Source organism: Phyllobates terribilis, unplaced genomic scaffold (assembly GCF_046119375.1).
Source record: "Phyllobates terribilis strain yellow unplaced genomic scaffold, ASM4611937v1 Scaffold_11__3_contigs__length_659146591, whole genome shotgun sequence".
Classification (NCBI taxonomy): Eukaryota; Metazoa; Chordata; class Amphibia; order Anura; family Dendrobatidae; genus Phyllobates; species Phyllobates terribilis.
The window spans coordinates 615,079,680-615,223,858 of NW_027362771.1; the positions used below are offsets into that span (position 1 = coordinate 615,079,680).

General features: G+C 49.4%; 1 protein-coding gene across 6 annotated transcripts; it reads right to left on the reverse strand.

The window, feature by feature from the left end:
- Window positions 1-361: 361 nt before the first annotated feature.
- On the reverse strand, window positions 362-107,286 carry MINK1 (misshapen like kinase 1). Of its 6 annotated transcripts, XM_073654495.1 has the most exons (33): window positions 105,567-107,286; window positions 50,782-50,847; window positions 46,596-46,652; window positions 46,388-46,513; window positions 44,491-44,601; window positions 44,144-44,234; window positions 43,893-44,023; window positions 40,366-40,420; window positions 36,209-36,287; window positions 34,395-34,570; window positions 34,148-34,217; window positions 33,865-34,069; window positions 33,578-33,685; window positions 25,747-25,833; window positions 14,776-14,958; window positions 14,378-14,509; window positions 11,227-11,484; window positions 10,158-10,243; window positions 9,939-10,048; window positions 9,685-9,773; window positions 9,455-9,478; window positions 5,949-6,109; window positions 5,735-5,855; window positions 5,443-5,583; window positions 3,708-3,819; window positions 3,443-3,613; window positions 3,219-3,362; window positions 2,971-3,105; window positions 2,787-2,887; window positions 2,541-2,690; window positions 2,278-2,437; window positions 1,600-1,739; window positions 362-1,522 (listed from the first exon to the last, which is right to left on the reverse strand). In XM_073654495.1, the coding sequence occupies exons 1-33, from the start codon at window positions 105,621-105,623 to the stop codon at window positions 1,439-1,441; spliced, it is 3,921 nt and encodes a 1,306-aa protein (XP_073510596.1). In that variant the 5' UTR covers window positions 105,624-107,286; the 3' UTR covers window positions 362-1,438. The 6 variants fall into 6 exon arrangements, with proteins under 6 accessions (XP_073510596.1, XP_073510600.1, XP_073510598.1 ...); XM_073654499.1 differs by lacking the exon at window positions 11,227-11,484 and having other exon boundaries at window positions 363-1,522; window positions 105,567-107,285; XM_073654497.1 differs by lacking the exon at window positions 25,747-25,833 and having other exon boundaries at window positions 364-1,522; window positions 105,567-107,285.
- Window positions 107,287-144,179: the final 36,893 nt, after the last annotated feature.

The following is a 144,179-nucleotide window of genomic DNA, read 5'->3' on the forward strand; positions in this document are numbered from 1 at the left end:
GGGGGGAAGCGAGGAGGAGCAGCGAGAGGGGGGAAGCGAGGAGGAGCAGCGAGAGGGGGGAAGCGAGGAGGAGCAGCGAGAGGGGGGAAGCGAGGAGGAGCAGCGAGAGGGGGGAAGCGAGGAGGAGCAGCGAGAGGGGGGAAGCGAGGAGGAGCAGCGAGAGGGGGGAAGCGAGGAGGAGCAGCGAGAGGGGGGAAGCGAGGAGGAGCAGCAAGAGGGGGGAAGCGAGGAGGAGCAGCAAGAGGGGGGAAGCGAGGAGGAGCAGCAAGAGGGGGGAAGCGAGGAAGAGCAGCAAGAGGGGGGAAGCGAGGAAGAGCAGCAAGAGGGGGAAGCGAGGAGGAGCAGCAAGAGGGGGAAGTGAGGAGGAGCAGCAAGAGGGGGAAGTGAGGAGGAGCAGCAAGAGGGGGAAGTGAGGAGGAGCAGCAAGAGGGGGAAGTGAGGAGGAGCAGCAAGAGGGGGAAGGGAGGAGGAGCAGCAAGAGGGGGGAAGGGAGGAGGAGGCGCAAAAGGGGGGGAAGGGAGGAGCAAGAGAGGGGAAAGGAGGAGGAGGAGCAAGAGGGGGAAGGGAGAGGAGGAGCAAGAGGGGGAAGGGAGAGGAGGAGCAAGAGGGGGAAGGGAGGAGAGTTAGCGACATCCATCAGCCATGGACGCCACGTGAGTTATGGGGGGGGGGAGGGGTATTTTTATAATCCATCCATAGAAAAATTAGTGTTGTGGGTTTGTGCTGGTGGTGAAGGAAAATGGACGTCACATGGGCAGTGGAAGAACCGCAACACACAGAGCATCCCCAGTCACATCCAGAGCTGCAATCACACTTCAGCTGTCACCACTTTATAGTTGACAGTTCTCGTCCTCCGTCACAGCAGTTTTCCTCCAGCGTCTGCAGACTGGGATCTAGACAGGTATCCACAGTGCTGTGAGCGCAGCTCTGGAGGTGACTAGAGTACAACAGCATGGATGGATGACTTTGGGTTTAATTTTTGGGGTTAAAGTGCTTCTTTTATAGAAATGGAGGGTTCTTATTATAAAACAAGATCACAGGACAGACCTGATGGCCACTAGGCCGGATATGTGTGGTCATTAGAAAGGGTGTGTTTGTGACACACTCATAGTATTAGCACCCTCTGGGGGGAGCCACTGAGCTCTTCACTGTCCCTTCTCCATCAGTAAACCAAACACATGTAAAATAAACCTGAAGACCCTTATCACACCCGCCCCCACGTCACCACCCTGCATATATATATATGTATATATACCGTCACTCCAGGGGTGGAGCCTTCCAATAAATTAAAATGCAAATAAAAGCAAACAAGGAGGAGTAATTAGTGCTGGGAAGAGGGTGGGGGTCTTAAAGGGGAATGAGTCAGAGTGGGGGAGGGGTATCCAGTGTGCGGGGGAGGGGTCGGACTTTCTGTTTTCCCGTCGTCGTCACTTTTCCTTTACCAGTTCATTATGCAGCTGCGGTTCAGAGTCATGAAGTAGACCTGGCTGCTCCCGCCGGAGCGCACCGAGGCGAAGAACACCTGAAAGAGAAGCGTTACCGCCAGGTGGGTCGCCAAACACAGGGCGCGCCTATACACGGACGTAACGTCCGCCTTACCTTATCGTTACGCTCACACAGGAACTTTAGTCGCTGAGCCCTCTTGTGCATGAAGACCCCGTCCAGATGGCCGGTCTCCACGGAGCGGATCTCGATGGCTTTCTCTCCCCACCCCATGATCTGGTTGGAGCAGATGTACGCTGGAGGAGAAGCGGCCAAAAAATTAGGAACCTCGAGATACATCCAGACGCATGCAAGTATCTAACTGTACTGCCTTAGATATGCCCGGATTCAGTATCTAAGTGTACGCCGCGCAAAACAAGTGAATGAGGTCTCATTTGTGAGGCTACTGCGACCACGACGAGCAAGTCACAATAAATCAGACGCAGTTGGACTACTTGTCGAAAATGTGGCCCCAATAACCCGCATCGGCAACACTTGGGCCACGTGTAGCCAGAGCCTTAGATACGTCCACGTGCAGGAAAGCCTTTACATGCTTCTGCTTAGATACCCTGCGGCTTAGATATATCCGGAAGGAAGGAGGCATCTACCTAGTGAAGCTTCGATATGTCCAGACTGTCTAAGTACCGTGGCCACAGGTAGGTACCTAACGGCCTCTGTAAAGTCGTCTGGGTCTTTTTTGTATCTCAGTAAGAGCAGTTGGATACACAACCGCGTTGAAGGTACAGTAAGGGCGATCACTTGCCACCAAAAAATAATTTGTGTCCCCCGACTCACCCACAGAGGTGGGCATCTCGCCCCACTGCAGCACCACGTCTTTGATAATCCTCCCGTACGTGTTCACATAGACCCCCTCGTCCTCATAGCACAGCAGCATCTCCATCCCGTCTGTGTTTGGCAGGAAAATGATGGCGTGGGGGTTAATCTGACTCTGAATCTAAATGCACAAAGAAAGGGTTAAGTAAGAAAAAAATAAATACATAAATGAATTAAATCTTGGCCGTCCGTTTCCGACTGAAGTTCCGTAAAGGGCGACTCACGTGGACGGGAATGTAGATGTCGTAGTTGTTCCCCGAGTCGACGTCGACTGCATGGAAACCGGATGAGGAACCGTAGATGACCTTTAACCTCTGCCCCTCCTCCACCGTGAGATCCACCAGCTGTGGTCGGTGGGGGAGGTCCGTGAAGGACTGGAATGGATTGATAAAGATGGAGGGGGTCAGAAACAGAAAGCAGGGCTGCCGGTGATCGGATTCGTAAAGTCGACACACCCCTTTGTCATTTACCTTGAAAGCCATGAACTTGTGGTACGGTTTGGGGGCCCAGGCGTAAACTTCTACAGAGTTCTTCAATGCGATCACCAGAAACTTGATCCGCTCGTACTTGACTGCAAAAAAAGAATGGGGTGAGGGGCGCACCATGGACTGAGGATCATGCGGTGCTACTGATGTAGAAGAGAGGTGTTCTTACCAACTCGATAGTGGACACATCCTTCCATGTCTCCCACCGTGCTCCAGCCCTGCTTCTTCTCCACCTCAGGATCGTTGTGGAGGATCTTGTTTCGGAGCCACGAGAGATAGTAGACTCGCAACTTGTTCCTCTTACCTGTGATAAAAATGATTAAAAATACTGGGAGGTTGGACTTCACAGCCTAAATAGAAGGTCATCATAGAGGGTCATCATGAAGTAGCGAAGTAGGAGCGGAAGTGTCCCCTCACCACTGATGGTAATGAGGAGGTTGAGTCCTTCTAGGACGTCCATCTGCTGAAATCTCCTCCTGGTGATCAGACTGTAAACCTTTCCTTGACCGCTGCGGTCCAGAAGCATCAGTCCGTTCTCGGTACCGACTAAAAGGTTCACACCTGGTACAGGACATGATATATGAGATGTGGTGAAGGAGACCACCAAAAACATACCCGAAGCTTCTGCGGTCTCCACTCACCCCAAAGTGCAGCACACAGGATCTCGGAGTTGAACCTCTTCTTGTACTTCCTGATCTCCGGGGTGTCGCTGTGCGGCCTGGTGTTAGTCGGATTCACGTTCACAACCGATCCTTTTCGAGCCTCGTATTTGAGCTGCTCCAACCTGGCTGCATCTCCACTCACAAAGGATGCTGCACAGGGGACATTTTGGGTTACAGGTTTTACTTTTTTTTTTTTTTTTTAGGGGTGATACAACCCAATGTAAAGAAGGGTGGTCTACACTACCTGCCACTGGAATGGTGTCGCCTGGCCCGCTGGTTGACTGATATAACCCAAGATCTACAAACATGGTGAATGAGGTTTTTGGAGGAGCTTTCACCAACCCACGAGACTGATACTGAAAAGAGGGGAAAGACCATGATTTACTGTAAAGGTAAATAGTTTTCCCATCACATGAATCTCGGGAGTGTCCTCTCTGGTCTCATTCGCTTTCTATGAAACAGAACTACACTCATCTCTCATTTTCACCCATCCATCACCACATCTGCCCTACATGCAATGCTCTGCTCAACTAGTCCCACATATCACTATCCAAAACGTTTAATACTGTATAAACCTTTTTGTCCATTTCTTGTGAAATATCTCCAAATTCCCATACTCCATTATATACAGTCACATCTCAACTTCCCTTCCTTTCTTGGAAGTCTCTTCTTCACCCTTCAGCAGCCTTTCAAACACATTCCCTACTCAACCAAGTCATCCAGTTTAACAACATCTTCGCTTCTCAATACGAACAAGTCCCATCACTAAATGTCTTCTCAATACCTAACCAACGAGTCCCCTCTCAATAGTCAACCAATGAGTCTCACCACCAAACATCTTCCCTTTTCAATTAACCTACGAGGCGCACCTCCTAAGGTTTTCACATGACAATAGTCAACCAAGAAGTCCCATCTGCAAACGTATTCACTACTCAGTGATCAACCAACAAGTGCAATCTTCAAATGTCCTCCCTTCTCAATACCCAATCAACAAGCCACATCTTAATAGTCAACCTAGTGGTCTCATCACTAAAAATCTACCAGCAAGTCCCATCTCCAAATTTCTTCCCTTCTCAAAACACACAAAAGTCCCATCAAAAATCTTTCCTTCTCAATGATCAATCAAAAATTTCCATCACCAATCGTCTTTACCTTTTAATAGTCAATAAACAAGTCCCATCTACAAATGTTTTCCCTCCACAATAGTCAACCAACAAGTCCCATCACCAAACGTCTTTGCCTCTCAATAGTAAACCATGGAGTCCCGTCTCCAAATGTCTTCTCAATACACGACCATCAAGTCCCATCAAACATCTTTCCTACTCATTGGTCAACCAACAAGTCCCATCTCCAAAAGTCTTTATTTCATAATATCAAACCATGAAGACACATCTTGCCTTACCAATACTCAAGTCCGTTCTCCAAACATCTTCCTTTCGCAATATTCAACCAAGTTCTATCACCAAACGTCTTTCCTAATCATTACTCATCCAACAAGTTAGAACTCCAGACACCTTCCCTACTAATAGTTCAATCTCTTGATGACTTCCCTTCTTATTATTCAAACAAGTCCCATCTCCAAATGTTTTCTCAGTACTCGAAACAAGTCATCACAAAAAGTCTTCCCTTCTCAAAACTCAACCAAGTCCCATCTCCAAAAGTCTCTTTCCCAATATCAAACCAAGTCCCTTCTCCAAACATCTTTTCTTATCACTACTCAACAAGTTCCATCTCCAGACACCTTCATTACTAATAGTTCAATCTCCTGATGACTTACCTTCTTAATAGTCAACCAAGAAGTCCCATATGAGAACATCTTCTCTGATGAATAGTTAAATAGTGGGTCTACGCTTCTAAACATTCAGCTATAAAGATCCTTCTCTAAACATCTTCTCTATCACGTGCTCTACACCGCATTCCTAAATGTCTCCAACCAGAGATACCCGACAGTAACGACCTGTTACCCCTTGATGACTCACATCTGTTCCTACGCCCTCTTTGTTGGGAGAAGAGCCGGGCCCCTTGGGCTCAGTGGGCGAGTGGCTTGGTTGCACCACATCTGGCAGGTTTGTGTACCCATTGCTATCTGCGTGCAGCAGGTTACGTTCCTCTTCTGGCGTCTGAGAGGAAGAAAAGAAAAAAGAATGATGTTTTTTTTGCTCGGGTGTCCTCCAAATAAGTTGGAAGTCTAGAAGACTTGAAGAAGAGACCACAATTCGGATAACACCTCTGTGTTTGACCCTCCATTTTTTCGATCACCCTCCTCCTCACCCTTTGCACAATCATGGTGCCGTCTCCATAGGAGCTGTCAGATGTGCTCCCCACCAGCTCTTCTACGTCGTGGACCACCATGGTGCTCACACTGTCTGTGTCTGCGTCACGACCGTTTCGACTGAAGGTAGAAGAAAGAAAAATGGAACATTCGGAGGATTCCCAGCCATATATATCGGAATGGGAGGGTCTAAGTGTATGAGATGCTCGCTACCTGGATGACGAATTTTCTCTGCTTTGTTCCTGTCTTTCTTGATCACCATCATCATCATCTTCGTCACTGCTGTCCATCTCATCACTGGAGGAAGAGTAGTCCAAAGCCTTTTTCGGGGGTTTTGGGACATCTTCTGGGCGGTCCTTCACCAATAAGTGGTCCTAGAGCAGGGGGATGATGGGGATTCGGTTATTTTTGACGAGGATGATAAAATATCCAGGGAGGACATGTACTTGTATATACGTGGTTTACAGGGTGAGGGAAGGAAGGAGAGTAAACTACACCTTCAACACATACAAGGACTAGGAAATGTCCAGCAGCATACAACATGACACACACCAGAAGTACAACTACAAGCTACGTTGTGCATGTACGACTAGCACTTGGTTTTATACAGCTGCAAAGTACATCATGACATCGAACACAAACAGTGCACCACCGTACAATACACCGCAATATAGACAGTAATAAATAATATACAACACGAGACAAGCCAGACTACAATATACCCAATCACATAACATACAGGCGTGCATTATACGGTGACATTCATACACACCTGGTAATGTACAGACGTACACTACACCTGTACGTTCATACACACCTGGAAATGTACAGCCGCACACTACACCCTGACATTCATACACACCTGGAAATGTACAGCCGCACACTACACCTGTACGTTCATACACACCTAGAAATGTACAGCCGCGCACTACACCCGTATGTTCATACACACCTGAAAATGTACAGCCGCACACTACACCTGTACGTTCATACACACCTGGAAATGTACAGCCACACATTACACCCGTACGTTCATACAGACCTGGAAATGTACAGCCGCACACACCTAGAAATGTACAGCCGCGCACTACACCCGTATGTTCATACACACCTGGAAATGTACAGCCGCATACTACACCCGTACGTTCATACACACCTGGAAATGTACAGTCGCACACTACACCCGTACGTTCATACACACTTGGAAATGTACAGCCACACACACTACACCCGTACGTTCATACACACCTGGAAATGTACAGCTGCACACTACACCCGTACATTCATACACACCTGGAAATGTACAGCCGCATACTACACCCGTACGTTCATACACACCTGGAAATGTACAGCCGCATACTACACCCGTACGTTCATACACACTTGGAAATGTACAGCCACACACTACACCCGTACGTTCATACACACCTGGAAATGTACAGCTGCACACTACACCCGTACATTCATACACACCTGGAAATGTACAGCCACACACTACACCCTTACATTTATACACACACTACACCCTGATATTCATACACACCTGGAAATGTACAGCCACACACTACACCCTTACATTTATACACACACTACACCCTTACATTTATACACACACAACACCCTTACATTTATACACACACTACACCCGTACGTTCATGCACACCTGGAAATGTACAGCCACACACTACACCCTGACATTCATAAGCAAAACAACAAACTCGGATTAAATTCAAGTCAAAGTATAGAAGAGATCCATGATAAAACCCAAATTTATTGAAACAAATTAAAATAAACAAGTTAAAAAAAAGCAGAATGTCCAGCAGGGGACGCTAGTGTGACCAATGGACCAGTAATTTATGTAAATTACATGAAAACACCCACAACGAATATATAATGAAATCAGTCAGGTACTATAATTAAGTATAAATCACTCTCAGAAATATATATGAAGAAGAGCCCACAACATACATAGATCCCAATGAAATCCCTCAGCTCATTCCAACATAAGTAATATCAATCGCATTAGATGGCCATAGGGATAATCATGGTCGTTTAAGAAAAATTCATCTATCTAGCAATACATAATAACAGGGCATATAAATCATAGTGTTTGTATTGGTATCACATTAGGTAATGATGTGAGCTATATTAAACATTCATAAGGGTAATGGTACCTGTCTGTATCAATAAGAGATCCTCCAAACAGTGTGGATGGTCACAGGCTGAATCCCCTCACCCCGACGCGTGTTTTGCTGCCAGCTTCTTCCGAAACCCTTACAATTATACACACCTGGAAATGTACAGCCACACACTACACCTTTACATTCATAAACACACCAGGTAAGTTACAGCCACACACTACACTCTGATATTCATTTGCGTTGGGTAATGTACAGCTGCACACTACACCCTGACATTCATACACAACCAGGTAATGTACAGCCGCACACTGCACCAGGACACTCAAACACACCGGGTAATGTACAGCCGCACATTACACCCTGACATTCACACACACACCAGGAAATGTACAGCCTCACACTACACCAGGACACACTCACACACACTGGGTAATGTACAGCCGCACACTACAACCTGTCATTCATACACACACCAGGTAATGTACAGCCGCACACTACACCCTGACATTCATACACACACCAGTTAATGTAGAGCTAAATACTACACCCTGACATTCACACCAGGTAATATACAGCTGCACACTACACCCTGATATTCACACACACCAGGTACTGTACAGCCATACACTACACCCTTACATTCACAGACACACACACCAGGTAATATATAACTGAACACTACACCCCCCTGACATTCACACACACACACACCAGATAATGTACAACCACACACTAGACCTTGACATTCACACACACACCAGGAAATGTACAGCCTCACACTACACCAGGACACACACATACACCGGGTAATGTACAGCTGCACACTACACCAGGGCACTCAAACACATCGGATAATGTACAGCCGCACATTACACCCGGACATTCATACACACACCATGTAAAGTACAGCCGCACACTACACCCTGACATTCATACACACACCATGTAAAGTACAGCCGCACACTACACCCTGACATTCATACACACACCATGTAAAGTACAGCCGCACACTACACCCTGACATTCATACATACACCATGTAATGTACAGCCGCACACTGCACCCCTGTGATATTCATACACAGACACCGGATAATGTACAGCCGCACACTACACTCTTACATTCATATACACCGGGTAATGTACAGCCGCACACTACACTCTTACATTCATATACACCGGGTAATGTACAGCCGCACACTACACCGTTTCATTCATACACACCGGTAATGTACAGCCGCACACTACACCGTAACATTCATACACACCGGTAATATACAGCCGCACACTACACCGTTACATTCATACACACCGGTAATGTACAGCCGCACACTACACCGTTACATTTATACACACCGGGGTAATGTACAGCCGCACACTACACCATTACATTCATACACACCGGGTAATGTACAGCCGCACACTACACAGTTACATTCATACACACCGGTAATGCACAGCCGCACACTACACCGCTACATTCATATACACCGGTAATGTACAGCCGCACACTACACCGCTACATTCATACACACCGGTAATGTACAGCTTCTAACACAACATATCAGGAGACACTAACCTCTCCAATCGCTCTTTTATAGCTCTGACAGCAGTAGAGAAAAGAAAAGGATTATTGCAGGTGATTGTCATCCTCCTCCTATGGCACAAGTGTACCTGTACATCTGACAGTATATAACACCCCTCCCCACACAATTATATAGGCAAGGTGACAAGGCAATGTAATACTACAGAGAAGCCCCCCACCTCCTCCGTCTTATCTCACAATGTAAAGTTGGGGGTTATACTTACAGCAGGACGCCCCGGCCGGGACCGATGCTCCTCTCCTGGGGTCTTGCTGCCAGGGGGGCTGATTGAAGACTCCTCCAGCTTATGAGGGGCTGCAGGAGACATCAGATGTAAGTGGGGGGGACCCAGAGATCCCGCTGCACTTTGATCGCCATGTGATGGAGTGAGGAGCAGATTACTAATGATCTAATACTTCTGGTAACTGAGCCCCCAATTAAGACCCAGAATGTGGCCCTCTGGGTGCGTGGGGCCCTTACCTATACGGTTTCTCTCCAGCGATCCGGCCTGGGGGAGGTTCGGGTGCGGAGACTGCAGCAGGGAGTCTCCCCTTTCCCAGCCGCTCTCTGCCCGGCGCAGGTCTGGATTGCTGGAATACAAGAGAGGGGGTCATCAGATGCCATGCTGGCAGGTAGGGGACACGTACGGGGGAGAAGACCCCCAAATATCCATACGTGAGGGGGGCAGGGCGCACTCACCTGGCTCTCACAGCCTGGACTGGTCGGCCCCCTCCGGATCCGCTTGTGTTCAGGGCGGTGGCTATGGATGTTGTCCTCTGGGGAACCTGGAGGAGTAACAGCTGCGGTCAGCTTACACTCCAGTCACATCCAGAGCTGCAAACACGATTCAGCTGCCTCTCATACTGCGGTGGTGCATTGTGGAAAATGCAGTGTGCTGGGCAGCGGCAGCTCTAGATGTGACCGGAGTAATGGAGAGAACAAGCGAGACGGAGGAAGCCCAGGAAACACTGGAGACCCAGCGAGAGAGGAAGACGAGTGCAGACGTCCCATCAGGTTAATGAACGGTCAGGAGCCGCGGAAAGCAGAGTAGCGGTTAGTGATAGCAGCAAATTGTAGACGGTGAACCCAAAGGTTAGAGTCGTCCTTCGGTCGACTAATGTCGGGGAAAACAGGGTGACCACCAATTTTCTGTAGATTCTGGGAAAGCTGGGTGTCCGTCCCCGCTGTGTGAGGTGCAAGGGCCGCCATGTGGTTGGTATCCAGCTTTCTCAGTATCCTGACAAGTCGGCAGGAGAAAGGGATGCAATCACTGTATGACTAGTCACATATGCTGTAATGGCAGTCATTACCCAGCTTTCCCAGACTACTGAATGTCAATCTGACTCGCCGTGCGGGAGCGATCGCTGCATGACGATGCAGACTCGGAGTATATTGGAAGGTATATTAGTGGCCATTTGGTTGTCACTCAACTTTCCCAGGGCCCTGAAGGGCAGCGCAGTCTGGTAAGGCAAAGAAGCAGACACAAGGGAGGCCATATTGACCATTGGCCGGCTTTCCCACTAATCTAGTTATGCTGCGAGAAAGAAGCAGAAGAGACATCGCTGCCCGAGCGGACAGTCCGGGAAGACCCCCGTAAGTCCTTTAATGGCACCCAGCTTTCCCAGAGACAGATAAGGAGCGGTGCGGACAGTATAGGACAGCGGAAAGCAGAGCAGTGATGGCGTTCAGGAAGAAAGGGTTAACACGGAGTGAGAGAGGGACAGGCTGCCACGCTTGCTGACGGATGACTTCTCTTCACCCCCTTTACCTTTGGAGGAGGGGTCTCTGGCTCCATTTTCACCCAGGGGCCCCTGTCCGGCCGAGCCGAGGGTACAACAAGCGCCTCCGGGGAGGGGTCGGAGCTCTGACGGAGTACCTGGTGCCGTGAGGCAGGAGGCATCATGGCAGCGGTGGTGACGGGCTGACGGTTGATGATGGGCGCCAGTGGCGGGTCCTGTAGGGAATTGGGCCGGGGGTTGGGTTTCAGGGCCGCGCGGGCCTGTGGAGTGACGGAGGTGCGGAGCGGCTGAGGAATGGATGAAGACATGAATGACAGGCGAAGCTACAATGCTACTGACTCTATGAGGCAGGTTCCAGCCATGTGCAATCTATTATTCCCTGTTATCAGCCAAATCTGAAGTTTCCAAACTCTCAGGACTTGCATCTGTAGACCGGTCCCTTTAAGGATGCAGTCAGATTTCCTTTTATGCAGGTGCAGATTGCCAGCCTCGGATTTATGATGAAGTGCTGCCCTGTCCATCACCATGCTTTACACTGCAGCCCTTCTAGCTCAAGGATGACAAGGCAGGAGGTCATGATCAAATATGTGATGGGGGCTAAATGTAGGGTGGAGGGGTGGTAAACAGACGAGGACCTCGACAAGGCAGGAGGTCATGATGAAATACAGTTATATGAAAAAGTTTGGGCACCCCTATTAATCTTAAGCTTAATGTTTTATATAAATTGGTGTTTTTGCAACAGCTCTTTCAGTTTGATATATGTAATAACTGTTGGACACAGTAATGTTTCTGCCTTGAAATGAGGTTTATTGTACTAACAGAAAATGTGCAATCTGCATTCAAACAAAATTTGACAGGTGCATAAGTATGGGCACCTCACCAGAAAAGTGACATTAATATTTAGTAGATCCTCCTTTTGCCTCTAGTCGCTTCCTGTAGCTTTTAATGAGTTCCTGGATCCTGGATGAAGGTATTTTTGACCATTCCTCTTTACAAAACAATTCCAGTTCAGTTAAGTTTGATGGTCGCCGAGCATGGACAGCCTCTTCAAATGATCCCACAGATGTTCAATGATATTCAGGTCTGGGGACTGGGATGGCCATTCCAGAACATTGTAATTGTTCCTCTGCATGAATGCCTGAGTAGATTTGGAGCAGTGTTTTGGATCATTGTCTTGCTGAAAGATCCATCCCCTGCGTAACTTCAACTTTGTCACTGATTCTTGAACATTATTGTCAAGAATCTGCTGATACTGAGTGGAATCCATGCGTCCCTCAACTTTAACAAGATTCCCAGTGCCGGCATTGACCACACAGCCCCAAAGCATGATGGAACCTCCACCAAATTTTACTGTGGGTAGCAAGTGTTTTTCTTGGAATGCTGTGTTTTTTTGCCGCCATGCATAACGCCTTTATGTATAACCAAACAACTCAATCTTGGTTTCATCAGTCCACAGGACCTTCTTACAAAAAGAAATAGGCTTCTTCAAATGTGCTTTTGCATACCTCAGCCGACTGTGTTTGTGGCGTGCTTGTAGAAACGGCTTCTTTCGCATCACTCTCCCATACAGCTTCTCCTTGTGCAAAGTGCCTTGTATAGTTGACCGATGCACAGTGACACCATCTGCAGCAAGTTGATGCTGCAGCTCTCTGGAGGTGGTCTGAGGATTGTCCTTGACTGATCTCACCATTCTTCTTCTCTGCTTTTCTGATGTTTTTCTTGGCCTGCCACTTCTGGCCTTAACAAGAACTGTCCCTGTGTTCTTCCATTTCCTTACTATGTTCCTCACAGTGGAAACTGACAGGTTAAATCTCTGAGACAGCTTTTTGTATCCTTCCCCTGAACAACTATGTTGAATAATCTTTGTTTTCAGATCATTTGACAGTTGTTTTGAGGAGCCCATGATGCCACTCTTCAGAGGAGATTCAAACAGGAGAACAACTTGCAAGTGGCCACTTTAAGTAGCTTTTCTCATGATTGCATACACCTGGCTTTGAAGTTCAAAGCTCAATGAGGTTACAAAACCAAAAAAAGTGCTTTAGTAAGTCAGTAAAAAGTAGGTAGGAGTATTTAAAACAAGAAAATGATAAGGGTGCCCATACTTATGCACCTGTCAAATTTTGTTTGAATGCAGATTGCACATTTTCTGTTAGCACAATAAACCTAATTTCAAGGCAGAAACATTACTGTGTCCAACAGTTATTACATAGATCAAACTGAAATAGCTGCTGCAAAAACACCAATTTTTATAATACATTAAGCTTAAGATTAATAGGGGTGCCCAAACTTTTTCATATAACTGTATGTGATGGGGCTAAATGTAGGGTGAAGGGGTGGTAAACAGACGAGGACCTCGACAAGGCGGGAGGTCATGATGAAAAATGTGATGGGGGCTAAATGTAGGGTGAAGGGGTGGTAAACAGACGAGGACCTCGACAAGGCAGGAGGTCATGATGAAATATGTGATGGGGGCTAAATGTAGGGTGGAGGGGTGGTGAACAGACGAGGACCTCGACAAGGCAGGAGGTCATGATGAAATATGTGATGGGGGCTAAATGTAGGGTGGAGGGGTGGTGAACAGACGAGGACCTCGACAAGGCAGGAGGTCATGATGAAATATGTGATGGGGGCTAAATGTAGGGTGCAGGAGTGGTGAATAGAGGACTGCCTTATACCTGACCGACGCAGGATCAGCTCCCCCCTGACCACCAGGAGTCCATTATCTACTGATTAAACAGTTATTTCCCATCTTCATAAAAGGATATTGTCGGATAGTGCGTGTAAAAACAAGCAATTTTTCAATTTACCGCTTATTAAAATTTGCAGTCGCTATGGAGATAATTACACTTTTCTATCGTTGACAGCTTGTTGCCTAGGAGACCGACCACCGCTGCAGCGGCGGAAGGTGGCCAGAAATAGGAACTAAGAGCACGCAACCGTGATGCCGGCCACCTTCAAAACACGATGACAAAAAAAAAAAGGCTTGGAAGAACTGTGCACTTTCTGACGTCTAGCAGTGGTGGTCGGTCTCCTAGGCAATGAGTTGTAAACAAAAAGTTTTAATATCTCCAGAACAGCTGAAAATTTTAATAAGCAGTAAATTGCAAAATTGCTTGTTTTTCTGAATCCTATCAAACAATATCCATTTAAAGGAATTGTTGTCCCCTCCCCTCGGTTTACCTTATGCTCCTGGAGGTCTAGCGGCCTCTGTGATGGAGGGGTTTGATTGGGGGTCCCAGAGGACTCCACCGAGCTGAGCTTTGTAATAGACAGTGGCGAGTTCTGCTTGTTCAGTCGTGACCGTTCCTCCACCTGTAGAAAATGAATTACAACCTGTGGGTCGTATTGTAGGTTGAAACCCACACCCAACACCCCTCCCCCACAAAAAAACCCAGTCCACTAAATGTGAAAAACAGAAGCACCCCTAAAGTCAGTGACGTTACAAGAAATTAGAGAAGACAACAACATAATTCCTCTGGCTTTACCTTCAGCAGACGGGGGTTGTGCAGGGATCGCCGGACTGACCTGTCACCGGGCGTCAGCGATCAGCATATAAATGTAGCAAGGAGAGGACATACCTCTCTGGCCCAGGCGGGCTTCTCGCTGGGGTTCATCACGGCCCGGTTGTAGTGGTACAGGGGCTTCTTCTCCTGCTGTTGCTGCTGTTGCTGCAGGGACTTGAGATAAGCGTGCTCCTGCTGTAGCTGCCGCTGCAGGCGCTCCGACTGACGCTGTTCCTCCACCTGTTTCCGCTTGTACTCCTGCCCAGATAAAGCTGAGCTAAGTGCGTGAGCGACACAGGGGAAACAACAGGGTGCAAACACATACACTGGGTATAGTGGAGTATTTTACTAGGGGACCGGCCGCCGGGTGTAATAATACTCAGTGTCTATACACCGGATACAACACACGGACAGGGAGGCGGAGGTTCATCACCTACAGTAATAAACAGCACGGGTGTGAGGGGAAGAAACGAGAGGGCGGCAGTGTGGAAATCACAGGAAAGGACAGCGCCAGCCTAATGTCTGCCTTCTCTAGGACTCAGGGTCATACAGAGATCTCCAGAGGAGCGCTGCTCTGGGAAACAAACCTCCGCTACATCACGGGGTACAGCGTAGAATCCATGTGTACAAGGCTGTAGTGGTGTAAGGTAGGGTGTCTATATACAGGAGGGGCGTCACGGTGGAGTACAGGGTGTCTATATACAGGAGGGGCGTCACGGTGGAGTACAGGGTGTCTATATACAGGAGGGGCGTCACGGTGGAGTACAGGGTGTCTATACACAGGAGGGGCGTCACGGTGGAGTACAGGGTGTCTATACACAGGAGGGGCGTCACGGTGGAGTACAGGGTGTCTATATACAGGAGGGGCGTCACGGAGGAGTACAGGGTGTCTATATACAGGAGGGGCGTCACGGTGGAGTACAGGGTGTCTATACACAGGAGGGGCTTCACGGTGGAGTACAGGGTGTCTATATACAGGAGGGGCGTCACGGTGGAGTACAGGGTGTCTATATACAGGAGGGGCGTCACGGTGGAGTACAGGGTGTCTATATACAGGAGGGGCGTCACGGTGGAGTACAGGGTGTCTATATACAGGAGGGGCGTCACGGTGGAGTACAGGGTGTCTATATACAGGAGGGGCGTCACGGTGGAGTACAGGGTGTCTATATACAGGAGGGGCGTCACGGAGGAGTACAGGGTGTCTATATACAGGAGGGGCGTCACGGTGGAGTACAGGGTGTCTATATACAGGAGGGGCGTCACGGAGGAGTACAGGGTGTCTATATACAGGAGGGGCGTCACGGAGGAGTACAGGGTGTCTATATACAGGAGGGGCGTCACGGTGGAGTACAGGGTGTCTATATACAGGAGGGGCGTCACGGTGGAGTACAGGGTGTCTATATACAGGAGGGGCGTCACGGAGGAGTACAGGGTGTCTATATACAGGAGGGGCGTCACGGAGGAGTACAGGGTGTCTATATACAGGAGGGGCGTCACGGTGGAGTACAGGGTGTCTATATACAGGAGGGGCGTCACGGTGGAGTACAGGGTGTCTATATACAGGAGGGGCGTCACGGTGGAGTACAGGGTGTCTATATACAGGAGGGGCGTCGCGGTGGAGTACAGGGTGTCTATACACAGGAGGGGCTTCACGGAGGAGTACAGGGTGTCTATATACAGGAGGGGCGTCACAGTGGAGTACAGGGTGTCTATATACAGGAGGGGCGTCACGGTGGAGTACAGGGTGTCTATATACAGGAGGGGCGTCACGGAGGAGTACAGGGTGTCTATATACAGGAGGGGCGTCACGGTGGAGTACAGGGTGTCTATATACAGGAGGGGCGTCACGGTGGAGTACAGGGTGTCTATATACAGGAGGGGCGTCACGGTGGAGTACAGGGTGTCTATATACAGGAGGGGCGTCACGGTGGAGTACAGGGTGTCTATATACAGGAGGGGCGTCACGGTGGAGTACAGGGTGTCTATATACAGGAGGGGCGTGACGGTTGAGTACAGGGTGTCTATATACAGGAGGGGCGTCACGGTGGAGTACAGGGTGTCTATATACAGGAGGGGCGTCACGGAGGAGTACAGGGTGTCTATATACAGGAGGGGCGTCACGGAGGAGTACAGGGTGTCTATATACAGGAGGGGCGTCACGGTGAAGTACAGGGTGTCTATATACAGGAGGGGCGTCACGGTGGAGTACAGGGTGTCTATATACAGGAGGGGCGTCACGGTGGAGTACAGGGAGTCTATATACAGGAGGAGCGTCACGGTGGAGTACAGGGTGTCTATATACAGGAGGAGCGTCACGGTGGAGTACAGGGTGTCTATATACAGGAGGGGCGTCACGGTGGAGTACAGGGTGTCTATACACAGGAGGGGCGTCACGGTGGAGTACAGGGTGTCTATATACAGGAGGGGCGTCACGGTGGAGTACAGGGTGTCTATATACAGGAGGGGCGTCACGGTGGAGTACAGGGTGTCTATATACAGGAGGGGCGTCACGGTGGAGTACAGGGTGTCTATATACAGGAGGGGCGTCACGGTGGAGTACAGGGTGTCTATATACAGGAGGGGCGTCACGGTGGAGTACAGGGTGTCTATATACAGGAGGGGCGTCGCGGTGGAGTACAGGGTGTCTATACACAGGAGGGGCTTCACGGAGGAGTACAGGGTGTCTATATACAGGAGGGGCGTCACAGTGGAGTACAGGGTGTCTATATACAGGAGGGGCGTCACGGTGGAGTACAGGGTGTCTATATACAGGAGGGGCGTCACGGAGGAGTACAGGGTGTCTATATACAGGAGGGGCGTCACGGTGGAGTACAGGGTGTCTATATACAGGAGGGGCGTCACGGTGGAGTACAGGGTGTCTATATACAGGAGGGGCGTCACGGTGGAGTACAGGGTGTCTATATACAGGAGGGGCGTCACGGTGGAGTACAGGGTGTCTATATACAGGAGGGGCGTCACGGTGGAGTACAGGGTGTCTATATACAGGAGGGGCGTGACGGTTGAGTACAGGGTGTCTATATACAGGAGGGGCGTCACGGTGGAGTACAGGGTGTCTATATACAGGAGGGGCGTCACGGAGGAGTACAGGGTGTCTATATACAGGAGGGGCGTCACGGAGGAGTACAGGGTGTCTATATACAGGAGGGGCGTCACGGTGAAGTACAGGGTGTCTATATACAGGAGGGGCGTCACGGTGGAGTACAGGGTGTCTATATACAGGAGGGGCGTCACGGTGGAGTACAGGGAGTCTATATACAGGAGGAGCGTCACGGTGGAGTACAGGGTGTCTATATACAGGAGGAGCGTCACGGTGGAGTACAGGGTGTCTATATACAGGAGGGGCGTCACGGTGGAGTACAGGGTGTCTATACACAGGAGGGGCGTCACGGTGGAGTACAGGGTGTCTATATACAGGAGGGGCGTCACGGTGGAGTACAGGGTGTCTATATACAGGAGGGGCGTCACGGTGGAGTACAGGGTGTCTATATACAGGAGGAGCGTCACGGTGGAGTACAGGGTGTCTATACACAGGAGGGGCGTCACGGTGTAGTACAGGGTGTCTATATACAGGAGGGGGTCACGGTGGAGTACAGGGTGTCTATATACAGGAGGGGCATCGCGGTGGAGTACAGGGTGTCTATATACAGGAGGGGCGTCGCGGTGGAGTACAGGGTGTCTATATACAGGAGGGGCGTCACGGTGGAGTACAGGGTGTCTATATACAGGAGGGGCGTCACGGTGGAGTACAGGGTGTCTATATACAGGAGGGGCGTCACGGTGGAGTACAGGGTGTCTATATACAGGAGGGGCGTCACGGAGGAGTACAGGGTGTCTATATACAGGAGGGGCGTCAAGGTGGAGTACAGGGTGTCTATATACAGGAGGGGCGTCACGGTGGAGTACAGGGTGTCTATATACAGGAGGGGCGTCACGGTGGAGTACAGGGTGTCTATATACAGGAGGAGCGTCACGGTGGAGTACAGGGTGTCTATACACAGGAGGGGCGTCACGGTGGAGTACAGGGTGTCTATACACAGGAGGGGCGTCACGGTGGAGTACAGGGTGTCTATATACAGGAGGGGCGTCACGGTGGAGTACAGGGTGTCTATATACAGGAGGGGCGTCACGGTGGAGTACAGGGTGTCTATATACAGGAGGGGCGTCACGGTGGAGTACAGGGTGTCTATACACAGGAGGGGCGTCACGGTGGAGTACAGGGTGTCTATACACAGGAGGGGCGTCACGGTGGAGTACAGGGTGTCTATACACAGGAGGGGCGTCACGGTGGAGTACAGGGTGTCTATACACAGGAGGGGCGTCACGGTGGAGTACAGGGTGTCTATACACAGGAGGGGCGTCACGGTGGAGTACAGGGTGTCTATACACAGGAGGGGCGTCACGGTGGAGTACAGGGTGTCTATACACAGGAGGGGCGTCACGGTGGAGTACAGGGTGTCTATATACAGGAGGGGCGTCACGGTGGAGTACAGGGTGTCTATATACAGGAGGGGCGTCACGGTGGAGTACAGGGTGTCTATATACAGGAGGGGCGTGACGGTTGAGTACAGGGTGTCTATATACAGGAGGGGCGTCACGGAGGAGTACAGGGTGTCTATATACAGGAGGGGCGTCACGGAGGAGTACAGGGTGTCTATATACAGGAGGGGCGTCACGGTGGAGTACAGGGTGTCTATATACAGGAGGGGCGTCACGGTGGAGTACAGGGTGTCTATATACAGGAGGGGCGTCACGGTGGAGTACAGGGTGTCTATATACAGGAGGGGCGTCACGGTGGAGTACAGGGTGTCTATATACAGGAGGGGCGTCACGGTGGAGTACAGGGTGTCTATATACAGGAGGAGCGTCACGGTGGAGTACAGGGTGTCTATAGACAGGAGGAGCGTCACGGTGGAGTACAGGGTGTCTATATACAGGAGGGGCGTCACGGTGGAGTACAGGGTGTCTATACACAGGAGGAGCGTCACGGTGGAGTACAGGGTGTCTATACACAGGAGGAGCGTCACGGTGGAGTACAGGGTGTCTATACACAGGAGGAGCGTCACGGTGGAGTACAGGGTGTCTATACACAGGAGGGGCGTCACGGTGGAGTACAGGGTGTCTATACACAGGAGGGGCGTCACGGTGTAGTACAGGGTGTCTATATACAGGAGGGGGTCACGGTGGAGTACAGGGTGTCTATATACAGGAGGGGCGTCGCGGTGGAGTACAGGGTGTCTATATACAGGAGGGGCGTCGCGGTGGAGTACAGGGTGTCTATATACAGGAGGGGCGTCACGGTGGAGTACAGGGTGTCTATATACAGGAGGGGCGTCACGGTGGAGTACAGGGTGTCTATATACAGGAGGGGCGTCACGGTGGAGTACAGGGTGTCTATATACAGGAGGGGCGTCACGGAGGAGTACAGGGTGTCTATATACAGGAGGGGCGTCACGGAGGAGTACAGGGTGTCTATATACAGGAGGGGCGTCACGGTGGAGTACAGGGTGTCTATATACAGGAGGAGCGTCACGGTGGAGTACAGGGTGTCTATACACAGGTGGGGCGTCACGGTGGAGTACAGGGTGTCTATACACAGGAGGGGCGTCACGGAGGAGTACAGGGTGTCTATACACAGGAGGGGCGTCACGGTGGAGTACAGGGTGTCTATATACAGGAGGGGGTCACGGTGGAGTACAGGGTGTCTATATACAGGAGGGGCGTCGCGGTGGAGTACAGGGTGTCTATATACAGGAGGGGCGTCGCGGTGGAGTACAGGGTGTCTATACACAGGAGGGGCTTCACGGTGGAGTACAGGGTGTCTATATACAGGAGGGGCGTCACGGTGGAGTACAGGGTGTCTATATACAGGAGGGGCGTCACGGAGGAGTACAGGGTGTCTATACACAGGAGGGGCGTCACGGTGGAGTACAGGGTGTCTATATACAGGAGGGGCGTCACGGAGGAGTACAGGGTGTCTATACACAGGAGGGGCGTCACGGTGGAGTACAGGGTGTCTATATACAGGAGGGGCGTCACGGTGGAGTACAGGGTGTCTATATACAGGAGGGGCGTCACGGTGGAGTACAGGGTGTCTATATACAGGAGGGGCGTCACGGTGGAGTACAGGGTGTCTATATACAGGAGGGGCGTCACGGTGGAGTACAGGGTGTCTATATACAGGAGGGGCGTCACGGAGGAGTACAGGGTGTCTATATACAGGAGGGGCGTCACGGTGGAGTACAGGGTGTCTATATACAGGAGGGGCGTGACGGTTGAGTACAGGGTGTCTATATACAGGAGGGGCGTGACGGAGGAGTACAGGGTGTCTATATACAGGAGGGGCGTGACGGTGGAGTACAGGGTGTCTATATACAGGAGGGGCGTCACGGTGGAGTACAGGGTGTCTATATACAGGAGGGGCGTGACGGTTGAGTACAGGGTGTCTATATACAGGAGGGGCGTCACGGAGGAGTACAGGGTGTCTATATACAGGAGGGGCGTCACGGAGGAGTACAGGGTGTCTATATACAGGAGGGGCGTCACGGAGGAGTACAGGGTGTCTATATACAGGAGGGGCGTCACGGTGGAGTACAGGGTGTCTATATACAGGAGGAGCGTCACGGTGGAGTACAGGGTGTCTATACACAGGAGGGGCGTCACGGTGGAGTACAGGGTGTCTATACACAGGAGGGGCGTCACGGAGGAGTACAGGGTGTCTATACACAGGAGGGGCGTCACGGTGGAGTACAGGGTGTCTATACACAGGAGGGGCGTCACGGAGGAGTACAGGGTGTCTATACACAGGAGGGGCGTCACGGTGGAGTACAGGGTGTCTATACACAGGAGGGGCGTCACGGTGGAGTACAGGGTGTCTATATACAGGAGGGGCGTCACGGTGGAGTACAGGGTGTCTATATACAGGAGGGGCGTCACGGTGGAGTACAGGGTGTCTATATACAGGAGGGGCGTCACGGTGGAGTACAGGGTGTCTATATACAGGAGGGGCGTCACGGTGGAGTACAGGGTGTCTATACACAGGAGGGGCGTCACGGTGGAGTACAGGGTGTCTATATACAGGAGGGGCGTCACGGTGGAGTACAGGGTGTCTATATACAGGAGGGGCGTCACGGTGGAGTACAGGGTGTCTATATACAGGAGGAGCGTCACGGTGGAGTACAGGGTGTCTATATACAGGAGGGAGCGTCACGGTGGAGTACAGGGTGTCTATATACAGGAGGGGCGTCACGGTGGAGTACAGGGTGTCTATACACAGGAGGGGCGTCACGGTGGAGTACAGGGTGTCTATATACAAGAGGGGCGTCACGGTGGAGTACAGGGTGTCTATATACAGGAGGGGCGTCACGGTGGAGTACAGGGTGTCTATATACAGGAGGGGCGTCACGGTGGAGTACAGGGTGTCTATATACAGGAGGGGCGTCACGGTGGAGTACAGGGTGTCTATATACAGGAGGGGCGTCACGGAGGAGTACAGGGTGTCTATATACAGGAGGGGCGTCACGGTGGAGTACAGGGTGTCTATATACAGGAGGGGCGTCACGGTGGAGTACAGGTGTCTATATACAGGAGGGGCGTCACGGTGGAGTACAGGGTGTCTATATACAGGAGGGGCGTCACGGTGGAGTACAGGGTGTCTATATACAGGAGGAGCGTCACGGTGGAGTACAGGGTGTCTATACACAGGAGGAGCGTCACGGTGGAGTACAGGGTGTCTATACACAGGAGGGGCGTCACGGTGTAGTACAGGGTGTCTATATACAGGAGGGGGTCACGGTGGAGTACAGGGTGTCTATATACAGGAGGGGCGTCGCGGTGGAGTACAGGGTGTCTATATACAGGAGGGGCGTCGCGGTGGAGTACAGGGTGTCTATATACAGGAGGGGCGTCGCGGTGGAGTACAGGGTGTCTATATACAGGAGGGGCGTCACGGTGGAGTACAGGGTGTCTATATACAGGAGGGGCGTCACGGTGGAGTACAGGGTGTCTATATACAGGAGGGGCGTCACGGTGGAGTACAGGGTGTCTATATACAGGAGGGGCGTCACGGAGGAGTACAGGGTGTCTATATACAGGAGGGGCGTCACGGAGGAGTACAGGGTGTCTATATACAGGAGGGGCGTCACGGTGGAGTACAGGGTGTCTATACACAGGAGGAGCGTCACGGTGGAGTACAGGGTGTCTATACACAGGAGGGGCGTCACGGTGGAGTACAGGGTGTCTATACACAGGAGGGGCGTCACGGAGGAGTACAGGGTGTCTATACACAGGAGGGGCGTCACGGTGGAGTACAGGGTGTCTATATACAGGAGGGGGTCACGGTGGAGTACAGGGTGTCTATATACAGGAGGGGCGTCGCGGTGGAGTACAGGGTGTCTATATACAGGAGGGGCGTCGCGGTGGAGTACAGGGTGTCTATATACAGGAGGGGCGTCACGGTGGAGTACAGGGTGTCTATATACAGGAGGGGCGTCACGGTGGAGTACAGGGTGTCTATATACAGGAGGGGCGTCACGGTGGAGTACAGGGTGTCTATATACAGGAGGGGCGTCACGGAGGAGTACAGGGTGTCTATATACAGGAGGGGCGTCACGGAGGAGTACAGGGTGTCTATATACAGGAGGGGCGTCACGGTGGAGTACAGGGTGTCTATATACAGGAGGAGCGTCACGGTGGAGTACAGGGTGTCTATACACAGGAGGGGCGTCACGGTGGAGTACAGGGTGTCTATACACAGGAGGGGCGTCACGGAGGAGTACAGGGTGTCTATACACAGGAGGGGCGTCACGGTGGAGTACAGGGTGTCTATATACAGGAGGGGCGTCACGGAGGAGTACAGGGTGTCTATACACAGGAGGGGCGTCACGGTGGAGTACAGGGTGTCTATATACAGGAGGGGCGTCACGGTGGAGTACAGGGTGTCTATATACAGGAGGGGCGTCACGGTGGAGTACAGGGTGTCTATATACAGGAGGGGCGTCACGGTGGAGTACAGGGTGTCTATATACAGGAGGGGCGTCACGGTGGAGTACAGGGTGTCTATATACAGGAGGGGCGTCACGGTGGAGTACAGGGTGTCTATATACAGGAGGGGCGTCACGGTGGAGTACAGGGTGTCTATACACAGGAGGGGCGTCACGGTGGAGTACAGGGTGTCTATATACAGGAGGGGCGTCACGGTGGAGTACAGGGTGTCTATATACAGGAGGGGCGTCACGGTGGAGTACAGGGTGTCTATATACAGGAGGGGCGTCACGGTGGAGTACAGGGTGTCTATATACAGGAGGAGCGTCACGGTGGAGTACAGGGTGTCTATATACAGGAGGAGCGTCACGGTGGAGTACAGGGTGTCTATATACAGGAGGAGCGTCACGGTGGAGTACAGGGTGTCTATATACAGGAGGGGCGTCACGGTGGAGTACAGGGTGTCTATATACAGGAGGGGCATCACGGTGGAGTACAGGGTGTCTATATACAGGAGGGGCGTCACGGTGGAGTACAGGGTGTCTATATACAGGAGGGGCGTCACGGTGGTGTACAGGGTGTCTATATACAGGAGGGGCGTCACGGTGGAGTACAGGGTGTCTATATACAGGAGGGGCGTCACGGAGGAGTACAGGGTGTCTATATACAGGAGGGGCGTCACGGAGGAGTACAGGTGTCTATATACAGGAGGGGCGTCACGGAGGAGTACAGGGTGTCTATATACAGGAGGGGCGTCACGGTGGAGTACAGGGTGTCTATATACAGGAGGGGCGTCACGGAGGAGTACAGGGTGTCTATATACAGGAGGGGCGTCACGGAGGAGTACAGGGTGTCTATATACAGGAGGGGTGTGACGGTGGAGTACAGGGTGTCTATATACAGGAGGGGCGTCACGGAGGAGTACAGGGTGTCTATATACAGGAGGGGCGTCACGGAGGAGTACAGGGTGTCTATATACAGGAGGGGCGTCACGGAGGAGTACAGGGTGTCTATATACAGGAGGGGTGTGACGGTGGAGTACAGGGTGTCTATATACAGGAGGGGCGTCACGGAGGAGTACAGGGTGTCTATATACAGGAGGGGCGTCACGGAGGAGTACAGGGTGTCTATATACAGGAGGGGTGTGACGGTGGAGTACAGGGTGTCTATATACAGGAGGGGTGTGACGGTGTAGTACAGGGTGTCTATATACGGGAGGGGGTATCTTGGTGTATTAAGGGGTGTCTATATACAGGAGGGGCGTCACGGAGGAGTACAGGGTGTCTATATACAGGAGGGGCGTCACGGAGGAGTACAGGGTGTCTATATACAGGAGGGGTGTGATGGTGTAGTACAGGGTGTCTATATACGGGAGGGGGTATCTCGGTGTATTAAGGGGTGTCTATATACAGGAGGGGCGTCACGGAGGAGTACAGGGTGTCTATATACAGGAGGGGCGTCACGGAGGAGTACAGGGTGTCTATATACAGGAGGGGTGTGACGGTGTAGTACAGGGTGTCTATATACGGGAGGGGGTATCTCGGTGTATTAAGGGGTGTCTATATACAGGAGGGGCGTCACGGAGGAGTACAGGGTGTCTATATACAGGAGGGGCGTCACGGAGGAGTACAGGGTGTCTATATACAGGAGGGGCGTCACGGAGGAGTACAGGGTGTCTATATACAGGAGGGGCGTCACGGTGGAGTACAGGGTGTCTATATACAGGAGGGGTGTCACGGAGGAGTACAGGGTGTCTATATACGGGAGGGGTGTGACGGTGGAGTACAGGGTGTCTATATACAGGGAGGGGGTCACGGTGGAGTACAGGGTGTCTATATACGGGAGGGGGTATCTCGGTGTAGTAAGGGGTGTCTACATACAGGGACAGGTGTGACGGTGTAGTGCAGGGTGTCTGACTGTTTAGCACACAGTGTACACTGACCCTGTGGCGACTCGCTGTAGTAAACGGTGTACCAGAGGAGTACGGGGAAATATTAGTGACAAGGAGAGGCCGCACTAGAAAAGCCAACAGAGGAGCTGATTTACCAGTAACAGGGCCTGTTCCTGCAGAAGCTGCTGCTGGAGGATTTCTAACTGTCTCTGTTCTTCCTCTAACTTCTGTCTGATATATTCCTAGAGAAGGAGAGATGCAGAGAGAGCCAAGAGACAGCAGGGAGAGATCCAGAGACACACAGACGGAGGGAGCATGGCCAGATCACACACCAACTACCCAGCGACACAGACATGGAGGCCACGGGGGGACGGAGGCCACGGGGGGACGGAGGCCACGGGGGGACGGAGGCCACGGGGGGACGGAGGCCACGGGGGGACGGAGGCCACGGGGGGACGGAGGCCACGGGGGGACGGACACAGAGGACAAGAAGGTCGGGTCATCTCTGAACGAGACGCTCTGAGACATTACAGAACCGTCTGCGACAGGGTGCAACACAGAGCCGACAGGTGACAGATCATCCTGGCATACACGAGGTCGTGCGTGGCCCTCCCCGGCATACACGAGGTCGTGCGTGGCCCGGCCCTCCCCGGCATACACGAGGCCGTGCGTGGCCCGGCCCTCCCCGGCATACACGAGGTCGTGCGTGGCCCGGCCCTCCCCCCATACCGCACAGGCCGTGCGTGGCCCGGCCCTCCCCGGCATACACGAGGCCGTGCGTGGCCCTCCCCTCCCCGGCATCCACGAGGCCGTGCGTGGCCCCTCCCCTCCCCGGCATCCACGAGGCCGTGCGTGGCCCTCCCCTCCCCGGCATCCACGAGGCCGTGCGTGGCCCTCCCCTCCCCGGCATCCACGAGGCCGTTCGTGGCCCTCCCCTCCCCGGCATCTACGAGGCCGTGCGTGGCCCTCCCCTCCATCCACGAGGCCGTGCGTGGCCCTCCCCTCCATCCACGAGGCCGTGCGTGGCCCTCCCCTCCCCGGCATCCACGAGGCCGTGCGTGGCCCTCCCCTCCCCGGCATCCACGAGGCCGTGCGTGGCCCTCCCCTCCCAGGCATCCACGAGGCCGTGCGTGGCCCTCCCCGGCATCCACGAGGCCGTGCGTGGCCCTCCCCGGCATACACGAGGCCGTGCGTGGCCCTCCCCGGCATACACGAGGCCGTGCGTGGCCCTCCCCGGCATACACGAGGCCGTGCGTGGCCCTCCCCGGCATACACGAGGCCGTGCGTGGCCCTCCCCGGCATACACGAGGCCGTGCGTGGCCCTCCCCGGCATACACGAGGCCGTGCGTGGCCCTCCCCGGCAGCCACGAGGCCGTGCGTGGCCCTCCCCGGCATCCACGAGGCCGTGCGTGGCCCTCCCCGGCATACACGAGGCCGTGCGTGGCCCTCCCCGGCATACACGAGGCCGTGCGTGGCCCTCCCCGGCATCCACGAGGCCGTGCGTGGCCCTCCCCGGCATACACGAGGCCGTGCGTGGCCCTCCCCGGCATACACGAGGCCGTGCGTGGCCCTCCCCGGCATACACGAGGCGTGCGTGGCCCTCCCCGGCATACACGAGGCCGTGCGTGGCCCTCCCCGGCATACACGAGGCCGTGCGTGGCCCTCCCCGGCATGTGCTCTCTCTTATCCATGGACATGCATTGCCTGCGCTGAAGTGACATCTCATGTGATGTGCCCCAGGCTTTGCCATTCATGTAACCTACCCATACAGCGATACCCTGCCCAATACGTGTACCGAATTCTGTAGCGAAACCCTGCATCATTCCTACAGTGGCTTGCGAAAGTATTCACACTCTTGGCATTTTTCGTGTTCTGTTACCTCACTACCTAGAATTTCACTGTTTTTTGGGGATTGGCATCAGTTCATGTAAAGAACGTTCCTACAACTGTGAACATTTGTTTTTCTTTTTATTGTGAAGAAAACGACAAATAGGACAAAATAACTGAAAACTTCAGTGTGCATAACTATTCACCCCCTAAAGTCAGTACTTTGTAGAGCCTCCTTTTGCAGCAATTACAGCTGCTAGTCGCTTTGGATAAGTCTCTATGAGCTTTCCACATCTTGGGATTTTTGCCCATTCCTCAAGGCAATACTTCTCCAGCTCCTTCACGTTAGATGGTTTCCTCTGGTGAACAGCAATCTTCACGTCTGACGACAGATTCTCCAGTGGATTAAGGCCTGGATTGTGACTCGGCCACTCCAAAACATTTACACATTTCCCCTTACACCACTCGAGTGTTGCTTTAGCAGTATGCTTTGGGTCATTGTCTTGTTGGAAGGTGAACCTCCATCCAGGTCTCAAATCACTGACAGACAAACAGGTTTTGCTCCAGAATATCCCTGTATTTCGCACCATCCATCTTCCCTGTCACTGCTGAAAAACATCCCCACAGCATGATGCTGCTTCCACCATGTCTCACTGTGGGGATGGTTATCTTGGAGTGATGAGCTGTGTTGGTTTGGATCCAGACAAATCGTTTAACTTGGTGGCCAAAAAGTTACATTTTTGTCTCATCTGACCACAGCACCTTCCTCCATACATTTGAGGAGTTTCACACATGTCTTTTGGCAAACTCAAAAACGAGCCTTACAATTTTTGTGAGTAACTAAAGGCTTTTCTCTGCCCACTCCTCCATAAAGGCCACCTCTATGGAGTGTACGGCTTATTGTGGTCGCAATGACAGATACGCCAGTCTCTGCTTGGGAACTCTGCAGCTCCTTCAGGGTTACCTTTGGTCTCTGTGCTGCCTCTCTGATTAATGCCCTCCTTGCCCGGGCTGAGCGTTTTGGTGGGCGGCCCACTCTTGGCAGGTTTGTTGTGGTACCATGTTCTTTCCATTTGATGGTGCTCCGGGGGATCGTCAGAGATCGGGACTTTTTTTTTTTTTAACTCATCCATGACTTGTATTTCTCAACAACTTTGTCCCTGACTTGTTTGGAGATCTCCCCCGGCCTTCGTGGTGTCGTTTGGAGATCTCCCCCGGCCTTCGTGGTGTCGTTTGGAGATCTCCCCCGGCCTTCGTGGTGTCGTTTGGAGATCTCCCCCGGCCTTCGTGGTGTCGTTTGGAGATCTCCCCCGGCCTTCGTGGTGTCGTTTGGAGATCTCCCCCGGCCTTCGTGGTGTCGTTTGGAGATCTCCCCCGGCCTTCGTGGTGTCGTTTGGAGATCTCCCCCGGCCTTCGTGGTGTCGTTTGGAGATCTCCCCCGGCCTTCGTGGTGTCGTTTGGAGATCTCCCCCGGCCTTCGTGGTGTCGTTTGGAGATCTCCCCCGGCCTTCGTGGTGTCGTTTGGAGATCTCCCCCGGCCTTCGTGGTGTCGTTTGGAGATCTCCCCCGGCCTTCGTGGTGTCGTTTGGAGATCTCCTTGGCCTTCGTGGTGTCGTTTGGAGATCTCCTTGGCCTTCGTGGTGTCGTTTGGAGATCTCCTTGGCCTTCGTGGTGTCGTTTGGAGATCTCCTTGGCCTTCGTGGTGTCGTTTGGAGATCTCCTTGGCCTTCGTGGTGTCGTTTGGAGATCTCCTTGGCCTTCGTGGTGTCGTTTGGAGATCTCCTTGGCCTTCGTGGTGTCGTTTGGAGATCTCCTTGGCCTTCGTGGTGTCGTTTGGAGATCTCCTTGGCCTTCGTGGTGTCGTTTGGAGATCTCCTTGGCCTTCGTGGTGTCGTTTGGAGATCTCCTTGGCCTTCGTGGTGTCGTTTGGAGATCTCCTTGGCCTTCGTGGTGTCGATTGGAGATCTCCTTGGTCTTCGTGGTGTCGTTTGGAGATCTCCTTGGTCTTCGTGGTGTCGTTTGGAGATCTCCTTGGTCTTCGTGGTGTCGTTTGGACATCTCCTTGGTCTTCGTGGTGTTGTTTGGAGATCTCCTTGGTCGCCGTGGTGTTGTTTGGAGATCTCCTTGGTCGCCGTGGTGTTGTTTGGAGATCTCCTTGGTCTTCGTGGTGTCGTTTGGAGATCTCCTTGGTCTTCGTGGTGTCGTTTGGACATCTCCTTGGTCTTCGTGGTGTTGTTTGGAGATCTCCTTGGTCGCCGTGGTGTTGTTTGGAGATCTCCTTGGTCGCCGTGGTGTCGTTTGGAGATCTCCTTGGTCTTCGTGGTGTCGTTTGGACATCTCCTTGGTCTTCGTGGTGTCGTTTGGACATCTCCTTGGTCGCCGTGGTGTTGTTTGGAGATCTCCTTGGTCGCCGTGGTGTTGTTTGGAGATCTCCTTGGTCGCCGTGGTGTTGTTTGGAGATCTCCTTGGTCGTCGTGGTGTTGTTTGGAGATCTCCTTGGTCTTCGTGGTGTTGTTTGGAGATCTCCTTGGTCTTCGTGGTGTTGTTTGGTTAGTGGTGCCTCTTGCTTAATGGTGTTGCAGTCGCTGCAGCCTTTCAGAAAAGGTAAAGTGTATATACTGACAGACCACGTGACACTTAGATTGCACACAGGGGGACGTCCGGTCACTAAGCATGGGGACTCTTAGTTATTTGATCACAAATTTAATTTATACCTATAGTTTTCTCACTTCACCAACTTAGACTATTTAGTGCTGATGTATCACATACAAATCGGGTTACAAAAATATTTTACACACAGGTTCTAATGTAGCCAAATAGGTAAAAAACCAAGGGTGTTAATACTTTTTCAAGTCACTTTTACCCCGCGCTGCAGCGATACCCTGCATCATACCTATACCCCACGCTGCAGCGATACCCCGCATCATACCTATACCCCACGCTGCAGCGATACCCCGCATCATACCTATACCCCGCGCTGCAGCGATACCCTGCATCATACCTATACCCCGCGCTGCAGCGATACCCTGCATCATACCTATACCCCACGCTGCAGCGATACCCTGCATCATACCTATACCCCACGCTGCAGCGATACCCCGCATCATACCTATACCCCGAGCTGCAGCGATACCCTGCATCATACCTATACCCCACGCTGCAGCGATACCCTGCATCATACCTATACCCCGCGCTGCAGCGATACCCCGCATCATACCTATACCCCGCGCTGCAGCGATACCCTGCATCATACCTATACCCCGCGCTGCAGCGATACCCTGCATCATACCTATACCCCGCGCTGCAGCGATACCCTGCATCATACCTATACCCCGCGCTGCAGCGATACCCTGCATCATACCTATACCCCGCGCTGCAGCGATACCCTGCATCATACCTATACCCCGCGCTGCAGCGATACCCCGCATCATACCTATACCCCGCGCTGCAGCGATACCCCGCATCATACCTATACCCCACGCTGCAGCGATACCCCGCATCATACCTATACCCCCGCGCTGCAGCGATACCCCGCATCATACCTATACCCCGAGCTGCAGCGATACCCCGCATCATACCTATACCCCGAGCTGCAGCGATACCCCGCATCATACCTATACCCCGCGCTGCAGCGATACCCTGCATCATACCTATACCCCGCGCTGCAGCGATACCCTGCATCATACCTATACCCCGAGCTGCAGCGATACCCCGCATCATACCTATACCCCGCGCTGCAGCGATACCCCGCATCATACCTATACCCCACGCTGCAGCGATACCCCGCATCATACCTATACCCCGCGCTGCAGCGATACCCCGCATCATACCTATACCCCGCGCTGCAGCGATACCCCGCATCATACCTATACCCCGAGCTGCAGCGATACCCCGCATCATACCTATACCCCGAGCTGCAGCGATACCCCGCATCATACCTATACCCCGCGCTGCAGCGATACCCTGCATCATACCTATACCCCGCGCTGCAGCGATACCCTGCATCATACCTATACCCCGAGCTGCAGCGATACCCCGCATCATACCTATACCCCACGCTGCAGCGATACCCTGCATCATACCTATACCCCCGCGCTGCAGCGATACCCTACATCATACCTATACCCCCGCGCTGCAGCGATACCCTGCATCATACCTATACCCCCGCGCTGCAGCGATACCCTGCATCATACCTATACCCCCGCGCTGCAGCGATACCCTGCATCATACCTATACCCCGCGCTGCAGCGATACCCTGCATCATACCTATACCCCGCGCTGCAGCGATACCCTGCATCATACCTATACCCCGCGCTGCAGCGATACCCTGCATCATACCTATACCCCACGCTGCAGCGATACCCCGCATCATACCTATACCCCCGCGCTGCAGCGATACCCCGCATCATACCTATACCCCACGCTGCAGCGATACCCTGCATCATACCTATACCCCACGCTGCAGCGATACCCTGCATCATACCTATACCCCCGCGCTGCAGCGATACCCCGCATCATACCTATACCCCACGCTGCAGCGATACCCCGCATCATACCTATACCCCACGCTGCAGCGATACCCTGCATCATACCTATACCCCACGCTGCAGCGATACCCCGCATCATACCTATACCCCACGCTGCAGCGATACCCTGCATCATACCTATACCCCGCGCTGCAGCGATACCCTGCATCATACCTATACCCCGCGCTGCAGCGATACCCTGCATCATACCTATACCCCGCGCTGCAGCGATACCCTGCATCATACCTATACCCCGCGCTGCAGCGATACCCTGCATCATACCTATACCCCGCGCTGCAGCGATACCCTGCATCATACCTATACCCCACGCTGCAGCGATACCCTGCATCATACCAATACCCCCGCGCTGCAGCGATACCCCGCATCATACCTATACCCCACGCTGCAGCGATACCCTGCATCATACCTATACCCCACGCTGCAGCGATACCCTGCATCATACCTATACCCCCGCGCTGCAGCGATACCCCGCATCATACCTATACCCCACGCTGCAGCGATACCCCGCATCATACCTATACCCCACGCTGCAGCGATACCCTGCATCATACCTATACCCCACGCTGCAGCGATACCCCGCATCATACCTATACCCCACGCTGCAGCGATACGCTGCATCATACCTATACCCCGCGCTGCAGCGATACCCTGCATCATACCTATACCCCGCGCTGCAGCGATACCCTGCATCATACCTATACCCCGCGCTGCAGCGATACCCTGCATCATACCTATACCCCGAGCTGCAGCGATACCCCGCATCATACCTATACCCCGAGCTGCAGCGATACCCCGCATCATACCTATACCCCGCGCTGCAGCGATACCCTGCATCATACCTATACCCCGCGCTGCAGCGATACCCTGCATCATACCTATACCCCGAGCTGCAGCGATACCCCGCATCATACCTATACCCCACGCTGCAGCGATACCCTGCATCATACCTATACCCCCGCGCTGCAGCGATACCCTACATCATACCTATACCCCCGCGCTGCAGCGATACCCTGCATCATACCTATACCCCACGCTGCAGCGATACCCTGCATCATACCTATACCCCGCGCTGCAGCGATACCCCGCATCATACCTATACCCCACGCTGCAGCGATACCCCGCATCATACCTATACCCCACGCTGCAGCGATACCCCGCATCATACCTATACCCCACGCTGCAGCGATACCCTGCATCATACCTATACCCCGCGCTGCAGCGATACCCTGCATTATACCTATACCCCGTGCTGCAGCGATACCCTGCATCATACCTATACCCCACGCTGCAGCGATACCCTGCATCATACCTATACCCCACGCTGCAGCGATACCCTGCATCATACCTATACCCCCGCGCTGCAGCGATACCCCGCATCATACCTATACCCCATGCTGCAGCGATACCCTGCATCATACCTATACCCCGCGCTGTAGCGATACCCTGCATCATACCTATACCCCGCGCTGCAGCGATACCCTGCATCATACCTATACCCCGCGCAGCAGCGATACCCTGTGCAATGCATGTGCCCCTTTATGCAGCAACGCACGCCCCATACCTCATGTGATACTTGTGTGTTGGAGCAATATCGCGCCATTGAGAGACTAACCTGCTCCCTCTCGGCCATCCTCCTCTCCTCCTCCCGCCGTATGTCGTCTCGCCTCCGCTGCTGCTCCTTCTCGTGCAGTTTCCGCTGCTCGCGCTCACGGCGCTGTTGCTTCAATAATAAAGGGAGACGCAGATTGTGTAATAACATGGAGACATAATCTATCATCTGGGACCAAAATCAGTTCTTCAGAAGGGTTTCCGGCCTCATGGTGTCGGGGCCTGATGGGAGTAGTAGTTGAGTTACAGCTGGAGAGCGCTGCATGCCACCAGCCACCCTGCAGCCCCTACCTCCTCCACGCGGCGGCGCTCCTCCTTCTGCTCCTCGATGCGGCGCTGGCGCTCGTGCAGCAGCTGCTTGATGTGCGCCTCCGAGTCGCGGTGCTGCGGCCCCATCTGCTGCTGCTTCAGGGCCTCGGAGTTGCTCTTGTTCTCCTGCTGCAGCCTCAGGAACTCGCGTCTGAGCGTGGACTCCCCCGGCACGTTCATGATGGAGCTGGTGACACAAGATGAGGGATCACCGGGCCGGTAATATCATAGGGCGGCCACAAGGCGAGAGGTGTGGGGTCCTCACCTGGGCTCCCCTTCCTCCACGTGATTCTCCTCCTCGTCCTCGCTGCCGCTGTATTCATATTCTGTCTCATCTGTATGTGAAGAGCAGAGTGCACATCAATGATTGCAAATAAGACCCTCCACTAAGAGGTTCTGCAGCAGCAGGGATGGAGGGCTCTTGAGCATCTATAGGACCACAGGACTTCTCGTAGTGACCACTAGTGGGCGCAGTGCGTCTGTGAGTAGAGCGGCCTCTGGCGCGGACTCACCTTTCTCCACGCGTTTCTTCCGGGAGCGATCGATGTGATCTTTGAGCTGGATCCGCACCTGCCTCTCGGTGGGCTGGTCCCTGATGAAGGGGTACTTCAGCAGCTGCTCCGTGGGCGGCCGGCTCATGTAGTTCTTGATCAGACAAGTGTCAATAAAGTCAATGAACTTTTTGGACCTAAAAAAAAGAAAATCAAAACTTCAGTTGGCAGTGCAAGAGCCGGGGTAACACTCCCCATGTGGCGGCATTACTCGGCTGAGCCGGGAGGTAACACTCCCCATGTGGCGGTATTACTCGGCTGAGCCGGGAGGTAACAGTCCCCACGTGGCGGCAGTACGCGGCTGAGCCGGGGGGGTAACACTCCCCACGTGGCGGCAGTACGCGGCTGAGCCGGGGGATAACACTCCCCAGTGGCGGCATTACTCGGCTGAGCCGGGAGGGGGGGGAGGGGGGTAACACTCCCCAGTGGCGGCATTACTCGGCTGAGCCGGGAGGGGGGTAACACTCCCCGGTGGTGGCATTACTCGGCTGAGCCGGGGGTGTAATACTCCCCACGTGGCGGCATTACTCGGCTGAGCCGGGGGTGTAATACTCCCCACGTGGCGGCATTACTCGGCTGAGCCGGGGGTGTAATACTCCCCACGTGGCGGCAGTACTCGGCTGAGCCGGGGGTGTAATACTCCCCACGTGGCGGCAGTACTCGGCTGAGCCGGGAGGTAACAGTCCCCACGTGGCGGCAGTACTTGGCTTAGCCGGGAGGTAACACTCCCCACGTGGCGGCAGTACTTGGCTGAGCCGGGAGGTAACACTCCCCACGTGGCGGCAGTACGCGGCTGAGCCGGGGGATAACACTCCCCAGTGGCGGCATTACTCGGCTGAGCCGGGGGATAACACTCCCCAGTGGCGGCATTACTCGGCTGAGCCGGGAGGGGGGGGGGAGGGGGGTAACACTCCCCGGTGGTGGCATTACTCGGCTGAGCCGGGGGTGTAATACTCCCCACGTGGCGGCAGTACTCGGCTGAGCCGGGAGGTAACAGTCCCCACGTGGCGGCAGTACGCGGCTGAGCCGGGGGGGGTAACACTCCCCACGTGGCGGCATTACTTGGCTGAGCCGGGAGGTAACACTCCCCAGTGGCGGCAGTACTCGGCTGAGCCGGGGGGTAACACTCCCCACGTGGCGGCAGTACTCGGCTGAGCCGGGAGGTAACACTCCCCACGTGGCGGCAGTACTCGGCTGAGCCGGGGGGTAACACTCCCCAGTGGCGGCAGTACTCGGCTGAGCCGGGTGGGTAACACTCCCCAGTGGCGGCAGTACTCGGCTGAGCCGGGGGGGTAACACTCCCCACGTGGCGGCAGTACTCGGCTGAGCCGGGGGGTAACACTCCCCAGTGGCGGCAGTACTCGGCTGAGCCGGGAGGTAACACTCCCCAGTGGCGGCAGTACTCGGCTGAGCCGGGGGGTAACACTCCCCAGTGGCGGCAGTACTCGGCTGAGCCGGGAGGTAACACTCCCCACGTGGCGGCAGTACTCGGCTGAGCCGGGGGGAAACAGTCCCCACGTGGCGGCAGTACTCGGCTGAGCCGGGGGGAAACAGTCCCCACGTGGCGGCAGTACTCGGCTGAGCCGGGGGGAAACAGTCCCCACGTGGCGGCAGTACTCGGCTGAGCCGGGGGGAAACAGTCCCCACGTGGCGGCAGTACTTGGCTGAGCCGGGGGATAACACTCCCCAGTGGCGGCATTACTCGGCTGAGCCGTGGTGGTAACACTCCCCAGTGGCGGCAGTACTCGGCTGAGCCGTGGTGGTTGGCCACTTACCATTTCTTGGATTTCAGCTTCGGGGGAGGGTTCCTGGGGATGAGGAATAACGCTCTCATCGGGTGCATGTCACACAGCGCTGGAGGGAGAGAACAGGAGAAGTGTACAGAAGAGAGCGGCAACGGGAGCCGGAGGCTACAGGCGGCACCAGGAGTGACGGAGGTAGGAAACCACCGCAGAGAGCAATGATCGGTGAGCACAACGAGCACCGCACACCGACAACCGTCTGCCCCCACCAGAGGCCGCGTGTACAGACAACCGTCCGCCCCCACCAGAGGCCGCGTGTACAGACAACCGTCCGCCCCCACCAGAGGCCGCGTGTACAGACAACCGTCCGCCCCCACCAGAGGCCGCGTGTACAGACAACCGTCCGCCCCCACCAGAGGCCGCGTGTACAGACAACCGTCCGCCCCCACCAGAGGCCGCGTGTACAGACAACCGTCCGCCCCCACCAGAGGCCGCGTGTACCGACAACCGTCCGCCCCCACCAGAGGCCGCGTGTACAGACAACCGTCCGCCCCCACCAGAGGCCGCGTGTACAGACAACCGTCCGCCCCCACCAGAGGCCGCGTGTACAGACAACCGTCCGCCCCCACCAGAGGCCGCGTGCACCGACAACCGTCCGCCCCCACCAGAGGCCGCGTGTACCGACAACCGTCCGCCCCCACCAGAGGCCGCGTGTACCGACAACCGTCCGCCCCCACCAGAGGCCGCGTGTACCGACAACCGTCCGCCCCCACCAGAGGCCGCGTGTACCGACAACCGTCCGCCCCCACCAGAGGCCGCGTGTACCGACAACCGTCCGCCCCCATCAGAGGCCGCGTGTACCGACAACCGTCCGCCCCCACCAGAGGCCGCGTGTACCGACAACCGTCCGCCCCCACCAGAGGCCGCGTGTACCGACAACCGTCCGCCCCCACCAGAGGCCGCGTGTACCGACAACCGTCCGCCCCCACCAGAGGCCGCGTGTACCGACAACCGTCCGCCCCCACCAGAGGCCGCGTGTACAGACAACCGTCCGCCCCCACCAGAGGCCGCGTGTACAGACAACCGTCCGCCCCCACCAGAGGCCGCGTGTACAGACAACCGTCCGCCCCCACCAGAGGCCGCGTGTACAGACAACCGTCCGCCCCCACCAGAGGCCGCGTGTACAGACAACCGTCCGCCCCCACCAGAGGCCGCGTGTACCGACAACCGTCCGCCCCCACCAGAGGCCGCGTGTACCGACAACCGTCCGCCCCCACCAGAGGCCGCGTGTACCGACAACCGTCCGCCCCCACCAGAGGCCGAGTGTACCGACAACCGTCCGCCCCCACCAGAGGCCGCGTGTACCGACAACCGTCCGCCCCCACCAGAGGCCGCGTGTACCGACAACCGTCCGCCCCCACCAGAGGCCGCGTGTACCGACAACTGTCCGCCCCCACCAGAGGCCGCGTGTACAGACAACCGTCCGCCCCCACCAGAAGCCGCGTGTACCGACAACCGTCCGCCCCCACCAGAGGCCGCGTGTACCGACAACCGTCCGCCCCCACCAGAGGCCGCGTGTACCGACAACCGTCCGCCCCCACCAGAGGCCGCGTGTACAGACAACCGTCCGCCCCCACCAGAGGCCGCGTGTACAGACAACCGTCCGCCCCCACCAGAGGCCGCGTGTACCGACAACCGTCCGCCCTCACCAGAGGCCGCGTGTACCGACAACCGTCCGCCCCCACCAGAGGCCGCGTGTACCGACAACCGTCTGCCCCCACCAGAGGCCGCGTGTACAGACAACCGTCCGCCCCCACCAGAGGCCGCGTGTACAGACAACCGTCTGCCCCCACCAGAGGCCGCGTGTACAGACAACCGTCCGCCCCCACCAGAGGCCGCGTGTACCGACAACCGTCCGCCCCCACCAGAGGCCGCGTGTACCGACAACCAGCCATCATCCGCAGAGGTGGGCACACGGCAGCATATAGAGGGTTTTCCCGCTGTGGGGCGCCCTTGTGTCGGTATAATGGCCACCGGTCAGACAGTCGTGCACCGCGCTCCATTCCCACACACAGAACAGATGAATCAGTAGTAGATTTTGTCCTCCCCATAGTGGACTCCAGACATTACCAGTGCGGAGGCGTCCGAACAATGGGCATCGCCGAACCAGCAACAGTAACCCATCATGTTTATATAATAATTATATATCTATGGTATGTATGGGATAAGACAGACTTTATTATAAGAAAAACATAGATCTGCCCCACACTGATCTATGGGACTGAGCGGAGGCTGCAGGAGCCGACTGATCACATGACCCAAGGTCCTTTATTTAATCAGGTGGAAAGTCTTTCAGCTGCTGCGCTCCTGCAGCCTCTGCTCAGGTCCCGATTAAGAACTAAAAGATGTGGTAATGCAGCAGAGCTGTGTGCGTGCGTGCAGCAGAGCTGTGTGTCTATGTGCATGCAGCAGAGCTGTGTGTCTATGTGCATGCAGCAGAGCTGTGTGTCTATGTGCATGCAGCAGAGCTGTGTGTCTATGTGCATGCAGCAGAGCTGTGTGCGTGCATGCAGCAGAGCTGTGTGCGTGCATGCAGCAGAGCTGTGTGCCTGCGTGCATGCAGCAGAGCTGTGTGCCTGCGTGCATGCAGCAGAGCTGTGTGTCTATGTGCATGCAGCAGAGCTGTGTGTCTATGTGCATGCAGCAGAGCTGTGTGTCTATGTGCATGCAGCAGAGCTGTGTGTCTATGTGCATGCAGCAGAGCTGTGTGTCTATGTGCATGCAGCAGAGCTGTGTGTCTATGTGCATGCAGCAGAGCTGTGTGTCTATGTGCATGCAGCAGAGCTGTGTGTCTATGTGCATGCAGCAGAGCTGTGTGTCTATGTGCATGCAGCAGAGCTGTGTGTCTATGTGCATGTAGCAGAGCTGTGTGTCTATGTGCATGTAGCAGAGCTGTGTGTCTATGTGCATGTAGCAGAGCTGTGTGTCTATGTGCATGCAGCAGAGCTGTGTGTCTATGTGCATGCAGCAGAGCTGTGTGTCTATGTGCATGCAGCAGAGCTGTGTGTCTATGTGCATGTAGCAGAGCTGTGTGTCTATGTGCATGTAGCAGAGCTGTGTGTCTATGTGCATGTAGCAGAGCTGTGTGTCTATGTGCATGCAGCAGAGCTGTGTGTCTATGTGCATGCAGCAGAGCTGTGTGTCTATGTGCATGCAGCAGAGCTGTGTGTCTATGTGCATGCAGCAGAGCTGTGTGTCTATGTGCATGCAGCAGAGCTGTGTGTCTATGTGCATGCAGCAGAGCTGTGTGTCTATGTGCATGCAGCAGAGCTGTGTGTCTATGTGCATGCAGCAGAGCTGTGTGTCTATGTGCATGCAGCAGAGCTGTGTGTCTATGTGCATGTAGCAGAGCTGTGTGTCTATGTGCATGCAGCAGAGCTGTGTGTCTATGTGCATGTAGCAGAGCTGTGTGTCTATGTGCATGCAGCAGAGCTGTGTGTCTATGTGCATGCAGCAGAGCTGTGTGTCTATGTGCATGTAGCAGAGCTGTGTGTCTATGTGCATGTAGCAGAGCTGTGTGTCTATGTGCATGTAGCAGAGCTGTGTGTCTATGTGCATGCAGCAGAGCTGTGTGTCTATGTGCATGCAGCAGAGCTGTGTGTCTATGTGAATGTAGCAGAGCTGTGTGTCTATGTGCATGTAGCAGAGCTGTGTGTCTATGTGCATGTAGCAGAGCTGTGTGTCTATGTGAATGTAGCAGAGCTGTGTGTCTATGTGCATGTAGCAGAGCTGTGTGTCTATGTGCATGTAGCAGAGCTGTGTGTCTATGTGCATGTAGCAGAGCTGTGTGTCTATGTGCATGTAGCAGAGCTGTGTGTCTATGTGCATGTAGCAGAGCTGTGTGTCTATGTGCATGTAGCAGAGCTGTGTGTCTATGTGCATGTAGCAGAGCTGTGTGTCTATGTGCATGTAGCAGAGCTCACTAGTGCAGTAATATTAGTGATACGACCCCCCACTGTACACCGCCAGTTAAATTTTAATTCACAGGAAAAATGTTTTTCTTAATTTCTGCTGTCTAATCCTGTGGTGTGTCTTAAGATCCGACAAATACAGAGTATATTATATATACACATACATACATACACACCTCTGACAAGAGAACACAATGTACAGCAATCAGGACAACTCACGTGGGGCGCCTTCTGCCATCTCTATAGCCGTGATCCCCAGAGACCAGATGTCACTCTGTGGAGAGGGGGAAAAGGGGGATAACAGGGTGATATGCAGCGGGGTGAAAAGTGTTTGCCCCCTTCCTGATTTCTTATTATTGCATGTTTGTTGCACTTAAATGTTTCAGATCACAACAAATTTAAATATTAGACAAAAATAACACAAGTAACCACAAAATGCAGTTTTTAAATGAAGATCTTTATTAAGGGAAAAAGAAATCCAAACCTACAGGGCCCTGTGTGAGAAAAATTAACTGTGGTTCATCACATCATTGGGAAGCTGAGTTCAATTTCCCTAGCCACGCACAGGCCTGATTACTGCCGCACCTCTTCTCAATCAAGAAATCACTTAAATAGGACCTGCCTGACAAAGTGAAGTAGACCAAACGACCCTCAAAAGCTAGACATCATGCTGCGATCCAAAGAAATTCAGGAACAAATGAGAAACAAAGTAATTGATATCTATCAGTCTGGAAAAGGTTATAAAGACATTTCTAAAGCTTTGAGACTCCAGCGAACCGCAGTGAGAGCCATTATACACAAATGGCAAAAACATGGAACAGTGGTGAACCTTCCCAGGAGTGATCGGCCAACCAAAATTACCCCAAGAGCGCAGCGACGACTCATCCAAGAAGTCACAAAAACCCCCACAACATCCAAACAACTGCAGGCCTCACTTAAGGTCAGTGTTCATGACTCCACATAAGAAAGAGACTGGGCAAAAATGGCATGCATGGCAGAGTTCCAAGACGAAAACCACTGCTGAGCAAAAAGAACATCTTGATGATCGCCAAGACTTTTGGGAGAATACTCTGTGGACTGACGAGACAAAAGTTGAACTTTTTGGAAGTTGTATGTCCCATTACATCTGGCGTAGAAGTAACACAGCATTTCAGAAAAGGAACATCATACCAACAGTAAAATATGGTGGTGGTAGTGTGATGGTCTGGGCCTGTTTTGCTGCTTCAGGACCTGGAAGACTTGCCGTGGTAAATGGAGCCATGAATTCTGCTGTCTACCAAAAAATCCTGAAGGAGAATGTCCGGCCATCTGTTTATAATCTCAAGCTGAAGCGCACTTGGGTTATGCAGCAGGACAATGATCCAAAACACACCAACAAGTCCACCTCTGAATGGCTTAAGAAAACAAAATTAAGACTTTTGAGTGGCCTAGTCGAAGTCCTGACCTTAATCCGAACGAGATACTGTGGCATGACCTTAAAAAGGCAGTTCATGCTCGGAAACCCTCCAATGTGGCTGAATTACAACAATTTTGCAAAGATGAGCGGCCAAAATTCCTCCAGAGCGGTGTGATGTACAGTGAAAAATTATACTGTGGTACCGTGTTAGCCAGAAAAATAATGTAAATACTTTTATGCCCAAAGATGACAAAAGTATTCTTGGAGTGATATCTTCATTGGCTAACCAGAATAATTATGTTTGCAGCTTTCAGAGCACAGAGGCTCCTTCTTCAGGCAGGATTATTAATGAATTAATAAGACAAAAGCACAACATTTAAGAGAGATTACAGTAGGACATTTGTTCATGAGATGTAAGGGGTGAGGCCTCCTAAAGATAGGCCTCCATTAGGGTTTTTGTTACAAATAGAGAGGAGGTGGAAATGTTCCATTAGTTATCTAGAGTCTGTCTGGTGAAGGTGTGAATTGTGTCCATGTAGTGAGTCATAAATCCAGGTGTTACATTGAGTCCCATTGTGAAAGAGTTGAAAATCCTTATCAATTCCCAAATTCTTCTCTCTCTCTGTCGCCCTTAAAATGACCTTTTAGTATTAGGACTTTTAAATCTGATCAAAATAAAAAGTTCAAAAAGATGATCTGCTAATAATCTGGAGGCTCAGAAGACGATCTGCTAATAATCTGGAGGCTCAGAAGACGATCTGCTAATAATCTGGAGGCTCAGAAGACGATCTGCTAATAATCTGGAGGCTCAGAAGACGATCTGCTAATAATCTGGAGGCTCAGAAGACGATCTGCTAATAATCTGGAGGCTCAGAAGACGATCTGCTAATAATCTGGAGGCTCAGAAGAAGAATCTGCTCATAAACTGGAGGCTCAGAAGACGATCTGCTAATAATCTGTACATGACACAATGTACGAGGTGCCCGGGAGGTGTCTATATGGGGGAAACCCATGCAAAAACCACAAACGAGAATGATTCTACACAGACACACAATCAGGAATGGACTGGACGCCTGCGAAAAAACATTTCTCTAGTCAGGGACACTGTATGACAGATCTAAAAGTTTTAATACTAAAAGGTCATTTCAAGGACGACAGAGAGAGAAAAATTTGGGAATCCAAACTGATAAGAATGTTCAATTCCTTGACCACAGGACTCAATCTAACACCTGGATTTATGACTCACTACATGGACACAATTCACACCTCCACCAGACGGACTCAAAATAACTAAGGGAACATTCCCACCACCTCTCCATTTGTAACAAAATCCCTAATGTAATGTCCTGGGCTTATCCTTAGGAGGCCTCACCCCTTCTGCCTCGTGATGAAGTGTCCTGCTGTAATCTCTCTTAAATGTTGTGCTCTTGTCTTATTACTTCATTTGTAATCCTGCCTGAAGAAGGAGCCTCTGTGCTCTGAAAGCTGAAAACATAATTCTTCTGGTTACCAATAAAGGTGTCACTCGGGGAATACTTCTGTCATCTTAGGGTATAAAAGTATTTACATCCAGAGCATGGAAGCATGGTAAGAGGCTCATTGCCAGTTACCGCAAATTCTTGATTGTAGTTGTTGCTGCGAAGGGCCCAACCAGTTATTAGGTTTAGGGGGCAATCATATTTCCACACAGGGCCCTGTATGTTTGGATTTCTTTTTCCCTTAATAAAGCTATGAGTCTCCTTCCCCTGCATGGTGATACAGATAAGAGGAGCTATGAGTCTCCTCCCCCTGCAGGGTGATACAGATAGGAGGAGCTACGAGTCTCCTCCCCCTGCAGGGTGATACAGATAGGAGGAGCTACGAGTCTCCTCCCCCTGCAGGGTGATACAGATAGGAGGAGCTATGAGTCTCCTCTCCCTGCAGGGTGATACAGATAGGAGGAGCTATGAGTCTCCTCCCCCCTGCAGAGTGATACAGATAGGAGGAACTATGAGTCTCCTCCCCCCTGCAGAGTGATACAGATAGGAGGAACTATGAGTCTCCTTCCCTGCAGGGTGATACAGATAGGAGGAGCTACGAGTCTCCTCCCCCTGCAGGGTGATACAGATAGGAGGAGCTATGAGTCTCCTTCCCCTGCAGGGTGATACAGATAGGAGGAGCTATGAGTCTCCTCCCCCTGCAGGGTGATACAGATAGGAGGAGCTATGAGTCTCCTCCCCCCTGCAGAGTGATACAGATAGGAGGAGCTATGAGTCTCCTCCCCCCTGCAGAGTGATACAGATAGGAGGAACTATGAGCACGTCCGTTATGCCCCGTTTAGATTGGCACACATGTAGGATCACCAGCTCACCCTGTAGTCATACGTAGCGTCTGGGTTTTCGTCACAGGCGATGACCTCGGGTGCCATCCAGTAGGGAGTCCCGATGAAGGTGTTTCTCCTCCCAACGGTGCGGTCCAGTTGGGCGCTGACACCGAAATCAACTGAGACATGAAGGAAGAGGAAGACACAGTCAGGCCCGGCGCAGCATAAGAGACAGCAGAGCGTCGCGTCACAGGAGGACGGCGCCGCAGCACAGGGGGACGGCGGCGCCCTGTACTCACCCAGCTTCACCTCCGCGTTCTCCGTCAGCAGCACGTTCTGCCCTTTGATATCTCGGTGGATGACCTTGTGAGCGTGCAGGTGGGACAGGCCCTGGAGACAACACAAGGGGTTAACGGGGAAAGGACCATCTACTGCCAGGATACACGCACTATCATCTTGATGCTCCAGCTACAAAGACATCTAGGTCCCCATGACAATCCTTCCGGGCACCAGGTGTGGTCCATAAAATGAGGGCACCTAGCCCGCTACATGCACACACAACCACCCACCCCCTGCACAAGACATGAGCCGGACGCTGTGCCAGGGAGGACTGTCATGGGCAACCTGGAGAGACTGGCCCACTCACCCGCAGGATCTCCCGGCATATGTAGGCGATGCAGTCTTCCTTCAGGGCGTTGCCTTTGGTGTTCTTCACCAGGTCTGTGACTGATCCGGCGCCGCAGAACTCCATCACCAGCTGCCGGGAGAGCGAGGGAAACAGTCAGCAATGGAGCGGCGCCTCCATCCCGTCATGTGGGGCCACCTCCCTCTGCCTCCTTCCCTTTCCACCCTGCATTCTCACTTTCCAGCATCCAGCTGCCCCGCCCCATTTTCCCCAGTAGTCACAGCAGAGCAGTTATTTTTCCCCAGTAGTCACTGTAATGAATTTCCCCATTCGCCTTAGTAATAAGAGCAGAAACGTTTATGCATTTGGCCGCAGTTGCAGCAGAGTCCTTATTCCTCTGTTCCCAGCCGACACAAAAGTGCTCTTCACTAAGTTTTTCCAAGCAGTCACAGCAGAGCCCCTTCCCATTTTCACCAGTAGTCACCGCATAGCACATGCACCCCCCCCAGTTGACACAGCAGAGCCCTCTCACTCCACCTCATTAGTCACAGCAGAGCCATTCCCTCTCACTCCCCCCCAGTTGACACAGCTGAGCACAGCAGTCACTTCCCCCCAGTAGTCACAGCAAAGCCCTTCCCTTCCCCTCCAGTAGTCACCGCATAGCACTTGCACTCCACCCCAGTTGACACAGCAGAGCCCTCTCACTCCCCCCATTAGTTACAGCAGAGCCATTCCCTCTCACTCCCCCCACCCCACAGCAGTCACTTCCCCCCAGTAGTCACAGCAGAGCCCTTCCCTTCCCCTCCAGTACAGTAGTCACCGCATAGCACTTGCACTCCCCCCCAGTTGACACAGCAGAGCCCTCTCACTCCCCATTTGTCACAGCAGAGCCCTTCCCTCTCACTCCCCCCACCCCACAGCAGTCACTCCCCCCCAGTAGTCAAAGCAGAGCCCTTCCCTTCCCCTCCAGTACAGTAGTCACCGCATAGCACTTGCAATCCCCCCCAGTTGACACAGCTGAGCACAGCAGTCACTTCCCCTCAGTAGTCACAGCAGAGCCCTTCCCTTCCCCTTCAGTAGTCACCGCATAGCACTTGCACTCCCCCCCAGTTGACACAGCAGAGCCCTCTCACTCCCCCCCATTTGTCACAGCAGAGCCCTTCCCTCTCACTCCCCCCACCCAACAGCAGTCACTTCCCCCAGTAGTCACAGCAGAGCCCTTCCCTTCCCCTCCAGTACAGTAGTCACCGCATAGCACTTGCACTCCCCCCCCAGTTGACACAGCAGAGCCCTCTCACTCCCCCCCCCATTAGTCACAGCAGAGCCATTCCCTCTCACTCCCCCCACTCCACAGCAGTCACTTCCCCCCAGTAGTCACAGCAGAGCCCTTCCCTTCCCCTCCAGTACAGTAGTCACCACATAGCACTTGCACCCCCCCAGTAGTCACAGCAGAGCCCTTCCCTTCCCCTCCAGTACAGTAGTCACCGCATAGCACTTGCACCCCCCCCCAGTTGACACAGCAGAGCCCTCTCACTCCCCCCCATTAGTCACAGCAGAGCCCTTCCCTCTCACTCCCCCCACCCCACAGCAGTCACTTCTCCCCAGTAGTCACAGCAGAGCCCTTCCCTTCCCCTCCAGTACAGTAGTCACCGCATAGCACTTGCACTCCCCCCCAGTTGATACAGCAGAGCCCTCTCACTCCTCCCCATTAGTCACAGCAGAGCCAATCAGATCCCTAAAGGACTGTGTTGCTGTGCCCGTTCCCTTACAGCGGCCGCCCGTGCCCCACATATTCATCTTTAGCATGCGCCCCCTGCTGCAGAGACAGCAGAGAGGAGCTGAGGGCTGATGCATGTAGCTTCTGGGTCCAGCATTGCTCTCTGGCAGAAGAGCTGACGATCTAGCGGCAGCGTCTCACCCACAGCTGGTCGTCATTCCCCGGCGGGCTCTTCTTGATGAAGGCGCCGTAGTAGGTGGCGATGTTGCGGTGGTGTGAATACTTCTTCAGCATGTTAATCTCCTGCTTTATCTCCTCCTCCTCGTCCTGTGCAGACAAAGTACATCAGGTCTGCAAAAGTATACACGCCCTGCAGATATAAAAGGAACAGAAATCATGGCACCCTCACCTCCGTGACATCCATGACCTTAATGGCGGCCAGCTGTCCGGTCTTGACATGGCGACCCTGCAGGAGAAAGACAAAGCGGGTTACCAACCAGAAGCGGGTGTCAGGAACACAAGGGAGGATCACCCAGCGGGGAGGGGTGGAGGCTTGTAGCTCCTCCCATCTGTATCACCCTGCAGGGGGAGGAGACTCATAGCTCCTCCCATCTGTATCACCCTGCAGGGGGAGGAGACTCATAGCTCCTCCCATCTGTATCACCCTGCAGGGGGAGGAGACTCATAGCTCCTCCCATCTGTATCACCCTGCAGGGGGAGGAGACTCATAGCTCCTCCTATCTGTATCACCCTGCAGGGGGAGGAGACTCATAGCTCCTCCTCTCTATCACCCTGCAGGGGAAGGAGACTCATAGCTCCTCCTATCTGTATCACCCTGCAGGGGAAGGAGACTCATAGCTCCTCCTATCTGTATCACCCAGCGGGAAGGGGTGGAGACTTGTAGCTCCTCCTATCTGTATCACCCTGCAGGGGGAGGAGACTCATAGCTCCTCCTATCTGTATCATCCTGCAGGGGGAGGAGACTCATAGCTCCTCCTATCTGTATCACCCTACAGGGGGAGGAGACTCATAGCTCCTCCTATCTGTATCACCCTGCAGGGGAAGGAGACTCATAGCTCCTCCTATCTGTATCACCCTGCAGAGGAAGGAGACTCATAGCTCCTCCTATCTGTATCACCCTGCAGGGGGAGGAGACTCATAGCTCCTCCTATCTGTATCACCCTGCAGGGGGAGGAGACTCATAGCTCCTCCTATCTGTATCACCCTGCAGGGGAAGGAGACTCATAGCTCCTCCTATCTGTATCACCCTGCGGGGGGAAGAGACCCATAGCTCCTCCTATCTGTATCACCCTGCAGGGGGAGGAGACTCATACCTCCTCCTATCTGTATCACCCTGCAGGGGGCGGATACTCGTAGCTCCTATCGGTATCACCCTAAAGGGGTGGAGACTCATAGCTCCTCCTATCGGTGTCACCCTCAAGAGGCGGAGACTCATAGCTCCTCTTAACGGTATCACGCTGAAGGGGGCGGAGACTCGTAGCTACTCCTATCTGTATCACCCTGCAGGGGGAGGAGACTCATAGCTCCTCCTATCGGTATCACCCTGTGGGGGGTTAAATGACACTAGTAGTCACAGTAGTACATCCTTTAGGCCCCTCCCTCTATACGGTACACCTGTACTTGGCACTGTCATGTCACTCAGTACCTGGGCGACATGCAGTGTTAGACCATAGTTTTCGATGCTTGCTCATAATTTTCTGTTGCCATGGTTATGAGTTTTACACTATTACTCCCCCGCTCATTCTCCTAATAACGCCCCCTCTGTTTCCGTCTCTCTCACCCCCATTCCCCTTTCCCCTCTCCATGTGCCGTCTGCTTACTCTGCATTTTCCACTGTTTGCAGTTTCAAGGCTGGCACTGCTAATACAAGGGAGAGGGGGGCGGCACGGGGCTGGAAACGGAGAGGGGAGCAGGGGGGTGGCACGGGGCTGGGACGGACAGGGGAGCAGGGGGCTGGAAACGGAGAGGGGAGCAGGGGGGCGGCACGGGGCTGGAAACGGAGAAGGGAGCAGGGGGGCGGCACAGGGCTGGAAACTGAGAGGGGAGCAGGGGGGCGGCACGGGGCTGGAAACGGAGAAGGGGGCAGCATGGGGCTGGAAAAGGAGAGGGGAGCAGGGGGGTGGCACGGGGCTGGGACGGACAGGGGAGCAGGGGGCTGGAAACGGAGAGGGGAGCAGGGGGGCGGCACGGGGCTGGAAACGGAGAGGGGAGCAGGGGGGCGGCACGGGGCTGAAAACGGAGAAGTGGGCAGCATGGGGCTGGAAAAGGAGAGGGGAGCAGGGGGGCGGCACGGGGCTGGAAACTGAGAGGGGAGCAGGGGGGCGGCACGGGGCTGGAAACGGAGAAGGGAGCAGGGAGGCGGCACGGGGCTGGAAACAGAGGGGAGCAGGGGGGCGGCACGGGGCTGGAAACGGAGAGGGGAGCAGGGGGGCGGCACGGGGCTGGAAACGGAGAAGGGGGCAGCATGGGGCTGGAAAAGGAGAGGGGAGCAGGGGGGCGGCACGGGGCTGGAAACGGAGAGGGGAGCAGGGGGGCGGCACGGGGCTGGAAACGGAGAGGGGAGCAGGGGGGCGGCACGGGGCTGGAAACGGAGAAGGGGGCAGGGGGGCGGCACGGGGCTGGAAATGGAGAAGGGGGCAGGGGGGTGGCACGGGGCTGGAAAAGGAGAGGGGAGCAGGGGGGTGGCAAGGGGCTGGAAAAGGAGAGGGGAGCAGGGGGGCGGCACGGGGCTGGAAAAGGAGAGGGGAGCAGGGGGGCGGCACGGGGCTGGAAAAGGAGAGGGGAGCAGGGGGGCGGCACGGGGCTGGAAACAGAGGGGAGCAGGGGGGCGGCACAGGGCTGGAAACAGAGGCGAGAGCGGCACGGGGCTGGAAACGGAGAGGGGGGCGGCACGGGGCTGGAAACGGAGAGGGGGGCGGCACGGGGCTGGAAACGGAGAGGGGGGCGGCACGGGGCTGGAAACGGAGAGGGGGGCGGCACGGGGCTGGAAACGGAGAGGGGGGCGGCACGGGGCTGGAAACGGAGAGGGGGGCGGCACGGGGCTGGAAACGGAGAGGGGGGCGGCACGGGGCTGGAAACGGAGAGGGGGGCGGCACGGGGCTGGAAACGGAGAGGGGGGCGGCACGGGGCTGGAAACGGAGAGGGGGGCGGCACGGGGCTGGAAACGGAGAGGGGGGCGGCACGGGGCTGGAAACGGAGAGGGGGGCGGCACGGGGCTGGAAACGGAGAGGGGGGCGGCACGGGGCTGGAAACGGAGAGGGGGGCGGCACGGGGCTGGAAACGGAGAGGGGGGCGGCACGGGGCTGGAAACGGAGAGGGGGGCGGCACGGGGCTGGAAACGGAGAGGGGGGCGGCACGGGGCTGGAAACGGAGAGGGGAGCAGGGAGCGGCACTGGGCTGGAAACGGAGAGGGGAGCAGGGAAAGCATGGGGCTGGGGCGGAGGCGAGAGCGGCACAGGGCTGGAAACGGAGAGGGGAGAAGGAAACGGAGAGGGGAGAAGGGAGCGGGACGGGGCTGGAAACGGAGAGGGGAGCAGGGGAAAGCACGGGGCTGGGGAGGAGGTGAGAGCGGCATGGGACTGGAAACGGAGAGGGGAGCAGGAGGGCGGCATGGGGCTGGAAACGGAGATGGGAGCAGGGAAAGCATGGGGCTGGGGCGGAGGCGAGAGCGGCACGGGGCTGGAAACGGAGAGGGGAGCAGGAAGCGGCACAGGGCAGGAAACGGAGAGGGGAGCAGGGGGGCGGCACGGGGCTGGAAACGGAGAGGGTAGCAGAGGGGCGGCACGGGGCTAGGGCGGAGGAGAGAGAGGCACGGGGATGTAAACGGAGAGGGGAGCAGGGAGCGGCACGGGGCTGTAAACGGTGAGAGGAGCAGGCAGCGGCACGGGGCTGGAAAAGGAGAGGGGAGCAGGGGGGCGGGAAACGGAGATGGGAGCAGGGGGGGCGGCACGGGGCTGGAAACGGAGAGGGGAGCAAGGGAAAGCACGGGGCTGTGGCGGAGGCGAGAGTGGCACGGGGCTGGAAACGGAGAGGGGAGCAGAGGGGCGGCACGGGGCTGGAAACGGAGAGGGGAGGGGAGCAGAGGGGCGGCACGGGGCTGGGACGGAGGCGAGAGCGGCACGGGGCTGGAAACGTAGAGGGGAGCAGGGGGGCGGCACGGGGCTGGAAACGGAGAGGGGAGGGGAGCAGAGGGGCGGCACGGGGCTGGGACGGAGGCGAGAGCGGCACGGGGCTGTAAACAGAGAGGGGAGCAGGGAGCGGCACGGGGCTGGGGCGGAGAGGGGAGCAAGGAGCGGCACGGGGCTGGAAAATAAGAGGGGAGCAAGGAGCGGCACGGGGCTGGAAAATGAGAGGGGAGCAAGGAGCGGCACGGGGCTGGAAAATGAGAGGGGAGCAGGGGGCAGCAGCAGTGAATGGAGTAGGAGCAGCAAGTAGGGAGCGGAAGAAGCAGAGAAGAAGTGGCAGGAGAAATAAGTTAAGGGAAGGTGGAACAGAGGGAGCAGACATTAAGAAGCAGAGGACAGTGGTGGTAGGGAATGAGCAGAAGCAGGCAGTATGGAGGGAAGGACTTGTACCTTATACACTTGCCCGTATGTCCCATTTCCGACAACTTCGACAAGTTCAAATATTCCTGCAGGATCCTGGAAAATAAGAAGTAAAGAAACATGAGGAGGGAAAAAGAGACCAAACACGGTGACAATCACACCCGACACATGATGTCATCACAGGGCTGCTCACAAGAGCTGACGATCCAGCGCGAGGGTCAGGTGTACTCACTGTATATAGCGCCGGCACCGGACCCAGAGCTGCAAAAGTCTCCACATCCCTGACACATGTACAGATCCACGAGTGTCAGGAGTGGGACACATAATACACCCCTCGCCAGGGATACATAGCCGGCCCCACACACGAAGGAGGATACAGGTGTTATATACTACACCCCCTCCTCCTCCTCCAGTGTAATATATACTGTATACAGTCAGGGGGAGGATACAGGTGTGTTATATACTACACCCCCCTCCTCCTCCTCCAGTGTAATATATACTGTATACAGTCAGGGGGAGGATACAGGTGTGTTATATACTACACCCCCCTCCTCCTCCAGTGTAATATATACTGTATACAGTCAGGGGGAGGATACAGGTGTGTTATATACTACACCCCCTCCTCCTCCAGTGTAATATATACTGTATACAGTCAGGGGGAGGATACAGGTGTGTTATATACTACACCCCCCTTCCTCCTCCAGTGTAATATATACTGTATACAGTCAGGGGGAGGATACAGGTGTGTTATATACTACACCCCCTCCTCCTCCAGTGTAATATATACTGTATACAGTCAGGGGGAGGATACAGGTGTGTTATATACTACACCCCCTCCTCCTCCAGTGTAATATATACTGTATACAGTCAGGGGGAGGATACAGGTGTGTTATATACTACACCCCCCTCCTCCTCCAGTGTAATATATACTGTATACAGTCAGGGGGAGGATACAGGTGTGTTATATACTACACCCCCTCCTCCTCCAGTGTAATATATACTGTATACAGTCAGGGGGAGGATACAGGTGTGTTATATACTACACCCCCCTCCTCCTCCAGTGTAATATATACTGTATACAGTCAGGGCGAGGATACAGGTGTGTTATATACTACACACCCCTCCTCCTCCAGTGTAATATATACTGTATACAGTCAGGGGGAGGAAACAGGTGTGTTATATACTACACACCCCTCCTCCTCCAGTGTAATATATACTGTATACAGTCAGGGGGAGGATACAGGTGTGTTATATACTACACACCCCTCCTCCTCCAGTGTAATATATACTGTATACAGTCAGGGGGAGGATACAGGTGTGTTATATACTACACCCCCCTCCTCCTCCAGTGTAATATATACTGTATACAGTCAGGGGGAGGATACAGGTGTGTTATATAATATACCCCCCTCCTCCTCCAGTGTAATATATACTGTATAGAGTCAGGGGGAGGATACAGGTGTGTTATATACTACACCCCCCTCCTCCTCCAGTGTAATATATACTGTATACAGTCAGGGGGAGGATACAGGTGTGTTATATACTACATCCCCTCCTCCTCCAGTGTAATATATACTGTATACAGTCAGGGGGAGGATACAGGTGTGTTATATACTACACCCCCTCCTCCTCCAGTGTAATATATACTGTATACAGTCAGGGGGAGGATACAGGTGTGTTATATACTATACCCCCCTCCTCCTCCAGTGTAATATATACTGTATAGAGTCAGGGGGAGGATACAGGTGTGTTATATACTACACCCCCCTCCTCCTCCAGTGTAATATATCCTGTATACAGTCAGGGGGAGGATACAGGTGTGTTATATACTACACCCCCTCCTCCTCCAGTGTAATATATACTGTATACAGTCAGGGGGAGGATACAGGTGTGTTATATACTACACCCCCTCCTCCTCCAGTGTAATATATACTGTATACAGTCAGGGGGAGGATACAGGTGTGTTATATACTACACCCCCTCCTCCTCCAGTGTAATATATACTGTATACAGTCAGGGGGAGGATACAGGTGTGTTATATACTACACCCCCCTCCTCCTCCAGTGTAATATATACTGTATACAGTCAGGGGGAGGATACAGGTGTGTTATATACTACACCCCCTCCTCCTCCAGTGTAATATATACTGTATACAGTCAGGGGGAGGATACAGGTGTGTTATATACTACACCCCCTCCTCCTCCAGTGTAATATATACTGTATACAGTCAGGGGGAGGATACAGGTGTGTTATATACTACACCCCCCTCCTCCTCCAGTGTAATATATACTGTATACAGTCAGGGGGAGGATACAGGTGTGTTATATACTACACCCCCCTCCTCCTACAGTGTAAGATATACTGTATACAGTCAGGAGGAGGATACAGGTGTGTTATATACTACACCCCCCTCCTCCTCCAGTGTAATATATACTGTATACAGTCAGGGGGAGGATACAGGTGTGTTATATACTACACCCCCCTCCTCCTACAGTGTAAGATATACTGTATACAGTCAGGAGGAGGATACAGGTGTGTTATATACTACACCCCCCTCCTCCTCCAGTGTAATATATACTGTATACAGTCAGGGGGAGGATACAGGTGTGTTATATACTACACCCCCCTCCTCCTACAGTGTAAGATATACTGTATACAGTCAGGAGGAGGATACAGGTGTGTTATATACTACACCCCCCTCCACCTCCAGTGTAATATATACTGTATACAGTCAGGGGCAGGATACAGGTGTGTTATATACTACACCCCCTCCTCCTCCAGTGTAATATATACTGTATACAGTCAGGTGGAGGATACAGGTGTGTTATATACTACACCCCCCTCCTCCTCCAGTGTAATATATACTGTATACAGTCAAGAGGATAAAAGTGTGTTATATACTACACCCCCTCCTCCTCCAGTGTAATATATACTGTATACAGTCAGGGGGAGCATACAGGTGTGTTATATACTACACCCCCCTCCTCCTCCAGTGTAATATATACTGTATACAGTCAGGGGGAGGATACAGGTGTGTTATATACTACACCCCCCTCCTCCTACAGTGTAAGATATACTATATACAGTCAGGAGGAGGATACAGGTGTGTTATATACTACACCCCCTCCTCCTCCAGTGTAATATATACTGTATACAGTCAGGGGGAGCATACAGGTTTGTTATATACTTCACCCCCCTCCTCCTCCAGTGTAATATATACTGTATACAGTCAGGGGGAGGATACAGGTGTGTTATATACTACACCCCCCTCCTCCTACAGTGTAAGATATACTGTATACAGTCAGGAGGAGGATACAGGTGTGTTATATACTACACCCCCCTCCTCCTCCAGTGTAATATATACTGTATACAGTCAGGAGGAGGCTACAGGTGTGTTATATACTACACCCCCCTCCTCCTCCGGTGTAATATATACTGTATACAGTCAGGAGGAGGATACAGGTGTGTTATATACTACACTCCCTTCTCCAGTGTAATATATACTGTATACAGTCAGGGGGAGGATACAGGTGTGTTATATACTACACCCCCTCCTCCTTTAGTGTAATATATACTGTATACAGTCAGGGGGAGGATACAGGTGTGTTATATACTACACCCCCTCCTCCTCCAGTGTAATATATACTGAATACAGTCAGGGGGAGGATACAGCTGTGTTATATACTACACCCCCTCCTCCTTTAGTGTAATATATACTGTATACAGTCAGGGGGAGGATACAGGTGTGTTATATACTACACCCCCCTTCTCCTCCAGTGTAATACATACTGTATACAGTCAGGAGGAGGATACAGGTGTGTTATATACTACACCCCCCTCCTCCTCCAGTGTAATATATACTGTATACAGTCAGGGGGAGGATACAGGTGTGTTATATACTACACCCCCCTCCTCCTCCAGTGTAATATATACCGAATACAGTCAGGAAGAGGATACAGGGTGTGTTTTATACTACACCCCCTTCCTCCTCCAGTGTAATATATACTGTATACAGTCAGGGGGAGGATACAGGTGTTATATACTACACCCCCTCCTCCTCCAGTGTAATATATACTGTATACAGTCAGAGGGAGAATACAGGTGTGTTATATACTACACCCCCCTCCTCCTCCAGTGTAATATATACTGTATACAGTCAGGGGGAGGATACAGGTGTGTTATATACTACACCCCCCTCCTCCTCCAGTGTAATATATACTGAATACAGTCAGGAAGAGGATACAGGGTGTGTTTTATACTACACCCCCTTCCTCCTCCAGTGTAATATATACTGTATACAGTCAGGGGGAGGATACAGGTGTTATATACTACACCCCCTCCTCCTCCAGTGTAATATATACTGTATACAGTCAGAGGGAGAATACAGGTGTGTTATATACTACACCCCCCTGCTCCTCCAGTGTAATATATACTGTATACAGTCAGGGGGAGGATACAGGTGTGTTATATACTACACCCCCCTCCTCCTCCAGTGTAATATATACTGTATACAGTCAGGGGGAGGATACAGGTGTGTTATATACTACACCCCCCTCCTCCGGTGTAATATATACTGTATACAGTCAGGGGGAGGATACAGGTGTGTTATATACTACACCCCCTCCTCCTCCAGTGTAATATATACTGTATACAGTCAGGAGGAGGATACAGGTGTGTTATATACTACACCCCCCTCCTCCTCCAGTGTAATATATACAGTCAGGAGGAGGATACAGGTGTGTTATATACTACACCCCCCTCCTCCTCCAGTGTAATATATACTGTATACAGTCAGGGGGAGGATACAGGTGTGTTATATACTACACCCCCCTCCTCCTCCAGTGTAATATATACTGTATACAGTCAGGAGGAGGATACAGGTGTGTTATATACTATACCCCCCTCCTCCTCCAGTGTAATATATACTGTATACAGTCAGGAGGAGGATACAGGTGTGTTATATACTACACCCCCCTCCTCCTCCAGTGTAATATATACAGCATACAGTCAGGGGGAGGATACAGGTGTGTTTTATACTACACCCCCTCCTCCTCCAGTGTAATATATACTGTATACAGTCAGGGGGAGGATACAGGTGTGTTATAAACTACACCCCTCCTCCTCCAGTGTAATATATACTGTATACAGTCAGGGGGAGGATACAGGTGTGTTATATACTACACCCCCCTCCTCCTCCAGTGTAATATATACTGTATACAGTCAGGGAGAGGATACAGGTGTGTTATATACTACACCCCCTCCTCCTCCAGTGTAATATATACTGTATACAGTCAGGGGGAGGATACAGGTGTGTTATATACTACACCCCCTCCTCCTCCAGTGTAAGATATACTGTATACAGTCAGGAGGAGGATACAGGTGTGTTATATACTACACCACCCTCCTTCTCCGGTCTAATATATACTGTATACAGTCAGGGGGAGCATACAGGTGTGTTATATACTACACCCCCCTCCTCCTCCAGTGTAATATATACTGTATACAGTCAGGGGGAGGATACAGGTGTGTTATATACTACACCCCCTCCTCCTCCAGTGTAATATATACTGTATACAGTCAGGGGGAGGATACAGGTGTGTTATATACTACACCCCCCTCCTCCTCCAGTGTAATATATACTGTATACAGTCAGGGGGAGGATAGAGGTGTGTTATATACTACACCCCCCTCCTCCTACAGTGTAAGATATACTGTATACAGTCAGGAGGAGGATACAGGTGTGTTATATACTACACCCCCTCCTCCTCCAGTGTAATATATACTGTATACAGTCAGGGGGAGGATACAGGTGTGTTATATACTACACCCCCTCCTCCTCCAGTGTAAGATATACTGTATACAGTCAGGAGGAGGATACAGGTGTGTTATATACTACACCACCCTCCTTCTCCGGTGTAATATATACTGTATACAGTCAGGGGGAGCATACAGGTGTGTTATATACTACACCCCCCTCCTCCTCCAGTGTAATATATACTGTATACAGTCAGGGGGAGGATACAGGTGTGTTATATACTACACCCCCTCCTCCTCCAGTGTAATATATACTGTATACAGTCAGGGGGAGGATACAGGTGTGTTATATACTACACCCCCCTCCTCCTCCAGTGTAATATATACTGTATACAGTCAGGGGGAGGATAGAGGTGTGTTATATACTACACCCCCTCCTCCTACAGTGTAAGATATACTGTATACAGTCAGGAGGAGGATACAGGTGTGTTATATACTACACCCCCCTCCTCCTCCAGTGTAATATATACTGTATACAGTCAGGGGGAGGATACAGGTGTGTTATATACTACACCCCCTCCTCCTCCAGTGTAATATATACTGTATACAGTCAGGTGGAGGATACAGGTGTGTTATATACTACACCCCCCTCCTCTTCCAGTGTAATATATACTGTATACAGTCAGGAGGATAAAGGTGTGTTATATACTACACCCCCTCCTCCTCCAGTGTAATATATACTGTATACAGTCAGGGGGAGCATACAGGTGTGTTATATACTACACCCCCCTCCTCCTCCAGTGTAATATATACTGTATACAGTCAGGGGGAGGATACAGGTGTGTTATATACTACACCCCCCTCCTCCTCCAGTGTAATATATACTGTATACAGTCAGGGGGAGGATACAGGTGTGTTATATACTACACCCCCCTCCTCCTCCAGTGTAATATAAACTGTATACAGTCAGGGGGAAGATACAGGTGCGTTAAATACTACACCCCCCTCCTCCCACAGTGTAAGATATACTGTATACAGTCAGGAGGAGGATACAGGTGTGTTATATACTACACCCCCCTCCTCCTCCAGTGTAATATATACTGTATACAGTCAGGAGGAGGATACAGGTGTGTTATATACTACACCCCCCTCCTCCTCCGGTGTAATATATACTGTATACAGTCAGGAGGAGGATACAGGTGTGTTATATACTACACTCCCTTCACCAGTGTAATATATACTGTATACAGTCAGGGGGAGGATACAGGTGTGTTATATACTACACCCCCTCCTCCTCCAGTGTAATATATACTGAATACAGTCAGGGGGAGGATACAGCTGTGTTATATACTACACCCCCTCCTCCTCCAGTGTAATATATACTGTATACAGTCAGGGGGAGGATACAGGTGTGTTATATACTACACCCCCCTCCTCCTCCAGTGTAATACATACTGTATACAGTCAGGAGGAGGATACAGGTGTGTTATATACTACACCCCCCTCCTCCTCCAGTGTAATATATACTGTATACAGTCAGGGGGAGGATACAGGTGTGTTATATACTACACCTCCCTCCTCCTCCAGTGTAATATATACTGAATACAGTCAGGGGGAGGATACAGGTGTGTTTTATACTACACCCCCTTCCTCCTCCAGTGTAATATATACTGTATAAAGTCAGGGGGAGGATACAGGTGTTATATACTACACCCCCCTCCTCCAGTGTAATATATACTGTATACAGTCAGAGGGAGAATACAGGTGTGTTATATACTACACCCCCCTGCTCCTCCAGTGTAATATATACTGTATACAGTCAGGGGGAGGATACAGGTGTGTTATATACTACACCCCCTCCTCCTCCAGTGTAATATATACTGTATACAGTCAGGAGGAGGATACAGGTGTGTTATATACTACACCCCCTCCTCCTCCAGTGTAATATATACTGTATACAGTCAGGGGGAGGATACAGGTGTGTTATTTACTACACCCCCCTCCTCCTCCAGTGTAATATATACTGTATACAGTCAGGAGGAGGATACAGGTGTGTTATATACTATACCCTCCTCCAGTGTAATATATACTGTATACAGTCAGGAGGAGGATACAGGTGTGTTATATACTACACCCCCCTCCTCCTCCAGTGTAATATATACAGCATACAGTCAGGGGGAGGATACAGGTGTGTTTTATACTACACCCCCTCCTCCTCCAGTGTAATATATACTGTATACAGTCAGGGGGAGGATACAGGTGTGTTATATACTACACCCCTCCTCCTCCAGTGTAATATATACTGTATACAGTCAGGGGGAGGATACAGGTGTGTTATATACTACACCCCCTCCTCCTCCAGTGTAATATATACTGTATACAGTCAGGGAGAGGATACAGGTGTGTTATATACTACACCCCCTCCTCCTCCAGTGTAATATATACTGTATACAGTCAGGGAGAGGATACAGGTGTGTTATATACTACACCCCCTCCTCCTCCAGTGTAATATATACTGTATACAGTCAGGGGGAGGATACAGGTGTGTTATATACTACACCCCCCTCCTCCTCCAGTGTAATATATACTGTATACAGTCAGGAGGAGAATACAGGTGTGTTATATACTACACCCCCCTTCCTCCTCTAGTGTAATATATACTGTATACAGTCAGGGGGAGGATACAGGTGTGTTATATACTACACCCCCCTCCTCCTCCGGTGTAATATATACTCTATACAGTCAGGGGGAGGATACAGGTGTGTTATATACTACACCCCCCTCCTCCTCCAGTGTAATATATACTGTATACAATCAGGGGGAGGATACAGGTGTGTTATATACTACACCCCCCTCCTCCTCCAGTGTAATAAATACTGTATACAGTCAGGGGGAGTATACAGGTGTGTTATATACTACACCCCCCTCCTCCTCCAGTGTAATATATACTATATACAGTCTGGGGGAGGATACAGGTGTGTTATATACTACACCCCCTCCTCCTCCAGTGTAATATATACTGTATACAGTCAAGAGGATACAGGTGCGTTGTATACTACACCCCCCTCCTCCTCCAGTGTAATATATACTGTATACAGTCAGGGGGAGGATACAGGTGTGTTATATACTACACCCCCTCCTCCTCCTGAGTAATATATATTGTATATAGTCAAGGGGAGGATACAGGTGTGTTATATACTACACCCACTCCTCCTCCAGTGTAATATATACTGTATACAGTCAGGAGGAGGATACAGGTGTGTTATATACTACACCCCCTCCTCCTCCAGTGTAATATATACTGTATACAGTCAGGAGGATACAGGTGTGTTATATACTACACACCCTCCTCCTCCAGTGTAATATATACTGTATACAGTCAGGGAGAGGATACAGGTGTGTTATATACTACACCCCCCTCCTCCTCCAGTGTAATATATACTGTATACAGTCAGGGGCAGGATACAGGTGTGTTATATACTACACCCCCCTCCTCCTCCATTGTAATATATACTGTATACAGTCAGGGGGAGGATACAGGTGTGTTATATACTACACCCCCCTTCCTCCTCTAGTGTAATATATACTGTATACAGTCAGGGGGAGGATACAGGTGTGTTATATACTACACCCCCCTCCTCCTCCGGTGTAATATATACTCTATACAGTCAGGGGGAGGATACAGGTGTGTTATATACTACACCCCCCTCCTCCTCCAGTGTAATATATACTGTATACAATCAGGGGGAGGATACAGGTGTGTTATATACTACACCCCCCTCCTCCTCCAGTGTAATAAATACTGTATACAGTCAGGGGGAGTATACAGGTGTGTTATATACTACACCCCCCTCCTCCTCCAGTGTAATATATACTGTATACAGTCAGGGGGAGGATACAGGTGTGTTATATACTACACCCCCTCCTCCTCCAGTGTAATATATACTGTATACAGTCAAGAGGATACAGGTGCGTTGTATACTACACCCCCCTCCTCCTCCAGTGTAATATATACTGTATACAGTCAGGGGGAGGATACAGGTGTGTTATATACTACACCCCCTCCTCCTCCAGAGTAATATATACTGTATACAGCCAGGGGGAGGATACAGGTGTGTTATATACTACACCCACTCCTCCTCCAGTGTAATATATACTGTATACAGTCAGGAGGAGGATACAGGTGTGTTATATACTACACCCCCTCCTCCTCCAGTGTAATATATACTGTATACAGTCAGGAGGATACAGGTGTGTTATATACTACACCCCCTCCTCCTCCAGTGTAATATATACTGTATACAGTCAGGGAGAGGATACAGGTGTGTTATATACAACACCCCCTCCTCCTTCAGTGTAATATATACTGTATACAGTCAGGGGGAGGATACAGGTGTGTTATATACTACACCCCCCTCCTCCTCCAGTGTAATATATACTGTATACAGTTAGGGGCAGGATACAGGTGTGTTATATACTACACCCCCCTCCTCCTCCATTGTAATATATACTGTATACAGTCAGGGGGAGGATACAGGTGTGTTATATACTACACCCCCTCCTCCTCCAGTGTAATATATACTGTATACAGTCAGGGGCAGGATACAGGTGTGTTATATACTACACCCCCCTCCTCCTCCAGTGTAATATATACTGTATACAGTCAGGAGGAGGATACAGGTGTGTTATATACTACACCCCCTCCTCCTCCAGTGTAATATATACTGTATACAGTCAGGGGCAGGATACAGGTGTGTTATATACTACACCCCCCTCCTCCTCCTCCATTGTAATATATAATGTATACAGTCAGGGGGAGGATACAGGTGTGTTATATACTACACCCCCTCCTCCTCCAGTGTAATATATACTGTATACAGTCAGGGGGAGGATACAGGTGTGTTATATACTACACCCCCCTCCTCCTCCAGTGTAATATATACTGTATACAGTCAGGGGGAGGATACAGGTGTGTTATATACTACACCCCCTCCTCCTCCAGTGTAATATATACTGTATACAGTCAGGGAGAGGTTACAGGTGTGTTATACACTACACCCCCTCCTCCTCCAGTGTAATATATACTGTATACAGTCAGGAGGAGGATACAGGTGTGTTATATACTACACCCCCTCCTCCTCCAGTGTAATATATACTGTATACAGTCAGGGGCAGGATACAGGTGTGTTATATACTACACCCCCCTCCTCCTCCATTGTAATATATAATGTATACAGTCAGGGGGAGGATACAGGTGTGTTATATACTACACCCCCTCCTCCTCCGGTGTAATATATACTGTATACAGTCAGGGGCAGGATACAGGTGTGTTATATACTACACCCCCTCCTCCTCCAGTGTAATATATACTGTATACAGTCAGGAGGAGGATACAGGTGTGTTATATACTACACCCCCTCCTCCTCCAGTGTAATATATACTGTATACAGTCAGGGGGAGGATACAGGTGTGTTATATACTACACCCCCCTCCTCCTCCAGTGTAATATATACTGTATACAGTCAGGGGGAGGATACAGGTGTTATATACTACACCCCCCTCCTCCTCCAGTGTAATATATACTGTATACAGTCAGGGGGAGGATACAGGTGTGTTATATACTACACCCCCTCCTTCTCCAGTGTAATATATACTGTATACAGTCAGGGGGAGGATAAAGGTGTGTTATATACTACACCCCCCTCCTCCTCCAGTGTAATATATACTGTATACAGTCAGGGGGAGGATACAGGTGTGTTATATACTACACCCCCCTCCTCCTCCAGTGTAATATATACTGTATACAGTCAGAGGGAGGATACAGGTGTGTTATATACTACACCCCCCTCCTCCTCCAGTGTAATATATCCTGTATACAGTCAGGAGGAGGATACAGGTGTGTTATATACTACACCGCCCTCCTCCTCCAGTGTAATATATGCTGTATACAGTCAGGTGGAGGATACAGGTGTGTTATATACTACACCCCCTCCTCCTCCAGTGTAATATATACTGTATACAGTCAGGGGGAGGATACAGGTGTGTTATATACTACACCCCCCTCCTCCTCCAGTGTAATAAATACTGTATACAGTCAGGGGGAGGATACAGGTGTGTTATATACTACACCCCCCTCCTCCTCCAGTGTAATATATACTGTATACAGTCAGGGGGAGGATACAGGTGTGTTATATACTACACCCACTCCTCCTCCAGTGTAATATATACTGTATACAGTCAGGAGGAGGATACAGGTGTGTTATATACTACACCCCCTCCTCCTCCAGTGTAATATATACTGTATACAGTCAGGGGGAGGATACAGGTGTGTTATATACTACACCCCCTCCTCCTCCAGTGTAATATATACTGTATACAGTCAGGAGGAGGATACAGGTGTGTTATATACTACACCCCTCCTCCTCCAGTTTAATATATACTGTATACAGTCAGGAGGATACAGGTGTGTTATATACTACACCCCCTCCTCCTCCAGTGTAATATATACTGTATACAGTCAGGAGGAGGATACAGGTGTGTTATATACTACACCCCCTACTCCTCCGGTGTAATATATACTGTATCCAGTCAGGGGGAGGATACAAGTGTGTTATATACTACACCCCCCTCCTCCTCCAGTGTAATATATACTGTATACAGTCAGGGTGAGGATACAGGTGTGTTATATACTACACCCCCTCCTCCTCCAGTGTAATATATACTGTATACAGTCAGGAGGAGGATACAGGTGTGTTATATACTACACCCCCTCCTCCTCCAGTGTAATATATACTGTATACAGTCAGGACGAGGATACAGGTGTGTTATATACTACACCCCCCTCCTCCAGTGTAATATATACTGTATACAGTCAGGGGGAGGATACAGGTGTGTTATATACTACACCCCCTCCTCCTCCAGTGTAAGATATACTGTATACAGTCAGGGGCAGGATGCAGGTGTGTTATATACTACACCCCCTCCTCCTCCAGTGTAATATATACTGTATACAGTCAGGTGGAGGATACAGGTGTGTTATATACTACACCCCCTCCTCTTCCAGTGTAATATATACTGTATACAGTCAGGAGGAGGATACAGGTGTGTTATATACTACACCCCCCTCCTCCTCCTCCAGTGTAATATATACTGTATACAGTCAGGGGGAGGATACAGGTGTGTTATATACTACACCCCCCTCCTCCAGTGTAATATATACTGTATAGAGTCAGGAGGAGGATACAGGTGTGTTATATACTACACCCCCCTCCTCCTCCAGTGTAATATATACTGTATACAGTCAGGGGGAGGATACAGGTGTGTTATATACTACACCCCCTCCTCCTCCAGTGTAATATATACTGTATACAGTCAGGGGCAGGATACAGGTGTGTTATATACTACACCCCCTCCTCCTCCAGTGTAATATATACTGTATACAATCAGGGGGAGGATACAGGTGTGTTATATACTACACCCCCTCCTCCTCCAGTGTAATATATACTGTATACAGTCAGGGAGAGAATACAGGTGTGTTATATACTACACCCCCTCCTCCTCCAGTGTAATATATACTGTATACAGTCAGGGGGAGGATACAGGTGTGTTATATACTACACCCCCCTCCTCCTCCAGTGTAATATATACTGTATACAGTCAGGGGCAGGATACAGGTGTGTTATATACTACACCCCCCTCCTCCTCCATTGTAATATATACTGTATACAGTCAGGGGGAGGATACAGGTGTGTTATATACTACACCCCCTCCTCCTCCAGTGTAATATATACTGTATACAGTCAGGGGCAGGATACAGGTGTGTTATATACTACACCCCCTCCTCCTCCAGTGTAATATATACTGTATACAGTCAGGGGGAGGATACAGGTGTGTTATATACTACACCCCCCTCCTCCTCCATTGTAATATATACTGTATACAGTCAGGGGGAGGATACAGGTGTGTTATATACTACACCCCCTCCTCCTCCATTGTAAGATATACTGTATACAGTCAGGGGGAGGATACAGGTGTGTTATATACTACACCCCCTCCTCCTCCAGTGTAATATATACTGTATACAGTCAGGGGCAGGATACAGGTGTGTTATATACTACACCCCCCTCCTCCTCCAGTGTAATATATACTGTATACAGTCAGGAGGAGGATACAGGTGTGTTATATACTACACCCCCTCCTCCGCCAGTGTAATATATACTGTATACAGTCAGGAGGAGGATACAGGTGTGTTATATACTACACCCCCTCCTCCTCCAGTGTAATATATACTGTATACAGTCAGGGGCAGGATACAGGTGTGTTATATACTACACCCCACTCCTCCTCCATTGTAATATATACTGTATACAGTCAGGGGGAGGATACAGGTGTGTTATATACTACACCCCCTCCTCCTCCAGTGTAATATATACTGTATACAGTCAGGGGGAGGATACAGGTGTGTTATATACTACACCCCCCTCCTCCTCCAGTGTAATATATACTGTATACAGTCAGGGGCAGGAAACAGGTGTGTTATATACTACACCCCCCTCCTCCTCCAGTGTAATATATACTGTATACAGTCAGGGGCAGGATACAGGTGTGTTATATACTACACCCCCTCCGCCTCCAGTGTAATATATACTGTATACAGTCAGGGGCAGGATACAGGTGTGTTATATACTACACCCCCCTCCTCCTCCAGTGTAATATATACTGTATACAGTCAGAAGGAGGATAAAGGTGTGTTATATACTACACCCCCTTCCTCCTCCAGTGTAATATATACTGTATACAGTCAGGAGGAGGATACAGGTGTGATATATACTACACCCCCTCCTCCTCCAGTGTAATATATACTGTATACAGTCAGGGGCAGGATACAGGTGTGTTATATACTACACCCCCCTCCTCCTCCATTGTAATATATACTGTATACAGTCAGGGAGAGAATACAGGTGTGTTATATACTACACCCCCTCCTCCTCCAGTGTAATATATACTGTATACAGTCAGGGGGAGGATACAGGTGTGTTATATACTACACCCCCCTCCTCCTCCAGTGTAATATATACTGTATACAGTCAGGGGCAGGATACAGGTGTGTTATATACTACACCCCCCTCCTCCTCCATTGTAATATATACTGTATACAGTCAGGGGGAGGATACAGGTGTGTTATATACTACACCCCCTCCTCCTCCAGTGTAATATATACTGTATACAGTCAGGGGCAGGATACAGGTGTGTTATATACTACACCCCCTACTCCTCCAGTGTAATATATACTGTATACAGTCAGGGGGAGGATACAGGTGTGTTATATACTACACCCCCCTCCTCCTCCATTGTAATATATACTGTATACAGTCAGGGGGAGGATACAGGTGTGTTATATACTACACCCCCTCCTCCTCCAGTGTAATATATACTGTATACAGTCAGGGGCAGGATACAGGTGTGTTATATACTACACCCCCCTCCTCCTCCATTGTAATATATACTGTATACAGTCAGGGGGAGGATACAGGTGTGTTATATACTACACCCCCTCCTCCTCCAGTGTAATATATACTGTATACAGTCAGGGGGAGGATACAGGTGTGTTATATACTACACCCCCCTCCTCCTCCAGTGTAATATATACTGTATACAGTCAGGGGCAGGATACAGGTGTGTTATATACTACACCCCCCTCCTCCTCCATTGTAATATATACTGTATACAGTTAGGGGGAGGATACAGGTGTGTTATATACTACACCCCCCTCCTCCTCCATTGTAATATATACTGTATACAGTCAGGGGGAGGATACAGGTGTGTTATATACTACACCCCCTCCTCTTCCAGTGTAATATATACTGTATACAGTCAGGGGCAGGATACAGGTGTGTTATATACTACACCCCCTCCTCCGCCAGTGTAATATATACTGTATACAGTCAGGAGGAGGATACAGGTGTGTTATATACTACACCCCCTCCTCCTCCAGTGTAATATATACTGTATACAGTCAGGGGCAGGATACAGGTGTGTTATATACTACACCCCACTCCTCCTCCATTGTAATATATACTGTATACAGTCAGGGGGAGGATACAGGTGTGTTATATACTACACCCCCTCCTCCTCCAGTGTAATATATACTGTATACAGTCAGGGGGAGGATACAGGTGTGTTATATACTACACCCCCCTCCTCCTCCAGTGTAATATATACTGTATACAGTCAGGGGCAGGATACAGGTGTGTTATATACTACACCCCCCTCCTCCTCCAGTGTAATATATACTGTATACAGTCAGGGGCAGGATACAGGTGTGTTATATACTACACCCCCTCCTCCTCCAGTGTAATATATACTGTATACAGTCAGGGGCAGGATACAGGTGTGTTATATACTACACCCCCCTCCTCCTCCAGTGTAATATATACTGTATACAGTCAGGAGGAGGATAAAGGTGTGTTATATACTACACCCCCTTCCTCCTCCAGTTTAATATATACTGTATACAGTCAGGAGGAGGATACAGGTGTGTTATATACTACACCCCCTCTTCCTCCAGTGTAATATATACTGTATACAGTCAGGGGCAGGATACAGGTGTGTTATATACTACACCCCCCTCCTCCTCCAGTGTAATATATACTGTATACAGTCAGGGGGAGGATACAGGTGTGTTATATACTACACCCCCTCCTCCTCCAGTGTAATATATACTGTATACAGTCAGGGGCAGGATACAGGTGTGTTATATACTACACCCCCCTCCTCCTCCATTGTAATATATACTGTATACAGTCAGGAGGAGGATACAGGTGTGTTATATACTACACCCCCTCCTCCTCCAGTGTAATATATACTGTATACAGTCAGGGGCAGGATACAGGTGTGTTATATACTACACCCCACTCCTCCTCCATTGTAATATATACTGTATACAGTCAGGGGGAGGATACAGGTGTGTTATATACTACACCCCCTCCTCCTCCAGTGTAATATATACTGTATACAGTCAGGGGGAGGATACAGGTGTGTTATATACTACACCCCCCTCCTCCTCCAGTGTAATATATACTGTATACAGTCAGGGGGAGGATACAGGTGTGTTATATACTACAATCCCCTCCTCCTCCAGTGTAATATATACTGTATACAGTCAGGGGGAGGATACAGGTGTGTTATATACTACACCCCCCCTGCTCTTCCAGTGTAATATATACTGTACACAGTCAGGGGGAGGATACAGGTGTGCTATATACTACACCCCCTCCTCCTCCAGTGTAATATATACTGTATACAGTCAGGAGGAGGATACAGGTGTGTTATATACTACACCCCCTCCTCCTCCAGTGTAATATATACTGTATACAGTCAGGGGGAGGATACAGGTGTGTTATATACTACACACCCCTCCTCCTCCGGTGTAATATATACTGTATACAATCAGGGGGAGGATACAGGTGTGTTATATACTACACCCCCCTCCTCCTCCAGTGTAATATATACTGTATACAGTCAGGGGGAGGATACAGGTGTGTTATATACTACACCCCCCTCCTCCTCCAGTGTAATATATACTGTATACAGTCAGGAGGAGGATACAGGTGTGTTATATACTACACCCACTCCTCCTCCAGTGTAATATATACTGTATACAGTCAGGGGGAGGATACAGGTGTGTTAAATACTACACCCCCCTCCTCCTCCAGTGTAATATATACTGTATACAGTCAGGGGCAGGATACAGGTGTGTTATATACTACACCCCCCTCCTCCTCCAGTGTAATATATACTGTATAGAGTCAGGAGGAGGATACAGGTGTGTTATATACTACACCCCCCTCCTCCTCCAGTGTAATATATACTGTATACAGTCAGGAGGAGGATACAGGTGTGTTATATACTACACCCCCTCCTCCTCCAGTGTAATATATACTGTATACAGTCAGGGAGAGGATACAGGTGTGTTATATACTACACCCCCCTCCTCCTCCAGTGTAATATATACTGTATACAGTCAGGGGCAGGATACAGGTGTGTTATATACTACACCCCCCTCCTCCTCCATTGTAATATATACTGTATACAGTCAGGGGCAGGATACAGGTGTGTTATATACTACACCCCCTTCCTCCTCCAGTGTAATATATACTGTATACAGTCAGGAGGAGGATACAGGTGTGTTATATACTACACCCCCCTCCTCCTCCATTGTAATATATACTGTATACAGTCAGGAGGAGGATACAGGTGTGTTATGTACTACACCCCCTTCCTCCTCCAGTGTAATATATACTGTATACAGTCAGGGGCAGGATACAGGTGTGTTATATACTACACCCCACTCCTCCTCCATTGTAATATATACTGTATACAGTCAGAAGGAGGATACAGGTGTGTTATATACTACACCCCCTTCCTCCTCCAGTGTAATATATACTGTATACAGTCAGGAGGAGGATACAGGTGTGTTATATACTACACCCCCTCCTCCTCCAGTGTAATATATACTGTATACAGTCAGGGGCAGGATACAGGTGTGTTATATACTACACCCCCCTCCTCCTCCATTGTAATATATACTGTATACAGTCAGGGAGAGAATACAGGTGTGTTATATACTACACCCCCTCCTCCTCCAGTGTAATATATACTGTATACAGTCAGGGGGAGGATACAGGTGTGTTATATACTACACCCCCCTCCTCCTCCAGTGTAATATATACTGTATACAGTCAGGGGCAGGATACAGGTGTGTTATATACTACACCCCCTCCTCCTCCAGTGTAATATATACTGTATACAGTCAGGGGGAGGATACAGGTGTGTTATATACTACACCCCCCTCCTCCTCCATTGTAATATATACTGTATACAGTCAGGGGGAGGATACAGGTGTGTTATATACTACACCCCCTCCTCCTCCAGTGTAATATATACTGTATACAGTCAGGGGCAGGATACAGGTGTGTTATATACTACACCCCCCTCCTCCTCCATTGTAATATATACTGTATACAGTCAGGGGGAGGATACAGGTGTGTTATATACTACACCCCCTCCTCCTCCAGTGTAATATATACTGTATACAGTCAGGGGGAGGATACAGGTGTGTTATATACTACACCCCCCTCCTCCTCCAGTGTAATATATACTGTATACAGTCAGGGGCAGGATACAGGTGTGTTATATACTACACCCCCCTCCTCCTCCATTGTAATATATACTGTATACAGTTAGGGGGAGGATACAGGTGTGTTATATACTACACCCCCCTCCTCCTCCATTGTAATATATACTGTATACAGTCAGGGGGAGGATACAGGTGTGTTATATACTACACCCCCTCCTCCTCCAGTGTAATATATACTGTATACAGTCAGGGGCAGGATACAGGTGTGTTATATACTACACCCCCCTCCTCCTCCAGTGTAATATATACTGTATACAGTCAGGAGGAGGATACAGGTGTGTTATATACTACACCCCCTCCTCCGCCAGTGTAATATATACTGTATACAGTCAGGAGGAGGATACAGGTGTGTTATATACTACACCCCCTCCTCCTCCAGTGTAATATATACTGTATACAGTCAGGGGCAGGATACAGGTGTGTTATATACTACACCCCACTCCTCCTCCATTGTAATATATACTGTATACAGTCAGGGGGAGGATACAGGTGTGTTATATACTACACCCCCTCCTCCTCCAGTGTAATATACACTGTATACAGTCAGGGGGAGGATACAGGTGTGTTATATACTACACCCCCCTCCTCCTCCAGTGTAATATATACTGTATACAGTCAGGGGCAGGATACAGGTGTGTTATATACTACACCCCCCTCCTCCTCCAGTGTAATATATACTGTATACAGTCAGGGGCAGGATACAGGTGTGTTATATACTACAACCCCTCCTCCTCCAGTGTAATATATACTGTATACAGTCAGGGGCAGGATACAGGTGTGTTATATACTACACCCCCCTCCTCCTCCAGTGTAATATATACTGTATACAGTCAGGAGGAGGATAAAGGTGTGTTATATACTACACCCCCTTCCTCCTCCAGTGTAATATATACTGTATACAGTCAGGAGGAGGATACAGGTGTGTTATATACTACACCCCCTCCTCCTCCAGTGTAATATATACTGTATACAGTCAGGGGCAGGATACAGGTGTGTTATATACTACACCCCACTCCTCCTCCAGTGTAATATATACTGTATACAGTCAGGGGGAGGATACAGGTGTGTTATAAACTACACCCCCTCCTCCTCCAGTGTAATATATACTGTATACAGTCAGGGGGAGGATACAGGTGTGTTATATACTACACCCCCTCCTCCTCCAGTGTAATATATACTGTATACAGTCAGGGGCAGGATACAGGTGTGTTATATACTACACCCCCCTCCTCCTCCATTGTAATATATACTGTATACAGTCAGGAGGAGGATACAGGTGTGTTATATACTACACCCCCTCCTCCTCCAGTGTAATATATACTGTATACAGTCAGGGGCAGGATACAGGTGTGTTATATACTACACCCCACTCCTCCTCCATTGTAATATATACTGTATACAGTCAGGGGGAGGATACAGGTGTGTTATATACTACACCCCCTCCTCCTCCAGTGTAATATATACTGTATACAGTCAGGGGGAGGATACAGGTGTGTTATATACTACACCCCCCTCCTCCTCCAGTGTAATATATACTGTATACAGTCAGGGGGAGGATACAGGTGTGTTATATACTACAACCCCCTCCTCCTCCAGTGTAATATATAATGTATACAGTCAGGGGGAGGATACAGGTGTGTTATATACTACACCCCCCCTGCTCTTCCAGTGTAATATATACTGTACACAGTCAGGGGGAGGATACAGGTGTGCTATATACTACACCCCCTCCTCCTCCAGTGTAATATATACTGTATACAGTCAGGAGGAGGATACAGGTGTGTTATATACTACACCCCCTCCTCCTCCAGTGTAATATATACTGTATACAGTCAGGGGGAGGATACAGGTGTGTTATATACTACACACCCCTCCTCCTCCGGTGTAATATATACTGTATACAATCAGGGGGAGGATACAGGTGTGTTATATACTACACCCCCCTCCTCCTCCAGTGTAATATATACTGTATACAGTCAGGGGGAGGATACAGGTGTGTTATATACTACACCCCCCTCCTCCTCCAGTGTAATATATACTGTATACAGTAAGGAGGAGGATACAGGTGTGTTATATACTACACCCACTCCTCCTCCAGTGTAATATATACTGTATACAGTCAGGGGGAGGATACAGGTGTGTTATATACTACACCCCCCTCCTCCTCCAGTGTAATATATACTGTATACAGTCAGGGGCAGGATACAGGTGTGTTATATACTACACCCCCCTCCTCCTCCAGTGTAATATATACTGTATAGAGTCAGGAGGAGGATACAGGTGTGTTATATACTACACCCCCCTCCTCCTCCAGTGTAATATATACTGTATACAGTCAGGAGGAGGATACAGGTGTGTTATATACTACACCCCCTCCTCCTCCAGTGTAATATATACTGTATACAGTCAGGGGGAGGATACAGGTGTGTTATATACTACACCCCCCTCCTCCTCCAGTGTAATATATACTGTATACAATCAGGGGGAGGATACAGGTGTGTTATATACTACACCCACTCCTCCTCCAGTGTAATATATACTGTATACAGTCAGGGGCAGGATACAGGTGTGTTATATACTACACCCCCCTCCTCCTCCATTGTAATATATACTGTATACAGTCAGGGGCAGGATACAGGTGTGTTATATACTACACCCCCTTCCTCCTCCAGTGTAATATATACTGTATACAGTCAGGAGGAGGATACAGGTGTGTTATATACTACACCCCCCTCCTCCTCCATTGTAATATATACTGTATACAGTCAGGAGGAGGATACAGGTGTGTTATATACTACACCCCCTTCCTCCTCCAGTGTAATATATACTGTATACAGTCAGGGGCAGGATACAGGTGTGTTATATACTACACCCCCCTCCTCCTCCATTGTAATATATACTGTATACAGTCAGGGGGAGGATACAGGTGTGTTATAAACTACACCCCCTCCTCCTCCAGTGTAATATATACTGTATACAGTCAGGGGGAGGATACAGGTGTGTTATATACTACACCCCCTCCTCCTCCAGTGTAATATATACTGTATACAGTCAGGGGCAGGATACAGGTGTGTTATATACTACACCCCCCTCCTCCTCCATTGTAATATATACTGTATACAGTCAGGGGGAGGATACAGGTGTGTTATATACTACACCCCCTCCTCCTCCAGTGTAATATATACTGTATACAGTCAGGGGGAGGATACAGGTGTGTTATATACTACACCCCCTCCTCCTCCAGTGTAATATATACTGTATACAGTCAGGGGCAGGATACAGGTGTGTTATATACTACACCCCCCTCCTCCTCCAGTGTAATATATACTGTATACAGTCAGGAGGAGGATACAGGTGTGTTATATACTACACCCCCTCCTCCGCCAGTTTAATATATACTGTATACAGTCAGGAGGAGGATACAGGTGTGTTATATACTACACCCCCTCCTCCTCCAGTGTAATATATACTGTATACAGTCAGGGGCAGGATACAGGTGTGTTATATACTACACCCCCCTCCTCCTCCATTGTAATATATACTGTATACAGTCAGGGGGAGGATATAGGTGTGTTATATACTACACCCCCCTCCTCCTCCAGTGTAATATATACTGTATACAGTCAGGAGGAGGATACAGGTGTGTTATATACTACACCCCCCTCCTCCTCCAGTGTAATATATACTGTATACAGTCAGGGGGAGGATACAGGTGTGTTATATACTACACCCCCCTCCTCCTCCATTGTAATATATACTGTATACAGTCAGGGGGAGGATACAGGTGTGTTATATACTACACCCCCCTCCTCCTCCAGTGTAATATATACTGTATACAGTCAGGAGGAGGATACAGGTGTGTTATATACTACACCCCCCTCCTCCTCCAGTGTAATATATACTGTATACAGTCAGGGGGAGGATACAGGTGTGTTATATACTACACCCCCTCCTCCTCCAGTGTAATATATACTGTATACAGTCAGGGGGAGGATACAGGTGTGTTATATACTACACCCCCCTCCTCCTCCAGTGTAATATATACTGTATACAGTCAGGGGGAGGATACAGGTGTGTTATATACTACACCCCCCTCCTCCTCCAGTGTAATATATACTGTATACAGTCAGGGGGAGGATACAGGTGTGTTATACACTACACCCCCCCTCCTCTTCCAGTGTAATATATACTGTATACAGTCAGGGGGAGGATACAGGTGTGTTATATACTACACCCCCTCCTCCTCCAGTGTAATATATACTGTATACAGTCAGGAGGAGGATACAGGTGTGTTATATACTACACCCCCTCCTCCTCCAGTGTAATATATACTGTATACAGTCAGGAGGAGGATACAGGTGTGTTATATACTACACCCCCTCCTCCTCCAGTGTAATATATACTGTATACAGTCAGGGGGAGGATACAGGTGTGTTATATACTACACCCCCCTCCTCCTCCAGTGTAATATATACTGTATACAGTCAGGGGGAGGATACAGGTGTGTTATATACTACACCCCCCTCCTCCTCCGGTGTAATATATACTGTATACAGTCAGGGGGAGGATACAGGTGTGTTATATACTACACCCACTCCTCCTCCAGTGTAGTATACACTGTATACAGTCAGGGGGAGGATACAGGTGTGTTATATACTACACCCCCTCCTCCTTCAGTGTAATATATACTGTATACAGTCAGGGAGAGAATACAGGTGTGTTATATACTACACCCCCTCCTCCTCCAGTGTAATATATACTGTATACAGTCAGGGGGAGGATACAGGTGTGTTATATACTACACCCCCCCTCCTCCTCCAGTGTAATATATACTGTATACAGTCAGGGGCAGGATACAGGTGTGTTATATACTATACCCCCCTCCTCCTCCATTGTAATATATACGGTATACAGTCAGGGGGAGGATACAGGTGTGTTATATACTACACCCCCTCCTCCTCCAGTGTAATATATACTGTATACAGTCAGAGGGAGAATACAGGTGTGTTATATACTACACCCTCCTCCTCCTCCAGTGTAATATATACTGTATACAGTCAGGAGGAGAATACAGGTGTGTTATATACTACACCCTCCTCCTCCTCCAGTGTAATATATACTGTATACAGTCAGAGGGAGAATACAGGTGTGTTATATACTACACCCTCCTCCTCCTCCAGTGTAATATATACTGTATACAGTCAGGAGGAGGAAAAAGGTGTGTTATATACTACACCCCCTTCCTCCTCCAGTGTAATATATACTGTATACAGTCAGGAGGAGGATACAGGTGTGTTATATACTACACCCCCTCCTCCTCCAGTGTAATATATACTGTATACAGTCAGGGGCAGGATACAGGTGTGTTATATACTACACCCCCTCCTCCTCCATTGTAATATATACTGTATACAGTCAGGGGGAGGATACAGGTGTGTTATATACTACACCCCCCTCCTCCTCCAGTGTAATATATACTGTATACAGTCAGGGGCAGGATACAGGTGTGTTATATACTACACCCCCCTCCTCCTCCAGTGTAATATATACTGTATACAGTCAGGGGCAGGATACAGGTGTGTTATATACTACACCCCCTCCTCCTCCAGTGTAATATATACTGTATAGTCAGGGGCAGGATACAGGTGTGTTATATACTACACCCCCCTTCTCCTCCAGTGTAATATATACTGTATACAGTCAGGAGGAGGATAAAGGTGTGTTATATACTACACCCCCTTCCTCCTCCAGTGTAATATATACTGTATACAGTCAGGAGGAGGATACAGGTGTGTTATATACTACACCCCCTCCTCCTCCAGTGTAATATATACTGTATACAGTCAGGGGCAGGATACAGGTGTGTTATATACTACACCCCCCTCCTCCTCCATTGTAATATATACTGTATACAGTCAGGAGGAGGATACAGGTGTGTTATATACTACACCCCCTCCTCCTCCAGTGTAATATATACTGTATACAGTCAGGGGCAGGATACAGGTGTGTTATATACTACACCCCACTCCTCCTCCATTGTAATATATATTGTATACAGTCAGGGGGAGGATACAGGTGTGTTATATACTACACCCCCTCCTCCTCCAGTGTAATATATACTGTATACAGTCAGGGGGAGGATACAGGTGTGTTATATACTACACCCCCCTCCTCCTCCAGTGTAATATATACTGTATACAGTCAGGGGGAGGATACAGGTGTGTTATATACTACAACCCCCTCCTCCTCCAGTGTAATATATACTGTATACAGTCAGGGGGAGGATACAGGTGTGTTATATACTACACCCCCCCTGCTCTTCCAGTGTAATATATACTGTACACAGTCAGGGGGAGGATACAGGTGTGCTATATACTACACCCCCTCCTCCTCCAGTGTAATATATACTGTATACAGTCAGGAGGAGGATACAGGTGTGTTATGTACTACACCCCCTCCTCCTCCAGTGTAATATATACTGTATACAGTCAGGGGGAGGATACAGGTGTGTTATATACTACACCCCCCTCCTCCTCCGGTGTAATATATACTGTATACAATCAGGGGGAGGATACAGGTGTGTTATATACTACACCCCCCTCCTCCTCCAGTGTAATATATACTGTATACAGTCAGGGGGAGGATACAGGTGTGTTATATACTACACCCCCCTCCTCCTCCAGTGTAATATATACTGTATACAGTCAGGGGGAGGATACAGGTGTGTTATATACTACACCCCCCTCCTCCTCCAGTGTAATATATACTGTATACAGTCAGGGGGAGGATACAGGTGTGTTATATACTACACCCCCCTCCTCCTCCGGTGTAATATATACTGTATACAATCAGGGGGAGGATACAGGTGTGTTATATACTACACCCCCCTCCTCCTCCAGTGTAATATATACTGTATACAATCAGGGGGAGGATACAGGTGTGTTATATACTACACCCCCCTCCTCCTCCAGTGTAATATATACTGTATACAGTCAGGGGGAGGATACAGGTGTGTTATATACTACACCCCCCTCCTCCTCCAGTGTAATATATACTGTATACAGTCAGGGGGAGGATACAGGTGTGTTATATACTACACCCCCCTCCTCCTCCAGTGTAATATATACTGTATACAGTCAGGAGGAGGATACAGGTGTGTTATATACTACACCCACTCCTCCTCCAGTGTAATATATACTGTATACAGTCAGGGGGAGGATACAGGTGTGTTATATACTACACCCCCCTCCTCCTCCAGTGTAATATATACTGTATACAGTCAGGGGCAGGATACAGGTGTGTTATATACTACACCCCCCTCCTCCTCCAGTGTAATATATACTGTATAGAGTCAGGAGGAGGATACAGGTGTGTTATATACTACACCCCCCTCCTCCTCCAGTGTAATATATACTGTATACAGTCAGGAGGAGGATACAGGTGTGTTATATACTACAACCCCTCCTCCTCCAGTGTAATATATACTGTATACAGTCAGGGGGAGGATACAGGTGTGTTATATACTACACCCCCCTCCTCCTCCAGTGTAATATATACTGTATACAATCAGGGGGAGGATACAGGTGTGTTATATACTACACCCACTCCTCCTCCAGTGTAGTATACACTGTATACAGTCAGGGGGAGGATACAGGTGTGTTATATACTACACCCCCTCCTCCTCCAGTGTAATATATACTGTATACAGTCAGGGAGAGAATACAGGTGTGTTATATACTACACCCCCTCCTCCTCCAGTGTAATATATACAGTATACAGTCAGGGGGAGGATAGAGGTGTGTTATATACTACACCCCCCTCCTCCTCCAGTGTAATATATACTGTATACAGTCAGGGGCAGGATACAGGTGTGTTATATACTACACCCCCCTCCTCCTCCATTGTAATATATACTGTATACTGTCAGGGGCAGGATACAGGTGTGTTATATACTACACCCCCTTCCTCCTCCAGTGTAATATATACTGTATACAGTCAGGAGGAGGATACAGGTGTGTTATATACTACACCCCCCTCCTCCTCCATTGTAATATATACTGTATACAGTCAGGAGGAGGATACAGGTGTGTTATATACTACACCCCCTTCCTCCTCCAGTGTAATATATACTGTATACAGTCAGGAGGAGGATACAGGTGTGTTATATACTACACCCCCCTCCTCCTCCATTGTAATATATACTGTATACAGTCAGGAGGAGGATACAGGTGTGTTATATACTACACCCCCTTCCTCCTCCAGTGTAATATATACTGTATACAGTCAGGGGCAGGATACAGGTGTGTTATATACTACACCCCCCTCCTCCTCCATTGTAATATATACTGTATACAGTCAGGGGGAGGATACAGGTGTGTTATAAACTACACCCCCTCCTCCTCCAGTGTAATATATACTGTATACAGTCAGGGGGAGGATACAGGTGTGTTATATACTACACCCCCTCCTCCTCCAGTGTAATATATACTGTATACAGTCAGGGGCAGGATACAGGTGTGTTATATACTACACCCCCCTCCTCCTACATTGTAATATATACTGTATACAGTCAGGGGGAGGATACAGGTGTGTTATATACTACACCCCCTCCTCCTCCAGTGTAATATATACTGTATACAGTCAGGGGGAGGATACAGGTGTGTTATATACTACACCCCCCTCCTCCTCCAGTGTAATATATACTGTATACAGTCAGGGGGAGGATACAGGTGTGTTATATACTACACCCCCTCCTCCTCCAGTGTAATATATACTGTATACAGTCAGGGGCAGGATACAGGTGTGTTATATACTACACCCCCCTCCTCCTCCAGTGTAATATATACTGTATACAGTCAGGAGGAGGATACAGGTGTGTTATATACTACACCCCCTCCTCCGCCAGTTTAATATATACTGTATACAGTCAGGAGGAGGATACAGGTGTGTTATATACTACACCCCCTCCTCCTCCAGTGTAATATATACTGTATACAGTCAGGGGCAGGATACAGGTGTGTTATATACTACACCCCCCTCCTCCTCCATTGTAATATATACTGTATACAGTCAGGGGGAGGATATAGGTGTGTTATATACTACACCCCCTCCTCCTCCAGTGTAATATATACTGTATACAGTCAGGGGGAGGATACAGGTGTGTTATATACTACACCCCCCTCCTCCTCCAGTGTAATATATACTGTATACAGTCAGGGGCAGGATACAGGTGTGTTATATACTACACCCCCCTCCTCCTCCAGTGTAATATATACTGTATACAGTCAGGGGGAGGATACAGGTGTGTTATACACTACACCCCCCCTCCTCTTCCAGTGTAATATATACTGTATACAGTCAGGGGGAGGATACAGGTGTGTTATACACTACACCCCCCCTCCTCTTCCAGTGTAATATATACTGTATACAGTCAGGGGGAGGATACAGGTGTGTTATATACTACACCCCCTCCTCCTCCAGTGTAATATATACTGTATACAGTCAGGAGGAGGATACAGGTGTGTTATATACTACACCCCCTCCTCCTCCAGTGTAATATATACTGTATACAGTCAGGGGCAGGATACAGGTGTGTTATATACTACACCCCCCTCCTCCTCCATTGTAATATATACTGTATACAGTCAGGGGGAGGATACAGGTGTGTTATATACTACACCCCCTCCTCCTCCAGTGTAATATATACTGTATACAGTCAGGGGGAGGATACAGGTGTGTTATATACTACACCCCCCTCCTCCTCCAGTGTAATATATACTGTATACAGTCAGGGGGAGGATACAGGTGTGTTATATACTACACCCCCTCCTCCTCCAGTGTAATATATACTGTATACAGTCAGGGGCAGGATACAGGTGTGTTATATACTACACCCCCCTCCTCCTCCAGTGTAATATATACTGTATACAGTCAGGAGGAGGATACAGGTGTGTTATATACTACACCCCCTCCTCCGCCAGTTTAATATATACTGTATACAGTCAGGAGGAGGATACAGGTGTGTTATATACTACACCCCCTCCTCCTCCAGTGTAATATATACTGTATACAGTCAGGGGCAGGATACAGGTGTGTTATATACTACACCCCCCTCCTCCTCCATTGTAATATATACTGCATACAGTCAGGGGGAGGATACAGGTGTGTTATATACTACACCCCCTCCTCCTCCAGTGTAATATATACTGTATACAGTCAGGGGGAGGATACAGGTGTGTTATATACTACACCCCCCTCCTCCTCCAGTGTAATATATACTGTATACAGTCAGGGGCAGGATACAGGTGTGTTATATACTACACCCCCCTCCTCCTCCAGTGTAATATATACTGTATACAGTCAGGGGCAGGATACAGGTGTGTTATATACTACACCCCCCCTCCTCTTCCAGTGTAATATATACTGTATACAGTCAGGGGGAGGATACAGGTGTGTTACATACTACACCCCCTCCTCCTCCAGTGTAATATATACTGTATACAGTCAGGAGGAGGATACAGGTGTGTTATATACTACACCCCCTCCTCCTCCAGTGTAATATATACTGTATACAGTCAGGAGGAGGATACAGGTGTGTTATATACTACACCCCCTCCTCCTCCAGTGTAATATATACTGTATACAGTCAGGGGGAGGATACAGGTGTGTTATATACTACACCCCCTTCCTCCTCCAGTGTAATATATACTGTATACAGTCAGGAGGAGGATACAGGTGTGTTATATACTACACCCCCTCCTCCTCCAGTGTAATATATACTGTATACAGTCAGGAGGAGGATACAGGTGTGTTATATACTACACCCCCTCCTCCTCCAGTGTAATATATACTGTATACAGTCAGGGGGAGGATACAGGTGTGTTATATACTACACCCCCCTCCTCCTCCAGTGTAATATATACTGTATACAGTCAGGAGGAGGAAAAAGGTGTGTTATATACTACACCCCCTTCCTCCTCCAGTGTAATATATACTGTATACAGTCAGGAGGAGGATACAGGTGTGTTATATACTACACCCCCTCCTCCTCCAGTGTAATATATACTGTATACAGTCAGGGGCAGGATACAGGTGTGTTATATACTACACCCCCTCCTCCTCCAGTGTAATATATACTGTATACAGTCAGGGGGAGGATACAGGTGTGTTATATACTACACCCCCTCCTCCTCCTCCAGTGTAATATATACTGTATACAGTCAGGGGCAGGATACAGGTGTGTTATATACTACACCCCCCTCCTCCTCCATTGTAATATATACTGTATACAGTCAGGGGGAGGATACAGGTGTGTTATATACTACACCCCCTCCTCCTCCAGTGTAATATATACTGTATACAGTCAGGGGGAGGATACAGGTGTGTTATATACTACACCCCCCTCCTCCTCCAGTGTAATATATACTGTATACAGTCAGGGGGAGGATACAGGTGTGTTATATACTACACCCCCTCCTCCACCAGTGTAATATATACTGTATACAGTCAGGGGGAGGATACAGGTGTGTTATATACTACACCCCACTCCTCCTCCATTGTAATATATACTGTATACAGTCAGGGGGAGGATACAGGTGTGTTATATACTACACCCCCTCCTCCTCCAGTGTAATATATACTGTATACAGTCAGGGGCAGGATACAGGTGTGTTATATACTACACCCCCCTCCTCCTCCAGTGTAATATATACTGTATACAGTCAGGAGGAGGATACAGGTGTGTTATATACTACACCCCCTCCTCCGCCAGTTTAATATATACTGTATACAGTCAGGAGGAGGATACAGGTGTGTTATATACTACACCCCCTCCTCCTCCATTGTAATATATACTGTATACAGTCAGGGGGAGGATACAGGTGTGTTATATACTACACCCCCTCCTCCTCCAGTGTAATATATACTGTATACAGTCAGGGGGAGGATACAGGTGTGTTATATACTACACCCCCCTCCTCCTCAAGTGTAATATATACTGTATACAGTCAGGGGCAGGATACAGGTGTGTTATATACTACACCCCCCTCCTCCTCCAGTGTAATATATACTGTATACAGTCAGGGGGAGGATACAGTTGTGTTATACACTACACCCCCCCTCCTCTTCCAGTGTAATATATACTGTATACAGTCAGGGGGAGGATACAGGTGTGTTATATACTACACCCCCTCATCCTCCAGTGTAATATATACTGTATACAGTCAGGAGGAGGATACAGGTGTGTTATATACTACACCCCCTCCTCCTCCAGTGTAATATATACTGTATACAGTCAGGAGGAGGATACAGGTGTGTTATATACTACACCCCCTCCTCCTCCAGTGTAATATATACTGTATACAGTCAGGGGGAGGATACAGGTGTGTTATATACTACACCCCCCTCCTCCTCCGGTGTAATATATACTGTATACAGTCAGGGGGAGGATACAGGTGTGTTATATTCTACACCCCCCTCCTCCTCCAGTGTAATATATACTGTATACAGTCAGGAGGATACAGGTGTGTTATATACTACACTCCCATCCTCCTCCAGTGTAATATATACTGTATACAGTCAGGGGGAGGATACAGGTGTGTTATATACTACACCCCCCTCCTCCTCCAGTGTAATATATACTGTATACAGTCAGGAGGAGGATACAGGTGTGTTATATACTACACCCCCTCCTCCTCCAGTGTAATATATACTGTATACAGTCAGGAGGAGGATACAGGTGTGTTATATACTACACCCCCCTCCTCCTGCAGTGTAATATATACTGTATACAGTCAGGAGGAGGATACAGGTGTGTTATATACTACACCCCCTCCTCCTCCAGTGTAATATATACTGTATACAGTCAGGGGGAGGATACAGGTGTGTTATATACTACACCCACTCCTCCTCCAGTGTAATATATACTGTATACAGTCAGGAGGAGGATACAGGTGTGTTATATACTACACCCCCTCCTCCAGTGTAATATATACTGTATACAGTCAGGAGGAGGATACAGGTGTGTTATATACTACACCCCCCTCCTCCTCCAGTGTAATATATACTGTATACAGTCAGGGGGAGGATACAGGTGTGTTATATACTACACCCCCCTCCTCCTCCAGTGTAATATATACTGTATACAGTCAGGAGGAGGATACAGGTGTGTTATATACTACACCCCCCTCCTCCTCCAGTGTAATATATACTGTATACAGTCAGGGGGAGGATACAGGTGTGTTATATACTACACCCCCCTGCTCATCCAGTGTAATAAATACTATATACAGTCAGGGGGAGGATACAGGTGTGTTATATACTACACCCCCTCCTCCTCCAGTGTAATATATACTGTATACAGTCAGGGGGAGGATACAGGTGTGTTATATACTACACCCCCCTCCTCCTCCAGTGTAATATATACTGTATACAGTCAGGGGGAGGATACAGATGTGTTACATACTACACCCCCCTCCTCCTCCAGTGTAATATATACTGTATACAGTCAGGGGGAGGATACAGGTGTGTTATATACTACACCCCTTCCTCCTCCAGTGTTACAGTCAGGGGGAGAATACAGGTGTTATATACTACACCCCCTCCTCCTCCAGTGTAATATATACTGTATACAGTCAGGGGGAGAATACAGGTGTGTTATATACTACACCCCCACATCCTCCAGTGTAATATATACTGTATACAGTCAGGAGGAGGATACAGGTGTGTTATATACTACACCCCCTCCTCCTCCAGTGTAATATATACTGTATACAGTCAGGGGGAGGATACAGGTGTGTTATATACTACACCCCCCTCCTCCTCCAGTGTAATATATACTGTATACAGTCAGGAGGATACAGGTGTGTTATACACTACACCCCCCTCCTCCTCCAGTGTAATATATACTGTATACAGTCAGGGGCAGGATACAGGTGTGTTATATACTACACCCCCTCCTCCTCCAGTGTAATATATACTGTATACAGTCAGGGGCAGGATACAGGTGTGTTATATACTACACCCCCTCCTCCTCCAGTGTAATATATACTGTATACAGTCAGGGGGAGGATACAGGTGTGTTATATACTACACCCCCTCCTCCTCCTCCAGTGTAATATATACTGTATACAGTCAGGGGCAGGATACAGGTGTGTTATATACTACACCCCCCTCCTCCTCCATTGTAATATATACTGTATACAGTCAGGGGGAGGATACAGGTGTGTTATATACTACACCCCCTCCTCCTCCAGTGTAATATATACTGTATACAGTCAGGGGGAGGATACAGGTGTGTTATATACTACACCCCCCTCCTCCTCCAGTGTAATATATACTGTATACAGTCAGGGGGAGGATACAGGTGTGTTATATACTACACCCCCTCCTCCACCAGTGTAATATATACTGTATACAGTCAGGGGGAGGATACAGGTGTGTTATATACTACACCCCACTCCTCCTCCATTGTAATATATACTGTATACAGTCAGGGGGAGGATACAGGTGTGTTATATACTACACCCCCTCCTCCTCCAGTGTAATATATACTGTATACAGTCAGGGGCAGGATACAGGTGTGTTATATACTACACCCCCCTCCTCCTCCAGTGTAATATATACTGTATACAGTCAGGAGGAGGATACAGGTGTGTTATATACTACACCCCCTCCTCCGCCAGTTTAATATATACTGTATACAGTCAGGAGGAGGATACAGGTGTGTTATATACTACACCCCCTCCTCCTCCATTGTAATATATACTGTATACAGTCAGGGGGAGGATACAGGTGTGTTATATACTACACCCCCTCCTCCTCCAGTGTAATATATACTGTATACAGTCAGGGGGAGGATACAGGTGTGTTATATACTACACCCCCCTCCTCCTCCAGTGTAATATATACTGTATACAGTCAGGGGGAGGATACAGTTGTGTTATACACTACACCCCCCCTCCTCTTCCAGTGTAATATATACTGTATACAGTCAGGGGGAGGATACAGGTGTGTTATATACTACACCCCCTCATCCTCCAGTGTAATATATACTGTATACAGTCAGGAGGAGGATACAGGTGTGTTATATACTACACCCCCTCCTCCTCCAGTGTAATATATACTGTATACAGTCAGGAGGAGGATACAGGTGTGTTATATACTACACCCCCTCCTCCTCCAGTGTAATATATACTGTATACAGTCAGGGGGAGGATACAGGTGTGTTATATACTACACCCCCCTCCTCCTCCGGTGTAATATATACTGTATACAGTCAGGGGGAGGATACAGGTGTGTTATATTCTACACCCCCCTCCTCCTCCAGTGTAATATATACTGTATACAGTCAGGAGGATACAGGTGTGTTATATACTACACTCCCATCCTCCTCCAGTGTAATATATACTGTATACAGTCAGGGGGAGGATACAGGTGTGTTATATACTACACCCCCCTCCTCCTCCAGTGTAATATATACTGTATACAGTCAGGAGGAGGATACAGGTGTGTTATATACTACACCCCCTCCTCCTCCAGTGTAATATATACTGTATACAGTCAGGAGGAGGATACAGGTGTGTTATATACTACACCCCCCTCCTCCTGCAGTGTAATATATACTGTATACAGTCAGGAGGAGGATACAGGTGTGTTATATACTACACCCCCTCCTCCTCCAGTGTAATATATACTGTATACAGTCAGGGGGAGGATACAGGTGTGTTATATACTACACCCACTCCTCCTCCAGTGTAATATATACTGTATACAGTCAGGAGGAGGATACAGGTGTGTTATATACTACACCCCCTCCTCCAGTGTAATATATACTGTATACAGTCAGGAGGAGGATACAGGTGTGTTATATACTACACCCCCCTCCTCCTCCAGTGTAATATATACTGTATACAGTCAGGGGGAGGATACAGGTGTGTTATATACTACACCCCCCTCCTCCTCCAGTGTAATATATACTGTATACAGTCAGGAGGAGGATACAGGTGTGTTATATACTACACCCCCCTCCTCCTCCAGTGTAATATATACTGTATACAGTCAGGGGGAGAATACAGGTGTGTTATATACTACACCCCCACATCCTCCAGTGTAATATATACTGTATACAGTCAGGAGGAGGATACAGGTGTGTTATATACTACACCCCCTCCTCCTCCAGTGTAATATATACTGTATACAGTCAGGGGGAGGATACAGGTGTGTTATATACTACACCTCCCTCCTCCTCCAGTGTAATATATACTGTATACAGTCAGGAGGATACAGGTGTGTTATACACTACACCCCCCTCCTCCTCCAGTGTAATATATACTGTATACAGTCAGGGGCAGGATACAGGTGTGTTATATACTACACCCCCTCCTCCTCCAGTGTAATATATACTGTATACAGTCAGGGGGAGGATACAGGTGTGTTATATACTACATCCCCTTCCTCCTCCAGTGTAATATATACTGTATACAGTCAGGAGGAGGATACAGGTGTGTTATATACTACACCCCCTCCTCCTCCAGTGTAATATATACGGTATACAGTCAGGGGGAGGATACAGGTGTGTTATATACTACACCCCCCTCCTCCTCCAGTGCAATATATACTGTATACAGTCAGGAGGATACAGGTGTGTTATACACTACACCCCCCTCCTCCTCCAGTGTAATATATACTGTATACAGTCAGGGGGAGGATACAGGTGTGTTATATACTACACCCCCCTTCTCCAGTGTAATATATACTGTATACAGTCAGGGGGAGGATACAGGTGTGTTATATACTACATCCCCTTCCTCCTCCAGTGTAATATATACTGAATACAGTCAGGGGGAGGATACAGGTGTGTTATATACTACACCCTCCTCCTCCAGTGTAATATATACTGTATACAGTCAGGAGGAGAATACAGGTGTGTTATATACTACACCCCCCTCCTCCTCCGGTGTAATATATACTGTATACAGTCAGGGGGAGGATACAGGTGTGTTATATACTACACCCCCTCCTCCTCCAGTGTAATATATACTGTATACAGTGAGGGGGAGGATACAGATGTGTTATATACTACACACCCCTCCTCCTCCGGTGTAATATATACTGTATACAGTCAGGAGGAGGATACAGGTGTTATATACTACACCCCCTCCTCCTCCAGTGTAATATATACTCTATACAGTCAGGGGGAGGATACAGGTGTGTTATATACTACATCCCCTTCTTCCTCCAGTGTAATATATACTGTATACAGTCAGGGCGAGGATACAGGTGTGTTATATACTACACCTCCCTGCTCCTCGAGTGTAATATATAATGTATACAGTCAGGGGTAGGATACAGGTGTGTTATATACTATACCCCCCTCCTCCTCCGGTGTAATATATACTGTATACAGTCAGGAGGATACAGGTGTGTTATATACTACACCCCCTCCTCCTCCGGTGTAATATATACTGTATACAGTCAGGGGGAGGATACAGGTGTGTTATATACTACACCCCCTCCTCCTCCAGTGTAATATATACAGTATACAGTCAGGAGGATACAGGTGTGTTAAATACTACACCCCCTCCTCCTCCAGTGTAATATATACTGTATACAGTCAGGAGGATACAGGTGTGTTATATACTACACCCCCTCCTCCTCCGGTGTAATATATACTGTATACAGTCAGGGGGAGGATACAGGTGTGTTATATACTACACCCCCTCCTCCTCCAGTGTAATATATACAGTATACAGTCAGGAGGATACAGGTGTGTTAAATACTACACCCCCTCCTCCTCCAGTGTAATATATACTGTATACAGTCAGGGGCAGGATACAGGTGTGTTATATACTACACCTCCCTCCTCCTCCAGTGTAATATATACTGTATACAGTCAGGGGGAGGATACAGGTGTGTTATATACTACACCCCCTTCCTCCTCCAGTGTAATATATACTGTATACAGTCAGGGGGAGGATACAGGTGTGTTATATACTACACCCCCCTCCTCCTACAGCAGTGTAATACATACTGTATACAGTCAGGAGGAGGATACAGGTGTGTTATATACTACACCCCATTCTTCCTCCAGTGTAATATATACTGTATACAGTCAGGGGGAGGATACAGGTGTGTTATATACTACACCCCCCTCCTCCTCCAGTGTAATATATAATGTATACAGTCAGGAGTAGGATACAGGTGTGTTATATACTACACCCCCTCCTCCTCCGGTGTAATATATACTGTATACAGTCAGGGGGAGGATACAGGTGTGTTATATACTACACCCCCCTCCTCCTCCGGTGTAATATATACTGTATACAGTCAGGAGGAGAATACAGGTGTGTTATATACTACACCCCCTTCCTCCTCCAGTGTAATATATACTGAATACAGTCAGGGGGAGGATACAGATGTGTTATATACTACACCCCCCTCCTCCTCCTCCAGTGTAATATATACTGTATACAGTCAGGAGGAGAATACAGGTGTGTTATATACTACACCCCCCTCCTCCTCCGGTGTAATATATACTGTATACAGTCAGGGGGAGGATACAGGTGTGTTATATACTACACCCCCTCCTCCTCCAGTGTAATATATACTGTATACAGTGAGGGGGAGGATACAGATGTGTTATATACTACACACCCCTCCTCCTCCGGTGTAATATATACTGTATACAGTCAGGAGGAGGATACAGGTGTTATATACTACACCCCCTCCTCCTCCAGTGTAATATATACTGTATACAGTCAGGGGGAGGATACAGGTGTGTTATATACTACACCCCCTTCCTCCTCCAGTGTAATATATACTGTATACAGTCAGGGGGAGGATACAGGTGTGTTATATACTACACCCCCTTCCTCCTCCAGTGTAATATATACTGTATACAGTCAGGGGGAGGATACAGGTGTGTTATATACTACACCCCCCTCCTCCTACAGCAGTGTAATACATACTGTATACAGTCAGGAGGAGGATACAGGTGTGTTATATACTACACCCCATTCTTCCTCCAGTGTAATATATACTGTATACAGTAGGGGGAGGATACAGGTGTGTTATATACTACACCCCCCTCCTCCTCCAGTGTAATATATAATGTATACAGTCAGGGGTAGGATACATGTGTGTTATATACTACACCCCCTTCCTCTTCCGGTGTAATATATACTGTATACAGTCAGGGGGAGGATACAGGTGTTATATACTACACCCCCCTCCTCCTCCAGTGTAATATATACTGTATACAGTCAGGGGGAGGATACAGGTGTGTTATATACTACACCCCCTCCTCCTCCAGTGTAATATATACTGTATACAGTCAGGAGGAGGATACAGGTGTGTTATATACTACACCCCCCCTCCTCATCCAGTGTAATATATACTGTATACAGTCAGGAGGAGGATACAGGTGTGCTATATACTACACCCCCCTCCTCCTCCTCCAGTGTAATATATACTGTATACAGTCAGGAGGAGAATACAGGTGTGTTATATGCTACACCCCCCTCCTCCTCCGGTGTAATATATACTGTATACAGTCAGGGGGAGGATACAGGTGTGTAATATACTACACCCCCCTCCTCCTCCGGTGTAATATATGCTGTATACAGTCAGGGGGAGGATACAGGTGTGTTATATACTACACCCCCCTCCTCCTCCAGTGTAATATATACTGTATACAGTCAGGGGGAGGATACAGGTGTGTTATATACTACACCCCCCTCCTCCTCCAGTGTAATATATACTGTATACAGTCAGGGGGAGGATACAGGTGTGTTATATACTACACCCCCCTCCTCCTCCAGTGTAATATATACTGTATACAGTCAGGGGGAGGAAACAGGTGTGTTATATACTACACCCCCTTCCTCCTCCAGTGTAATATATACTGAATACAGTCAGGGGGAGGATACAGATGTGTTATATACTACACCCCCCTCCTCCTCCTCCAGTGTAATATATACTGTATACAGTCAGGAGGAGAATACAGGTGTGTTATATACTACACCCCCCTCCTCCTCCGGTGTAATATATGCTGTATACAGTCAGGGGGAGGATACAGGTGTGTTATATACTACACCCCCCTCCTCCTCCGGTGTAATATAGGCTGTATACAGTCAGGAGGAGGATACAGTTGTGTTATATACTACACCCCCCTCCTCCTCCGGTGTAATATATACTGTATACAGTCAGGGGGAGGATACAGGTGTGTTATATACTACACCCCCCTCCTCCTCCGGTGTAATATATACTGTATACAGTCAGGAGGAGAATACAGGTGTGTTATATACTACACCCCCCTGCTACTCCATTGTAATATATACTGTATACAGTCAGGAGGAGAATACAGTTGTGTTATATACTACACCCCCCTCCTCCTCCGGTGTAATATATACTGTATACAGTCAGGGGGAGGATACAGGTGTGTTATATACTACACCCCCTCCTCCTCCAGTGCAATATATACTGTATACAGTCAGGGGGAGGATACAGGTGTGTTATATACTACACCCCCTCCTCCTCCAGTGTAATATATACTGTATACAGTCAGGGGGAGGATACAGGTGTGTTATATACTACACCCCCTCCTCCTCCAGTGTAATATATACTGTATACAGTCAGGAGGAGGATACAGGTGTGTTATATACTACACCCCCTCCTCCTCCAGTGTAATATATACTGTATACAGTCAGGGGGAGGATACAGGTGTGTTCTATACTACACCCCCCTCCTCCTCCAGTGTAATATATACTGTATACAGTCAGGGGGAGGATACAGGTGTGTTATATAGTACACCCCCCTCCTCCTCCAGTGTAATATATACTGTATACAGTCAGGGGGAGGATACAGGTGTTATATACTACACCCCCCTCCTCCTCCAGTGTAATATATATTGTATACAGTCAGGAGGAGGATACAGGTGTGTTATATACTACACCCCCTCCTCCTCCAGTGTAATATATACTGTATACAGTCAGGGGGAGGATACAGGTGTGTTATATACTACACCCCCTCCTCCTCCAGTGTAATATATACTGTATACAGTCAGGGGGAGGATACAGGTGTGTTATATACTACACCCCCTTCCTCCTCCAGTGTAATATATACTGTATACAGTCAGGGGGAGGATACAGGTGTGTTATATACTACACCCCCCTCCTCCTACAGCAGTGTAATACATACTGTATACAGTCAGGAGGAGGATACAGGTGTGTTATATACTACACCCCATTCTTCCTCCAGTGTAATATATACTGTATACAGTAGGGGGAGGATACAGGTGTGTTATATACTACACCCCCCTCCTCCTCCAGTGTAATATATAATGTATACAGTCAGGGGTAGGATACATGTGTGTTATATACTACACCCCCCTCCTCTTCCGGTGTAATATATACTGTATACAGTCAGGGGGAGGATACAGGTGTTATATACTACACCCCCCTCCTCCTCCAGTGTAATATATACTGTATACAGTCAGGGGGAGGATACAGGTGTGTTATATACTACACCCCCTCCTCCTCCAGTGTAATATATACTGTATACAGTCAGGAGGAGGATACAGGTGTGTTATATACTACACCCCCCCTCCTCATCCAGTGTAATATATACTGTATACAGTCAGGAGGAGGATACAGGTGTGCTATATACTACACCCCCCTCCTCCTCCTCCAGTGTAATATATACTGTATACAGTCAGGAGGAGAATACAGGTGTGTTATATACTACACCCCCCTCCTCCTCCGGTGTAATATATACTGTATACAGTCAGGGGGAGGATACAGGTGTGTAATATACTACACCCCCCTCCTCCTCCGGTGTAATATATGCTGTATACAGTCAGGGGGAGGATACAGGTGTGTTATATACTACACCCCCCTCCTCCTCCAGTGTAATATATACTGTATACAGTCAGGGGGAGGATACAGGTGTGTTATATACTACACCCCCCTCCTCCTCCGGTGTAATATATACTGTATACAGTCAGGGGGAGGATACAGGTGTGTAATATACTACACCCCCCTCCTCCTCCGGTGTAATATATGCTGTATACAGTCAGGGGGAGGATACAGGTGTGTTATATACTACACCCCCCTCCTCCTCCGGTGTAATATAGGCTGTATACAGTCAGGAGGAGGATACAGTTGTGTTATATACTACACCCCCCTCCTCCTCCGGTGTAATATATACTGTATACAGTCAGGGGGAGGATACAGGTGTGTTATATACTACACCCCCCTCCTCCTCCGGTGTAATATATACTGTATACAGTCAGGAGGAGAATACAGGTGTGTTATATACTACACCCCCCTGCTACTCCATTGTAATATATACTGTATACAGTCAGGAGGAGAATACAGTTGTGTTATATACTATACCCCCCTGCTACTCCATTGTAATATATACTGTATACAGTCAGGGGGAGGATACAGGTGTGTTATATACTACACCCCCTCCTCCTCCAGTGTAATATATACTGTATACAGTCAGGAGGAGAATACAGGTGTTATATACTACACCCCCCTGCTACTCCATTGTAATATATACTGTATACAGTCAGGGGGAGGATACAGGTGTGTTATATACTACACCCCCTCCTCCTCCAGTGTAATATATACTGTATACAGTCAGGAGGAGGATACAGGTGTGTTATATACTACACCCCCCTCCTCCTCCGGTGTAATATATACTGTATACAGTCAGGGGGAGGATACAGGTGTGTTATATACTACACCCCCTCCTCCTCCGGTGTAATATATACTGTATACAGTCAGGGGGAGGATACAGGTGTGTAATATACTACACCCCCCTCCTCCTCCGGTGTAATATATGCTGTATACAGTCAGGGGGAGGATACAGGTGTGTTATATACTACACCCCCCTCCTCCTCCAGTGTAATATATACTGTATACAGTCAGGGGGAGGATACAGGTGTGTTATATACTACACCCCCCTCCTCCTCCGGTGTAATATATACTGTATACAGTCAGGGGGAGGATACAGGTGTGTAATATACTACACCCCCCTCCTCCTCCGGTGTAATATATGCTGTATACAGTCAGGGGGAGGATACAGGTGTGTTATATACTACACCCCCTCCTCCTCCGGTGTAATATAGGCTGTATACAGTCAGGAGGAGGATACAGTTGTGTTATATACTACACCCCCCTCCTCCTCCGGTGTAATATATACTGTACACAGTCAGGGGGAGGATACAGGTGTGTTATATACTACACCCCCCTCCTCCTCCGGTGTAATATATACTGTATACAGTCAGGAGGAGAATACAGGTGTGTTATATACTACACCCCCCTGCTACTCCATTGTAATATATACTGTATACAGTCAGGAGGAGAATACAGTTGTGTTATATACTACACCCCCCTCCTCCTCCGGTGTAATATATACTGTATACAGTCAGGGGGAGGATACAGGTGTGTTATATACTACACCCCCTCCTCCTCCAGTGTAATATATACTGTATACAGTCAGGGGGAGGATACAGGTGTGTTATATACTACACCCCCTCCTCCTCCAGTGTAATATATACTGTATACAGTCAGGGGGAGGATACAGGTGTGTTATATACTACACCCCCTCCTCCTCCAGTGTAATATATACTGTATACAGTCAGGAGGAGGATACAGGTGTGTTATATACTACACCCCCTCCTCCTCCAGTGTAATATATACTGTATACAGTCAGGGGGAGGATACAGGTGTGTTATATACTACACCCCCCTCCTCCTCCAGTGTAATATATACTGTATACAGTCAGGGGGAGGATACAGGTGTGTTATATAGTACACCCCCCTCCTCCTCCAGTGTAATATATACTGTATACAGTCAGGGGGAGGATACAGGTGTTATATACTACACCCCCCTCCTCCTCCAGTGTAATATATATTGTATACAGTCAGGAGGAGGATACAGGTGTGTTATATACTACACCCCCTCCTCCTCCAGTGTAATATATATTGTATACAGTCAGGAGGAGGATACAGGTGTGTTATATACTACACCCCCTCCTCCTCCAGTGTAATATATACTGTATACAGTCAGGGGGAGGATACAGGTGTGTTATATACTACACCCCCTCCTCCTCCAGTGTAATATATACTGTATACAGTCAGGGGGAGGATACAGGTGTGTTATATACTACACCCCCTCCTCCTCCAGTGTAATATATACTGTATACAGTCAGGGGGAGGATACAGGTGTGTTATATACTACACCCCCTCCTCCTCCAGTGTAATATATACTGTATACAGTCAGGGGGAGGATACAGGTGTGTTATATACTACACCCCCTCCTCCTCCAGTGTAATATATACTGTATACAGTCAGGGGGAGGATACAGGTGTGTTATATACTACACCCCCTCCTCCTCCAGTGTAATATATACTGTATACAGTCAGGGGGAGGATACAGGTGTGTTATATACTACACCCCCCTCCTCCTCCAGTGTAATATATACTGTATACAGTCAGGAGGAGGATACAGGTGTGTTATATACTACACCCCCTCCTCCTCCAGTGTAATATATACTGTATACAGTCAGGGGGAGGATACAGGTGTGTTATATACTACACCCCCTCCTCCTCCAGTGTAATATATACTGTATACAGTCAGGGGGAGGATACAGGTGTGTTATATACTACACCCCCTCCTCCTCCAGTGTAATATATACTGTATACAGTCAGGAGGAGGATACAGGTGTGTTATATACTACACCCCCTCCTCTTCCAGTGTAATATATACTGTATACAGTCAGGGGGAGGATACAGGTGTGTAATATACTACACCCCCCTCCTCCTCCAGCAGTGTAATATATATTGTATACAGTCAGGAGGAGGATACAGGTGTGTTATATACTACACCCCCCCTCCTCCTCCAGTGTAATATATACTGTATACAGTCAGGGGGAGGATACAGGTGTGTTATATGCTACACCCCCTCCTCCTCCAGTGTAATATATACTGTATACAGTCAGGGGGAGGATACAGGTGTGTTATATACTACACCCCCTCCTCTTCCAGTGTAATATATACTGTATACAGTCAGGGGGAGGATACAGGTGTGTTATATACTACACCCCCCTCCTCCTCCAGTGTAATATATACTGTATACAGTCAGGAGGAGAATACAGGTGTGTTATATACTACACCCCCTCCTCCTCCAGTGTAATATATACTGTATACAGTCAGGAGGAGGATACAGGTGTGTTATATACTACACCCCCTCCTCCTGCAGTGTAATATATACTGTATACAGTCAGGGGGAGGATACAGGTGTGTTATATACTACACCCCCTCCTCCTCCAGTGTAATATATACTGTATACAGTGAGGGGGAGGATACAGGTGTGTTATATACTACACCCCCTCCTCCTCCAGTGTAATATATACTGTATAGAGTCAGGGGCAGGATACAGGTGTGTTATATACTACACCCCCTCCTCCTCCAGTGTAATATATACTGTATACAGTCAGGGGGAGGATACAGGTGTGTTATATACTATATACACCAGTATACGGCTGGTCCAGCGTGCTGACGGGCGGCCGCGCGCTGTCGCTGCTGGCACATTTCCCAGACTGCACTGCATCACGCTGCTTCTCTCTCTGCAGTTTTGGAGTCATTAACCCCATCCCGCCTGTATTGAGGGGGGACGCAGCAATGATTGCCGGGTACTAACATTACACAGCCCCCAAACCGGGACTGCAGGGTGAAAGAACAGAGGGGTGCCAGAGCCCGGCGGGGGTCTTCACAGCACGGCTCTCATGGTAGATGCCCCCAAACAATGTAACCTGTCAACTTACAAAAAATAAATACTCCTGGAAGCTTAAAGGGCATCTGTGCGTAGCAGCGTCCTGATCCGTCTATACGGCCGCAGGTCAGAGGAAGATGAAGAAGATATATGTAAATGAACTGTTAAGATCTATGGGCCGGACATAGATCTCCCTGAGACTCCGCCCCCAGAGCTTATTGTAAATGTAGGGTGCGTTACCAGTGTGAGACATGTGGATCAGGAGAGTAGACTGTCAGTCACTACATGTCTCACACAGGTAACGCCCCCAACATTTCCTATAAGCCCTGGGGGCGGAGTCTCAGGGAGATCTATGTCCGTCCCATAGATTTTAACAGCTCATTTACATATTAGGATAAATGTGGATTTCTCTGGAATAAGACATCAGATCGCAGATATGAAGGTGTCATCTTATTCAGCTTCCTCTGACCTGCGGCCGTGTAGACTGATCAGGAGGACGGTGCTACTCACAGATGCCCTTTAATCATTGTCATCAGTCCCCCTCTTCAGTAGAAGCCCATCCTTCTGAGCAGTCACAGCAGTGTCCTCCCTTTCCCCCGGCCATCACAGCGGGGGCACTCCCTTTCCCCCGGCAGTCACAGCGGGGGCACTCCCTTTCCCCCGGCAGTCACAGCGGGGGCACTCCCTTTCCCCCGGCAGTCACAGCGGGGGCACTCCCTTTCCCCCGGCAGTCACAGCGGGGCCCTCCCTTCCCCCAGCAGGGCCCATTTCTCAGTTATTACAGAAGGGGGTCTGTACCACTTTGTGATGGAGAAATGTTGGAGGTGATGCTGCAGTTACACCACAAATCACAGCGGACCCCTCATCATGGAGGCTGATGGCAGCTGCCGGCGAGGCCGCTCCGTCAGACCTCTGCTTGCTGTCAGCGAATAGGAAGTTGTTTTTTCCTCTGTAGAATTAGTACTTCTGAAGTTTTGCTACAGTTGTGTCCAACTGACATCTCTGTAAAGTTACTGAACACCTTTGTAAAGACTGTTTGTTACAATGTGTCAGTGGGTTTGGATGGTCTGCACCAGACAACTCTACACTGAAGCGTCACCTAGATCAGACTGAGCTCTGTCTGCTGTCAGTGAAAGGAAACATTACCTGTATACATCAACAGGCTGAAAAGCCATCATTGCCAGCATCAGCTGAGGGGTCGTTACAATTGTATTTGATCCGGACAATCCTCTGTGACAAAAGGATATTTCACCTGTGCGGCTCAAGGAGAGACGTCAGCCTGCCTGTGTACTGTCCCTTTAAGGGAGCATTGCTAGATTCAGGCCACGGAGCGACCCCCATTATTACAGCACACAGGAAACGATGGGAAGATGAGCAGCTGCATATCTGTGCAAGTGACAAGACGGGGGCCACAGAGGTCAGGCCCCCCCAAACTAAGGTCTCCGAAAATTACATTATACAATGATCACCATTCCCAAGACCTCTGCCTGCTGTCACTATGAACATTATACTCCAGTCACAACTCAGCCAGATGCCAGGGAATAGTCAGGACCCCCTTATCTGTGCTCCAGAGCTGCAATCACTGCATCCGGCAGAGGGGTGAGTACAGCTCTGGAGGGGACTGGAGGGACGCACATGATACAACCCTGTGAGCCGTCCACACAGGAACAATGTCTGGTCTGGGGATAGGACGCCCTCAGCCAGGTGACCCCGAGAACAAGCGGTATGGGACCCCCACATTCCCTTAAAGGGCCAGTACAGCCGTCTGAGCATGAAGCCTAACCTTTGCATATTCACATGGTGATTTTCCTTTTCGCTTGCTGACAGTGAATAGAGACAAGGCTGACGCTTATAACATGGCAGTGAACTAGAGTAGGACCGGAAAAACCTTAAGCACAGCCCTACCCGCGCCGCTGAGGGGTTGGTACAATGTACCAGAGTAGAACAAACCCCTGTTCTGACCTCAAGGCCAATATTGCTCACTGCACCAAACCCTCAGCTGTGTGAGCTGGACAGGTGAGAAGAGTGCCCGTCTGACCGGTGGCTGTGCGCCCGGATGGCATCGGCAGCGTACGTACGGCTACTGCCCCCACAAACAGACCCACAGCCACCTGGAAATCCGACTGTCAGCTCAACGGGCGAGATGACGGGGGCGTAATAACGTTATAATATCACCCCCCCCCCAGCTCACATCCGAATCAATGATTTCCCGATCGCTTCTGACACAGTCACCGTGACAACCGGATAACACTGCGTCACCGCATTCTATGGTCTCCGTGGTAACAGAGCATCGATTGTCGTGTTGTTTCCCCGCTTTTGGGATGGAGCGGCGGTGCTCCGAGCGACACGGACGCAGAGACGGACAAGATCTCTGCTCGCTGCTGGGGAAAGCGTCTCACAGCTGTATCCAGTCTGCACAATCCCCTATGATCAGGGAGTCTGTTACAATGTATCAGCCGTGCTCGGGCTGGGATCCATAAAGGCAGAACGATCTATGTGAGGACATTGGGCCCGCACCCCCAAGGACCAACAGGGACGGCACCGCTGACCTGGGCACATGGGGGCTGCTGACAGCTGTAATGGAAATCAGCTGCAGTGTAAAGCATGGGGGATCCAACAACTATAGACACATACTTCAGATGAGCTGGATCGTAGCCATGAGCTAAGGGAGCAGGGCTGCAGTGTAAAGCATGGGGGATCCGACAACCACAGACACCGATACTTCAGAGGAGCTGGATCGTAGCCATGAGCTAAGAGAGAAGGGCTGCAGTGTAAAGCACAGGGGATCCGACAACCGAAGACACCGATAATTCAGATGAGCTGGATCGTAGCCATGAGCTAAGGGAGCAGGGCTGCAGTGTAAAGCACAGGGGATCCGACAACCGAAGACACAGATACTTCAGAGGAGCTGGATCGTAGCCATGAGCTAAGAGAGAAGGGCTGCAGCGTAAAGCACAGGGGATCCGACAACCGCAGACACCGAAAATTCAGATGAGCTGGATCGTAGCCATGAGCTAAGGGAGCAGGGCTGCAGTGTAAAGCACAGGGGATCCGACAACCGCAGACACCGAAAATTCAGATGAGCTGGATCGTAGCCATGAGCTAAGGGAGCAGGGCTGCAGTGTAAAGCATGGGGAATCCGACAACCGCAGACACAAATACTTCAGATGAGATGGATCGTAGCCATGAGCTAAGGGAGCAGGGCTGCAGTGTAAAGAACTGTGCAAGTGCAAACCAGGAGCCCGAGAACCTGATGAGGCAACAGGAGGATTGATCACTACCCTAGAGTCCAATAGGCAACGCAGCCAAGAAGGAGTTAATAATCATAGCTGTGCGCTAAGAGAGCAGGGCTGCAGTGTAAAGCACAGGGCAAAGCCACACCAAGGACCAGAGTCTATGGGGTAGTTGTAAACCGAACTCTTGTCTCATCAGATGCCAATGCAGTCAAGAAGGGGTCAATTATCATATCTGTGCTGATAAGAGAGCAAGGCTGCAGTATAAAGCATGAAGCAAAGACCGCAATCGCCTGAATGTCTGGGGCTCAGAGCTGTACAGTAATGGAACAGGGCTGCAGTATAAAGCATGGGAATAAACGAGCACCAGCCCAGGAGGCAATCAGTCTAAATCCACCCCATAAATTCCAATAGACAATGCAGTCAAGGAAGGGGTTAATTATCATAGCGGTGCTGATAATAGAGCAGGGCAGCAGTGTAAAGTATGGGAAAAAGACAAAGTGATAACAGTCCATGTTTCTTAGGAGAGGAGATTACAGAGGACAATGCAGCTGATCAGAGCTGTACAGTAATGGAGCAGGGCTGCAGTATAAAGCATGGGAATAAAAGAGCACCAGCCCAGGAGGCAATCAGTCTAAGGTCCAGTCATCAATCACAGCTGTGATAATAGAGAGGTATCATAGAGCAGAGCTGCAGTCTAAAGCATAGCGCAAAGATGAGGCTATAATAGCTTGAGTTCCTGTCTCCCATCATAAAGCAACCCTGGCTGAGACACTGCTCTGGGGGCAGACCTGCAGTGTAAAGCATAGGGGAAAAGCAAGCCAGGAGGTCTGATGAGACCATAGACTGCATCAGACGCCAGAAGGCCATACCGCTAGGCCACAGCTCGGCCTTGTAGAGTAAAGCTGCGGTGTAAAGCATTTCCCCAGGACTCTGCATTATAACGAACGGCTGTAGAGCTGATCGAGGAGAGGGGATCGCATTCACCGACAGCGAGCAGAGGTCTCGTAAAATGATGAACTGAACACTTTAAACTCCGCCTATGAAGAAAAAAGGTGGAGCCGTGACTACTAAGGAGACGCTTCGTGTGAATGGCACCCAATCACAGATGTGAACCTCGCACTACACGTCACAGCATGCCCCGTGATGGAATGTTTAAAGGGATATTCCAGGAGGCAGACAAACCCACAAAGCCCCAGATAAAAGGGGAGGGGGCAATAAAGTAATTTATGGTAATGAATAATGGGGGGGAAGGCAAGTCTGAATGGGATAGACCACCCACTTACACTCATCAGTATGTAAAAGAGGCAGGGACTATTCCTTAAAAGGCAACTCCACTCCGCTCGCCCCAGATACAATCGGGCTGTGACACAAGAAGCCTTCCTCACCGGACAGCACTGACGGACCAGGACTCATGGGGCCTTAAAGGTGATGTCACTCAGATCACACCTGCAGGATGGCTCAATGTCACGAAACAGCTTCTAATCTTAATCAGACAGACGTCTAGATTTGTTAAGCCAAGAGAAATACACTATTGTGTGACTTGTGAATGTATGTGTGTTTCTTTGGCTGATCAAGAACAGTGACTCCGGGTGAGAAAATGATGCTTGTTCCTATGCTAATAGCATATTGTACTAAAGCCAGCTAGATGTTGATTTACAGAGTTCCCCCTGCTATACCGACTATGTAAATTGATTAAATGCACAAACAATGAGACCTGAGCCCTGTGGAATAATATCATCCTTAACCCTTGACCTGTGGATGTGTGCTTGAAAGGAGACTTGTAACTATTTAAAGGGACATATGCCTCTGTAGCAGTCAGAACTGAAAGCGAGAATAAAAGATCACACACACTCTTCAGGAGAGTAGCTTGGTAGCATGGCTCGATCCAGAGAGACACAGATTTAGATTCTACATGATCCCGGCCTAAGGGTACACGGCTCTGGCTGGAAGGATACGGATCTGCTCAATTGACCATCAGGAAGCCCATGGATGCATTTGGGGAGATCAGGTTGAGACGATGAAGCCACCTGGCCCCATGGATGTTATTTAGGGTTGTCAGGTGAGACCCTCCGGTCGCCTGGAACCCATCGAGACATTCGGAGAAGCAAGACTGGGACCCGCCGGTTATCTAGCACCATGGAAACTCTCGGAGAGGCCAGGTTGGGACCCTCGGGTCTCCTGGTCTTGTACCTCGATGGACTGCTAGCTTCCTAAGCTTGCTGCTACCTCCTCTCTGTGGGGGCCCACCAGAAGCAGGGGGCCACTGGCTGAGGTAGTTGGCCCTGGAAGTCAAAAGTCCCAGCTGCTTTATTCCCATCGGGCCAGCAGAAGGGCGAGACTGTGTAATGTTCTACCATCTTGGGCATTCGCACTGCCTGGAGAATCCGGTCAGAGGAAAACCACGCTAATCAGTTATGGAGGTGCAGGCGTTTTACTCTCCCACCCTCCCTACTTTATATTATATCATCACACACAGTGGGTACGGAAAGTATTCAGACCCCTTTACATTTTTCACTCTTTGTTTCATTGCAGCCATTTGGTAAATTCTAAAAGTTCCTTTTTTTCTCATTGAAGTCCACTCTGCACCCCATCTTGACTGAATTGTAGAAATTTTAGCAAATTTATTAAAAAAGAAAAACTAAAATATCCCATGGTCATAAGTCTTCAGACCCCTTGCTCAGTATTGAGTAGAAGCCCCCTTTTGAGCTAGTACAGCCATGATTCGTCTTGGGAATGATGCAAGTTTTTTACCCCTGGATTTGGGGGTCCTCTGCCATTCTTCCTTGCAGATCCTCTCCAGTTCCGTCAGGTTGGATGGTGAACGTTGGTGGACAGCCATTTTCAGGTCTCTCCAGAGATGCTCCATTGGGTTTAGGTCAGTCTGGCTGGGCCAATCAAGAATGGTCACAGAGTTGTTCTGAAGCCACTCCTTTGTTATTTTAGCTGTGTGCTTAGGGTCATTGTCTTGTTGGAGGGTGAAACTTCAGCCAAGTCTGAGGTCCAGAGCACTCTGGAAGAGGTTTTCATCCAGGATCTCTCTGTACTTGGCCGCATTCATGTTTCCTTCAATTTCAACCAGTCGTCCTGTCCCTGCAGCTGAAAAACACCCCCATAGCATGATGCTGCCACCACCATGTTTCACTGTTGGGATTGTATTGGGCAGGGGATGAGCAGTGCCTGGTTTTCTCCACACATACCGCTTAGAATTATCACCAAAAAGTCCTATCTTCGCCTCATCAGACCAGAGAATCTTATTTCTCATAGTCTGGGAGTCCTCCATGTGTTTTTGAGCGAGCTCTATGTGGGCTTTCATATGTCTTGCACTGAGGAGAGGCTTCCGTCAGGCCACTCTGCCATAAAGGCCCGACTGGTGGAGGGCTGCAGTGATAGTTGACTTTGTGGAACTTTCTCCCATCTCCCTACTGCATCTCTGGAGCTCAGCCACAGTGATCTTGGGGTTCTTCTTTACCTCTCTCACCAAGGCTCTTCTCCCATGATTGCTCAGTTTGGCTGGACCGCCAGGTCTAGGAAGACTTCTGGTGGTCCCAAACTTCTTCCATTTAAGGATTATGGAGGCCACTGTGCTCTTAGGAACCTTGAGTAATGCAGAAATTCTTTTGTAACCTTTGCCACAATTCTGTCTCTGAGCTCCTTGGGCAGTTCCTTTGAGCTCATGATTCTCATTTGGTCTGACATGCACTGTGAGCGGTGAGGTCTTATATAGACAGGTGTGCGCCTTTCCAAATCAAGTCCTATCAGTTTAATTAAACACAGCTGGACTCCAATGAAGGAGTAGAACCATCTCAAGGAGGATCACAAGGAAATGGACAGCGTGTGACTTAAATATGAGTGTCTGAGCAAAGGGTCTGAATACTTATGACCATGTGATATTTCAGTTTGTCTTTTTTAATAAATTTGCAAAAGTTTCTACATTTCTGTTTTTTCCAGTCAAGATGGGGTGCAGAGTGGACTTTAATGAGAAAAAAAGGAACTTTTCAGAATTTAACAAATGGCTGCAAAGAAACAAAGAGTGAAAAATGTAAAGGGGTCTGAATGCCTTCCAAACCCACTAAAATATATATATTATATATTTATATTCTCACAGCTGATGGTTTATTACAGTAGTATCCATCCTCAGATTCACAGGTCTTTGTGCTAAGCTGATTCATTGTAAGGAGCCATCAGTGGGAACTGTAGACCAGGCACCACTGTCACCGGCCCCCCGCGGGGAGCAGCAGGCACCACTGTCACCGGCCCCCCGCGGGGAGCAGCTTCACATCCGGACTGGTCAGTAAGATCCTCATTCACGGACAGCAAACAGATCTACTGAACGGAGAGAGTAACGCCAAGTGCAGCAGAATGCTGCCATCACACTGTGACCGCTAGTCAGGTGACACTGAGGCCTCTGCCTACTGCCCCCGCAAGCCCGGGTCACCGCCCCCGCAACCCCGGGTCAACGCCCCCGCAACCCCGGGTCAACGCCTCCTCACCAGCAGGTCCAGGGGCAGCTCTCATCCCTGACTCTCATGGTACAGGACAAACCCATTATTGTCTATGGGCCCAGAATACAGCGCGAGCCCCTAGTCCCAGTCTCCTCCTCACCTCCAGACACATCGCAGGCCCCTAGTCCCAGTCTCCTCCTCACCTCCAGACACATCGCAGGCCCCTAGTCCCAGTCTCCTCCTCACCTCCAGACACACCGCAGGCCCCTAGTCCCGGTCTTCTCCCCACCTCCAGACACAGCGCAGGCCCCTAGTCCCAGTCTTCTCCCCACCTCCAGACACAGCGCGGGCCCCTAGTCCCGGTCTTCTCCCCACCTCCAGACACAGCGCGGGCCCCTAGTCCCGGTCTCCTCCTCACCTCCAGATACAGCGCGGGCCCCTAGTCCCAGTCTTCTCCCCACCTCCAGACACATCGCAGGCCCCTAGTCCCAGTCTCCTCCTCACCTCCAGACACACCGCAGGCCCCTAGTCCCGGTCTTCTCCCCACCTCCAGACACAGCGCGGGCCCCTAGTCCCAGTCTTCTCCTCACCTCCAGACACAGCGCAGGCCCCTAATCCCAGTCTCCTCCTCACCTCCAGACACAGCGCAGGCCCCTAATCCCAGTCTTCTCCTCACCTCCAGACACAGCGCAGGCCCCTAATCCCAGTCTTCTCCTCACCTCCAGACACACCGCGGGCCCCTAGTCCCAGTCTTCTCCCCACCTCCAGACACAGCGCAGGCCCCTAGTCCCGGTCTTCTCCCCACCTCCAGACACAGCGCAGGCCCCTAGTCCCGGTCTTCTCCCCACCTCCAGACACCGCGCAGGCCCCTAGTCCCAGTCTCCTCCTCACCTCCAGACACATCGCAGGCCCCTAGTCCCAGTCTTCTCCCCACCTCCAGACACAGCGCGGGCCCCTAGTCCCAGTCTTCTCCTCACCTGCAGACACAGCGCGGGCCCCTAGTCCCAGTCTTCTCCTCACCTGCAGACACAGCGCAGGCCCCTAATCCCAGTCTTCTCCCCACCTAAAGACACAGCGCAGGCCCCTAATCCCAGTCTTCTCCCCACCTCCAGACACAGCGCAGGCCCCTAATCCCAGTCTTCTCCTCACCTCCAGACACAGCGCAGGCCCCTAATCCCAGTCTTCTCCTCACCTCCAGACACAGCGCAGGCCCCTAATCCCAGTCTTCTCCTCACCTCCAGACACACCGCGGGCCCCTAGTCCCAGTCTTCTCCCCACCTCCAGACACAACGCGGGCCCCTAGTCGCAGTCTTCTCCCCACCTCCAGACACAGCGCAGGCCCCTAATCCCAGTCTTCTCCTCACCTCCAGACACAGCGCAGGCCCCTAATCCCAGTCTTCTCCTCACCTCCAGACACAGCGCAGGCCCCTAATCCCAGTCTTCTCCTCACCTCCAGACACACCGCGGGCCCCTAGTCCCAGTCTTCTCCCCACCTCCAGACACAACGCGGGCCCCTAGTCGCAGTCTTCTCCCCACCTCCAGACACAGCGCAGGCCCCTAGTCTCAGTCTTCTCCTCACCTGCAGACACAGCACGGGCCCCTAGTCCCGGTCTTCTCCCCACCTCCAGACACAGCGCAGGCCCCTAGTCCCAGTCTTCTCCCCACCTCCAGGCACAGCGCAGGCCCCTAGTCCCGGTCTTCTCCCCACCTCCAGACACAGCGCAGGCCCCTAGTCCCGGTCTTCTCCTCACCTGCAGACAGCACGGGCCCCTAGTCCCAGTCTTCTCCCCACCTCCAGACACAGCGCGGGCCCCTAATCCCAGTCTTCTCCCCACCTCCAGACACAGCGCGGGCCCCTAATCCCAGTCTTCTCCCCACCTCCAGACACAGCGCAGGCCCCTAGTCCCAGTCTTCTCCTCACCTGCAGACAGCACGGGCCCCTAGTCCCAGTCTTCTCCCCACCTCCAGACACACCGCGGGCCCCTAATCCCAGTCTTCTCCCCACCTCCAGACACAGCGCGGGCCCCTAGTCCCAGTATTCTCCGGACACGGAGCGAGCCCCTCGTCCCAATCTTCTCCCCAACTCAGTAGGTGGTGTCGGGCACAACCCTAGTCACAGTGTTGGGCCCTAGTTTTGGTCTCTTCCCACCCCAACATACAGTGTCGGGCCCTAGTCCCGGTTTCTTTCCCTTGCTATACATGGTCAGTCCCAGTCCCCTCATACAGTGTCAGACACTAGCCACAGTCTCTACCCAACCAAACCTCCGTACACAGTGTCAGCTTTAGTCCCAGCCCACATACAGTGTTAGTTCTAGCCCCGGTCTCCCCCATTATAGAGTGTCAGCTCTGGGGCCACACATGGGACATCATTAAATACAACCCTCTCCCCAATATTCCCCTGATCTCACCCTCAATGCAGAGAGATCGATGTCATCCAGGCTCCGAGCTGGGGGGTCGGTCGCCATGGTTTTGCTTTGAATGCGCCGTGGGTTTGGTCACATGGACTGTCCTCGATGGCACAGCTCAACACCAGGGGGCGCTGCTCACATTACTGACCACACGACAGGTAACGGGGGTCCGGCAGATCACAATCACAAGCTGCAGTGAGTCACATGACACCCACACTGCAAACAACGGCACAATGTGAGGGCTACGACACCCCCGCACCGTCACAACTCCCTCAGTAGACGAGGTAGAGCCCCCCGTCAGCAGCAACACACGGCAGAGAGCTCGTGAGGAGGGGACCCCAAAATCCTAGGAGGTCTTCTCAGATGGTTCCGCAAAGTCCGAGATGATTCCACAACCACAGAGGAAAAGTCACCGGTGCCTGCAGCCGCCGCTCCAGAGGGGAAAGGGGGGAGCCTGCAGCCGCCGCTCCAGAAGGGGGGGGGGTCACCGGTGCCTGTGACCGCCGCTCCAGGGGGGAAAGGGTCTCCGATGCCTGCGGCCGCCGCTCCAGAGGGGGAAGGGTCACCAGTGCCTGTAACCGCCGCTCCAGGGGTGAAAAGGTCACCAGTGCCTGCGGCCGCCGCTCCAGGGGGTCATTACTTCCTGTCACTCACAACTGTTACAGGTGGTCCTTACAGTACAGACAATCGGGGGTCTGCACTGCCTCTAGACAAATGAAAAGCTCCAACTCTTGTGACAGCAACTCCAGGGGGTCTCTATAGACAGTAGGGGGTCCACAACCCTGGTGACAGCCGCTCCAGGGGTCTCTGCGGACAGTTGGGGGTCTCCAGACCCGGTGACAGCAGCTCCGGGGGACTCTGTGGACAGTTGGGGGTCTCCAGACCTGATGACAGCAGCTCCAGGGGTTTCTATAGACAGTTGGGGGTATCCAGACCTGGTGACAGCAGCTTGGGGAGACTCTGTGGACAGTTTGGGGTCTCCAGCCCTGGTGACAGCCTGTCCAGGGATCTCTATATTCAGTTGGGGGGTCTCCAGGCCTACTGACAGCCTCTCCGGGGGTCTCTATATTCAGTTGGGGGTCTGCAGGCCTAGTGACAGCCTCTCCAGGGGTCTCTATATTCAGTTGGGGGTATCCGGGCCTAGTGACAGCCACTCCGGGGGTCTCTATAGACAGCTGGGGGTCTGCAGACCTGGTGACAGCCTCTTCAGGGGGTCTCTATAGACTGTTAGGGGTCTCCTGACCAGGTGACAGCCTCTTCAGGGGTCTCTGGTGACAGCCGCTCCGGGGGTCTCTATAGACTGTTGGGGGTCTCCAGCCCTGGTGACAGCCGCTCCGGGGGTCTCTATAGACTGTTGGGGGTCTCCAGCCCTGGTGACAGCCGCTCCGGGGGTCTCTATAGACTGTTGGGGGTCTCCAGCCCTGGTGACAGCCGCTCCGGGGGTCTCTATAGACTGTTGGGGGTCTCCAGCCCTAGTGACAGCCACTCAGGCAGTTGCTATGGTCGGCGGGGAGGATCAGTCCTTGTACCAGCCTGTGGTGTTGCCGGGGCCCCTGTAGCCGCTGCTGCGGCCCCTGCCCGTCTTCTCCGCCACCCCCGTCCCTCTAGCTCCGGTACTTCCGGCTCCCGTCCTCCGTTCTCGCTCTCTGAGGCCGCACCTGGAGGATGGCGCTCCAGGCACCGCCCACGACTCCTCTCATTGGTGGAGAAAGGCGCGGAGAGGCGGAGTCACAGGAAGAAATGTCACATGACGAGTAACCGCAGCGGCAACATACACGGCACCTGAGATGGGCGGGGCTTCAGCGGAAGGAGGAGCTTGATGCGGATTTAGGGGGCGGAGTTATCAAGTCACCTAAAAATAATCCAGTGAAGGGGCGGAACCTACAGAAAGGGCGGGGTAAGAAGCAGAAGCGGCCATATTGGATAAGGGAATGTGCCCAATTATAAAAATAAGCAAATACACAGAAATTCTACCTTTATTTATAGTGGAGACAAATATTGCGTGATTCTAAGCCAGTCACTGCAATAATCAATAGGGTCTGCGTACCTAACTCCATTCTGTTTGATACGGACTGCTGAGCTGTGGGGGACAGAGGGGTTGAGAGGGGAGACAGGGGTCTGGAGGAGGGACAGAGGGGTCTGGAGGAGGGACAGAGGGGTCTGGAGGGGGACAGAGGGGTCTGGAGGGGGACAGAGGGGTCTGGAGGGAGGACAGAGGGGTCTGGAGGGAGGACAGAGGGGTCTGGAGGGGGACAGAGGGGTCTGGAGGAAGGACAGAGGGGTCTGGAGGGAGGACAGAGGGGTCTGGAGGGAGGACAGAGGGGTCTGGAGGTAGGACAGAGGGGTCTGGAGGGGGGACAGAGGGGTCTGGAGGGGGGACAGAGGGGTCTGGAGGGGGGACAGAGGGGTCTGGAGGGGGGACAGAGGGGTCTGGAGGGGGGGCAGAGGGGTCTGGAGGGGGGACAGAGGGGTCTGGAGGGGGGACAGAGGAGTCTGGAGGGGGATAGAGGGGTCTGGAGGGAGATAGAAGGGTCTGGAGGAAGGACAGAGGGGTCTGGAGGGGGGACAGAGGGGTCTGGAGGGGTACAGAGGGGTCTGGAGGGGGACAGAGGGGTCTGGAGGAAGGACAGAGGGGTCTGGAGGAAGGACAGAGGGGTCTGGAGGGGGGACAGAGGAGTCTGGAGGGGGGACAGAGGTGTCTGGAGGGGGGACAGAGGTGTCTGGAGTGGAGACAGAGGGGTCTGGAGGAGGGACAGAGGAGTCTGGAGGGGGACAGAGGGGTCTGGAGGGGACAGAGGGGTCTGGAGGGGGGACAGAGGGGTCTGGAGGGAGGACAGAGGAGTCTGGAGGGGGACAGAGGAGTCTGGAGGGGGACAGAGGGGTCTGGAGGAGGGGCAGAGGGATCTGGAGGGGGGACAGAGGGGTCTGTAGGAGGGACAGAGGGGTCTGGAGGGGGGACAGAGGGGTCTGTAGGAGGGACACAGGGGTCTGGAGGGGACAGAGGGGTCTGGAAGGGGGACAGAGAGGTCTGGAGGGGGGACAGAGAGGTCTGGAGGGGGGCCAGAGGGGTCTGGAGGGGATAGAGGGGTCTGGAGGAGGGACAGAGGGGTCTGCAGGAGGGACAGAGGGGTCTGGAGGAGGGACAGAGGGGTCTGGAGGGGGGACAGAGGAGTCTGGAGGGGGGACAGAGGAGTCTGGAGGGGGGACAGAGGAGTCTGGAGGGGGGACAGAGGGGTCAGGAGGGGGGACAGAGGGGTCAGGAGGGGGGACAGAGGGGTCTGGAGGAGGGACAGAGGAGTCTGGAGGGGGACAGAGGAGTCTGGAGGGGGACAGAGGAGTCTGGAGGGGGACAGAGGGGTCTGGAGGGGATAGAGGGGTCTGGAGGGGATAGAGGAGTCTGGAGGGGGGACAGAGGAGTCTGGAGGGGGGACAGAGGGGTCTGGAGGGGGGACAGAAGAATCTGGAGGGGGGACAGAGGAGTCTGGAGGGGAGAGAGGGGTATGGAGGGGAGAGAGGGGTCTTGAGGGGGGACAGAGGAGTCTGGAGGGGGACAGAGGAGTCTGGAGGGGGACAGAGGGGTCTGGAGGGGATAGAGGGGTCTGGAGGGGACAGAGGGGTCTGGAGGGGGGACAGAGAGGTCTGGAGGGGGGACAGAGGGGTCTGTAGGAGGGACAGAGGGGTCTGGAGGGGATAGAGGGGTCTGGAGGGGACAGAGGGGTCTGGAGGGGGGACAGAGAGGTCTGGAGGGGGGACAGAGGGGTCTGGAGGCAGGGCAGAGGGGTCTGGAGGGGACCGAGGGGTCTGGAGGGGACCGAGGGGTCTGGAGGGGGACAGAGGGGTCTGGAGGGGGGACAGAGGGGTCTGGAGGGGGGACAGAGGGGTCTGGAGGGGGGACAGAGGGGTCTGGAGGAGGGACAGAGGAGTCTGGAGGGGGACAGAGGGGTCTGGAGGGGGGACAGAGGGGTCTGGAGGAGGGACAGAGGAGTCTGGAGGGGGGACAGAGGGGTCTGGAGGAGGGACAGAGGGGTCAGGAGGGAGATAGAGGGGTCTGAAGGGGGACAGAGGAGTCTGGAGGGGGGACAGAGGTGTCTGGAGGAGGGACAGAGGGGTCTGGAGGGGACAGAGAGGTCTGGAGGGGGGACAGAGAGGTCTGGAGGGGGGACAGAGGGGTCTGGAGGCGGGACAGAGGGGTCTGGAGGGGATAGAGGGGTCTGGAGGGGACAGAGGGGTCTGGAGGGGGGACAGAGGGGTCTGGAGGAGGGACAGAGGGGTCAGGAGGGGGGACAGAGGGGTCTGGAGGAGGGACAGAGGAGTCTGGAGGGGGACAGAGGAGTCTGGAGGGGGACAGAGGAGTCTGGAGGGGGACAGAGGGGTCTGGAGGGGGACAGAGGGGTCTGGAGGGGATAGAGGGGTCTGGAGGGGATAGAGGAGTCTGGAGGGGGGACAGAGGAGTCTGGAGGGGGGACAGAGGGGTCTGGAGGGGGGACAGAAGAATCTGGAGGGGGGACAGAGGAGTCTGGAGGGGGGACAGAGGGGTATGGAGGGGAGAGAGGGGTCTTGAGGGGGGACAGAGGAGTCTGGAGGGGGGACAGAGGTGTCTGGAGGAGGGACAGAGGGGTCTGGAGGGGACAGAGAGGTCTGGAGGGGGGACAGAGAGGTCTGGAGGGGGGACAGAGGGGTCTGGAGGCGGGACAGAGGGGTCTGGAGGGGATAGAGGGGTCTGGAGGGGACAGAGGGGTCTGGAGGGGGGACAGAGGGGTCTGGAGGAGGGACAGAGGGGTCAGGAGGGGGGACAGAGGGGTCTGGAGGAGGGACAGAGGAGTCTGGAGGGGGACAGAGGAGTCTGGAGGGGGACAGAGGAGTCTGGAGGGGGACAGAGGGGTCTGGAGGGGGACAGAGGGGTCTGGAGGGGATAGAGGGGTCTGGAGGGGATAGAGGAGTCTGGAGGGGGGACAGAGGAGTCTGGAGGGGGGACAGAGGGGTCTGGAGGGGGGACAGAAGAATCTGGAGGGGGGACAGAGGAGTCTGGAGGGGGGACAGAGGGGTATGGAGGGGAGAGAGGGGTCTTGAGGGGGGACAGAGGAGTCTGGAGGGGGACAGAGGAGTCTGGAGGGGGACAGAGGGGTCTGGAGGGGATAGAGGGGTCTGGAGGGGACAGAGGGGTCTGGAGGGGGGACAGAGAGGTCTGGAGGGGGGACAGAGGGGTCTGTAGGAGGGACAGAGGGGTCTGGAGGGGATAGAGGGGTCTGGAGGGGACAGAGGGGTCTGGAGGGGGGACAGAGAGGTCTGGAGGGGGGACAGAGAGGTCTGGAGGGGGGACAGAGGGGTCTGGAGGCAGGGCAGAGGGGTCTGGAGGCAGGGCAGAGGGGTCTGGAGGGGACCGAGGGGTCTGGAGGGGGACAGAGGGGTCTGGAGGGGGGACAGAGGGGTCTGGAGGGGGGACAGAGGGGTCTGGAGGGGGGACAGAGGGGTCTGGAGGAGGGACAGAGGAGTCTGGAGGGGGACAGAGGGGTCTGGAGGGGGGACAGAGGGGTCTGGAGGAGGGACAGAGGAGTCTGGAGGGGGGACAGAGGGGTCTGGAGGAGGGACAGAGGGGTCAGGAGGGAGATAGAGGGGTCTGAAGGGGGACAGAGGAGTCTGGAGGGGGGACAGAGGTGTCTGGAGGAGGGACAGAGGGGTCTGGAGGGGACAGAGAGGTCTGGAGGGGGGACAGAGAGGTCTGGAGGGGGGACAGAGGGGTCTGGAGGCGGGACAGAGGGGTCTGGAGGGGATAGAGGGGTCTGGAGGGGACAGAGGGGTCTGGAGGGGGGACAGAGGGGTCTGGAGGAGGGACAGAGGAGTCTGGAGGGGGGACAGAGGGGTCTGGAGGGGGGACAGAAGAATCTGGAGGGGGTACAGAGGAGTCTGGAGGGGGGACAGAGGGGTATGGAGGGGAGAGAGGGGTCTTGAGGGGGGACAGAGGAGTCTGGAGGGGGACAGAGGAGTCTGGAGGGGGACAGAGGGGTCTGGAGGGGATAGAGGGGTCTGGAGGGGATAGAGGGGTCTGGAGGGGATAGAGGGGACAGAGGGGTCTGCAGGTTGGACAGAGGGGTCTGCAGGGGGGACAGAGGGGTCTGCAGGGGGGACAGAGGGGTCTGCAGGGGGGACAGAGGGGTCTGGAGATGGGACAGAGGAGTCTGGAGGGGGGACAGAGGGGTCTGGAGGAGGGACAGAGGTGTTTGGAGGAGGGACAGGAGTCTGGAGGGGGGACAGAGGGGTCTGGAGGGGGGACAGAGGGGTCTGGAGGGGGGACAGAGGAGTCTGGAGGAGGGACAGAGGGGTCTGGAGGGGGGACAGAGGAATCTGGAGGGGATAGAGGGGTCTGGAGGGGGACAGAGGAGTCTGGAGGGGGGACAGAGGGGTCTGGAGGGGGGACAGAGGGGTCTGGAGGGGGGACAGAGGGGTCTGGAGGAAGGACAGAGGGGTCTGGAGGAAGGACAGAGTGGTCTGGAGGGGGGGACAGAGAGGTCTGGAGGAGGATACAGGGGTCTGGAGGGGGGACAGAGGGGTCGGAAGAGGGAACAGGGGTCTGGAGAGGGGACAGAGGGGTCGGAAGAGGGGACAGAGCGGTCTGGAGAGGGGACAGAGGGGTTGGGAGGAAGGACAGAGGGGTCGGGAGGGGGGACAGAGGGGTCTGGAAGGGGGATAGAAGGGTCTGGAGAGGGGACAGAAGGGTCTAGAGGGGGGACAGAAGGGTCTGGAGGGGGGCAGAAGGGTCTGGAGGGGGGACAGAGGGGTCTAGACGAGGACAGAGGGGTCTGGAGGGGGGACAGAGGGGACAGAGGAGTCTGGAGGGGGGACAGAGGGGTCGGGAGGGGGGACAGAGGGGTCTGGAGAGGGGACAGATTGGTCTGGAGAGGGGACAGAAGGGTCTGGAGAGGGGACAGAAGGGTCTGGAAAGGGGACAGCGGGGTCTGGAGAGGGGACAGAATGGAATGGAGTGAACAGAGGGGTCTGGAGGAAGGACAGAGGAATCTGGAGGGGATAGAGGTGTCTGGGGGAGGGACTGAGGGGTCTGAAGGGGGACAGAAGGGTCTGGAGAGGGGTCTGGAGGGGGACAGAGGGGTCTGGAGGGGGGACAGAGGGGTCTGGAGGGGGGACAGAGGGGTCTGGAGGGAACAGAGGGGTCTGGAGGGGGGACAGAAGAGTCTGGAGAGGGGACAGAGGAATCTGGGGGGGATAGAGGGGTCTGTGGGAGGGACCGAGGGGTCTGGAGGGGGAGAGGGTGGCTTGGGGGTGGGACAGAGGGGTCTGGAGGGGAGATAGAGGGGTCTGGAGGGGGGACAGAGGGATCTGGAGGGGGGACAGATGGGTCTGGAAGGGAGGACAGACGGGTCTGGAAGGGAGGACAGAGGGGTATGGAAGGGGGGACAGACGGGTCTGGAAGGGGGGACAGACGGGTCTGGAAGGGAGGACAGAGGGATTTGGACGGGGGACAGATAGGTCTGGAAGGGAGGACACACGGGTCTGGGAGGGGGGACAGATGGATGTGAAAGGGGGGACAGAGGGGTCTGGAGGGGGGACAGAGGGGTCTGGAGGGGGACAGGGATTTGGAGGGGGACAGAGGGGTCTGGAGGAGACAGGAATCTGGAGGAGACAGAGGGGTCTGGAAAGGGGACAGTGTTATGTTCTGCTACCAGAGCTAAGGAAAGAGAGGAGATCTGTCCCTACAATAGAACTCAGCTGAATCCCTACGATGTAACAGGGGACCTGATCCTGCGATCAGACCTGCTAAAGTCCTAAGCTAGTCTGTACGGAGACCTATAGATGTGGGGAAGGAATCCCTACAAGTACTAAGGACTGGGAGGAAAATGGACACCTCCTAACAGAAATAGTAGCAGACAGACGAACAAACAAAATATAAAGAACATAGAGGTCCGTAGACCAAGCAAACTAACAGAGATAGATACAGAGCACAGGCTAGCTAGAAAGTAGATATACAATGAAGTCCAGCAAAGCCAGAAGGGCGGAGCAGGATTAAATAGGCCAACAAGGTCATGTGACCAGCAAAGGAAAAAACCTAAGAGCAAGGTTCTAACAGTACCCCCCCTTCTAAGAGGATCCTCCGGATCCCCTAGGACCAGGCTTATCAGGAAATCTCCTGTGAAACGCTCTGATAAGTCTGGACGCGGAAACATCATCCGACCTCACCCAAGAGTTATCCTCGGGTCCGAAACCTTTCCAGGCCACAAGATACTGCAAACTACCTCTATACCGTCTAGAGTTAAGGATGCGAGAAATTTCATATTCCCCGTCCTCCACCACCGGAGGAACAGAGGCAGAGGCGTCACCATCCGACACAACAGCTTTTTTTAACAGAGAGACATGAAATACCGGATTAATTCTCCAGGAGGTAGGAACCTCCAACCTAACAGCAGATTGGTTGACAACCTGAAGCACCTTAAAGGGCCCTACAAACTTGGGACCCAATTTCTTAGAAGGAATCCTCAACCGCAGATTCCTAGAGGACAACCAAACCATGTCACCAACAGCGAACAAAACCTCCTGTCGTTTCCTATCAAAGTAGTCCTTAGATTTTCTGTTGGCCTCCTGAAGATTACCACGCACATCCGTCCAAACTCTCTCCAAATCACCGGAAAAATTCTCCTCCTCAGGCACGGCAGATCCCAACTTGGAGAACGACCCAAACGACGGATGTCTCCCAGAACAACAAAAAAAAGGCGAACAACCAGCAGAAGAAGATGTATGATTGTTCAGAGCAAATTCAGCAAGCGGCAGAAACTCAGACCACCCCTCTTGATTGTCTGCCACAAAACAACGCAAGAACTGCTCAACATCCTGGTTTTTCCTTTCTGTCTGGCCATTAGATTCAGGATGATATCCGGACGAGAACGATAAATGAACTCCCAACCTGTCACAAAAGGCACGCCAAAAACGAGCCACGAACTGAGGACCCCTATCAGAAACAATGTCAGTAGGAACGCCATGAAGTCTGACAATTTCCTTGACAAAGGCCTTAGCGAGAGTTTTAGCGCAGGGCAGTTTGATGAAGGGAACCAAGTGACACATCTTGCTAAAACGGTCCACGACCACCCAGATGACAGTAAAACCCTCAGAGGGGGGAAGGTCAGTTATAAAGTCCATAGCCAAATGTGTCCAAGGAGCACTGGGAACCTCCAAAGGACAAAGCAACCCCGCAGCAGGAGTATGTGAGGACTTAGATCTAGCACATATAGTACATTGACGCACCCACTTAATGACTTCCTTCTGCCATCCAGGCCACCAAAAACTGCGACCCACCAGTCTCTTGGTCTCAGAGATTCCGGGATGACCTGCCAACCGAGATTCGTGACACTCAACAAATCTCTCCTAAAGGTCCCAGGCACAAACAACCTCCCATGAGGAGTGTTAGATGGGGCATTCTCCTGAGCTTTAAGAATCTCATCTTCCAAAACGGAGTCCAAAGCAGCTATCACAACACCTTCTTGTAAAATGTTCTCCTCTTTCTCAGCACCGACTATGGGAGAAAAACTGCGAGACAAGGCATCCGCCTTAACATTCTTAGTACCAGGGATGTAAGTAACGGAGAAATTAAACCGCGAGAAAAACAGTGCCCACCTAGCCTGACGGGCATTCAGGCGCTTGGCAGCATCAAGATATATCAGATTTTTATGATCCGTAAGAACCTGAACGGGAAATTCCGCACCTTCCAAGAAGTGGCGCCAGTGTTCAAATGCGAGTTTAATAGCCAATAATTCCCGATTACCAATATCGTAATTCAATTCAGTCTCCGAAAATTTTTTTGAAAAAAAGGCACAGGGATGTAATCCATCCCCGTTATCCTGAGACAATACTGCGCCAACCCCCACAGAGGAAGCATCAACCTCAACCAAAAACGGCTTAGTCACATCAGGCTGCATAAGGATGGGAGCAGAGGTGAACCTCTCCTTGAGATACACAAAAGCTTCAATGGCCTCAGAAGACCACTGAACCGCATCAGCACCTTTCCTGGTGAGATCAGTCAGAGGTTTGACAATACTAGAAAAATTTTTTATGAATTTTCTGTAATAATTGGCGAAACCCAAAAACCTCTGTATCGATTTCAAACCAATAGGCCTAGGCCATTCCTGCACAGCCTGAACCTTAACCGGATCCATCTCAAAACCTTCACTGGAGATAATGTAACCCAAAAAACTAATTCTCTGTACAGCGAACTCACATTTCTCCAGCTTAGCAAAAAGCGAATTGTCCATTAATAACTGTAATACCTCACGCACGCTCCGCCAATGAGACTCCAGATCTGGCGAATAAATCAAAATGTCATCCAAATACACAACCACATTTTTGCCGATCAAAGGTCTAAGGATGTCATTAATCAGATTCTGAAAAAATGCTGGAGCATTGGTAAGACCAAAAGGCATAACCAGATTCTCAAAATGACCCACAGGAGTGTTAAAAGCAGTCTTCCATTCGTCACCCTCCTTCATGCGCAACAGATTGTATGCCCCCTTAAGGTCAATTTTAGAGAACCACTTGGCCCCCAATAACTGGTTAAACAGATCAGGAATCAATGGCAGTGGGTAAGGATTGCGTACAGTAATTTTGTTAATCTCACGAAAATCCAGACAAGGACGTAAACCGCCGTCCTTTTTTTTTACAAAAAAAAATCCAACCGCCACAGGAGACTTAGAGGGCCTAATGTAACCGGCGGCCAAACTTGTCTGTATGTATTCCTCCAAAGCCTTCCTCTCAGGAATAGTAAGGTTAAATAAACGACTTTTAGGAAGAGTCGCTCCAGGGACAAATTCAATAGAACAATCATAGTCTCTATGGGGAGGCAAAACCTGCGATTCCTTCTCAGAAAAAACTCTCCAAAAATCCTGAATAGGAACAGGCAATTCTCCCCTATCCAAAGCTGCAATACGCCCATTACAACACTTGTCATAACATTTATGGCTCCAGGATTTAATTTCACTGGTAGACCAATCCAGTACAGGATTGTGAAATTTTAACCAGGGCAATCCCAATATTACTGGAGAAGGCAAGTTATTCAACACTACCAAATCCAATTTCTCGTGGTGAACACCATTAATAGTGAGAGGAAATTCACTGACCTTGAGAGTAATATTCTTCAAAGGGGAACCATCCACCGAAACCACAGCAATGGGGGATGATAAAGGTTCGGGTTTTAAATTGAGTCTTTCCAAGAATCCCCCATCAATTACATTCAGAGTAGACCCGCAATCAACAAACACCCGAAATTCCATTAATTTTTCCTGAGCAATCGTGGAAGCAGCTAAAAATACACCCTTGGAATTTAAACAGGCAATACGGGCGTGACTGACCATTTTTTTTTCTTTCTTCATACGAAGCTCACAGCCTTTAATCAAATGACCAGATTTTCCGCAATAGAAACACAAGCCTTCAGAAAATCTACGGTCTTTTTCTTGAGAGCGAGGTGCCACCGATCCAGTCTCCATCGGTTCACCACTGTTAGTACACACATTCTCATAACCAGAAACTGACATAGCAGAGGATTTGCTCTCATTAACTCTTGCACGCAGTCTTCTATCCACCCGTATAGCTAATTGCATAGCCTGTTGCAAATCTTCAGGTGTAGGATAAGCAATTAGCAGGTCTTTAACCCTTTCATTGAGCCCAGCAAGAAATAGACTTTTCAGAGCAGAATCGTTCCACCCTGTTTGAGTAGACCAACGACGGAAAGGAGTACAATATTTTTCCACATTACCTGATCCCTGTCTCAAACGTCTTAACTCAGTCTCAGCTGATGCGACACGGTCAGGATCATCATATAATAGCCCCAAAGCAGAAAAAAAACTATCCACTGATCTGAAGCATGTATCACTAGGTTGCAAAGAAAAGGCCCACTCCTGAGGCTCTTTGCGCAAAAGTGACATTATGAGCCCTATGCGCTGGGATTCATCCCCAGAGGACTTGGGTCTCAAACGAAAATACAATAAGCAAGCATTTTTAAATGAAAAAAATTCTCGGTGTTCACCAAAAAATAAATCCGGCAAACATACCTTAGGCTCCAAGAAATGTGCTCCAGGACAGTTACTCACGTGCTGACGGAGCTCGGCCACCTCCAGAGAGAGTCCCTGCAGGCGATGAGCCAAATCCTGAACCGACACCATGATGGAACAGAAAAATCTTTCCTTAGAGAATTTGCGGGCTGGACTTACTGTTATGTTCTGCTACCAGAGCTAAGGAAAGAGAGGAGATCTGTCCCTACGATAGAACTCAGCTTGATCCCTACGATGTAACAGGGAACCTGATCCTGCGATCAGACCTGCTAAAGTCCTAAGCTAGTCTGTACGGAGACCTATAGATGTGGGGAAGGAATCCCTACAAGTACTAAGGACTGGGAGGAAAATGGACACCTCCTAACAGAAATAGTAGCAGACAGACGAACAAACAAAATATATAGAACATAGAGGTCAGTAGACCAAGCAAACTAACAGAGCAAGACACAGAGCACAGGCTAGCTAGAAAGTAGTTATACAATGAAGTCCAGCAAAGCCAGAAGGGCGGAGCAGGATTAAATAGGCCAACAAGGTTATGTGACCAGCAAAGGAAAAAACCTAAGAGCAAGGTTCTAACAGACAGAGGGGTCTGGAGGGGACAGAAGGGTCTGGAGGAGGACAGACGGGTCTGGAGGGGGACAGAGGGTTCTGGAGGGGGGACAGAGGGGTCTGGAGGGGGGGTCAGAGGGGTCAGGAGGAGGACAGAGGGGTCTGGAGGAGGATATCCCTCAGAGGTCTTTAGAAGTGAGGGCCGGCTCATGGATGAAGTCAAAAGTTCAATGCTGGTCAGAGGTATCTAAAGCCAAAGTCTTTTCCAAAACTGGACAAAAAAAGAAGTCAAAGGGTAAAATCTGTAGAAGATGCTCAGGAACTTGAGAGGTCAGGACTAAACTAAGGACATTGGTTTTGTTGACCCATTTCCAGAAACCTCTGGCCTTGGAGGCTACATAAGTGACGTGGTAGGCTCTGAGCTTCTGCTATTGAGGTCCCTGGCTATCGCCTGGTGGTCCTGGAGTATCTGATGTATTGGAGATCCTAGGAGGAGGGCTCTCGCTGGGTAAAGCTTTATCTATGATGCCCTTTTATTGCAGTGGAGAGTAATTGGCAGGATATCTCCATAGATGGACCTCATCTTGACCTTTTGAGTTTAGAGAGTCTTCTGGGAAGTGAACACGGAGGCTCGACTTGACCACTTAAGTCCAGTTTTTCCGAGTGTTTGTAATGGCGGCTGTGCGGTGAGAGCACACGTCACTTGGAGGTGATCTGAGGAAGGTCTGTTCTTTGGCGCACTACATATGGGGTCTCTTATGGAGGGTCTCTGTCCTTAGGCTGTCAGACTAATGCCTGTTCTGCTGACAGTTCCTCCACACTTAGTTCCTCCGGAGATGTCTCAGCTCCTCCTTACCACAGAAGGATCAGGCCTGGAGACATCAGCTCATCTTCTTCACTGGATGAAGCGCTTTCCTCTTTGGCACGGTTGTGGTCAGATCACATGGCTCAGATGTCTCAAGAGAACTACTACCCCCAATCTCATCCGGAGCCCTAAAACCAAGTAGTCAGCAGAATAATGGAGCAGCGACAAGACGATGAGTGGTGAGGAGCGTGCGTCCGGTTTTCTGTACGTGAAATAGGTCACCGTTCTCACTAGCACTGCTTGCTGTCATCTAGTAAGCTCTCTCTGCTGGGTCGTCACAGTGTGTCAGTGCGGAGTCACAGAGCATTGTCTGCTGATACAATTGTATCCACTTCTCAGATCAGATATTTACAGGGCGATTCCCATTCACTGACGGCAACCGGAGGCCTGAAAATAGGAGACAATTCACACACAAAGGCCCTAATTCATTATTATTTTCTTTAGACTTAAAGATTTAATTTTTGTCTTTTTTTTCACTATTTTTCTGCGGGTTGCTTCAGTTCTCCTCAGTTTTGGGGTTGGCTCTCTATTGTGGCTGAGTCAAAGTTTCTCAACAGGTGCATATTTGAGTAATAGTCAGGGCTCCATAGCCAGCACCTAATGAGATTACTGTAGATAAATCGCTACACATAAATATACAACGAAGGAAAAAAGGCGATCAAAACTACTCAGCAGGTGATTTCCTCTGATTCCACTTTACCTGTTGCATATCAATACCGTGCTCTTAAAGTTTTTAATTGAATTTTATTATATGTTATTTACAGTTTTACCTATCATAATTGGTCTGTGATGTTTCCTTCTGGAGGGTTGTGTCCGTATTCTATCCGGTCTTTTATGGATGAATCTATGTGGAGGAGAAGAAGAATTTGTGACATCTCCGCACTTGAAGTCCTGAGTCTACAAGCCTCTTTGTTCTCACTACGCACGCTGTCTAATTGAAGTGGTTATATTATGTACTGTTACCTCTACTCTGTAGGTGATTCTATATTATATGTCACTTGGTATACGTGATGGTGGTCTATCATGCAGAGGCGACCTTCGGCCTTATCTAGGCTGTAGCGCTGGCGTCCCTGCCCTCTGCTAGGCAGGGACGCTGCTCCCCTCACCGCTCTGCTGTCAGCGCGCGCTCCGTCCCGGCGTCCTCTCCCCGCTCTGCTGTCAGCGCGCGCTCCGTCCCGGCGTCCCCCTCCTGCTCTGCTGTCAGCGCGCGCTCCGTCCCGGCGTCCTCCTCCTGCTCTGCTCTCAGCGCGCGCTCCTTCCCGGCCCCTGTGCTTAGGGCGCGCGCTTCCCTCCTCTTAAAGGGGCCGCGCGCGCCGCCCTAAAGAGTCCCCGGCCAATGGCCGGAGGACTTCATCATATATAAGGCACCTCCTCCAAAATGGAGGTGCCCGAGCAATGTTGTTTGCACCTGTGTCTCACCTGTGCTTCAGCCCTCAGGTCCCGTTGCCAGTTACCTGCCACCTGCCAGTTACCTGCCAGTTACCTGCCTGATTCCTGCCTGAATACTTGTTACCTGTCTGCCAGTCTGAGGTCCGACGGTCTGCCTTACTACTCCTGTCAGTCTGTCTAAGGACCAGCCTGCCCGCTCACCTGGGAGCGCATATCAGTTACCTGCCTGCTTGCCTGAGGTCCGACGGTCTGCCTTACTACTCCGGTCAGTCTGTCTATGGACCAGCTTGCCCGCTCACCTGGGAGCGCTTCTCCGTTACCTGCCTGCTTGCCAGCCCGGAGGCTCCGTTGTCACGTGCTGTGACCACCAGCTATCTCAGAGACTCTTGCCCGCTCACCTGGGAGCGCATCTCCGTTACCTGCCTGCTTGCCAGTCCGGAGGCTCCGTTGTCACGTGCTGTGACCACCAGCTATCTCAGAGACTCTTGCCCGCTCACCTGGGAGCGCATCTCCGTTACCTGCCTGCTTGCCAGCCCGGAGGTCCCGTTGTCACGTGCGGTGACCACCAGCTATTCCAGAGACTCTTGCCCGCTCACCTGGGAGCGCATCTCCGTTACCTGCCTGCTTGCCAGCCCGGAGGTCCCGTTGTCACTTGCGGTGACCACCAGCTATTCCAGAGACTCTTGCCCGCTCACCTGGGAGCGCTTCTCCGTTACCTGCCTGCCTGCCAGCCCGGAGGCTCCGCCGTCACGTGCCGTGACCACCTGCTATTCCAGAGACTCTCGCCTGCTCACCTGGGAGCACCCATCTACCATCTGCCTGCTAGCCTACCCGGAGGCTCTGCCATCACAGGTCGTACCTACCCCTTACCCAGAGACTGCCCTGATCACTTGCCGTATCTCCCTGTCCGTTCACCCAGAGACTGCCCTGATCACTTGCCGTATCTCCCTGTCCGTTCACCCAGAGACTGCCCTGATCACTTGCCGTATCTCCCTGTCCGTTCATCCAGAGACTGCCACCCGCTCCCTTACAAGGGCCGCCCCCTTGTATAGTAGCTCAGAGGTTCCGCCTCCCGGACCCGTTACAGTTTGCTCGGGCCATGGAACCCGGTGGCACCCAAGCTCCCTCGCTCTCGGACCTCTGTCTTGAACTGTCCCGTCTGAAGTCCCAACAGGAGGCCATCCTGGGTCATCTGCGGAATGTTAATACTCGCCTGAACACCCTGTCTGATCCTGCAACTACGGCCAGTACCATGGTATCCTTTTCCGGACCCCGGCTCTCTGCACCTCCTCGCTTCGGAGGCGACTCCGTCCTGGCTCGGGGCTTCATAAATCAGTGCACCCTGCATTTTGAACTATTGTCCCACCAGTTTAACTCCGACCGAGCAAAAATTGCATTCATCATGTCCCATCTCACCGGGGAGGCTCTGGCCTGGCTAAATCCTCTGTGGGAGAGAGGAGACCCCCTGGTGTCCGACTTGCCTGCCTTTCTCACGGCTTTCCGGAAAGCCTTCGACGAACCCGGACGGAGGACCTCATCCGCATCATCTCTGCTACGCCTCCGTCAGGGAAGCCTCACCGTGGGTCAATATGCCATACGGTTCCGCACCCTTGCCTCGGAGCTGGCCTGGGATAACGAAGCTCTGGTATCCGTCTTCTGGGAGGGTCTGTCCAGCCGTATTAAAGATGAACTTGCTGGTCGGGACATTCCTACCACTCTCGATGACCTAATAACTCTTGCCACCCGGATTGACCTACGATTCCAGGAACGTGCCAAAGAGGTCACCCGTGAAAAGGGGCTTCCACGTCTGGGTCCTACTTTTCTGAAACCCGTCACTCCTTCCGTTTCTCCCCAGGTACACTCTCCTGAGCCTATGCAGGTCGACCAGACCAAGATGGTCAAATCCCGTCAGGACTTTCGCCGTGCCGAGGGGAGCTGCTTCTACTGTGGCAGTAAGGAGCATCGGATCCGTGCCTGCCCGGAGAGGTCGGGAGAACGCCTGTGTCTAGGTTCGCTCAGAGGACTTGATCTAGACAAAAATAAATCCTCTCCATCCCTGCTGCTGTCTGTCTCAATCATCTGCGGGGAGAATCGTTATTCCGAACTAGCCCAACTTGACTCTGGAGCAGCCGGAAATCTTATTTCACTGTCCCTGGTGGAGAAATACCGCATCCCCACCAAACCTCTGGCTGTACCCTTGTCTGTTGTTGCCGTGGATGGGGGCCTCTTATCTCGCCCCATCCAATTCATCACCGAATCCATTACTCTGCAAGTGGGTATGCTGCATTCAGAGAGTATCTCCCTTCACGTTCTGCCTGGACTCTCTCACGCCCTCTTGCTAGGTCTGCCTTGGCTCCAGAGACATGCACCCGTGCTTGACTGGCAAACCGGAGAAGTCCTTCGCTGGGGACAAGACTGTCATAAAACCTGTCTGGTTCCCGTCCATTCCGTCCGTCCCTCTCCTATCCCAGCTAATCTACCTGGACTTCCGATTCCTTATTGGTCTTGTGCTGATGTCTTTGATATGGAGGAGGCAGAGACATTACCACCTCGTAGACCATGTGACTGCCCCATCGATCCCGCCAGAGTAATGCAGGTGGCCTCCGTGAGTCTAAATTGTCTCCCTCCTGGTAAGACGTTCGTATCGGTACCTGATCGGGAGAGGATCCTACACTGGGGTCATTCGTCTAAACTAGCTGGCCACGCCGGTCAGAAAAAGACCCTCCAGCTTATTACCCGGCACTACTGGTGGCCTAACCTGCACAAGGATGTTATGGACTTTGTTTCTGCCTGTGTGTCCTGTGCCCGCAACAAGGTTCCGAGACACTTGTCGGCCGGCCGCCTTCTTCCTCTGCCAGCACCTGCTGCCCCCTGGCAGCATATAGCGATGGACTTCGTAACTGATCTGCCCGTCTCTGCCGATTGTACGGTCATTTGGGTGGTCGCTGACCGCTTTTCCAAGATGGCTCACTTCATTCCCCTGCCAGGTCTTCCGTCTGCACCCGAGCTGGCCAGAGTCTTTATCCGCCACATCTTCCGTCTTCATGGCCTGCCCCGTCACATCGTGTCGGATCGAGGAGTACAGTTCACTTCTCGTTTCTGGAGAGCCACTTGTAAATTGCTAGACGTCACTCTGGACTTCTCCTCCGCTTACCACCCACAGTCTAATGGTCAAGTGGAGCGGATCAATCAGAACCTGACCAGTTACCTCCGGCACTTCGTTAATGCTCACCATTCTGACTGGGTGGATCTCCTGCCAAGGGCCGAATTCTCGTACAACAATCACAAGAGCGAGTCTTCCTCCATATGGGAGAGTACCCGGTCCGCACTCCTTCTGTCATCCGAGCGTATGAAAAGGCACGCTGACAAAGGACGTCTGGATCCTCCTCAATTCCGTCCTGGGGATAAAGTCTGGCTCTCGTCCAAATATGTCCGGCTCAAGATCCCTTCCTATAAGTTGGGGCCTCGGTTCATCGGCCCACTGGAGGTTATCAGTCAGATCAACCCGGTGGCCTATAAATTGAAACTCCCGGCCAACTTACGGATCCCTAACTCCTTCCATGTATCTCTCCTCAAACCTGTGGTACTTAACTCTTTTTCTAAGTCTACAGGTACGCCTCTTGCTCCGGTTTCTGCTGAGGACGAGTTTGAGGTAGAGAACATTCTTGCCACCAAAAGGGTAAGAGGAAAGACCTTTTTCTTGGTAGATTGGAGGGGGTTTGGTCCTGAGGAGAGAACGTTGGAGCCCCGGGAGAATATCCATGCCCCTCTCATCCTAGCTAAATTTCTGTCTGGCCTAAAAAAGGGGGGGCCTAAAGGGGGGGGTACTGTAGCGCTGGCGTCCCTGCCCTCTGCTAGGCAGGGACGCTGCTCCCCTCACCGCTCTGCTGTCAGCGCGCGCTCCGTCCCGGCGTCCTCTCCCCGCTCTGCTGTCAGCGCGCGCTCCGTCCCGGCGTCCCCCTCCTGCTCTGCTGTCAGCGCGCGCTCCGTCCCGGCGTCCTCCTCCTGCTCTGCTCTCAGCGCGCGCTCCTTCCCGGCCCCTGTGCTTAGGGCGCGCGCTTCCCTCCTCTTAAAGGGGCCGCGCGCGCCGCCCTAAAGAGTCCCCGGCCAATGGCCGGAGGACTTCATCATATATAAGGCACCTCCTCCAAAATGGAGGTGCCCGAGCAATGTTGTTTGCACCTGTGTCTCACCTGTGCTTCAGCCCTCAGGTCCCGTTGCCAGTTACCTGCCAGTTACCTGCCAGTTACCTGCCTGATTCCTGCCTGAATACTTGTTACCTGTCTGCCAGTCTGAGGTCCGACGGTCTGCCTTACTACTCCTGTCAGTCTGTCTAAGGACCAGCCTGCCCGCTCACCTGGGAGCGCATATCAGTTACCTGCCTGCTTGCCTGAGGTCCGACGGTCTGCCTTACTACTCCGGTCAGTCTGTCTATGGACCAGCTTGCCCGCTCACCTGGGAGCGCTTCTCCGTTACCTGCCTGCTTGCCAGCCCGGAGGCTCCGTTGTCACGTGCTGTGACCATCAGCTACTTCAGAGACTCTTGCCCGCTCACCTGGGAGCGCTTCTCCGTTACCTGCCTGCTTGCCAGCCCGGAGGCTCCGTTGTCACGTGCTGTGACCACCAGCTATCTCAGAGACTCTTGCCCGCTCACCTGGGAGCGCATCTCCGTTACCTGCCTGCTTGCCAGCCCGGAGGTCCCGTTGTCACGTGCGGTGATCATCAGCTATTCCAGAGACTCTTGCCCGCTCACCTGGGAGCGCTTCTCCGTTACCTGCCTGCCTGCCAGCCCGGAGGCTCCGCCGTCACGTGCCGTGACCACCTGCTATTCCAGAGACTCTCGCCTGCTCACCTGGGAGCACCCATCTACCATCTGCCTGCTAGCCTACCCGGAGGCTCTGCCATCACAGGTCGTACCTACCCCTTACCCAGAGACTGCCCTGATCACTTGCCGTATCTCCCTGTCCGTTCACCCAGAGACTGCCCTGATCACTTGCCGTATCTCCCTGTCCGTTCATCCAGAGACTGCCACCCGCTCCCTTACAAGGGCCGCCCCCTTGTATAGTAGCTCAGAGGTTCCGCCTCCCGGACCCGTTACATAGGCATTATACTTTCTGATTCCTAAAATTGTAGGGGCTCTTAGGAAGTAACTGGTGATGTGTCCTATGTGACTACAATGTATGTGTGGTGGTTTATCTTAAGTATTTGAAAATGCCATTATTGAAGTTCATTTATAGAATATTAGTATTATGAGCATTATATCCTTATTATATCTTTTGGGGCCACCATCATACACTGTTGCCAGTCATAGTTTGTACATGCGATGAGTCCCTATGATCCACCGAATATGTTAAATTGTGAGAACTTTTTCCGTACTGTTATACACCACTATATATATTTACATCCACATTTCCCTAAGGAGATTTCCTTTATGCTCTGTTATGAGGTAGTTGTGGGCAGTTGTAAAAGAAGGACCCTTAATATGGTCAAACAGTATTATTCCAATTATCATGTGCGGTCTTTGGACAGGTACGTACGAGTATTCTCTGTCGCTGTGTGCGACCCGCACTGTCCGGCGTCTTTATGCTAGGACCTGCAGGTCACGTGGGCCCACGTGACTGCTGGGGGATCCTCCGCATGACGCCGGCATCGCGGGTTGCCGAGGCGACAGAGACGCTGCGTGCGTCATTTGATGTCCGCCCACATCATTTTCATTGGCCGGTGGTATGTATATATGGGCACACCCCCGGATTGAAAACACGCCCCCTGAAGAAGGTAACGCCGAAACGCGCGTCGGGGTGGACGCGTGGTCCACGTGAGAGTACTCCCCCCCAGTCAGCCCTCAGCCCAGGTATATACTAGCACCACATTAAGGGGTCAGAGTGTTGGTTATATTGCTAAGTAGTTAGAGTACTGGTCACTATATACATATTACCTGGGATATACATTTGAGCTTAATAGAGGAGGTGCTTTAAGGTCTTATACTATAGACCCTGTGGGTGTCTCTCTTGTGGTCCTGTGTGTCCATGAGCATTATGGTATTTTAGATATGTGTGTTTTGCATTGTCTCTGCCATAACTTTGGTGTATGGTTTTCTTAAATTATATATCTAATAAAGGTTATATTTTATGATTAAATCACCTGCTGAGTAGTTTTGATCGCCTTTTTTCCTTCGTTGTATATCTATATTGTGGCTGCAGTTTTTCGTATCCAGATGTTTTATGTTCATTTATCACTTTTTGAAATATTTCACCTTTTTGAGCGATGTTACTCCGGTCCCTATAATGGAGCGCAGCATCCGTCACCTTTTTTTTTTCCTTTAAAATGTTGAAGACTTAGGCCTTGGCCCCACTATCAGTATTCGGTCAGAATTTTTTCTCTGGAGTGGGAGACAAAACCAGGAGTGGGTGATAAATGCAGAATTGGTGACTTGTTTCTATTATACTTTTTCTCTGATTGTTCCTCACCTGGTTTTGTCTCCCACTCCTGATTTTGGCTCCAGCTCCTGAGAAAAAATACTGAATGAATACTGACCAAATACTGATAGTGGGGCCGTGGTCTTTAGTAGGGAGCAGGTTCAGGAGCTGAGACTGCACCATCCAGCCTGTTTTAATGAGAGAGACACAGTAAGCTCACATCCAGCCTGTATTACTGGGAGAGAGACACAGACCTCACATCCAGCCTATATTACTGGGAGAGAGACATACTGAGCTCACACCCAGCCTGTATTACTGGCAAAGACACACTGAGCCAGGGCCGGTGTCAGCACCCGGCGCACCCGGGAAAGTTCCGGGGCCCTGAGCAGGCAGGGGGGCCCACTGGCAGTCGCGCACCCCGCTGGGCTATGGGCGGAGGAGAGTGGTGTCAGCGCCCGCCCTTCACCGCTTGCTCAGGGCCCCGGCAGCCGGATACTTGCCTCTCCCCGTGCCTCTGCAGATCCGCTGTCTTCCTGCTCTGCGCTCCCTGTGATGTCTCAGGTCAGAGGGCGCGGTGACGTCTTTCCACCGCGCGCTCCCCTGAGCCGTCACAGGCTGCGCAGAGCGGGACGACGCCGGCAACGCTGGAGTCCAGACCTGAGCAGCGGCAGCAGGTGAGGAGGAGGGAGGTGAGTATTTGATTTTTTTTTTTTTTAATGTATGGAGGCCTGGGGCATTATATGGGGGGGTGACATCCTGCAAGGGGTATAATATGGGGGGGGGGTGACATGCTGCATGGGGCATTATATGGGGGGGGTGACATCCTGCATGGGGCATAATATGGGGGGGTGACATCCTGCATGGGGCATAATATGGGGGGGTGACAGCTTGCATGAGGCATTATTAAGAGAGGGGGGGTGACATCCTGCATGGGGCATTATAGAGAGAGGGGGTGACATCCTGCATGGGGCCTTATAAAGAGGGGATTACATCCTGCATGGGGCATTATAAGGGGGGGGGGGAGACAGCCTGCATAGTGTATTATGTGGGGGGAACAGCCTGCATGGAGCATTATAAGGGGGGGGGACAGCTTGTATGGGGCATTATGTGGGGGGTAACAGCCTGCATGGAGCATTATAAGGGGGGGGGGACAGCCTGTATGGGGCATTATTTGGGGGGTAACAGCCTGCATGCAGCATTATATGGGGGCCAGTATCCTGTATGGAGCATTATAAGGGGACCAGTATCCTGTATGGAGCGTTATATGGGGGCCAGTATCCTGTATGAAGCTTTATAAGGGGACCAGTATCCTGTATAGAGCGCTATATGGGGGCCAGTATCCTGTATAGAGCGCTATATGGGGGCCAGTATCCTGTATGGAGCGTTATATGGGGGCCAATATCCTGTATGGAGCGTTATATGGGAGCCAGTATCCTGTATGGAGCTTTATAAGGGGACCAGTATCCTGTATGGAGCGTTATATGGGGGCCAGTATCCTGTATGGAGCATTATATGGGGACCAGTATTCTGTATGGAGCGTTATATGGGGACCAGTATCCTGTATGGAGCGCTATATGGGGGCCAGTATCCTGTATGGAGCGTAATATGGGGGCCAGTATTCTGTATGGAGCATTATATGGGGACCAGTATCCTGTATGGAGCGCTATATGGGGGCCAGTATCCTGTATGGAGCGTTATATGGGGGCCAGTATTCTGTATGGAGCGTTATATGGGGACCAGTATCCTGTATGGAGCTTTATAAGGGGACCAGTATCCTGTATGGAGCGATATATGGGGACCAGTATTCTGTATGGAGCGTTATATGGGGACCAGTGTCCTGTATGGAGCGCTATATGGGGGCCAGTATCCTGTATGGAGCTTTATAAGGGGACCAGTATCCTGTATGGAGCGATATATGGGGACCAGTATTCTGTATGGAGCCTTATATGGGGACCAGTGTCCTGTATGGAGCGCTATATGGGGGCCAGTATTCTGTATGGAGCGTTATATGGGGACCAGTATCCTGTATGGAGCGCTATATGGGGGCCAGCATCCTGTATGGAGCGTTATATGGGGGCCAGTATTCTGTATGGAGCGTTATATGGGGACCAGTATTCTGTATAGAGTGTTATATGGGGGCCAGTATCCTGTATGGAGCGTTATATGGGGGCCAGTATCCTGTATGGAGCGTTATATGGGGGCCAGTATTCTGTATGGAGCGTTATATGGGGACCAGTATCCTGTATGGAGCGTTATATGGGGACCAGTATCCTGTATGGAACGTTATATGGGGGCCAGTATTCTGTATGGAGCCTTATATGGAGTCCAGTATTCTGTATGGAGCCTTATATGGGGGCCAGTATTCCGTATGGGGCCTTATATGGGGGCCAGTATTCCGTATGGGGCCTTATATGGATGCCAGTATTCTGTGTGGAGCGTTATATGGGGGCCAGTATCCTGTATGGAGCCTTATATGGGGGCCAGTATTCCGTATGGGGCCTTATATGGGGGCCAGTATTCCGTATGGAGCCTTATATGGGGGCCAGTATCCTGTATGGAGCCTTATATGGGGACCAGTATTCCGTATGGAGCCTTATATGGGGGCCAGTATTCCGTATGGAGCATTTTATGGGGGCCAGTATCCTGTATGAAGCATTTTATGGGGGCCAGTATTCTGTGTGGAGCCTTATATGGGGGCCAGTATTCCGTATGGAGCCTTATATGGGGGCCAGTATCCTGTATGGAGCCTTATATGGGGGCCAGTATTCCGTATGGAGCCTTATATGGGGGTCAGTATCCTGTATGAAGCGTTATATGGGGGCCAGTATCCTGTATGGAGCCTTATATGGGGGTCAGTATTCTGTGTGGAGCGATTCGCCGGTTTCTGAGCTTTTGTGGAATTTACAATAGATATCACTCATGTAATGTAAGAAGTGAAATCTTTGCATTGTACTATATATATATATTTCTCTGCGGTATCTGTGCATCATGAATCGTGGTCTGTGTTAAAGGGGCGCACTGAGACTCTTTTGCACGGGGCCCAGAAAAACCTGGAGCCGGCCCTGCACTGAGCTCACATCCAGCCTGTATTACTGGCAAAGACACACTAAGCTCACACCCAGCTTTTATTCTGGGAGAGAGACACACTGAGCTCACACACATCCTGTATTAGTGGGAGAGAGACACAGTGAGCTCACAACTAGCCTGTATTAATGGGAGAGAGACACAATGTGCTCACACCCAGCCTGTATTACTGGGAGAGACACACTGAGCTCACACCCAGCTTCTATTACTGGGAAAGAGATACACTGAGCTCTCACACAGCCTCTATTACTGAGAGAGACACAATGAGCTCACACCCAGCCTGTACTACTGGGAGAGAGACACTGAGCTCACACCCAGCCTGTATTACTGGGAAAGGGACTATCACGAGTGAGTCAGAAGTGACAGACAGTCGCCCTGCACTTGTTTGCAGGAGATCTCTATGTTTGGCATTTCAGACATCTTCTTAGAGGCTGTCTCTCTAGGACCCAGTGCCTACCTCTGGCTAATTAACACCCTGGCCTGGGTGTATAAATACTTGCTGTCTGCTAGAGGGAGGTGCCGGCGATACTCACATTACCCTTTGTGAAGGCTCGGAGCAAGTGTATTACTTCATCCTCTCGGGAGCTATGAGGACGGGTGTTCATCTCTCTGAAGTCGACTAAAAGCTAAGCTATCTTTCCTTGTTTGTTCCCCCTTGTTGTCTTTAGTGGTTAGTGGGGATCGACTAGCGCTCATTCCCCTCCCTTCCCTAGCCAGGGCCCAACACCAAGGAAAGACAGGGCGAGGTTCGCATGCGGCGATTGGTGAGGAGCCAATATAGGGACGATAGTGAAGTCAGGGTGATAGTAGATCAGCCTAGGAGGTCTCCACTCCCCCTTTCCCTCTTCCGTTTGTGTTGCATTAAGTCTTTCCTACATTTGGCATGACAGAGACACACTGAGCTCACACCCAGCCTGTATTACTGAGAGAGACACACTAAGCTTACAACCAGCCGGTATTACTGAGAGAGACACACCGAGCGCACACACAGCGTTTATTACTGGGAGAGAGACAAACTGAGCGCACACCCAACCTGTATTACTGAGAGAGACACACTGAGCTCACACCCAGCCGGTATTACTGAGAGAGACACACCGAGCGCACACCCAACCTGTATTACTGACAGAGACACACTGAGCTCACACCCAGCCTATATTACTGAGAGAGACACACTGAGCTTACACCCAGCCGGTATTACTGAGAGAGACACACCGAGCGCACACACAGCGTGTATTACTGAGAGAGACACAGAGCTCACACCCAACCTGTATTACTGAGAGAGACACTCCCAGAATAGAAAAATCTGAAATTTGGATCAGGCTCCAAACTGCATATCAGGAGGTCTGAAAATGAATAAAGAAATGAAGATTACAGACTCAACTTAGGCTGGTTTCACATGAAACATGGACCGTACTTGAATAGCAATTCCCGGCCTGACCACTGGGTGTCTAGATCTCAGCCAGATGCCTGATATATACCAGTGAGGCAGTGGGCTCAGCTCAGTAGACATGGTGGGCCGCCTGGGTATTATGATCCGAGCACGGTCCATATTTCTCTCTTCTTGTCCTCCTGGTCTTGTATAGGACGGACCCCAACCCCTGCTCTGACCGGTGGGGGGGGGGCAGCACAATTCTGGGTATTCCATCATCGGCAGATATCTCTGGAGCCATTAACCAGCTGAAGAGACAACAATGTTATATAGCAAAGCTCTAGAAGGAACGAGGTTGCACTGGTTCACCCCTCGACATAGAAGTCACATATCGATTTGCATGGGATGTGACTATTACAGTCAATAGGAACAATTGTAACAAACACTCAGCTGTGAGAAGTGTTAGATTTCTAAAGGTTTTCATGCTCTGGAAACATTTAGTTTAACACACAGAAAGCGGAGATACTGCCCCTTTAAAACAAAACACAAAAGATTCTCATGGAATGTTGGTAAACTGGTTGCTACGGACAACAGGAATCTGATACATAAGGTTCAGGGAACAATAGAAATTCTAGGCTGATGCTTTGGCACCATCTGCTGGCCATTATTGATAATACAGCCAATTAGCATTTTAAATCCAGTGTCTAAACTGAGGACTGAGGGGCATGCTGGGAGATCAATTGGAGACCAATGGAACAAGAGTAAGGGCCATCCAAGCCTTTATCTGTCGGGTATGCATAAAGGCAACAGGGTCATCATGGGGTACTGAGGTGGCATCAGGAGAGGCGGTGGCCACACAACGGTCAATGAATATAGTCATGGTGATGTGGGAAGCCTCAATGTGAAGACATCTCCAAGGCTGAAGACTTGTGATAACCAGGGGGCGCTAAAGGGCAATAACAAATATATTTACCCCAGAAATATACACCCCTCCAACATAAGGAATCTTCACATTAAAGAGGTTGTCCAGTCTTAGTCTGTGTGACTGTAGACTTCTGAATCCTGACAGTGTGAGGCGCGCACACTGTCAGGATTCACCGTCACTGCCGGCGACAGAGAGCAGTCATGTCACCACAAGAATGCACTTAGCATTTCTGACCACATTACAACTAGACGTATCAGGCTTCCCTCATTACAAGTGAGCTGAGCAAGGCCGAGCACGTCTAGATGGCATGTGACTGCATGTGTGCAAAATCGCCCGACCGTCCGCTCTCACAGGTGAATCCTGACAATGAGAGCACTGAAGACAGTGAGGAGTCAGGAGGCTGCAGTCACATAGAATCACTGCAGACATTTATCAGAAGACCGGACAAAAGTGTCAATCTACGGAACAGAGGCAAAAGCTTTATCACTGAAGCCGCAAAATAGCTCTTACTGCTTGTAGATATTTTATTAGTCGTAGTTATATTCTTGTACATAGAGGGCAGTATTATAGTAGTTATATTCTTGTACATAGAGGGCAGTATTATAGTAGTTATATTCTTGTACATAGGAGCAGTATTATAGTAGTTATATTCTTGTACACAGGGGGCAGTATTATAGTAGTTATATTCTTGTGCATAGGAGCAGTATTATAGTAGTTATATTCTTGTACATAGGGAGCAGTATTATAGTAGTTATATTCTTGTACATAGGAGCAGTATTATAGTAGTTATCTTCTTGTACATAGGGAGCAGTATTATAGTAGTTATATTCTTGTACATAGGAGGCAGTATTATAGTAGTTATATTCTTGTACATAGGGGGCAGTATTATAGTAGTTATATTCTTGTACATAGGGGGCAGTATTATAGTAGTTATATTATTGTACATAGGGGCAGTATTATAGTAGTTATATTCTTGTGCATAGGGGGCAGTATTATAGTAGTTATATTCTTGTACATAGGAGGCAGTATTATAGTAGTTATATTCTTGTACATAGGGGCAGTATTATAGTAGTTATATTCTTGTGCATAGGGGGCAGTATTATAGTAGTTATATTCTTGTACATAGGGGGCAGTATTATAGTAGTTATATTATTGTACATAGGGGCAGTATTATAGTAGTTATATTCTTGTACATAGGAGCAGTATTATAGTAGTTATATTCTTGTACATAGGGGCAGTATTATAGTAGTTATATTCTTGTACATAGGAACAGTATTATAGTAGTTATATTCTTGTACATAGGAGCAGTATTATAGTAGTTATATTCTTGTACATAGGGGACTGCATTATAGTAGTTATATTCTTATACATAGGGGCAGTATTATAGTAGTTATATTCTTGTACATAGGGGGCAGTATTATAGTAGTTATATTCTTGTACATAGGGAGCAGTATTATAGTAGTTATATTCTTGTACATAGGGGGCAGTATTATAGTAGTTATATTCTTGTACATAGGGAGCAGTATTATAGTAGTTATATTCTTATACATAGGGGCAGTATTATAGTAGTTATATTCTTGTACATAGGGGTCAGTATTATAGTAGTTATATTCTTGTACATAGGAGGCAGTATTATAGTAGTTATATTCTTGTACATAGGGGGCAGTATTATAGTAGTTATATTCTTGTACATAGGAGCTGAATTATAGTAGTTATATTCTTGTACATAGGGGGCAGTATTATAGTAGTTATATTCTTGTACATAGGGGCAGTATTATAGTAGTTATATTCTTGTACATAGGAGGCAGTATTATAGTAGTTATATTCTTGTACATAGGAGGCAGTATTATAGTAGTTATATTCTTGTACATAGGGGGCAGTATTATAGTAGTTATATTCTTGTACATAGGAGGAGTATTATAGTAGTTATATTCTTGTACATAGGGGGCAGTATTATAGTAGTTATATTCTTGTACATAGGGGCAGTATTATAGTAGTTATATTCTTGTACATAGGAGGAGTATTATAGTAGTTATATTCTTGTACATAGGGGGCAGTGTTATAGTAGTTATATTCTTGTACATAGGGGGCAGTATTATAGTAGTTATATTATTGTACATAGGGGCAGTATTATAGTAGTTATATTCTTGTACATAGGAGCAGTATTATAGTAGTTATATTCTTGTACATAGGAGGAGTATTATAGTAGTTATATTCTTGTACATAGGGGGCAGTATTATAGTAGTTATATTCTTGTACATAGGAGCAGTATTATAGTAGTTATATTCTTGTACATAGGGGGCAGTATTATAGTAGTTATATTCTTGTACATAGGAGCAGTATTATAGTAGTTATATTCTTGTACATAGGAGGCAGTATTATAGTAGTTATATTCTTGTACATAGGGGGGCAGTATTATAGTAGTTATATTCTTGTACATAGGAGCAGTATTATAGTAGTTTTATTCTTGTACATAGGAGCAGTATTATAGTAGTTATATTCTTGTACATAGGAGGAGTATTATAGTAGTTATATTCTTGTACATAGGGGGCAGTATTATAGTAGTTATATTCTTGTACATAGGAGCAGTATTATAGTAGTTATATTCTTGTACATAGGGGGCAGTATTATAGTAGTTATATTCTTGTACATAGGAGCAGTATTATAGTAGTTATATTCTTGTACATAGGAGCAGTATTATAGTAGTTATATTCTTGTACATAGGAGCAGTATTATAGTAGTTATATTCTTGTACATAGGGGCAGTATTATAGTAGTTATATTCTTGTACATAGGAGCAGTATTATAGTAGTTATATTCTTGTACATAGGAGCAGTATTATAGTAGTTATATTCTTGTACATAGGAGCAGTATTATAGTAGTTATATTCTTGTACATATGAGCAGTATTATAGTAGTTATATTCTTGTACATAGGAGCAGTATTATAGTAGTTTTATTCTTGTACATAGGGGCAGTATTATAGTAGTTATATTCTTGTACATAGGAGCAGTATTATAGTAGATATATTCTTGTACATAGGGGGCAGTATTATAGTAGTTATATTCTTGTACATAGGAGCAGTATTATAGTAGATATATTCTTGTACATAGGGGGCAGTATTATAGTAGTTATATTCTTGTACATAGGAGCAGTATTATAGTAGTTATATTCTTGTACATAGGGGGCAGTATTATAGTAGTTATATTCTTGTACATAGGGGCAGTATTATAGTAGTTATATTATTGTACATAGGGGCAGTATTATAGTAGTTATATTCTTGTACATAGGAGGAGTATTATAGTAGTTATATTCTTGTACATAGGAGCAGTATTATAGTAGTTATATTCTTGTACATAGGGGGCAGTATTATAGTAGTTATATTCTTGTACATAGGAGCAGTATTATAGTAGTTATATTCTTGTACATAGGGGGCAGTATTATAGTAGTTATATTCTTGTACATAGGGGGCAGTATTATAGTAGTTATATTCTTGTACATAGGGAGCAGTATTATAGTAGTTATATTCTTGTACATAGGGAGCAGTATTATAGTAGTTATATTCTTGTACATAGGAGCAGTATTATAGTAGTTATATTCTTGTACATAGGGGGCAGTATTATAGTAGTTATATTATTGTACATAGGGGCAGTATTATAGTAGTTATATTCTTGTACATAGGAGGAGTATTATAGTAGTTATATTCTTGTACATAGGAGCAGTATTATAGTAGTTATATTCTTGTACATAGGAGCAGTATTATAGTAGTTATATTCTTGTACATAGGAGGCAGTATTATAGTAGTTATATTCTTGTACATAGGGGGCAGTATTATAGTAGTTATATTCTTGTACATAGGAGCAGTATTATAGTAGTTTTATTCTTGTACATAGGGGCAGTATTATAGTAGTTATATTCTTGTACATAGGAGCAGTATTATAGTAGATATATTCTTGTACATAGGGGGCAGTATTATAGTAGTTATATTCTTGTACATAGGAGCAGTATTATAGTAGATATATTCTTGTACATAGGGGGCAGTATTATAGTAGTTATATTCTTGTACATAGGAGCAGTATTATAGTAGTTATATTCTTGTACATAGGGGGCAGTATTATAGTAGTTATATTATTGTACATAGGGGCAGTATTATAGTAGTTATATTCTTGTACATAGGAGGAGTATTATAGTAGTTATATTCTTGTACATAGGAGCAGTATTATAGTAGTTATATTCTTGTACATAGGAGCAGTATTATAGTAGTTAGATTCTTGTACATAGGAGCAGTATTATAGTAGTTATATTCTTGTACATAGGAGGCAGTATTATAGTAGTTATATTCTTGTACATAGGGGGCAGTATTATAGTAGTTATATTCTTGTACATAGGAGCAGTATTATAGTAGTTTTATTCTTGTACATAGGGGCAGTATTATAGTAGTTATATTCTTGTACATAGGAGCAGTATTATAGTAGATATATTCTTGTACATAGGGGGCAGTATTATAGTAGTTATATTCTTGTACATAGGAGCAGTATTATAGTAGATATATTCTTGTACATAGGGGGCAGTATTATAGTAGTTATATTCTTGTACATAGGAGCAGTATTATAGTAGTTATATTCTTGTACATAGGGGGCAGTATTATAGTAGTTATATTCTTCTACATAGGGGGCAGTATTATAGTAGTTATATTCTTGTACATAGGAGCAGTATTATAGTAGTTATATTCTTGTACATAGGGGGCAGTATTATAGTAGTTATATTCTTCTACATAGGGGCAGTATTATAGTAGATATATTCTTGTACATAGGGGGCAGTATTATAGTAGTTATATTCTTGGACATAGGGGCAGTATTATAGTAGATATATTCTTGTACATAGGGGGCAGTATTATAGTAGTTATATTCTTGTACATAGGGGGCAGTATTATAGTAGTTATATTCTTGTACATAGGAGCAGTATTATAGTAGATATATTCTTGTACATAGGGGGCAGTATTATAGTAGTTATATTCTTGTATATGGGGCGCAGTATTATAGTAGTTATATTCTTGTACATAGGAGCAATATTATAGTAGTCATATTCTTGTACATAGGGTGCAGTATTATAGTAGTTATATTCTTGTACATAGGAGCAGTATTATAGTAGATATATTCTTGTACATAGGGGGCAGTATTATAGTAGTTATATTCTTGTACATAGGAGCGGTATTATAGTAGTTATATTCTTGTACATAGGAGCGGTATTATAGTAGTTATATTCTTGTACATAGGAGCAGTATTATAGTAGTTATATTCTTGTACATAGGAGCAGTATTATAGTAGTTTTATTCTTGTACATAGGGGGCAGTATTATAGTAGTTATATTCTTGTACATAGGGGGGCAGTATTATAGTAGTTATATTCTTGTACATAGAGGGCAGTATTATAGTAGTTATATTCTTGTACATAGAGGGCAGTATTATAGTAGTTATATTCTTGTACATAGAGGGCAGTATTATAGTAGTTATATTCTTGTACATAGGAGCAGTATTATAGTAGTTATATTCTTGTACATAGGGGGCAGTATTATAGTAGTTATATTCTTGTACATAGGAGCAGTATTATAGTAGTTATATTCTTGTATATAGGGGACAGTATTATAGTAGTTATATTCTTGTACATAGGAGCAATATTATAGTAGTTATATTCTTGTACATAGAGGGCAGTAATATAGTAGTTATATTATTGTACATAGAGGGCAGTATTATAGTAGTTATATTCTTGTACATAGGAGCAGTATTATAGTAGTTATATTCTTGTACATAGAGGGCAGTATTATAGTAGTTATATTCTTGTACATAGAGGGCAGTATTATAGTAGTTATATTCTTGTATATAGGGGACAGTATTATAGTAGTTATATTCTTGTACATAGGAGCAATATTATAGTAGTTATATTCTTGTACATAGAGGGCAGTAATATAGTAGTTATATTATTGTACATAGAGGGCAGTATTATAGTAGTTATATTCTTGTACATAGGGGGGCAGTATTATAGTAGTTATATTCTTGTACATAGAGGGCAGTATTATAGTAGTTATATTCTTGTACATAGAGGGCAGTATTATAGTAGTTATATTCTTGTACATAGAGGGCAGTATTATAGTAGTTATATTCTTGTACATAGGGGGCAGTATTATAGTAGTTATATTCTTGTACATTGGAGCAGTATTATAGTAGTTATATTCTTGTACATAGGGGGCAGTATTATAGTAGTTATATTCTTGTATATAGGGGACAGTATTATAGTAGTTATATTCTTGTACATAGGAGCAATATTATAGTAGTTATATTCTTGTACATAGAGGGCAGTAATATAGTAGTTATATTATTGTACATAGAGGGCAGTATTATAGTAGTTATATTCTTGTACATAGGAGCAGTATTATAGTAGTTATATTCTTGTACATAGGGGGCAGTATTATAGTAGTTATATTCTTGTACATAGGGGGCAGTATTATAGTAGTTATATTCTTGTACATAGGGGCAGTATTATAGTAGTTATATTGTTGTACATAGGGGGCAGTATTATAGTAGTTATATTCTTGTACATAAGGGCAGTATTATAGTAGTTATATTGTTGTACATAGGGGGCAGTATTATAGTAGTTATATTCTTGTATATAGGGGACAGTATTATAGTAGTTATATTCTTGTACATAGGAGCAATATTATAGTAGTTATATTCTTGTACATAGAGGGCAGTAATATAGTAGTTATATTATTGTACATAGAGGGCAGTATTATAGTAGTTATATTCTTGTACATAGGGGGCAGTATTATAGTAGTTATATTCTTGTACATAGGGGGCAGTATTATAGTAGTTATATTCTTGTACATAGGGGCAGTATTATAGTAGTTATATTGTTGTACATAGGGGGCAGTATTATAGTAGTTATATTCTTGTACATAAGGGCAGTATTATAGTAGTTATATTGTTGTACATAGGGGGCAGTATTATAGTAGTTATATTCTTGTACATAGGGGCAGTATTATAGTAGTTATATTCTTGTACATAGGAGGCAGTATTATAGTAGTTATATTCTTGTACATAGGGGCAGTATTATAGTAGTTATATCCTTGTATATAGGGGGCAGTATTATAGTAGTTATATCCTTGTATATAGGGGGCAGTATTATAGTAGTTATATTCTTGTACATAGGGGCAGTATTATAGTAGTTATATTCTTGTACATAGGAGCAGTATTATAGTAGTTATATTCTTTTACATAGAGGGCAGTATTATAGTAGTTATATCTTTGTATATAAGGGGCAGTATTATAGTAGTTATATTCCTGTACATAGGTGCAGTATTATAGTAGTTATATTCTTGTACATAGGAGCAGTATTATAGTAGTTATATTCTTGTACATAGAGGGCAGTATTATAGTAGTTATATCTTTGTATATAGGGGGCAGTATTATAGTAGTTATATTCTTGTACATAGGGGCAGTATTATAGTAGTTATATTCTTGTACATAGGAGCAGTATTATAGTAGTTATATTCTTGTACATAGGGGCAGTATTATAGTAGTTATATTCTTGTACATAGGGGCAGTATTATAGTAGTTATATTCTTGTACATAGAGGGCAGTATTATTGTAGTTATATTCTTGTACATAGGAGCAGTATTATAGTAGTTATATTCTTGTACATAGGGGCAGTATTATAGTAGTTATATTCTTGTACATAGGGGCAGTATTATAGTAGTTATATCCTTGTATATAGGGGACAGTATTATAGTAGTTATATTCTTGTACATAGGAGCAATATTATAGTAGTTATATTGTTGTACATAGGGGGCAGTATTATAGTAGTTATATTCTTGTACATAGGAGCAGTATTATAGTAGTTATATTCTTGTACATAGGGGCAGTATTATAGTAGTTATATTCTTGTACATAGTAGCAGTATTATAGTAGTTATATTCTTGTACATAGGGGCAGCATTATAGTAGTTATATTCTTGTACATAGGAGCAGTATTATAGTAGTTATATTCTTGTACATAGGGGCAGCATTATAGTAGTTATATTCTTGTACATAGGAGCAGTATTATAGTTGTTATATTCTTGTACATAGGGAGCAGTATTATAGTAGTTATATTCTTGTACATAGGAGCAGTATTATAGTAGTTATATTCTTGTACATAGAGGGCAGTATTATAGTAGCTATATTCTAGTACATAGGGGGCAGTATTATAGTAGTTATATTCTTGTACATAGGAGCAGTATTATAGTAGTTATATTCTTGTACATAGGAGCAGTATTATAGTAGTTATATTCTTGAACATAGGAGCAGTATTATAGTAGTTATATTCTTGTACATAGGGGGCAGTATTATAGTAGTTATATTCTTGTACATAGGGGGCAGTATTATAGTAGATATATTCTTGTACATAGGAGCAGTATTATAGTAGTTATCTTCTTGTACATAGGGGGCAGTATTATAGTAGTTATATTCTTGTACATAGGGGGCAGTATTATAGTAGTTATATTCTTGTACATAAGAGCAGTATTATAGTAGTTATATTCTTGTACATAGGGGCAGTATTATAGTAGTTATATTCTTGTACATAGGAGCAGTATTATAGTAGTTATCTTCTTGTACATAGGGGGCAGTATTATAGTAGTTATATTCTTGTACATAGGGGGCAGTATTATAGTAGTTATATTCTTGTACATAGGAGCAGTATTATAGTAGTTATATTCTTGTACATAGGGGCAGTATTATAGTAGTTATATTCTTGTACATAGGGGCAGTATTATAGTAGTTATATTCCTGTACATAGAGGGCAGTATTATAGTAGTTATATTCTTGTACATAGGAGCAGTATTATAGTAGTTATATTCTTGTACATAGGGGCAGTATTATAGTAGTTATATTCTTGTACATAGGGGCAGTATTATAGTAGTTATATCCTTGTATATAGGGGACAGTATTATAGTAGTTATATTCTTGTACATAGGAGCAATATTATAGTAGTTATATTGTTGTACATAGGGGGCAGTATTATAGTAGTTATATTCTTGTACATAGGAGCAGTATTATAGTAGTTATATTCTTGTACATAGGGGCAGTATTATAGTAGTTATATTCTTGTACATAGGAGCAGTGTTATAGTAGTTATATTCTTGTACATAGGGGCAGCATTATAGTAGTTATATTCTTGTACATAGGAGCAGTATTATAGTAGTTATATTCTTGTACATAGGGGCAGCATTATAGTAGTTATATTCTTGTACATAGGAGCAGTATTATAGTAGTTATATTCTTGTACATAGGGGCAGCATTATAGTAGTTATATTCTTGTACAAAGGGAGCAGTATTATAGTAGTTATATTCTTGTACATAGGAGCAGTATTATAGTAGTTATATTCTTGTACATAGAGGGCAGTATTATAGTAGCTATATTCTAGTACATAGGGGGCAGTATTATAGTAGTTATATTCTTGTACATAGGAGCAGTATTATAGTAGTTATATTCTTGTACATAGGAGCAGTATTATAGTAGTTATATTCTTGAACATAGGAGCAGTATTATAGTAGTTATATTCTTGTACATAGGGGGCAATATTATAGTAGTTATATTCTTGTACATAGGGGCAGTATTATAGTAGTTATATTCTTGTACATAGGGGGCAGTATTATAGTAGTTATATTCTTGTACATAGGAGCAGTATTATAGTAGTTATATTCTTGTACATAGGGGCAGTATTATAGTAGTTATCTTCTTGCACATAGGGGGCAGTATTATAGTAGTTATATTCTTGTACATAGGGGACAGTATTATAGTAGCTATATTCTTGCACATAGGGGGCAGTATTATAGTAGTTATATTCTTGAACATAGGGGGCAGTATTATAGTAGTTATATTCTTGTACATAGGGGGCAGTATTATAGTAGTTATATTCTTGTACATAGGGGGCAGTATTATAGTAGTTATATTCTTGTACATAGGAGCAGTATTATAGTAGTTATATTCTTGTACATAGGGGGCAGTATTATAGTAGTTATATTCTTATACATAGGGGGCAGTATTATAGTAGTTTTATTCTTGTACATAGGAGCAGTATTATAGTAGTTATATTCTTGTACATAGGAGGCGGTATTATAGTAGTTATATTCTTGTACATAGGGGCAGTATTATAGTAGTTATATTCTTATACATAGGAGCAGTATTATAGTAGTTATATTCTTGTACATAGGGGTAGTATTATAGTAGTTATATTCTTGTACATAGGAGCGGTATTATAGTAGTTATATTCTTGTACATAGGAGCAGTATTATAGTAGTTATATTCTTGTACATAGGAGCAGTATTATAGTAGTTTTATTCTTGTACATAGGGGGCAGTATTATAGTAGTTATATTCTTGTACATAGGGGGGCAGTATTATAGTAGTTATATTCTTGTACATAGGGAGCAGTATTAAAGTAGTTATATTCTTGCACATAGGAGCAGTATTATAGTAGTTATATTCTTGCACATAGGAGCAGTATTATAGTAGTTATATTCTTGTACATAGGGGGCAGTATTATAGTAGTTATATTCTTGTACATAGGAGGCAGTATTATAGTAGTTATATTCTTGTACATAGGAGCAGTATTATAGTAGTTATATTCTTATACATAGGGGGCAGTATTATAGTAGTTATATTCTTATACATAGGGGGCAGTATTATAGTAGTTATATTCTTGTACATAGGAGCAGTATTATAGTAGTTATATTCTTGTACATAGGGGGCAGTATTATAGTAGTTATATTCTTGTACATAGGGGGCAGTATTATAGTAGTTATATTCTTATACATAGGGGGCAGTATTATAGTAGTTATATTCTTGTACATAGGAGCAGTATTATAGTAGATATATTCTTGTACATAGGGGGCAGTATTATAGTAGTTATATTCTTGTACATAGGGGGCAGTATTATAGTAGTTTTATTCTTGTACATAGGGGCAGTATTATAGTAGTTATATTCTTGTACATAGGAGCAGTATTATAGTAGTTATATTCTTGTACATAGGGGGCAGTATTATAGTAGTTATATTCTTCTACATAGGGGCAGTATTATAGTAGATATATTCTTGTACATAGGGGGCAGTATTATAGTAGTTATATTCTTGTACATGGGGCGCAGTATTATAGTAGTTATATTCTTCTACATAGGGGCAGTATTATAGTAGATATATTCTTGTACATAGGGGGCAGTATTATAGTAGTTATATTCTTGTACATAGGAGCAGTATTATAGTAGTTATATTCTTGTACATAGGGGGCAGTATTATAGTAGTTATATTCTTCTACATAGGGGCAGTATTATAGTAGATATATTCTTGTACATAGGGGGCAGTATTATAGTAGTTATATTCTTGGACATAGGGGCAGTATTATAGTAGATATATTCTTGTACATAGGGGGCAGTATTATAGTAGTTATATTCTTGTACATAGGAGCAGTATTATAGTAGATATATTCTTGTACATAGGGGGCAGTATTATAGTAGTTATATTCTTGTACATAGGGGGCAGTATTATAGTAGTTATATTCTTGTACATAGGAGCTGTATTATAGTAGTCATATTCTTGTACATAGGGTGCAGTATTATAGTAGTTATATTCTTGTACATAGGAGCAGTATTATAGTAGATATATTCTTGTACATAGGGGGCAGTATTATAGTAGTTATATTCTTGTACATAGGAGCGGTATTATAGTAGTTATATTCTTGTACATAGGAGCAGTATTATAGTAGTTATATTCTTGTACATAGGAGCAGTATTATAGTAGTTATATTCTTGTACATAGGAGCAGTATTATAGTAGTTTTTTTCTTGTACATAGGGGGCAGTATTATAGTAGTTATATTCTTGTACATAGGGGGCAGTATTATAGTAGTTATATTCTTGTACATAGGGGGGCAGTATTATAGTAGTTAT

What these genes read in the sequence shown, in the direction of transcription:
- MINK1 (XM_073654495.1), bottom strand. Translation starts at nt 105,623, where the DNA reads ATGGCGACCGACCCCCCAGCTCGGAGCCTGGATGACATCGATCTCTCT. An exon ending in GGAATGACGACCAGCTGTGG is followed by an intron (nt 44,602 to 46,387) that starts GTGAGACGCTGC and finishes CTCTCCCGGCAG; the next exon opens with CTGGTGATGGAGTTCTGCGG. An exon ending in GTGGAGGAAGGGGAGCCCAG is followed by an intron (nt 34,070 to 34,147) that starts GTGAGGACCCCA and finishes TTGTGTCACCAG; the next exon opens with CTCCATCATGAACGTGCCGG.